At 39.6% G+C, this 133815-nt stretch overlaps 1 protein-coding gene and 1 long non-coding RNA gene across 2 annotated transcripts; one reads left to right on the top strand and one right to left on the bottom strand.

Moving 5' to 3' along the window:
- Window positions 1-481: 481 nt before the first annotated feature.
- On the bottom strand, window positions 482-3538 carry LOC113147842. Its single transcript, XR_003297403.1, has 6 exons — window positions 3433-3538; window positions 2693-2732; window positions 2308-2591; window positions 1984-2057; window positions 1734-1829; window positions 482-1083 (listed from the first exon to the last, which is right to left on the bottom strand). It is a non-coding gene; the product is annotated as an uncharacterized LOC113147842 (long non-coding RNA).
- A 46562-nt stretch (window positions 3539-50100) lies between these two features.
- Window positions 50101-131124, top strand: LOC113148375 (transmembrane protein 132C-like). The gene is given in 10 exon segments (XM_026340064.1): window positions 50101-50146; window positions 51085-51626; window positions 51628-52010; window positions 78887-79030; window positions 100066-100255; window positions 113798-113941; window positions 119371-119579; window positions 122479-122779; window positions 128632-128823; window positions 129536-131124. Coding segments are annotated over 10 exon segments (3234 nt in total). The 3' UTR covers window positions 130619-131124.
- Window positions 131125-133815: the final 2691 nt, after the last annotated feature.

The raw sequence follows: 133815 nt of genomic DNA, 5'->3' as shown, positions 1-133815 counted from the left end.
TTAATAGAACTCAAAAAATTAGTTGAAACTGATTACATAAGAAATTTTGACTTAACATAACTTGTTTTTATAAGTCCAAAAAACAAATGTTATCAAGTGAGTTCTACAAATTAGTTTTAATTGATACTAACTTGACTTTGTAAGTTCTAAATACTGCTCTTTATCATTGTTTTTAACTTGTTATTTTAAGTTCAGAATACAGAACTAATTTAAGTATAGTTAACTCTTATATATCAATTACATGTAACAAAAAATAATTAGTTGCTCAGTAATAGATTTTTCAAGTAAAGCGTACATGTTAAATAAAGTTGTATGCACTCTACTCTAACTTAAAGCTTTGCTTAACTAAAACTCAAAAATTAAAACACAATACTTAAAATTTCTTTTGAAACTGATTACATAAGTTTTTTTAAGTAGTTTTAACTCAATTTGTTAAACCCATACACTTTAACAGTAGATTACATAACAGAATAATAGGCAGTTTCAAAACAAGTTACTTCTTTATTAAGTAACCATCACTCAAGTCAAACATGCTTGACAAAATAGCATCATAAAACGGTGCAAGAAATACTTGTAAACACTTCTAACACATATATAAGTGTTATATATTAACCCACAGTGATCAATGTAATTACATACTATGGCTAAACTTCTTCACATTTACCTAATTTAAAAATGAACAAATCATAAAAAAATACTTCAATTGCTAACTATGTTACAAAAGTGACTGTAGTGCATGTGTACAATCTTCAAGATAATAAAGTCACATCAGATTACTCCACTGATAAAAAGCTCCTTTTTAAGACTCAGCACCCTGGGCCTTAACTTCCCATCATCTAGGCCCATCAACACATTCTGGATAAAGTTAAATGTGTTGGCCAACTTATTTAGGTAGCTCAGATGCAGGGCATAAATGAGTGCCAAAAGCATTACAAAAGCATCACCCAGTGTGGTGCAATCAACAACTACATTACCCTCAAGCACAACTGAAATCCTATCTGGAGAGAAGAATGTTGCTGGAGGTGGAGTTGATTAAGAGGAGTCCAACTGGTCACCTGTGTCTGGTTGTTCAACCTGTGACAACTGAAGAGAAAATAAGGTTACCTTACTTGGGGAACATCGCCTATGGTATCTCCAATGGTAGACAGTATCAATCATATTGAGCCATGCAATAATGGTGTAAGGGTCAACTCATTCAGATGTGGAGAGTGCTGTCCTACTTAACAGGTCGACACAAAATGGGCTATAGTTGTTAAAATGTGTTTATCTGGAATAATTCACAACATTTTCATATTAAAGATTTAGTGACCCAACACACAAATTGTTGCTTATCTCCCACATCCTCTCATACTGTATAAACATCTAATTAATGCCTCCATATTGATCACATTAAATAAGTAAAAATTAGGTAAAAGTACTTGCATGAAGGAAAAGCATGACTTCCAATCACTTCTATTCATTTGGGTAAACAAATCTTCAGAAACTCCCATAACATTATACTCTTTTAGTTAAACAGTCCATGAACCAGGTTGGTGGATTAGTCCAATTAATGATGAAAAAAAAACTCTCTTGTTGATAATTAAATGCAACTTTAATCTGAATGTGATGAAAATCTGAAGGTTTAATGATGTGCCCTAATCACACCAGGCATATTGCACGTTATTCTTTAGCATAATGACATTTGTTTATATAAATGAACTGTTGCCTAAACTATAAACAATGTGCTAACTTACATCTCACATCTTAAGAAATGTTGAGTCGTCCCCATGCAGATATGCAGGAAGAGCTTGAAGGACAGCAGCACGTCTCACATCAACATCAATTTGATCCTTGAGTGTGAGAACAGAACTTGTTTCAGCATGGATGGTAAAGGTCACAGCAAAAAAAAACGTATAATAGTGTGTCTCTTTCATTTCTTTGTGTGGTAAACCTAAGATTCCCAATGTTAGTATGTTCAGGTACCAATTTGTTTAAATAACTTACCTGAAGGTCATAAATCCGGAACAGCTGATGCAGAACTTCAGCTACTTTTCCTGAACGAATGAAGAATGTATGGTCTGTGTTGAAAAAACCACACATAGCAGAATATTAGAATATATATATTTGAACATTTGTTATAAGTTGTTTAATGTAAAAACTGAAAGATAAAATGCCAAAATATATCTAATAGTGGCTGAAGACATAAAAACCATCTTTATACTAGCACAATTCATATGCCAGGTGTTAAGTGAAACTGACCAAGATACTATTGACACAAATAATTACATTTACCTAGACAAATAGATGAACTAAGAACAACATTTTCACCTGTGACTCCAGTTTAAGGGCAGGCAAGCGCTCCAGAATTTCACCAACAGGCAGGTCGTCACAGACGACCTCTTTCCACAGCAGGGCAAAGGTGGTCTGCGTTAGCTTAGTGCTCATAGGAAGATTTTTCTCAATCTTCTGAACTTCTCCAACAATTTGCAGTCTCAGTTGTTCAAGGCTCACAGCATCTTCACTTCTTGGGAAGTTAGGAAGGAAATACACTTCGGTCTTTTAATGTTAGTATGGGGAGCTTGTTTGTCTGGATTTTTTTCTACTCCTCTTGCCTGAAAAGTAAATATAATCTCAGTGGTGGTAACACAAAGTTTGCACCTCCAAGTCATTTTACTGGTTTCAGTGTTCTGTACTGAAAATGCACACAGCTTACCTGATTAAAAACTCCACCAAACAGGTGCTTCACTTTTAGCCTAAAGAGAGAGAATATAGAAAATTTAACGAAATTGAAATGTTAAAACTCTTCTGACACTACAGTAGAAACAATTGATCATTAATGACAGATACGCAACAATCCACATAATAAAATATTTTAAAAATCATATCACCAAATATGAAATGACTTATACAGAACAGACAGAAAAGGCTGATTTAACAACAACAACGTTACTTGTTTCATTTAATGACGCTCAGGTTATTCACTGAACTGATTCAAACCTATAATTTACATGATTTATAAAGACTTAGCTAAGCACATGTTACAACTCCTGTCTCAACATGGTCGTTTCACAGAGCCTCTATGTCACCGTTAGCTACTTAGCTCAACACAGCCAGACATGTATGAAAATTAAACCTGAGTAAAAAAGTGACATTTTGACCTCAAGAGCTAACAAAAACATTAAGCAGCTGATTTGGCGCCATGAACGTTAGTTACTTGTTAAAACTGCAATATAAAGCTAGCAGTTAGCAATATAAAGCTAACTGCTAGCTTTATATTGCCAAATATTAAGCTAGCAGTTAGCTCGACACACAGCCTCCCAATAAACAATTTATTCTACACAATATAGAAGAATCAGCTAAAACACCGTTCACCTCTCATATACATAACAAAATACTGAGACTACAAAAGCTAATGAATCAAGTGAGACGACGACACCATGTTTCTTAACTCACCAGAGAAGTGGCTCAGAGTCAGAGTCGGTCCAACTGCGACAGACGCGGTCAGTGGAGTGAAGGTTCGGTCCGGCAGGAGATGGTGCTGCCTGTCTGACCCGGTCCGGCAGGAGATGGTGCTGCCTGTCTGACCCGGTCCGGCAGGAGATGGTGCTGCCTGTCTGAACCGGTCCGGCAGGAGATGGTGCTGCCTGTCTGACCCGGTCCGGCAGGACCTGGTGCTGCCTGTCTGACCCTGTCTGACCCGGTTCGACAGGAGCTGGTGCTGCCTGTCTGACCCTGTCTGACCCTGTCTGACCCTGTCTGACCCGGTCCGGCAGGACCTGGTGCTGCCTGTCTGACCCTGTCTGACCCGGTCTGACCCGGTCCATCAGGAGCTGGTGCTGCCTGTCTGACCCGGTCTGACCCGGTCTGACCCGGTCCATCAGGAGCTGGTGCTGCCTGTCTGACCCGGTCTGACCCGGTCTGACCCGGTCCACCACCTCAGTTCACTTTCTCCACAATGCGAGCAAACAACATGGCGGACTTTCGCGCGCGCTTCGAGTTTGAACCGCGTGACGTCAGACAGAAATGGTCAAAACATTTGAGTTAAATTACTAAATTTACTCAAAGAATTTAATCAGTATAAACTTAAAAATAAAAAACAGTTCAAATGACTCAAAATATTAAAGTTAAATCAACTTTTTAAAAATGTTGAGTTAATAAAACTCAGTTCATTTGACAAGCTTTTACTGTTCGGTCTTACAGTGTGTGAAAAAAAAACAGCAACAAGAATAATAAGTAATACACTTTGATCTGATCTCTCTAATAACCATACATTTCCAGGGTAGTCACCAATGACAGTGCCAACACACTTTTAACAGCCTTTCATTAGAGATATTCAGCTGTTTTTGTAGCGAGAGTCATGTAAATATCATGTTCAGTAATTCTGCGCAGACAATTTTAGTTTACAAACTTTTGCTTATTTAGTCATTTGTATTTAATGTTATCTGGAACAATAACACTATGCGATTTTTGTATTTTTTTATTTCTTTTTTAATATTCAGGTATGGCATATCATTGAGATGTCGTTACTTATGTCGGTTCATATTGGAGGTAACGCTTGTATCCCTGGTCATGAACTTTGCAAGCAGAACTCGCCACATCAAATTGGCCAGTCACTCAGTATTACTGGCTCTACAGTGTATAATGGCAGCTAATGACAGTTCAGCCTTGATCTGCGCTCTTTCACTGACTGCCTGTTGTTGGTAATGACTGAGGGAGCAGCGCACTGGGCAAGTAAAGAGCATGGCAGGTTGTGCAGGAAAGGTCTCTCTCCGAGACTGATAAATGTTAATTACTCCACCCTGACATCAGCTGACAGCACAATTCAAACAGAAAGATGAGCGCCTGGTGATGGAGAATGGGAACGTAGTCTATGAACTTTATTTGCACCTGTGATTGCGTGTATTTTATGTGAATTGTTTGTCTTAGTGATCACATTGTTTTTACTTTTATTTGTTTTCTGAGTGTTGAAATGGACTTTATCGTTTTCCTTCTGTCTTCCCCCAGTAGTTAATGTCCATGTTGTGGTTTATTATCATTCTGGACTTAAAATAAAACAAGTGAAGAGTGTGCGTGCATGTGAGTTTCATGGGGTATTAACTACAAATCCACAAAACTCAAATGCTTAAAAAAACCAAAAAGAAGTGAAATGAAGAAAACGTGAACAGGACAACAACAACAAGTATTTCTTCAGTGTGGCAGCATATCCTCCATACATTTCTCCTCGTGAATCAATATAGATCAGCTAACAGCCTTGCTCCAAGTTGGCTCAATGGCAGCGGCAAGGATGTAACACAGCTGATCAATACTTCAGTGATTTTGCCTGGAAGAGAACACATGCTCTGTGTGTGAACCATCTGACGTAGCCTCACAAAATACTAATCAGAAAAGAGGTAGAATCACAGGAGTGAACCCCTTTTCTTTAAAATACCTCACAGTCAGCTCCAGCTGAGTGTGGCTGCGAGAAAGAGACAATTAGGGTGAAAGAGACAAAAAGATGAATCATCTCTAGAGACGTAAGTATACGGTTGTGTATAAAAACTACCATCTGGGTGAATTGATCTTAGTGATTTTGTGACCAATTTTCTCATGCCTCTTTCATAAAATATAATAAATCACATTGTGTCTTAATGTGGGAAAATAATAGTGGAGGTGGAGATGAAATATGAACATGAAGGTCAAGTACAGCCAGTAGTTCTTTTTAGATTTGGACATTATGAATATTATCATGTTCATTCCATGGCCACTTATCACAGTTAAAAAATAATAATTTTATCTTCTGTCTACAAGTATCTTTTTTTAAACTATTCATGTAGAAGTATTCATGTAGACAGTTTAATTAAATGTGTAACCACTTCTGGAGAACAACATCATTGAACTTGAAGTTAATGTCACATAGGTCTACGTTACCTTTGAGGTTGGAAACTAATTGCTAGTCTATGGCACTTTGCAAACAATCACTGCACACACACATTTTCAGAAAAATTATGGTAGAGAGTTTGTTTTGACTGTTATGAAATGGGAAAGTGACAAAATCTGCACCGATAACACCGTAGTGGACACGTAGACGTGGAAATTAATTGGCCTTTTTACGCTTGATGTTGATCAGTGGTAAAACCATTGACCAGAACTTTGAGATGTCCTAATACGCCATGTTGTAATGGAAATCTCTGTTGCAACCTGAACAACTCACAGTGAATTAAAAGTTTGTCATGTGCTCGCTTCACTCCTCCAAACTATTTTGTACAAAGGTTGAAATGTGCAAGTTGAAATAAAAAAAAAAATTAAAATATTTCTTCATCAAAGACAACATCCAGGTCTCAGCAACAACTTTTACAGGTCAAGAGCACTTTGTGTCCTTTCCCCAGCGCTTAAACTGAAACATTTTGGAAAACAGTTAACAGAGACATTAACACATTTTTTAAGAAGACAAAAAAAAAAACTTCTTACACTGTCACACCTAAAATTCATGCTGTTAAAAATCCTTTCAAAGCACGAACAGTGGATAAGGTGAACCAAGATAGAAAACTTTAAAATAAAATCATAAAATCATTCTCTAACCTTGACCATCAGTATAAACTACTGGGTATTAAAAGAAACATAATAAAATGTAGGATAGTGATATAATAGAAAAACATGAATCAATGAGGATAAACTTACAACCTTATAAATGCTGGAAACACCTACACATTTACGTACTGTGTGACTTGTATTACTGTGCTGGTTGTGCAGTGTTCCCACACTTTGGTCCAGCTTTCTTCTAGCCGGACCAGGTTTAGATCTGTTGACTGAGTTGGCCAAGCCCTCACAGAGAGTCCCCATCATCGCGTTTCCACCTCCACGCTTCACTGATGGTGAAACTTCTCTTCCAATTTGCCAACCTTAGCAGGGGCTCTCCACTCTGCCTGTGAGGCAAGCTTATGAATCTCCTATGCACAGTGTCTGTGCACGCTGGTTTCTCTCTTGTTTTATTCAACAATGCAGGCAATCTGCTGTGTCTTCTGTCCCGATATGATCCAGCTGTATGTGCTACAGCCGGATCCAGTCAAACTCTGCAGTTGCGATGAGAAACACTGACGATTAAAGCAAAGCTTTACGTCTCACCGATTACAGAATCAGTGCTGCTCTTTTGATTGAAGATGGTCTTTTCCTTTTAATGGAACATCAATTCAAACAACACATTACATTTCCTGATTCTACATCTGTACAACCTCTTCTTTAGTGTTTAGCGTGTGGGTGTTTTTCTATGAATGGATCTGTAACAGAAACCTGCCAGCCAGTTCGGAGATAAACATCTTCCATGGCTGTGATTTAAGCAGACAACAGCTTGGGCTTCTTGGACGCTGTATACAAATCAGTTTGCATGCTGGCAAAGAAGCTTACAACATGCAATAAATGTGCAAATGAAAGCGTGTTTGACTGCTTGCCACCTACACCTTTTTTGAGGATGGATCGATAGGAATCTGACACCAACCGTTGCCATCGACAACCTCAACATGAGCCATTTGATCAGTGACTTGCAGGATTTTCACATTTGTTGTTTTGTTTTTTTTTTTCCCATCTGCACGTGTTGTGCTAATAGAAAGCTTTGTGGTGTGATAAATCCGCATGTTTGACAACATGTTCATTTCACTAATGGCTCCATCCAACTGTTGCTGCTTCTCTGTGAATTTCCTTGACGCTGTCTCTGACCTCTTTGGTCCTTCGCGTGCGTTGAGGAATACCTAAAATGTGTGTCACACTGTGAGGGAAGACATGTTGCACAGCTGCGTCTGATCTTTTATTCATAGCACATCTTTGTCAAAGAGTGTATTCCTTTACACACATACGTCAGGACATTACAACATTGTTTTTAAATAATGCCATTACTGTGCAAAAATGTTTTCTTCTTTATCAAATCAGCTTCTGGCATGAGCCAAAATTAATGTGTCTGTGTGTATGTATACACTATGTATGCATAGTTGCATGCTCTCTCCATTTAGGAAAGTCCAATACCTAGTGCAATAGGAGGAAAAGAGAAAAACTGGTGAGTTTAACTGTTAACACTGCAGCTGGGCTTCCAGCTAACCTGCTGCATTTTAATGTTTTATAATGTGCACTGATAACTGCTGTTATTGTTGTGGTGGACAGGGTACAGCATGGACACGCTGATCTGTCTGTGACTAGGCAGCCCTGTACACAGCAGGCTGATGCATTGTATGTTCTGACACCTGTCCATCAAGGCAAGGAAATATGACACTGGCTGTTTACCAGACGATCTGTGCACATGGGTCTTTAGCTGTACCGGCAGCAGTATATGGCGAACATGACGTGTTTTCTGAGGCTGTCAGAAGGATGTCAAATGCAGAGCTTCAAGCAAACATTGGTGTTGAGATCTGTTCATTTTAATTGTACCCATGCCAGATGGAGAAGCTTTTCAAGGTGGCAATGGGAGCAGACTGGAGAGTCACACCTACTAGACTCACAAGCTCCTCAGAACAAAACACAAAAAAGAAACAAGCATCCCAAATGACTCACATGGCATTATGCAGCAGTCCAGCTGCAGGAGTGGGTGTCTAGGATGAACAGAGCTGTGTCAACTTAAACTAGACTGTGCACACTGCTAAAAACCGTGTTACTTTGGCTCACAAATCTGAGAAAATGTCTTTAAATGTCTTAAAATTTGTGTGTGTTTGCAGCCAGCTCCGTTAGGACTCGTCTCATTCACTGCACAGACAGTTCCAAATGTTCAAAAGAGCTCGTAGTACGGTTTGCAGATCTTTTGTCTGTTTTTTTTTTTTGCTTTCTACTCTTTGACTTTTGGTTCAGCAACCCTCAGAGGCTCTTCAGATGTGCGTGCTCTGCATGAGTCCTAGATGGTTCCCATACAGAAGCTTTACACATGTCTACAGAGAAAGATGCCTTAAAGTAATTATGTCCCAGCGCTACGAACCTGCAACTGCAAATACATTTAGTGGAAAATATAATAACTGGATGAATCATGTTTCAATGCCAATTGAATGAAGCTGATTAATTCTGCCTAACAACACAGTTCAGATTAAAAAGATGTGTTATTTGTTATGTTGGGTATCAAAACCACGATACCGTGTCCGGTGAAGCCGCTGAGAGAAGCAGAGTGGGTACTTAACACCGCAACATGATTTTGTCCACGTACGTAAAACTCACCAATGCTCTCTCCTAAAGTCGTTATTTCAGAGTTCAAGCCGTAACCCCTGTTGTCTAAAAACGTCTGCAGCTTTCAGTTCTCTCTGTCCTGTTGCTATTCCAGACACGTCTGAACTCTCTGACACCCGTCAACTCACACGTGTCCAAAATAACTTCTTATTCACTACTCCCTGTTTGATGTGCACTCACTTGTCCGCTCTAAACTGCTAATCATGGTGACATTGCAGCATCTGTTGTAGCTGTTTGTGCTGTTGTACATTTCTTCTTTCATGGAGCAGTGCTTTTTTTTTTTTTTTTTTTTTGGTTTCATTGTGAAAGCTTTGAGTGACTGTATAGGTTTACACAAAGTAAAGAGTGAGAGTGGTTTTGGACACAGTTATGTTATATATATATATATATATATATATATATATTTATATATATATATATATATATATTTTTTTTACTTCTCAAACAGTCATATATGCAACAAGAACCTAGTTACGGTGCAAAAAAAAAAAAAAGCTAAATTATTTCGTATTACTTATAAGAACAGGAAATAGTAAACAAATACAATGTGTTAGGGTTGCTGTTTAAAAGCATATTGTTGAAAAAGACTGCGATCCAAGGCTTTCAGTTTTAGTTCACTTCAGTGGCTCCAATGCATCATCAAGATTTCCTTTTGCCCTGTGCAATAATAAATCCTGACCACAGAAATGCTAAATCCAATACGTAGTAGTAGATCTTTTCCCATAAACCAAACCATCTGCCATGAGAATGCAGCCTAAACTCAGTAGTAAAATTTTTTAACACTGTCAGACAAACTGGATGCTGTAAGTCTGCTCTTTTGGTGGATATGTGTAGTATGAAGTGTCTCATTTATTTGAATGAGGCAGTCAAGGAATACGAGGTTCCATCGATGGGAAAATAGACAACACAGCATCTGTTAGAGTGCTCTTTAATGTAAATGCTGTATTTCTGCTGTTTCATGTAGTTATGATGACAGAAAATAAAATCCCTTCTGCTTTATGGCCTCTGTAGAGTTGATTTCTACATCTCTGGGCATCCCAAACTGTTGTGTAGTGTTTTGGTGTTCGAATCCACCGTCACCGAGTATGGCACCGAGCTCTCCGGCCATGCATGAAACTGCACATCAAAGGGCTGCTGTGTAAAGACAGGGAACAAGGAGTGCTTTTTACACAGAGTCAGCTCATTCCACAAACTTCTCAGCATTTGTTTTTGCAAAGTGAGTGAGCGCTAAGAAGCATGCAGCCGTAGCCCCACAGGACTGCTGCGCACCAGGAGGTAGACAACAGTTATGACTTCACAGCCGCGATGTGTCTATGCATGGTCACACACAAAGTATTTCCCCTCTTCTAACACTGTTTAGATAATCTGTCTCTTAAGCCTGTTCGGCCTGTTCGGAGCTGATTGTGGGGACTCGTCATTGAAAGACAGTGATCTTGCATTACTAACTAAATTCACATAGTTTAGAGTTAAGAGGAAACTTTAAAAAATATATATCTGTCTCTGTTGGTCAAGACTGACATGAAACATTTTGCATTTTGGGCACGCATCTGATGTTCTCATCAGAGGAGCTTATACCCACTGCAATAAAACGTGATTCTTAGATCACCAACATTACAAGGCAGGCAATAAGGATTGTAAAGGTCAGAACCATGATGTTCTTTGAATATATCTGTGACTATAAAATGAACAAGCAAGACAGATGAAAAAAGAAGAGGGGAAAAAAAAAGAGAGAGGAAGAGACACGCAGGTTTTTAACCAAGCAACTTTCAAGCAAGTTGAAGTTGGCAGAAGCAGAGACACGCTCAGCAGTCACCCAAGGCACCAATACTTTTAATAGTCTATATCTACCATCCTATGCACCCTTTACATTGTTAAAAAAGAATAAAACACTCCACACACACACACACAAATTCACTAAACACCAGCTACTGAGAAACCACTACAGGTGGGTTGTAGAAGCTCTCTCTATTGGGAACTTACGCTCACGGAAACATCATTATCCTGCTGGCTGCTGTTTCTTTGGTGACCCTGCAGTTCAGCTGCTCATTCTGCTGTGTAATCATCACATACCAGTACTTATGTTTCATCTGATTCAAAATGTGATAGCGTTACCGAGTGCATAACTGTTCCCTGACCTGCAATCACGTCTCGTCACTCAGTCTGTGAGCTTAATAAGTAAAAGTCTACGATAATAACCGGTGTTCCGCGCCGGAAATGGGCGTAATGTGACTGATTTCTCAAGCTACGCCGCCTTCCAGACATTTGATCATTTGAACTGGCTATAAATAAAAATGTTTGCGGATGCTACGATGTTAAAGTGTGAGCGAGTGAAAAACTCAGAGGTGAGTTTTAGTTAATTATCTGGCAGCAGCAGCAGCAGCAGCAGCAGTGAACAATGTGAGCAAACAGTTTGCAGGTAAACACATTAGTATTTAACCTTGACCAGACCCGCAACTACTAAAACATCTACTATTCAGATTCCCAGCATGAAAGAGGATATATTTCTTATGAGAAAATATTCTCTTATGAGAATAAAAGAATATTCTCTTAAGAGATTAGTATTAACTAATTCTCTATAATATATAGGTAAGTAGTTAAGTTACGAATGCAAAGCTAATAGAGACTGACGTCATGACATGTAACAGCAGAACTGAACTTTAAACAACAACGTATTAGCAAAATTTGATCAATTGTCGTAAAATAGCATTTTATCTATTACACCAAAATATCCTGAAACATCCAATAGAGATGAAATCCTCATTCTGTACATATGACAACAGCATAGCTTCAGAGCAGAAGGGTCCAGGGAGTGCTGTTAACCCCACCCCTAACACTAAATTCAGAATTTGTTTCCCCTTTCATATCAAATCCTGCTCGAATGATGATAGCCGAGCACGACGCAGGAAGCCGGGTGAAGGAGGGAGCTCCTCTCCTCCAAACCCACGGGATCCCTCCACTTGTCTGCTGATGGCCTGTAATTGGTGTTTAGCACTGCTGTGGCGAGGCCTCAGCTGTAGGGTGGCTCCTCTGGCTGCCTCTCAACATGTCACTGGTTTGTGTGTCACATAATGGCTTGCTCACTCTTCTCTTGAGAAATAGAGAGCGTGCCACACTGGCAGCTTGGGCCTTCCACCCAGCAGGAGGAAAGCAAAACCACTGACAGCAGGGCTCCACGGTGGTGCTTTTGCAGAAGGATAGATAGATAGATAGATAGACAGATAGACAGACAGATAGATAGATAGATAGATAGACAGATAGATAGATAGACAGATAGATAGATAGACAGATAGATAGATAGATAGATAGATAGATAGATAGATAGATAGATAGATAGATAGATATGTGTCAGTGATTACTCCAGGGCTGTAGACATTTGCTCCTGTTCGTTGAATCTTTATGGCACTTACACTCCACTGTGGCTGCTGTTGCTCTTTCATATATGCGACCACGTTCACCCCACAGTTGTGCTGGAAACGATTGCTATTTATGCAGCACTTGCTGCAAGCCTCCCTGCTTGCAGTCAGAGGTGCCCCATAGGGGGCACTGTTGATTTTCGTGGAACGACCCATGGCACAACAGGTTGCACTTCTCCACTCCTCACTGACTGAACACTAATGATCCACCCCAGTTATGGGAGTAGTAAAATAAACATTTATTGCATGTTTTGTGTCATAGTTAATCACGTTTAGAGTCAGATTGACGAGGTAAAAACTCATGGTAAACCTCAGATTAGTGATTTTACTGAATATGTTATGCCAGGAACCTTTTAAGTTAAAATGATGCTTGAATATTGGCCCTAAAATCTAAATGCTGAATGACTGCACCTGATAAAGATGCAAATCTTCTGGTGTGATTATTGCGTACCTGCGGGGTCCCTGTCTCATGCTCACTTTCATCACCCAACCGAAAATGTAATTAAACATATTCCGTTGTGAGGTGCCGTGCGCTTTTCTAATTTGCCTTCAACTCTCTTTTTCCAGTGATTTCAGGGAAAAAAAAAACAAACAAAAAAGCACAATCGCCCTGTGATATGATGCGGGAATTGGATGGCACAGCACTTGCTGACGTGCCGCCCGCAAACCTTCTAATTTGCCAATCCAGCCCCGAGTGCGCGTCCCATTCGCCTCCTCGGTTTCTGCACTACAGCACTCTCTCCGGTCCACAACCACAGGGGGTGCAGAGAGGCAAACAGCTCGAAATCCCCCATCAGCACCGCCTCTGATGTGTGCAGGGCTGCTCATCGCTTGGAAAGTTGAAGGACTATTTTCTTAGATATATCTCAGTCCTCATATGTCGCTCGCCGCGGCCACGTGATTCGGACCGCCGTAAAAGCCACCTTTACGCGAGGACGGAGAAAGCCGCTGGCGTCCTGACACTTCTTTTGGAGAGACGCATATTTGTTGAGGACTTTCTTTTTCTGTTTGTTTGCTTTCATCTCATCTCATCTCTTCTCATCTCGCAGCCTGACGACAGGAGGCAGCTTTATTTTAGTGCCACATGCCAATATTGGATGAGACTGCGGCGCAGTTTCCTGGGCAATAAGAGACATGGTAAGAAGCAAAGAAATGAACTAACTGACTGATGATGACTGATTACTTCATAACTGTTTAGTTTTTAACCGGATGGAGACGAGTCATTGCTTCTAAATCTGTCACACGTCCAGCACCGATTTGTCAAGTAGCCTGTTACCCAAAGCGCTGCCGCTGCTGCAGGGTGTGATTGGTGACAGACGCCTGGCTTTTACGCACCCCGACGCGCCTGTTTTAACTGTATTTGTGGGGGAACAACACTAAACCATGTCTTCGTGTCTGTGATGGCAGGTGGCGTCGCGGGGAATACAGGAGCTTTGTTCTAAATGGGGAACTGCTCAGAGAGGATAAAAGTGCAAAGTGGCGCGGCGTTTCTGCTGGAGGAGTTATTCAGCGGCTTCTCCCGAATAAACATGAGCCCACGGCGAGACATGGGGTCGCTCCGGTGCGCGGGACTCACCGCGCTTCTCCTGTGCACAGGTAGGAGCCCAGAGAGACGTCCGCTTCATGTCAATGAGTGTTTCTGTTCCCACGAGATGAGACACTGCAAACGCACACACCTTGGAGTGATTTCACTCGGTGCGCAGCTTTTTAATGACATGCAAATGATTTCCTATTCAGCCAAGAGGACATATATAATTAATGAGACATATAATTAGCTGTAAGCTGTTGTGACAGAGTGCAAAATGGCTTGTAATATTAACACGAATGAACTGTGACAGTTGCCTAAAGAGTGTGTGTGTGTGTGTGTGTGTGTGTGTGAGAGAGAGTTTGCGTGTTGTGGCAGCACTGAAATGGGATGCAGTCTGTGAGTGTGGGACTGCAGAGCACCAGGAATAACAACAGGCTGCATACTCAACCCAGAAAAAGAGATCTTTTTTTACTAAGTTGGAGCTGTTCTGCACTTGGAAAAAAAAACAACCTGTGACTGGGTGAAAGCATGTGTGTGTATGTGTGTGTGTGTGTGTGTGTGTGTGCCTGTGCATCCTATGGGTATGATTTAGAGTGCTCAGTAGTCTATTGTTGCTTAATAGTGCATGTTTGGGTGTTACAACAATGTGTTCACTGTTCACTGTTGCTCTGTTAATCAAATGTGAACACCTTTTCTTACTTAGCAGATTATTCTTTAACCTTTGATTTGTTTGGATAATGGGAATAATCAACAAGTACACTGACATATTTCTAAAAAATGGGTTTAATTTGTGTAGTTCTGTCTCTCATGACATGTGGAATGTTAAAATGGTTTTGGTAGTTTCTGCTAGAAATGATTCGAGTGGCAGATTAACAACAAATGTCCAATCTAACCACGTCTAAAGGAAATGTTTACAGGGACTGAAAGAGTAACCCCCCCCAGAAGTGCCTATTTAAAGTGCAGTCACTTTATCATAGTCAGAGGGGGAAGATTTTAACCTTTAGACAGACCCAAGCCAGCTGCTTCCTGTCTCCCGTAGTTTAGTATTTAACACATACATATGAAAGAAATTTGTTTTTATTAGTTTATGTTGTCCCTGAATTTATGCAGTGGAGTTGCAGAGTAATTGTTATATGAGAAAATATGGAAAATGTGTGAGGTCACTATGAAAAAAATGATAATTTAATTGAAATCAGGATTATTCAAGTGACTGTCTTATCACTAGGTAAAAGCCACTCCATAAATATAGAGGTAGGCCCTAGATTGATCCAGATCTCACTGGGTTTGATATTTTCTGGTGAAAGTGAAGAGGAGGAAAAAAAAAATTCTATCCTGTCAGTGAAACCCCTGGTGTGAAGAGTCTCAGAGGATATTATAACTCTCCAGCCATCTGACTGTTTTCACTGAGAGGGTTCTGGATTGTCTCTATGAGACATTTGCAGTGACAGGCATATTCTGTATCTGTAGAGGAAACCTAAACACACTCACATACTGTCACACTGGCCATCAGGACATTTGGAGGTACTCCATATAGCCTGGCATGATATAGGATGTGATGCAGGCAGTTTTTTAAGCAACTTGAAGGATTGTCATTTCTTAGTCACGCAGAAAAAGTTTTAGTGGTAAAACTATACTTCTCATTATGTATCTCTATAATTGTCTTATCTGCATACTGTACACTTTTCATTGCTTGTTAAAAAACGTACTTGAATGACTGGCATGAAGGGCGATGTGCTAAACAAGAGTGGGAAGATTCCCACTCTGTGTTTTCTTGCTCTTTTGTACAGCGGCAAGAAAATGTATGTGCAACTTACTTGTGAGCCACAAAAACCTCATAGTGTCAGCGGGAAAAGTAGAAGATCAGATTACATTTAATGACAAATGAATGCAGGAACCCACAAAAGGTACTTTTTCCTGCCACTGTATGTGCAATTAATTAATAATATAATTAATTAATACTAGAGTAATCTTAACTGCAGTTTTAAAAAAAAAAAGCAGATTTCCAAAAATATTCACCCGAGCTCTTAAAACCAGCACCTGCACTATATCTTTTTAGATACTGCAGTGGATTTCACACGGTGTTTTATGGACTGTTTTACCCCAGTTACCACAGCACTGTTTCACAGTCTGCTGATGAGATGGGCTAAAAATCGTGAGACTTTCGAAATAGATCGTCCTATTCCAATTTTAGAAGAGAGGAGAAGAGTCCAGTGTGACCCTGCACACACATTAGGTGTGTGAAATCTAAAGTGACATCTAACCACAGAAGAGCAAAGCCTCATGGGGTATTACTCGTTGGCTCCGAGCATCTCCTTGTTTAATCTTGGGGTTTGCAGGGCTGCACGATTCTGGGTAGTGATTCTGTTTAAAGTGTTTAAAGTTTAAACAGCAAAAGCCTATAGAAAAGGCTGACTTTGTAAAAAAACTCTATGAAACCTTTCTCTCCTACTCGGTTGCTTCATTTTTCACTCTTGCTTTCTCCTTAAATGGCTCAAAAGGCTTTTCTATGAGCTGTAATGTTCATTACCATAAAACAAGCACTAGGGTATTTATTACTGGAGGCCTCAACCAGAAAGCCAAAAAAACAAAACAAAACAAACTTAGCCAGTCTTTTAAACAATATGTCTTTCCCACAGCGAAACATGGGGCAAAGTCAAAGTTTATCACCCTGAAAAGAACACAATATGTTGTCTGTAAAGCAATAGCCCTTTAGGCAACGCACACATTTAATAATAATTTGTTAAATTCAGTGGAACAATGCACTATCGCAGAATGAAATGCTGTATTAGTAAGTGATGGATGAAGAGTGGCTTGCACTGTATGACACAGTGTTTTATACAAAGCTCCAGAGAACAGCAGGGGGAAACACTGCTCAAAAGAGCCATATGTAATATTATAAGGGTCATAACACAGAGACACAAGTCATAAAGTGAAAGGTATTATAAAGTTATGTTGAATAAAATTTGTAGTACAAACCCCCTGGATTTTGCATGCTTCGAAAAGCTTATATCCAGCACTGTCTTCTGGAATAAAAAAACCCAAAACAAAACAAAAGAAACCCAATTAGATTTAATTCAAAATTGAACTGAGCCACCAGCCTTCCTAAGAGATATACAGTGCAGTGTATAGCAGAGTAGAAGGAAGCTTATACTGGCTGGTTTAATGAAAGTGTAGGAAGGAAAGTAATACTGACATGTATATATATAGATATGTTTTTTTTTATGTATTACATGAAAGATGCAGGGACACAAAACAGGCATTTTAAAACCACATCCCATTTTTCCACATACTGTTGTTACAGAACATTACAAACTGCATGGAGGGAAATGAACTACCACGTTTTCTCATGCTCCGTGTTAGCTCAATATCGTGATCAAGATCGAATTCAGGATAACACTCGGCACAGGGATACAAGGGTGCGTGTGAGCACATTCATTCATTCTGCAGCTTTATCTGACGTCTTTCCTCAAGGAACTTTATTCACTTTTTAGCTCACACTTGACTAAAAATGATTAAAGCTGCTCGAATTTTTTGGGGTCAGTCAGAGGAACAAGCTAAAAAATGTGATTATTCACAAGTCGATCTATTTATAAAGTGGTGAAGTTTGTCCAGTAACTGACAGTCACATAGGATTGTTTATTTGACTATGGATGTTCATTGTTGACTTCTGGAATAAATTATTTTTAATCATTAATTTGAACACAAAAGTCTACTTACTTAAAATGTATGCCACAGATCTTTATTCACTGACAGTGAGTTCAGGGGTTGTAGATCATATTCCTGTTCTTCTTCTTTCTGATGTCCTCACTCCCTCCCAGTCAGTTTCACGATCAGCTTTGGACCGGTGTTCTTTGACTGCACATGTTGCTTGTTCTGTTGTTTCCCTAGTCGGTTCCCCGGGGGGGAGCCATCTCACCTACTATGTGTAGTATTCCCCACAGCTGTTGCAGTTGATATTATATACCACTCCTGTCTTCTTCTTGAGGCAAGTCTTTGCAAGTCCTTGGGCTGGATCAATAGGGGTCTTAAGGTGTAGTAGATGTAAATGTCATGCACCTTGAATACTTGAGTAGTATTCCTTCATCCATTCGAAGTTGGCTTAAGAATGAATGAAGAGAGTGAGCGATGATGTTGTCACTCTAGTGAGGATTTTGTGTCAGTTCTGAGGGGGAAGAAATTGTTCCTCTTTGCTAGTTGTGAAGTGTTGGCTAAGCTGGCAGCACATAATTGTAATTCCATAGTTTTCCTATTGAAAACAGCTGCCTGACACAGGAAAATGCAAAGTGTGGAAGTAACACCACAGGACTCCAGGCTTCAGAAACTGATGTGTGTAGTTAATTTTGGATATAAAACTTATCTTGTTTACTGGCAAATTGCTGTGTTTGATGCTCTGTAGTAACCTGGTTACAGTGAATCCACATATAGACAGCAGATGAGCAATCTGATGTCTCATCTGAACATGTCTCTACAGTATTTCTGACACATTTTGGGAGCGTGACTCACAGATTTTAACATTACAGTGACAAACAGGCTGTTTTCCTGTTCTTGTATGTATGTGTGCATTATATGTGTGTGCGTGTGATGGAGCAGGATGAGGAAAAACTTCAAGACATCAGTTCCTTTTTCATGCCACTCCTCACTTTTTTCAGCACTAAACCACGTATTTGATCCAATCCAGTCAACACCATGTTTCTAATAAAACACATTTGCTGATAATTGGTAGCATTTAAAAGTAATTTCTTGGTGGAAAAAAAAAGAAATGACTTTGTCTGCTTTGTGTTAAAATGTTGTCTCCCCTGTCAGTCTAAAAGAAGTGTAAAAAGCCTTACCATGGCAACTGTGGAAGTACAGCTCGAACTAGTGAGGGAGAATAAACTAGTGTAAAGCAAAGAACATTAGTGAGATTTTTTTATTCTGTTGAAACATACTTCAAACTTTAGGTTAATGAGGAAAAAAAGTTCTATTCTAACAAGGCTAAGAATACAGTTACTGTTGTGCAACCCAGATAAGAAGCTCTTCATAGAGGTGTTGGTGTGAAGTGTCCTTTTAGCAATGAACAATTTGGCTAAACTTCTTTAGGGTGACATTATTAACTCATTCTGTGGATTTGAAGCCGCTCTTGTACTCGCCCGTTTGCAGAGATGCTCTGAGCACTCGAAGTTCAAACGTAAGCAAGAGCACACCTCTTGAATGGGTTCTTCTTTGCTTATTTGATACAAACAGATCAAGCAGAGACCTTGGAAAAAAATGTTGCCATGTTAAGCGTCAAGTCAGAAACAGCATGAACTCTGGAGACTATCGTCTGGAGTTGCTATTTTCACACATGCAGCACACAACAAGAGATTGTCTGGATCTGATGCATTTTCACTTTTTGTTGTGCGTTTTTTTGAGTTGAGCGTGCAGGAGGCACGACATGACACAGACAGTACCCAAAATCAGTGTTGGGTTGAGTAATCAGACTACTTTGACGTTGTACCAGGGAGCTGTTCGTTCGTTTTCCAGGCTGACTGAATCACACATGCGATCATATAATGTCTAAGGAAGTTCAGAGAGTTCCAGTGCGTGTTTAAGTGCAGTGTCTTCCATAGAAAAATCCATAGGATCTAGTCCACTTGGAAAACCAAATGAGTCTTTTCCCGAGGGTTTTGCTTTACTACTAGGATCAAAGACGGATGAAAAGGAGAATAATCGATACATGACAACATTAGGATGAAAAATCGCCATTTTCCCTCTTCGCTCTAAGTGTTTGGGGGATTGGGAATACGGCACGTCTAACCGTGACTGGCGCATGAAGATGCGTGCTAATGCACCCCGACACACATAATCACACACACACACACACACACAAAAAAGCATGTGCACGACATCACTAAAGCTTTTGTGACACATTGTAACTGCGCACTGTAAACACACACAGACAGACACACACACACACAAAAACAGACAGAGACTCATCTCCTTGGGCAAACAACTTCACAGCTATCCAACTGGGAAAGGATCACACTCTGCAGGGGGTCTAGAGACAATTAGCATAACTAACAGAACACTCACCGCACACCCAGCAAATCAGAGGGAAATGAAAATGAACCTATGCAATTAAAGCAGAAGAAAGAATGTTAACATTTTTTTTTTTTTTTTGTCACTCCTCGTGTGAGAGATTGACAGAGGAGGATAACATATTTATCTCGCTTCACCAGCTTTGGTCCCACAAGGCACTGGAGGTACAATACATGATCTCCTCTCTTACAAGACTGTCACTTGGGCTTCAGCCTCCTGCTGAGATGGCTTCACGCTGCATCGCTTTATGGAAGAGCAGTGAGGAAGTATTTTAGAAAAAGCCAATAAGCTTTTATTTTTATTTTTTGGTATGTCTGAACAGGCCTCTGTTGTTTTCTGTCGGCTTGTGCGTATGAATGCTGCAGGTACTGAGGTAGAGCTGACGACAGAGGTGATGGGAGAGTTTTCTGCTATTGCTTTTTATCTGCACAGGTCAGAGCAGGAAGCTATTGCCTTTGTCCAGCAGCAAAACATGATTGATAATAGTGGAAATGGTGTCAGTGTGCAGCACTGGTGTAAAGTCTCTGTTTCCGTAGGTTTCCACAAACTGTCTGTATCTCATTCTGCCTGTCTCGTTTGATCTGTCTCGTTATTTATTCGTATGAGTGTCTCACTCTGGTTAAGAGCTGTTCCTCGCTGACTGATTTACCACCTGGTTAGTCACATGTTAAGAGACAGGAAAATAACCTCCTGAAAGGTTCTGCATAGCCCAACAACAGCAAAAGAAAAAAAAAAAAACCTCTATACACAGACAGGTGAATTTTAATTTCAAACTTGATGGACACTTCGGAATTGAAACCTGAGGGGAAACTATTCCACATCTTTAGGAATATGGCCCCCAAGCCGAGCCTCAATTCCCTCACCAATTTTCAGCAACAGTGCCTCAAGAGAGGTAAACATTGCTGAGAGCTGCAGCCAATAAAAAAATGTATTAGCAATACAACTTCCATCTTCCAAAAACCTATATCTGTATAGGTGTTAATACTTTAAACCCAGTAAGGCTAAGAACACTTCAACCATAGTGATAAATAGATTGAAATGGTCTCTGCACTTTATAAACTTAATAATTATGTAGCATTTGCCTTTGGATTACTGGAAATATGAAGTTGTGCTTGGAACATGACGCCAAATAAAGCACATCAAATGTATATGTTAATACGCTATCTATAGCATACAGTTACTTTGAATTGTTTAATGGTACATAGGGGCTATAGGGTCATCAACACTTTAATACATTACCAAGGTTTTGTGGATTGCTTTTCAGTAGCTGTATGTATGTATGGTTTACTTGGCCGGGTGATTCATTGGCCAGCAGAATGAGACACAGATATCGATCGATCTGTGGGCTTCAGGCCAGAGCTGAGCTCAAAATTGGGAGCAGTCTTAAAAAACTGTTATTGGACCATTTCTAGTTAACAGTAAATGTGCTGATGGCCGGTTTGGTAGGCCTTATTAGGTCAGAAAATTGCAATCTGTGCAGCAGTGGAACAGATGTCATCTCAAAATGAGAAAAATCTGTTTTTGAGCTTCAACGGTTAGTTGAGTGTCATCTCCTCAACTGGAACACAGCCTGCCAAAAAAAAAATGAATGTGTAATCAGATTCACAATAATCAGAAATGTAGTTCCACAGATTTGGTCTCTCCTCATTGATACTCTCTCAAATTCCTCCCCTGTCATCCTCCTGTCATCTATTCGCTGCCCCCTCCATCTACCATATCCCCCTCACCTCCACATCTCCGTCTTTTTTTCTACAGCCTTGCTCTATTGCTTTTCATTTCACTCACATGTTCTACTTTCTTTCATTAAACTGCAATGCAGATTTGACAAAAGGTGAATATCAGTTTAAGAGTAATATTTGACTGATTGCTTTCCTCAAACCCAAATATTACTAAAGCTAAACATTAGCGAATGACAGTTCATATAATTGTCACCAACGCAGTATAAAGGAGGAAAATGATTTGTAAAGCTTTTTCTCTAGGTTTTACAAATGGAATATTTTAGATGGTGCCTATAAAAAGTCAGTTACCTCTATGCAATCAGACAGAATTGACATCTCTGTTGAGCAGGTGAAGAGCACATTTAAACATCTACATCGGAGAGAGGACACAGGAACAGACAAACCAAAGTGCCTTTATTTCAAAAACATTTGCACTTGAGCTTCTGCCTCTGTTGGAAACCTATTTTTCAGTGTTCTATAGACACCCACATAATTCCAGACATGTGGATGACTTCACATATAATGCCTCTTCCAAAGATAAAATGTCCTAAGGAACAGAGTGGCTATAGCTTTAATGCCACCTGTCACGAAAAGCCTTGAAAAAAATCTTGGTTTGGCAACTCTTCAAGTGAGTGCAGGGCGAACGTAATCCTTATCAGTTCACCTATAGACAGAACTGCAGCACGAATGAAGCATTTGTTACACTGATACACATCATATTAAAGCATTTACAAAAGCCTAAATCTATTTAGCATTTAAGCATTTTAACACAGTTCAGCCAGTGCTTTAATTGGATAAAATGATACACCTCAACTAGTTAATCCTCATTTGATCCTATGGTTTTATTCATTTTAACAAATAGAAAACACACAATTAAAGTCAATCAGTTCCCACTGTTACTAATACAGAATCGTATGAGCTCATTTCTACTTTTTACATCGCACACAGATGATAACTGTGAGGCTGATATTCCAAATACATTTCTATTGACGTTTTCAGGTGATACTACCTTGCTGCCTTTGCTGATCCTTGTATTCTTCAACAGGTTTCCACTTACAGATACCTTGGTGTGTATGTGGACGCTGCTCTATCAGAAGCACACATATAGATTTTGTGTGTAACAAGGCACAACAGCACATTTAATTTCTAAGGAGACTGGGGTCATTTGGAGCTAATACACAGATTTTGTTATTATTTTTCCAGTCAGTAATTCATAATGTTGTGCACCATCTGTGCACGGTACAGTTCTCTTATTGTTCAGCTTAAAGCTCAGTTCAGTGGTTTGCTACGTATCTGCTTAAAGATGATTTGCTATTTGATGAAGAAGAAGTTGCTGCCATCAAGGAGTTCCACAAGTTAGACTGAACATTTAAATGGGTTGGACGCAGCAGCTCGAAGCTTTTTTGTTTTACCCCCTGTTGTGTAATTAAAACAAATTCTACTTTCTTCTATTCTATTCCTCAGTCTATCAAACTGCTAAACCAGAGTCTGGGGTCTTAGTAGACCTCAGTGATTACCATTGAACGTCTGTACTGCGGCTGTCTTTCCAGTTGACGCGATAAATGCTGCTCTTTGTTATAAGGTAACATGTGGGGTTGGATAATACACATTTAAATACACATTTAAAGAAAAATCCTTTCATTCTAATGAAAAGATTGATTATTGTACTTATGTAAATAATATACAATGCTTCTGTGCTTTTATTTCTCTATATTGGGTATTGGTATATGGATATACTGACACATTAAAAAAAGAATAATCATAATATTATAGATCCACTTATGTGGGTCTGTGAGCTCATTACTTTTACTCTTCCACCATCTGTGCCCTTTACTTATCTTTAGAATTTAATAAACTACGCCAACCAATGTGCATTCTCACCTGAATCAATCCTAATAGAATAGAAATGTCACGCTGAGCTCTGATTTTGCAAGATCCGTCTTTGTGAGCCTTCAATTAAAGCGACAATATGCAATTTATTGCTCTCTACTCTTCAATTATTAGTTACAATACAAATACAATCAATAAGGAAATACAAAACGTACTAAGCAGGAATTGTTAAAAAACTCCAATTGGTTAGAAGGGATTGAGGAGATTTTACTGAAAGACAATTATCAGTGACTTCAGGAGGAGTCAACAGCGCCTTTAACAAATTAACAGTAAAACGTGTTTTCAAGCATGTTTCTATTAAAATAATGTCACATACTTTAGCTTTAAGGTCTGTAAGGTCATATAAATGCATGCAAAAATCACTGTTTCCATTTTTGAGCCTTTCCTTCATATAGATGCTGTTCCAACATTTGTCAACACAGGAGATTAGAATACTTTGGCAAACTGGTTGATCAGATTACCCTAAATATCTGATCACTTAAAGACCATAATGTGTATTTTCAGCACTTTAATCTAAGCTTACTCTGTGCCAACATATTTAACGTAATAAGAGTGATTTTACAATGTCTCTTATTTAGTCATCCTGTCCCCAATTCCCACATGAAAACGCTGCTCTGAGCATGCCCAGGGCCAGATCTGGGCCAAGTGTCTTAGTAATAGAGAATAAATCAGTTCTTAAAAGGTCCATATAGGGGTGAGGCAGAATGTATCCAAAGCCCAAGGATTTAAAGAGAGACATGAAATCCCCTTTGTTTCGCTGTGGACTTGAGGCTGAGTGAGTGAGCCTTGTGTGGGTTCTTGGTACCAGCCTTGGGCCTCTTGGGTGCCAGCATTTGTAATTGGGCCTCTCTGAGCCTGTGTGTGTAACCCGCATGAATACTGTGAGAATACAGGCTTCTCGCTTTCCAAAGTAGGCATGGAAGGACACCACTTTTATTTTGGGATATGTTGCGGTAGACAGCTGAACTGATGTACTACTACTCACACTCACCACTTAACATTCAAAGGCTGAGGTGTGATTTCTATCAGTACTTTCATTATATTTAGCCCCTCATACTTTTCATGTGGCTTCTCAGGAAATGTGTTGACAGATATTGATTTTTCACGTAGAAGCATTTCACATGAAAATAAGTTGCAAATATATGATCATCTTTAAACAGTATCTGTGGCGATCTCGCCACACTTTGTAATAACAAATACAAAGACAAGCTCAAATTCAGCTGACAACTTACTCAGGATAATTGCTCGAGTCGTGACACTTTTTAGATTTAAAAAAATAAATACATAAAGAAAGCAGTAGGGGGGCAGAACTGTTGAGGGCTCCTGTGATATACTGACACGGTGTTAACAAAACCTGACAGTACAGTATACTACATTTGTCCTTGTCAGACAGTACAATCTTTGTTCTACATCTCACATGCAGGATGTAATACAGCCTGTCCTACACTGGTACCTGAAACAACAGATGTGTAGCCTTTGTTTAAGCCACAACAATCTGTTGGAAAAGATAGATAGCACCGACTCAGTGGTAGACAAACACAATATAGGGCAAACTGTAGTGGTTGTTACAAGGCATTATATTATTTAACTGACATTAACATTATCTCACATAGTTTTGTTTATTAATTCAATATTGTTATCAATCAATTAATTAATGAATGTAGTTGTTGGCATGTAAAACATCACAAATTTCCTGAACACTAGGTGATGTTTCAGATTTTTAGTTTTGTCCAACCAACAGCCCAAAACGCCAAACCCTGCAATTTCCAACAATGTTAAATAGAGATAGAGAAAAAAAGGAGTAATAATATGAAAATGAGAATATGAAATCAGATAATGTTTTGCATTTCACTGTGTTAAATAACTTGAAATTTGTTATCGGCCATGTTAACAAGCTCTAGGAATGGGGATGTTTTGTATCCAAAAAAATGATTGAATGGATAGATATTAAACCTAAAGCACTTTTTTATTTTTTATTTTACTCTGCTCATGGCTTGATTCACAACATCTGTATTTTGTGACTTGTTGCTGCTAAATGTTCTATGGGTTATTAATGGGTTTATTGCCTATAGCAGTATAGCAGCACTATTATATGGGATATTTTAAAAAGTACTTTACATATACTGTACAGTACATGCGTTATGAATCACTGTAAATATAACCTAGAGTACAGTGCTAAAATGTTTGCCAATGCTTACAATTAGCACTGTTCCTGGAGTCCTGGTGCTGAAAAAAGCTGTAATAGATCCAAAGTAGAGCTGAAATTGAACTGGCATAATATTGAGGAAACCTGCAAACCTGCTCTTAAACTGTTGGTAACTCTTGCATCACAGTCTCTTCAGTTCTGTTTGATTTGCCCTGCGCAGTTCAAATACTTAACTTGCCATTCTTTGGTTGGGTTTCCTCGCAAGCAGGGATATACCACCAATCTGTAAGGCTAATTACTACCACTTCCAACCTGATGTAGTACAGGCCAGAGGTTCTTTCATGTGTAGATTTGATTAAATTATACTGTGGTGAGCTCATTAGACTGGATTTACATTTAGAGATGTTTTTGTGCTCCATCCCCTCTGAACCCCCTCACGGGCACTGCAATCACAGGATTCTGATGACCTGACATTTCCTGGCCAGCTTTGCACTGCCAAAGCACTGCACACTCACAAAGTCGTGCCTGCTCATCAAAGCTGGGAAATGGCGCCATGCTGATTTTAAATTCACGGTTCACTTTGCTATATTAAAGACTCTCATGGTTTTGTAATGGGTCTAGCTGGTTAATTAAGTGGGTCAGAAAGCAGATCAAAGGCCTGTGGTAGTTCCAGTTAGTATTTGGGACCATGTGAGCTGTGTAGAGCCAAGATAACCACTTTGTCATTCAGTCAAAAATGGGAGCCATCACTCATTTGGTGCACTGTAAAACATAAACAGTGTTTGTTTCTGATGAATAATCAGTTAATACATCTTTTATTTTAGCTCTTAACCAAAAAAATATTTTCAGACAGTGGGGAATTACACTCATTGCATCACACTCTACATGTGTAGGTTTGTTTTACTTGTTTGCGCTGAGTTTTCTATGGTCAGAGCTGCAGGATGACTGACCGTTTTAGGTTAGCCTGTTTAAAGAAAGCAGTGGATCTAATTGTGAGGGGGGGCATTAAGGAGGTAGCCATCAATCATAAACCTCGGTTTTTCCTGCAGTTAAATTACCTCCGCACAACCACGCCACCCCCGACTGCGATTTTTATAGAAAAAAGAACATTTTATCTTTCCAGCTGTCACAGAAATGATCAGCTAGTTGATTATGACATTAGCGTTGTGGTGTTGTCAATTAAGTTTTAACCGTGCAACATTTAGAGCTGAATAAGCCGCTGCACACCCCGAAGTGCAAACAGCATGCAAAACATGCAGGGCAAGGTATGTTCATGAATATTAACATCACAAATTGTCTCTGTATTTTCATTTGCTTGCAGCTTTTCTTTCATATTTTTTCCCTTTTTTTCACTGATATGATATTACACAGCAGAATAATAGTGGTAGAATAAAAGGCAGGATTGAAGGCTTATCTAGCTCTGCAGGTGTGGTATTACAGGCTTCTCAATGGGAATCAGAGTTGTGGTGTGAAGTATAAGCTCCTGCACTGTGCAGAGCATTTTGTGCATAATCCCAGTGCACTTTCCCATAACTGGGAGCTGGGACAAAGTGAAGGGCACACACTCTGTTGGCAGTCTGACACTAACACTCGGCCACTGAGAGGGGGGCACAGGTGCTTGTTGTGCTTTGTTTGGTTGGGATGCTGCAGTGGTTCAGCGCTGCCAGGGAGAAATCTTCTTCAATCCTACGTACAGGCTGAGTCAGTCTTCCTTTCAGTGATAAATAACACACAAAAGAATACAGACAAATGATGGGTTTATAATGTCATTAGAAGAGAAAAGGCTTTAGACAAATTTTAGTGTACTGAGAAATGAGTTCAATGCGGCTGAAACTAATAATCCACTCAATATAGTATTATCTTCAATCAAGCTCGTTATATATTATTAGTGATGTAATACATTTGGATGGATCATCCTTCAAAGCAGTGCAGGAAAATGAAATGCATCTATTTTCATTATGTATACTCATCTATTTTTGTGCTACACAATGTTCAACTCAGCTAATCAAAAATCAGTCCCAATCCCGCGTTACGTACTCATCTATTTTCATTCTACATTGTGGTAAAGTGACACAGTGGATCTGGACCACTGAATATTCAGTGAGTCTTTGTAGACTAATTATAATGTGTGTCTTCATAAACTTGGGGACTGCATGCGGTGACTGAATAAGGCAGAGCAAAAATTAAATTGATTTCTTGCTTTGATGCAGCTGTATTGTGTGCACAAGTGTCTGATGAGGGGCCTTGCGTGAAATAAAGAAATCGTATTCTTTATTTCTTTTGTATGATAATTTAGGCTAGCTCCAGTACATCACATTTTGCCAAATCCCTGCCTCAGCAGCAAGGATTGCAGGAAATCTATTCTGAGCTGTGATGAATTTAATGGAACATTTTATTGGTGCGGGTCATGTTTGTGGCGTTGCAGCATTGTAATGAAGAAGAATGTTGAGGAATGTTGAGGAGGTGGAACATTAAAATGCCTCCGGCAGGCTCTGCTCACTATTGAATGGGAAATAAGTCCATCATGGTGAAGGCTCGCTCAAAACAAGTAATGATTAATGTGAGTTTGGATGTGTTTGCACACGTTTGCTGATCGAGAATACACAGCACTAGCATACAAACACACAAACACACGGATATATGAATGCAAATACGCTCATATGAACTAATGTGCTCAGTCTAATATACTTATTTAAACATTCAGGCACCTCGCCCACATTCATGCACACACACGCTCACACATACACAGACATAGAAGCAACAATAATAGATATCAGAGGGTGCTCAGTGCTTTGTTGTGAAATTTAAAAAAATAAATAATAAATACATTATTGTTAGGGGGGTCTTCCATATATTATTTATAACATTTTATTTAAATGTGTATCAGGCTCAACTTTTAAATAGAAGTTTATTTCAGTGTGCCTTCATGATGACAAGATGACCTTAAGGATAAGGAAAAGAAGAGAGCTGCTTCTGTGTGTCCATCAACGTCAGCGAGCACAAATAGAAATCTTAGATGGATGAATTTTAAAACTGCAGAAACTGCCGCCTTTAGCAATTTTCTATCAGTAGTCATTGAGACATTCATTCTTAGAGATTCGTGTAATTAATGCAAACAAATGAGACCATTAGATCAGTATTCGCTTCTGATTTGCATTTTAAAGTGTGAATGAACTTTGCTGAGGAGGTCATTTAAGTTTTGTGCAATAGCACTTAGTGGGACAAATGAAACTTGAAAATGAGTCTCGTGTCAGTCGCTTTGTTATAATTTTACTATCATATTAAGAGTCTTCTGTTCGTCAATAATCAACCAGGATTTCCTCTTTGTGCCAACGAGCTGCAAATGGATGCAATGCAATTGCAAACACATAGGTGATGAGGCTGCTGAGGCTGATGGAAAGTTGAATTTGCCACTCACATAGCTGCTCAGTCACATGGCCTAGATGTGTTGCTACATACTGCATGCAGCCTCTATTCAGCTGCTCTCCCATCCTTCTACAGAACATATGCACAAGCATACAGCACCGACTCCCTGAAACACAGAGTTTGCTCAATTCATACATATTTGAATTATATATTATTATATGTGATTGCTATAACCGCAGTGCGCACAAAGTGTATGCAAATCTTCAATATTGTTATAGCTTTTGAATCTGAGGAGTAATCTACAAAGAAAATCTGACTGACTGAAAAGACTGCTTACGGTTAGATTTCACTGAGAGGCATGTCGAGGACACTGAATTTGAAACTGAAAACGTCAAAGCATAATAAACTGGTTCACTTGAACATGGTAATAGGAACTAAAACTAATATTTTCTAAGCGACGTGTGTGTGTGATTCCCACAGTATTGTTTTCTCTATCCATGGATGCCCTTGGCATATCAAATCCTGATACAAGGTTTCTGATTCTGATCAGAGCCAGAGTCATAATCCATTTCTGATTTCTGTAGCATTAGCATCTGTGTCCTGCCTCCATTTCCCAACTATCACCAACCACAAAAAACCAGAAAGACAACATGACGCATACACTGCTATGTACGGTATAGTTCATTTACAGCTACAATATGAAGAGAAATTCTTTAGGTATTCTGTTATCTGAAGAAACAATCATTCATTCATTCAGCTGCCTTTATCTTTTAGGAAAAATGAATAGTGACTCCTCTATAAAGTAGAAGAGCTGAAGCTGGAGTGATGGGGTATCACACTGTTGCTGAGTCAGGTCAGTCCGAGTCGCCAGAGGGCATCCAGTCAGAGTGTGGTGGATGTTCGTGTATTAATGAAGGAGCTGTCAGTCAATTCGAGTTAGAGTGAGCTGTGTTGCTTTGAGTTTGCACAGATGGCAACACAACTAAACTATGACTCAGCACATTACAGCTGCTGTAACTTCAACTGTGATGGTGTTGTTTTTATATGCAGGGTGAGAAATGAGCTACCTGGGCGTTACTTAAGCCAGGACCGTACGTTATGTGGAAACACTTGCTAGCCCTGTTGCAAATCGATCATTTGGGTGAAAAAATGTGTGTTATAACATTGTTTTTTTTCCAGGGGTTTTAATCAACTAAATATAGCATGCATAACTGTTGTGTAAACTGGTCTCTAGATTAAGTTCAACACCATTAGGGAAAATCAGTTTGGGAGTTAACAGCATATTGTGGATATTTTAAATGGACCAAGGGACAAAATTAAGATTTGTTTATGCCATTTTACCTTGTGGTTAAATTCCTTTAATGATGTTACATTATTGATGCACTGACATAAGCTACGGCTACAAATACAGTGCTGTATTTGTAGATTACCTTCGTTTCTACCTTGCAAGACAAAAACAACTGCAAACCTGAATAAGAAAATCATCGCAATACCCAGAAACAACAGAGCAGATGTCTTTAGTGTACTCCCAACAATTGATTTTGCCCTCAAACCTCACTGCAGGGCATCTTGGAGGATGTATGGGGCCTATTTATTTCACACCCTACTCTTCATGTACTAACTCATATTTATATCAGTTAATGGCTCTGCCTGATAATCACTTTTATCACAGATCCCTCCTCACAGGTCAGTAACTAGGGAATAAATTAGCATTTGGCTGCGCGGTTTGATCATTCAGTAGAAAAATTCCCATTCTAACCCCATAGCGTTAGACAACAAAAATGAGAGCTGGCCCTGCATGTTCAGATCTGTGCGCACACACTCATTTAAGCACCTGCTGAATGATCGTGGCAGCGGCGCTCCCAGCTGTTGATAATTGAGAGGATACGTAAATACCATCTGCATGTCAGGTGAGAAAACTTTTAGTGGAGTGTGTGTTGCAGGGAAATGACCAGCATGCTGCTAACAGAAAACAGACTAGTGCCCAAGAGCTGCTCGGTGACCCATGAAAAGATATGACAGTGTCATAACAGCCATCTGGTCTGCCTCTACTGGTTCTATTAATAAATCTCCTGATTAGGCAGAGGAGGAGATGGACGAGTGAGGCATGCAGAACGGTTGCATGTTGAAAGCTTCTCTTTTGGACTTTCTTCACTATGTCTTCCTCGTACTCTCTGATACTTCTTTTCTTTCACACACACACACACACACACACACATGGCATATTCACACACACTATTTTGCGCTTCCATTAGCTGTCATGTGTGCATGCTAACGGGATGAGATCGTCCACAGAGGCACCGATGACTCAGGGCTCCAAGCCAACAGCAGCTCTCATAAATATCAGGAATAGAATTCAGTATTCCTCAAATGTATTTTTCTGAATATTTTACGCAATTGTCTTGAACTGCTTAAAAAAATTAAACCTTTCTAGAAAGCTTTATAAAATGACATAAGACTCTTGCACTATATGAGGATAAACTACAACAATATTTGTCCTGTGGCAGAAAAACTAAATTGCCAAGTTAGATTTTAAAGTTGAAACAAACTGTGTAAGCAGATTAATCAACTCTACTGTATCTGAAATCTATCGAGTTGTTAAAAGTTTGGGTTCAGGGGGGAATAGAGGAAAATGTCAGGATCTAGTTACAGATCATTAATGTGAACTCAAGGCAATGCAATATCCTTACAGGTAAACTTTCATCTTGATACATTAGCTCACAGACCGGTCACTAGAGATTCATTTCAGCAAAGGAAAAACAAAAAAAAAAACAAAAAAACAAGAGGTGGTGAACAGGATTGTAACAGGAACTAAAACAGAAGTGTGTTTTTGGCACACCATAATTATATTTCAATCATGCAAATGAGTTCGGTTTTGGTAGTTAGAGGGCTGTTGGAGTGTGTAATTGAAAATGCAAAAGATTGTCTCACATCAAAATATCGAGGAATGCGCTGGCTGGCTGCTAAACAGAATGGCCCCCACGTGCCGCGCACACTGAATCGCTGCCTCGATCTCTCTAGAATTGAATCGTTTTATCTTAATTAACTGTGCAGAATCCATCCAGGTTTGTGAGAGTGCCAATTTCTTTTACCCACCCCCTTTTTTTTTTTTCCCAGTGTGCACATAGCTGAAAAAGGAAAAGATATATGTTTCTGCGATTGACTGTGATATCAACAAGGAGCGGTGATTGAAGGACAGGATGCTGTCAGTTTACTGTAGTCACACAGACTGTATCTTAAACAGATTGTCTGCTCACTGCTGTCAGTGGCACTGCAGTAATTTAGCTCGGTAGCATGTTGTGCCACACCTCCTTATCTCGTCATCTGTCCGTCATTCACTTGTGTGTGTGTGTTTGTGACAGGATTTTATGAACTCCACTGGGAATACACAGGTTTTTTATATTTGGTGATGCTAAAGGAACAAATTATAAGAATTATTTGTCTTCAGCTGTTTATTTTATGTCTTCCCTTGATTATCTTTTACAAAAAACTTTCCATTTATACCATCTGTATCAGTGTGAGAGATTTGTGTTTTCATTTGTATATCTCCCTCTGTGAACCTCAGCATCTTTTGCAGCCAGGCACACAGTTAGAATAAAATGACACAACAATGACACAAAAATATAGGAAATTAAGATTGTTTGTTCTTAAAAAGTTGATATTATTCTTCCTTACCTACCTACATAGCTTTACTGATTGATAAGCCTGAGACACTGCAGATAATTTCCTCAATAACAAGCAATTAAATGAAATCGTGTTCTCAGTTTGATCCCACTGTCCACCACTATCTGAATGTGTAATTTCACAGCTTTAATTGTAAGCAGCAATTAAGTAGCCTTTGCTAATTGCTCCATAATGGACACACTGAACATGAATAATGATGAATTCATTTAAATTCTGTTTTTGCCTAAGATAAATTCAGAGAGGTCATTTCATTATGGCAAACCGACACTAAAGACAAGCTCTCCCCTCAAGCATCTATACACTGCTAGTGTCCTAAGCTCCTGCTTCAATTAAAAAAAACTCAATCTGAAAATGTAAAAGTTGAATCATTTGGGCTTTGGGGGAATCGTGTTGGATGAGGAAAGATAACAAAGAGAAAAGACTGCGAAACAAACTGTGAAAAAGAGAGCAGCCGCTGCAATCTCAGCATGGTTATTACACAGCAGAACCTACCCATTTGTGCTTGGAGCCAAGGTCACACCAAACGATTTTAACAGTAATTCTACACCTGACTTGACCATCCCAGCATCCCGGGCAGATTATCCTGTAGTGTGAAAAGGCTTGGGACTGCAGAGTGTGGCACTGTGGGCCGACGAGATGTTTTCAAACATGTCCGATTATATCTGGCTCACGTAATGTGAAGCGGTACAAGACTCACCGAGGCTGAAATCTGAGAGCAGCATCGACAACAGATAATCAGAGTTTAGACACAGGAACACGAGGTAAAAAAAAAAAAAAAATGGACTGAAGGTTTAACAATGCCTACTCGTGCAGACGGATTACATCAGCAGAACTCCAAACTCTGCTTGTTCTACATGATAGGTTGCAAATTTATTGAAAAGAACATTGCAGTGGTGAAGTGGCTATAATAACTCATACAGTAATATTGTGCAATTGCTAATAAAGGCAAGTTACACAGCATTCTTTGTGAATGCCAACAACAAAGCAGTTCTGTGCTTCACCTACTTTTCCCACCATCACTTTGTATATTTTATACATACAGTACATGGTTTGTTCAATAAAGACATGAAAGATCATGAACGTTTGTGTTTGATAAACTTAGAAATATTGTGTTTGTTGATAGTTGCGGCTTTGGTGAAGATCAAATGATGATGATGATAGATCTATGCAGAAAACCAGAAAATTGATAATAAAGTGTTAGGGTGTGGGTATGAACAGTGGTTTCCACCCTTAACCTTAATGTACTGAGACTTTTCACCCTATTATGCTGATAATGGTGCTTTAGCTGATGCTCCTTTCATACTGAGACACATGAGACCCTATTACCAATTAGCCTGCTATTTTTGGAATCATTCAGAATAATATTTTTATGAACCTTCCCACCATACTTTACAATCAGGTTGATGTTTTTATGATAATATGCAGTGACCTTTTTACACCAGATGTAGTGCTGTGTGTTCTTTCCAAATAGTTTTATATAGTTTCATCAGTTCACAAAACATTTTGTCAATATTGCTGTAGAGTGTCAATGTGCTCCTTGGCAATTTAAAGGCGTGCAGCAATGTTTTTCTTAGTAAGCAGCTGCTTCCTTCCTAGTGTCCTGTCATGGACACCCTGCCTACTCCTTACCTACTGTTGAATCATGAACACAGATGTTAGCCAGTTCTAATGATGCCTTCAAATCTTTGGCTGTCACTCGATGTTGTTTCTTTACCTCATTGAGTGTTTGTTGTGATGTTGGAGTCTTTTTGACCGGCCACCCACTTCTTGGTAGAGTAGCCTCAGTCCTAAAGTGTCTCCATTTGTAGATTGTTTCTCCAAATTTCAACTGTAGAGTCTTTCACATCACTTTGTAACCCTTTCCAGCTTTCTGTAAATCATCAATTCTTAATAGTAGATCTTCTGAAAGCAGAATTTCTTTTGTGTTATTACTTTAGGCACAGTCTATTACTATTACTATATCTACTATTGTTAATACTCTTGACTAAGATGAAGACCAGATAACGTTTTATGACAAATAAATGCAGAAAAGCACAACATTCCACAAGGTTCACATACTTTTTCTTGCCACTGTGTGTGTGTTTGTATATATATATATATATATATATATATATATATATATATATATATAATATATAAACAGCAATTTATCTATTATATCAGATAGAAAACAACAGAATTATAAGTCATGTGCCAATATTTCTTCATATCAGAAGATATGAATAAACTGCAAAACAAAACATTTGAATCTGTTGCAAGCTGACTGCAAAGAAGAAGAAAACCTAAGATGCTGCTCGCATGTCATTGATGCCTTTCCCGTACTTCAAGCTTGGCTAAATGAAAGACAAATGTGTCTAATTAGCCAGGCAGCAGGTGCAGTAAAATGGTTGATTTTGGCGGTGGGGAGCATCTCCTCTGGCTCGCTGTAAACATTGACTGTTGTAGATTGGTTGTAGAGAGCAGAGCACAGCGGAAAGGCAGCTGACCGTGACAGTAGCTGTGACAGCCGCTGTACACTTCATCTCAGCTTGCCATAGAGAGTCAGTGTCGTCTGTGTTTGGGGATGGATCCACTGTTCCTCAGTGTTTGTGTATGCATGAGTGTGTGTTTGCCTTTGTCTGTCTCTCTTCATGGCTGTATACAGAATGCTTTTATGTACAATGTCTATGGTGCAGATTTGTGTGACCGCAACATTGTCGCATACTCGCCATCCTTTTATTTCTATATGGTATGTGTTTAGACACGGATGAGTCTTTTTGTGTTTGTTTGTGCGTATGCGTGACTGACAGGGTGCGTGTGACTTCATTGTAGAGGGGTATCACTGTGATGTGGTACTGACGGAGACCTGAGGGAGTCGACTTCCTGTTTCTCCGGGATTTAGCTGCAGGCTGAGGTAAAAAGAGAAGATGAACTGGGGAGGAAGACAAGGAGCGGAGACAGATGGAGAAGGCGAGTTTATAAAAGGGAGAGGTAAATCAAATTCATAGACAAGCAGATAAAACAAACAAACAAAAAAGTTTTGATCAGACATTCTCATATGTAGTCTGCAGGAACTTTATTCGAAGATACATAACAATAATGCACTTTATTAAATGAATTAAATTTCATTTAATTATATGTCAGTTGTAAGGCTGAGAGTGTAAATATTAAGCGATGTTGCTCAACACCATGGCCAGCTGTAAACAGCATGCAGGATGCCTATGTTGAATCAAAATAAAATATATTTTTAAACTGAACACCCACATACAGACTGCTGATGTATTAATGCGACTCTATGTCTGAACTCTATTGGAAAAACTAGCGAGTGATTCGCAGGTTGTCGTTCACTTTTAGAAGCCTGTGTTCTGCCATTATCAATCAAAGTAGAGACGTGGAGAGGCTTAATCTGATCTCCTGCTATATCTTCATCAAACCTTTTGCTCTTCACGTGTAATAGCGAAGACTTCACTCTCTCATTGATGTGAGACGTGAGTGTTTGCCTCTGAAGGCAATATTTTTTAGGACACGTAGATATCACGATGTATTATGATACAGATTTTTTTCCACAATTCATGCTTAAATGGTTACGGTCATTGAGGCAGCTAACATACGATGAATAAGAAATTAGTTAATAGTTGAAATAACTAAATGTTTTTCTGCTTTAAGCAATCTGTAATCTAATATATTTTGGTTTTAGACGGTTGATAAGATAAAATACCTGCTGGTATATGCAAATATTGATGTAAAAAGTGACATTTGAATCAGTGTTGCCTTATTTTTGGATAAGAAAGCTTTTACTAAGTAAAACTAATTTATGTCAAAGAACAGAAATTAATGTCTTGTCACATTTAGTAAGTGATGATAAACTAGCGTAGACGTTTGTCCATTACCCCATTAATAGTTCAACACCTATTTATCAATTACTTTTGTTGTGCACTTATGTTTTTCACTAGTGCCATCGGCAGTTCGCATCTCAAATGAATTCAAATTAGCACTTGCACCCCAGCAAGTGAACAACACACCACCAGGTGTCCATGTCAGTGTTATTCTCCATTTACAGGCATGTTGTCTGTCACAGGTAATGTTCTCCTTGTGTTATTATTCAAGAAAACTTTCCTCAGACTTTGATAATTTGTCTTTTCCATCTGTCTAACCACTCTGCCATGACAGCAGTTTATTAAAAGCGATACATCTGCTCAGAAGAGCTATAAGTTTAACTCCACACTGTAACTAACTTACGTGGTGCAACTTGTGTGTGAATATAAAAAGTCCAAAAATGTAATAAAAGAAAATACTGTATGCGTTTTGGAATGCAAAAGGACGACAATCTTGCTGATAAGGCTCCAGATCTGAAATTGCTCATATTTGTCATCCTAATATTTTGCAAGACAGACATGCTTTGCCATCTAAATTGGAGAGCTTGTTGGTTTAAAGATGGCACTTTCCTCCAACCTGGAGAAGAGTGCCATCTTTTTTGAGAAAATTGAGAGATTAAACAATGGTGAAAATAATCATTATTTGCAGCCCCAGGTCAAACATGTCCTGCGTCAAATTGTCCCATATAGACACCAGAAAAACCGGTCTCATTATGGTTTCTCTTAGTGTGCGCATACCCTGCTGTTTCTAACTGTAGTTACTGATACAGACCCTACTTGAAAAGTTCCTGAACAGGACATAGTAAATGATGTATGAAAAAGAAAGTCTGAAGTTGAACTTAAGAGATAGAGAGAGTGAATAATACAAGAGGGGAGACAGATTTCAGTTAGGTTTGGGATGATATCCTCATATTGTTACATGGAGTCTGTGCTCGTGAGTGACTGTGAAACCCCAGAGATGTCCACTGTTAATTTAGTCTCACCAGTCAGATCAAAAGAGACACTGAGGCCAATGGAGCCGTGAGTGCATATGTGTGTGTGTGTGTAGACTTCTGAGACCCCCCCTTGAGCGGCCCAATATTCTTTTTCATATTGAAGCCAGTGAACAGTGTGTGCTGTCAGCTCAGCAGCAGTGTGTGCTCACAGGAACAGGCACTCCTCTACACGCCCCACTGATCTTTACAGGGGGCTGAGCACAGATCTGGAACACACAAACACAAATCCTATGAAGCGGGTCTATGTTATCATGTTATGTTCTGAGGTATCTATCCACACCCACGTTTACACAAACACTGGCACACGCTGCAAATTTGGCACACGTCCTAACGTGCGCGTATTTGCACCCAAAGATGCCGAAAAGGCCCGCGGACGTGCACATGCATGCACGCGATCCCCATTCCCGAGCGCAGCGGGACCCCTCGCGGAGAAAACAGTGTGACCTTTGAAACCATTTCATCTCCGACTGAATGAGAAGCGCGAAACATCCTGTGTGGCTCAGAAATGACTTCACAGTGATGCTGAGTCGAGAATGAGAGCCCCGGAGAGATCTCCCAGCGACGAGCAGCGACGTTGTGGAGGATTGCAGGTCACAAATCTGTAGCCACTGACAGGCTGCACCACCCTATGATAGATACGCTGTATGTGGACAGTATGCATGACTTGAAGCTGCTGCTGTACTGTATTTCTTTGAGATTTTGACCTACGGTGTTTCTAACAAACTGTTTGTTTTATATACTATGCTATAAGATGGGATCATGATAATGATAACCTCTTACTGTATCTGTCATACAGTACTTACAGCTCATTGAGCTATTATTGCTCATTAAAACATTAGTTCACGGTGAAAGTATTGACCTTCATGTACACTTTCAATGTACAATTCATGGAAAAGTGTTCTTTTCACTGGTTAAGTTCGGTAACGTATACAGACAACTATGCTTTTATATAAGTTTGCAGATATGGACTGAATATATTACATACTCTCCACAGTGCTCATTCAAATTGTTTATGCATTTTATTTTATCATATCTCATTAAGAGACACCAACACGACCTTAATAACACCATTAGTGACTTCATTTTGTTTGCTAGAATCTGTGATACTGATTTTTGACCGTGTCCAGGGACTAGCTGTGTCTCCGCTGCCAGATCAGTACTTTTGGCTGTTAAAGTTTCATGGCTGTTGTGTCTGTGCGAGAGAGCAATTGTGCTTTTATCTTTGATGGCTCTTGCTGCCGAAGCGAGAATATAAAAACAACAAGGGCTTGCGGGTGGCCAGGGGGAGCCGTGCCAAACCGCCAAGAGTTGCAAGACATGATGCCCAATATGATGCTGGTGGACTGCTCAGCTGGGTTGTTAAAGCACAACTAGCCATTGAATGCGATCCCTAAGTAACGACATCAGCTGCAGTTGCTGATAATACCTGCTCTGTTTTACTTTCTCAGTGCACCCCCTGTTTTGCTTTGCTGGCCACATCCTTCGATTTATATTCTTTGTTTTAACGTGGCCTGTGCGAATACAATGAATTTGTCCAGGTCCACAGACTCTGTGTCAGATCAATGGAAACTAACATCAACAAGTGAGTTCTCCTGTGCAGGTATTTAAGAAAGATCCTTAACTTTGAATGGAGAGTCACTCTGGTCTCCCACTTTAGTCAGGCGATGATTATAGACACCTTAGATATTGATCTCCTCATATCAAGTGCTGTGCTCTAAGAGTTTGCTCTGCTTTCCTGGACCCCCCCCATACATGTGGCATGAATACTAATGCATGTAAACACAAATGCACTGATGCACATGCTAATTGAGAAAATCGAGAGCAGAAGTGTAGTGGCACTGATTAGAGTTCTTGGTGAAACACAGGTCTTTATCTTTATGCCCAATTTATTTTTACTAGTTTCTCTGAAAGAGAGGAGTAACCCCCAGCCTGTGAACGTGATGGTATGTGGATGATTAATAGCTTGCCCTACAGTACTGTACATGTCGTATTGGCTACTTGTTGCTATATGTCACAAAAGTATATGCACAAACTGTGGGAGACAAAGACAGTGGAGGGTAAAAAATAATAGAAGAGAAACTTTCAGTGAATTGTGTCACCTTTTCTGTCCATCAGCAGCAAGTGCACAGTACAACAAGCACACACTTTGATCATAGGGATATTTAGCAGGCCGCGTACTCTCATCTTATTTCCACAGAGCCAAAATAATATTCTAGGAGAAATAAGAAAAACATTTTCTGAGAAGCATTCCCTTTCATTAGTGTCAAATACATGTCATTTATACTTTGTTTCCAGTTTCCTATTTTTGTTTCACCACATCTTCGTACCTGCTCGATAAAAATGTGTTATATTTTAACAACCTCCATAAAATGCTGTAACCTCTATTAGACGAAACAGCGTCTCTCCAGTCGTTACTTGTAAACTCAAAAAAAAAAAAAAAAAAAAAAAGCACAACAAGAAGAAAGCCTAATAAATCTGTCTCTCCAAGCTGCAGCGGTTGTGTAGGATCAGCTGTAGTTTAGTGCTTTAATATCCTGCACCTGCGTCCATCACATGACCTCACTTTGAAGAATCCGGCAATCAGAGCTCACTTAGAAAATGTTTTACAGGTAATGAGACAAATGGTTCAATTTGGCTTTGAATTGTTTACCAAAGTGTTTTTTTTTGTTTTTGTTGTTTTGTTTTTGTGCTGTTGTGCCCACTCACTTTTATTAAAGACCCGTTGCTGAGAAAACCTGAACAAATAGTGGTAAAGGTTATCCTGCTGATGTAATGCATTGTGATAAGACTCATTTAAGACTTTCACCTGGCAATGGGCTCTCAGGTATTGTGGAAGAAAGAAATGTTGAGGCGTTTTTTTATTTTCCTCTCTTACATAGAGTTTTAGGTGGAGTTATAGTCTCAAGTGTTAGAAAGGGATTTAAACCACTTCAGGTAAATCTTCAGTTCAGGTGTGATTTAAGCTTTTTTTCCTTTCACATCACTACTACACTGCTATAAAACTCCCTTATCCATTCATTTATGCCGCAGTGAGAGGACACACTGAGAGTGCAACCACTTTCCTTTCCACACTGCTGCTGAACTACAGGGTGCTCCACAGTTTTATGTTCCTATTATTTCTCTACAAAGGAATTTACTTTTGTCAGCCTCACTGTGTAATCAGACTTTTCATCTTTGTTCAAGGTAATCTTGAACTCGCTTGATCTTGAAACTGAAGAGTGTTTCTCAAACTGACGTCCATTGTCTGTTCCTCTTAAAGGCCTGTGGAGTTGTGCTTTTTTCTTGTCTGAGGTGAAGACAAGGTGTGAATATTATATTATTTTTATATTAAATAGACGAAAATAAAATAGAAAACCAACATCTTGCTTAGGCTTACCTTGCTCATTGGATGAGTAACCTTGAGTCTTTGTATCACACCTACTGTATTTCCACTGTGAGTGATGTAAAAGGAGTGAGGTTTTTAAAGAGTGCCATGGTGATGTAAAGACATTTTATGATGCGTGGCATCTTACTTTATGATCGGCTATAAAAAAATTGAAGAAACTCTCTGAAAAGCTTTTTCTCAGCAAAACCCAAGGCGATTGTGAGGTAATTATCTGACTAAACCTTTCACAACTTCTGTTCTCACAGAATTTGGCAGGAGAAGGATGAGAGTGACAAATAAAACTAGGTCTAAGCATTGAGTGAAAATGATAGACAGCCCTTCTCTCTGCATCTTTATTTCCATTTCCCGCTTAGTCCCATAACCACTGAGCTCACTCAAAGACTCAAAATTCTCCATGGCACTTTTGGGGGAGGATATGGATAAAGAAATGCATGCCGTGAGCATTGCTTGCTGCAGGGAGAGACCTCTGAGTTCATCTCATTTCAGAGTTTCTGAGCAGCAGTGAAATGACTGTCTGTTCTCTCCCTCTGCCTCTGCTGGAGCGTGCAGTGGACTTCCTTAGGGCCATGAGAGACCAGGCTCCTCTCTTCCATGCTGTTTACCAGCCCACTGCTGTCAGAGGCACACACCTCTCCTCCAGTGCCACCGATCGACAGGTCACTGTATGCCAGAGGAATCTCATCGTACACACATTCTTCAGAATTCAAAAAAGATGAGAGATATAACAGTTAGAGCTTTAGAGGATAACTTTTCATAATGTGTTGTTTGACCACTGTGGTGCATGCTGGCTCTGACTCTCTATAGATGGAGTTTGCAAGTTTGCCTGAGGCTCTGTGACAGTTGTCTCTAAGGAGTCTGTTCATTCTTAGACAGTCACACACACTTGCACACATGCCTAAACGTGTACCCTGATACAGATAAAAGGAGCAAAAAAGCAAAATAAAAATTGAAATTTACAAGCTATTTCTCCTCTGCAGGAGTCTCCTCTTTGTTGCATGTCTGATTATTAGATTCTGTCCTTCCAGCTGCAGAAACCTCAACACATACAGTGGTTAGACAAAGTATTTGAATTTTTATTCGTCATAAAATGTGATCTGATCCTCATCTAAGTCAAGAGTATTAACAAATGTAATGTGCCTAAAATAATAACACAAAAGAAATTCTGATATTTCAATCACAAAAACCTCAACCACCCTTGGAATAATGACCTCCAAAAAGCTAATTGGAGTCAGCATTTAGAAAATTAATTTGTATGTGTGGACTAGAGCTATGCTTATGTGAGCAATGACTCACCAAAAGGAGCTTTCACAGGATGTGCGATCAAGAATTGTTGATTTACAAAAAGCTGGATAGGGTTAAAAAGGGATGGAAAAAACTTTAGAGAATCACCAGTCTACAGTTAGACAAACAGTTTATAAATGGAGACACTTTGGGACTGTGGCTACTCTACCAAGAAGTGGGCGGCCAGTCAAAATGACCCCATGAGCACAACAAACACCCATCAATGATGTAAAAAGCAACCTAGAGAGACAGCCAATGATTTGAAGGTATTATTTGAACTGTCTAACATCTGTGTTCTTGAATATACAGTATGTAAAACATTGAAAAAGCAAAGGGGGTGTCACCAGTTATAAATTATTACTGTAGGGTTTTTATGGTTGTTTTTCATAACAACGTCAAATGTGTTATATTTAATACTTTTTTAGTTTGATGAAGATCAGATCAGATTTTATGACGAATAAAAATTCAAATACTTTGTCTAACCACTGTATGTGTTGAGGTTTCTGCAGCTGGAAGGACAGAATCTAATAATCAGACATGCAACAAAGAGGAGACTCCTGCAGAGGAGAAATAACAAATTCATGCAGAAAAGGGTTCATATACTTTTTCTTGTGTTATCACACATAGAGCACACATCACACTGTAGCACACAACCCTCAACACACCATGCCTATGTTTAAATCCCCCCTCCACCAGGATTTTTTTTTTTTCTCGCAGCTCTTTGAGCTGTAAAAGAAAAATTACTTCTGCAGGAGCTTTGTGCAGTTACAGCCATCTACAAACCACATGGCTGACACGTCTGACTACATCTAGTAAGACTGTGTTGTGAAATGTCACTGTTTTACATCACTGTTTTTCGGCATTGCCGCGCAGAGTTGGAGATTCTGGTTTATCAGACTCATGGTACAGCACATTGTACTTTAGATCCATACACATGGAAAATTTAAACTCAAGAGCAAGTCTCTATTTCAAGAAGCGTTCACTCACCTTGACTGCCCTTTTTACTCAGATTTCAATAGCCTGCTATTATGGCGGGTGCAATAGAGTTGTCCTTCTGCCTGAGTGATATAAGATCAAGAAAAACACTTTCATAGAGAAAGATGGAATACCAAAGTGCCATTCTCGGCTGTTCTGCCTGTCGATAGGTTAAATAAAGACTTTTTGGCTAAGAAGACCGTTGAGTGTCCAGTTATTATATTTATTCCTTAGAACTGAGCACTTGAGTTTCCATTTTTCACACGCAAGGTTGCATCATCGAGTGCAGAAGTGCTTTCAGAACATTTATGTAGCACTGCTCACCCATCTCTTCAGTTATTTATATACTTGCAAACTAACGACTAATGTACTCTTTGCATATTTATCATACGGATTTGCAGATGATTGGCAGCAGTAAAAACTTGTCAATCACACTACACTAGTATTACTAGTAATATATCCAATATCCTAGATGTTCTTCTTGTTACCTTTATCTTTATTATTTATTATTTATGTGTTTAATAAGCCATGCAACTGAAAGCGCATTAAATATTCTGTACAAATAAACTGATGGTAATGTCATTGATTTACCTGATAACATCAAATGTTTTCCAAAAAATGAAAAACTAGATCACAAGACAGTATATAATTACACTGAATCTCTGCCCATCCCTTTTTCTGAACATAATTAATATTGTAGTTTGCATTAGTTGAGTTACTGGAGCAGGTGCATTGCCTGATGTCCAAGGCCCATTGACTTTCTTACAATGTAACCTTGCTGGAAATGCCAGACCATTACTCACCCTGCTCCTTTTTGCCAACTCACTGCATTATTCTTATTCACTTAACCGCATCTGATTTCATATATTTGCACAAAGAAAAGAAAAAAAAAAAAACAAAAAACATCCCCAGTGTATGGTACAGTGTACACCTGAAATGGATTCACTTGGATATGATTACCATGTGCAGAGAGTCGTTGTTATTTATGACACGGGTCTCTCTCTGTCTAAGCACACCACCGCATCATCTGTCACTGTCACTACTTTTATTTGACTCACTTTCAAAGTGCGGTTGCTTGACTTGTAAGAGCGAGCTGGTCACATTCATAAGCTCACCGAGGCAATCTGTGGTCTTAAATGACAAGAGCAGAGCCCACATAGTTAAAGTTGAAGCCTTCTATTACCCCTGTGGGTGCCCTCGTAGGAAGGCTAACTGCAGCTCTGCTCTATTCAGCACATTTGGCCCTGCTCATCCAAGAGCTCCCGTCTCTCAGTTCATCTCATCTAAACAACCACGGGCTCCTTAGCGACTCCCTGCTCTGCCATTCACCTCCTCCTTTCCTGACACTGTACAATGCACAATACTAGACCCACAGGCAATGGACAGAATTGAAGTGTCATAAAAAGCCCATTCATGTCCCCAAAGTGTCTTCAAGGCAGAAGGCTTTGATTTTTTTTTTCCTGTTTGCACAAGTGGCAAAGTGCTCTTCATTGCTCTTGCTCCCCCACCAGGGAGACAAGACGCCTTGCAGAATGAGTGGGAAAAATGTTCTTTATGCAGACAAAGAAATGTTGGAAGCTGCTGGAAGTTGGGCATAACTAATGCCCAATCCTTTTTTATTTCCATTAGTGTTCCTTTAAGTTTCCTGTTACACTGAAATACATTATTTCCAAGCGAGCAGATAGAGAGGATGGATTTTAAATGGCGTTCTAAGCAGTGGTTACATTTCGGATCTAATTGAGGCAGCTTGTGGTGCAACACATTGGCTGTTCAAGAAATGACAGCTTACAAACAACTCATTTTCACCATTGTTTAGACGATGTACTGTGTAATTACTCTCTGAATTTCCATTCTGGCAGAATTGAAAGGAGGAAATATTTAACTATTTTTATTTTGGCACTGTCCTTGATGGTAAAGTTAAACTTTTCCATTTTTTCTTTATGTTTGTATCAAACAGTATTAAAAAAAAAAGAGCAGTTTTCAATTTTGGGAGTTCATGACTTATAAAAAAACAATGGTTACTAATTCTGGACTCACTGTGATCAAAGAATGATGAGCTGTGTCATCTAAAATTGCCTTAATTCTCTTTTCAGGCTATTTCTTTTATTTTTCTTAATATGGGAGGGAGGGAGCAGTCAGCAAATGTTCTTTATTCCAAAGATATTAACATATTTCACACAAAGCGAGGTTTATCACAAAGGCATCATTTGTTTTATGTCTTTATGTCTTTATATTATCACTACTGGGCGCTCAAATGCTTGTTATAAAAAACATCTATTTTTAATATGCAAATGAATAATTATGTCTTAACGATGAGTTGTGGTTAAGTGATGCACATTTGCTGCTTGTGGCTTCCTTTAAAAGACGGCTGTCCGTGTGAAAGTGAGTCACATATGTGAAAGAGTCTTTGACTCTCCTCCAGCAGACTAAGTTGAGTCTAGACTGAAAGGTGAGATGAGAGGCGAGAGGCTTGGAAAAAAAGAGAGATGATGACCATTCTGTAAATTACTTATGTTCAGGCTCAGGGAATTTATTGACAGATGTGGCCCAGAGGCCATTTTGGAACCAAAGAGTCCGTGAGATTTGTCAGAGACGAAAACAACCCACGTTTTGAAGAAACTCCGGGCCCAGACTTATTGGTGATATCTGTACCATATGAAGTCCTGACCCATCTATCTCGCTCGGGTCACAATACTTCATTTTGCCTCATTTCTCTGAAAGGGGAAAATATGATTCCACCTATCGATTCCTGCATAAATGTGTTACCCGGTGATGAAAGATGAGGTGTGCTTTGCTTTTATGTGATCCAATTAACCTCCAGCTGAGGTCTCTCTACTCTGCCCGGGTTCTCCTGCAGTGCCACTAAGTGTCCATCACATGCACAATTAGTGCTGCTGTGTGTTTTGTTTTTGTTGAGCTATCATCCAGGGTTTTTCAATTACTAAGGCCACTGAAGACGTGATAGAAGATATGTTTATTGGACTATTCTTTATTTTCTCTTTTTTACTATGATACTGGAACACTTGATTAAAATAGTTAACACCAGTCACTGGTTAATAAAACTATTTAAAATGTTTTTCAGTTGTCTCCTCTCCCCTTTGTGTGCACTCAAGTCTTTATCATAAACTGTCTTTGATAAGGTTTTTAAACTTCTTGACTTTGCCAGTGGCATTTTCTCCATCTTAGCAGCAGCTGACATTTATACAGCAGCCAAAATACCCTTTCCATTCCATTGTTCTGCAGCAGAAAATGAAAAAGTTACCTCTCATGCTGACCGACAGTAGGTTCGTTGATGGCGACTTCAAGGTCCCCTAAGCAGTTCCTCCACAGAGCAAGCTCCCGCATAGAGCAAATGTTTAACAAAAGGAAATGCCATGTAAAGATCACGTCTTATTTGTTTTTCCTTGTGGACTTAGAAAAATTTGGGATTTCAAAAGCTGTTTTAAATGTCAATATTAGAAGATACAGACCAAGATGTACCTTTCCTCTTTAAAACACTCAATCACTGGTGTAAAAAGCGTTGGCACCAAGAGTAAAGACAAACAAATAACAGCATCAAACAGCATGCGAATGGCTTGTTATGGGTGGTTTAACACATGTCTTGGGGTGATTTTCTTAAATAAGGCCTTTCTTTTTTATTTCTTACAATAAGTGGAAATGGCTGCTTTGGTCCATTTCTGCTCTTCTTTTTTTTCCTTTAGTCCTTGAGGCTATTCTGAATATGACTCATCGAGACCGTGTTGTATGAAAATGAAAGCTGAGATTTATAAGATGTTCAAGGATTCATTTGAGCATGAAAGACACCATGTTTCATAAAGTTAAACTTACATTATTTAAAATTATGTGGAAACTGCTTAAAGGGCTGGGGATGTTATTGTTTATTTTTATTACTGTATAAATTCCCTTCTAAAACCAAAACTAATAATGCGTTACAGTGATTCTTAATACGCTTAGCCTGCCTGTGGCTCTCACTTCAGAAATCTTTGGAATCAAGTCATCATTTGTTGTTTAATTTTTCGTCTTAGACCTATTAGTAGGCCAGTAATAATAATGACATACTTTATTGATCCCCTTGGGGAAATAGTGGTTGGACAGCTGCCAGACAGTACATATCTGTGCTACTATGGGGTTTCGGTGTCTTGGTCAAGAACACGGCAACCATGAGGGACTGTGAATCAAATCACTCACACTGGGCACTACCACCTGAGCTACTACTGCCCCTACCTATCCAGTAGGGGGGGGTATCATTGATATGACGGACAATTTGATTAAAAAGTGACCATACGACATACAAAATATGACAGAAGCAAGAGTGTAGTAACTTAAAAGTAACAGCAGTGAATCCTTATACAGGTGTTTCTACAGCAGGCTGGAGCAACGCTCTGCCATCCTCGAGCTCTACCAGAAAAACAAGTCTAATTTTAAACTGAATTGTACAATGAAGGAGGCATGTGGGTCATGCACATCATCTCTTGCTGTGCTGTAATCTTTCACTTTTCTGAACAAGAAGGAGACACCGCCTCCCACTTTCCACTCCCATCCTCTGGTGTGTTTTTTTTTTTTTTTTCAAATCTCCTACCTCAGTCATTTCTCTCTCTATAAATCTGATATGAGATCTGATTAATGCATTACTGAAGTCAGGCTAACGTGATATGTTTGATCAGGGAGTGGTTGCAAGATGAACACATGGTAGAGGATAAACATAGGATGAGAAGGGGAGGAGAAGGAGGAGGCGAGGAGGGAGGCAAGATGAAGGGATTATGTTTCTTGGGTGTTCTATTCAGGTCACACGGGATGAGGACAGGTGATTATAAGAAACAGTTTGATTTGAAGCCACACATGTCTTTCTTGGGGACATAAATGCTTTAATACCATGTGGAGAATTTATTTTAGAAGTTCCTTTCTGCATGTTTCGGGAATGCCATGGAAAATGCTTTAAATGCATTTTAATTTGAAGTCCCATGCTTCTGTGCCCCTCCTGGCTACCACTACATGAATATAACATCAAGACATTAAATCCTGAATCTAACATCTGCCTAATGATGAAGCCAGTCTGGCTCAGCTGTGTGTTTGAAATGTGATCAGACTTCTCAGCCTGCATCCTGAGGGGCTGGCGGTGTCCAGAAATCCTCCTCCAGAGTTTACAGCTGGGATTTACCACAGGGGTTAAGTTATCTGCACAAATCATTCTCTTTTTCATTTGTAGAAACAGTCCTGCAGACATGATTTACAAGTACAGTAGCTGCAGACATGAAATCCAAGGGTAACTCAGTGCTACAAATCACACCGGCTTTTCCTCTTTATTTACAATGTCCCATCGGTGTCACAGAAGGGGACATATTCTAAATCCGAAGTTACAAATTACAACATTTTCCCGCTGTAATGAGGTATTTAGTTTCATCTGTGTCATAGTACGTGGAAACTGGGACAGTGTGTCACATCCCCCAGAGGAAAAAAAAAACAGACACAGGAAAATCCTCTCACTGCTCTGTAAGCATGATCCAGCACCAGCCAAACACCTGCTCCCACCTTAATATTGTGTACTGTGGGTTTTGTCATCCTTAAGATTAAAGATCATTCTCTTAGTCATAACTGTTTACCAGCAGTCACTCACTGTGTAATGTCTCTGTGACTACATCTTTTAGCTTTCCTCCCCATCTGATTATAATACAAACATAAAAACAGTTTAGAATGCAAGTGAATAGTACAATTAATGATATATAATTTATGATTGATTCTCCCTATTTTTAGCATCAGACATTTTACTCTTAATGCATATTGTAAGAAAGAAACAGAGAGGTCTGTAATTAGGTTCAGCTGTGTGGCAGCCAGCACATCATTCATGGCTGTGATGAAGACACATTATTTATCAATAGACTGACAAAACAGATGCCATATGGAATATGAAAACAGCTGCAAGCTGCTGCAGTATATCTAGAATTAAAATAAGTTAAAACAGATGAAGAAGGGTTGCATATTGACTGTCTGATTCATTGGGTTTCCTATTAGACTGGGTTACTAATTACCTACAGTATATATAAATATTATGCATATTTTTGTTTCTTATTTCTGTGTGAACTATTTGGGGTGGTCCTTTTTGTAATTCTGCTCTTGTGCATGATCCTGGTTTTGTCCATCTGGGCAGCCATTTATTGTCCTGTTGCCATGCACTGTCACAAATCACAACCAAGCCACATCTCCCACAGTGCGCAAGGTTTCAGACAGAAAATCAATAGGATCTCATGGGCAACTTTATCAGTCCAAATATCTGGAAGGAAAAAGAGACAGAAGAGGTGAGGAGGATATGTTGGATGGAAAGGGGCAAGTTATGTGAGAAAAAACAGTAAGAAAGTTTGGAAGACAGGGTGGATTGGAGAGTTTCATACCTGTGCTAGTGTGATACCTGAGTTCTGTGATCAAAACAGATTTTGTCAAAACAGAGGTTTTCACATCCAGGGGGTACAGGAGAGTTGAAGGAAAGCGGAGAAGAGCGACGTGAGCCAAAGACACTGCATGAGGTGAAATGGACAGGTGGATGCCAGTGGAAAGATTGGAAAGTTAGTTTGGCCCATTATTGAATTTTGTCATAACGCCAACACAGGTTATAGTGCCAATTAGCAAAGTTTCTAGATTCCCCAGTTTAGAAGTAAAGAAAAATATGTTTTCTCTCATTTCCATACAAGCATTAACTATCTTATTATATTGTTTTTGCAGCAGCATACAGTAATATTGTACAAAAAACATTATGCAGCATGTTCACCAGTTGAAATTAAACATAAACTGCAAAAGTGAAATGACACTGTCAATTAAATTTCACAACGACAGAGCACGATTGTTTTCCAGAGCCTTCCCCAAGTCTCCTCATCAGCATCCACAATCTGTTTTAATGTGTTTAGTTGTGAGTAGCTCCCACTTTCCCTTTTTTCATTGCATTATGGGACAACGTGCCCATCAACAGCTCGCTGAAATTATATGTGATTATGTCATCTTTTCTAGTAAAACCTGAAAAACGAATGTGCTGTAGAAATAGGACACATCTCAAAATTAATGTAATAGGAAATTTGATGGCAAATTTTCCACACCTGACATAAGAGAAGCATGAGAAAAAAAAGGCAGAGAAAGAGGGAGGCATGCTTGAGTCAAATGAGAAAAAGAGTGAAAGGAATGAGAGAGAGGAAAAACCAAACTTAGAAATAGTGTGTCATAATGAAAAGGATCGAGAGCAGGAAGAAAATGTGGACAAGCGTGATAAGCAAGTGACTCAGAAAGACGCAAGTGTTTTCAATTGAGTCTAACAGATTATTTTAAATAAGAGCAGCGGCTCATGAAAATGATATCGTATGAAAATGTCTCCAACCAACCATTTAACATTCACCATTGGAACTGTCTGTTGATATGCTTTTCTTCAGGTGGAAGGCAATGCATGCTATTATGTTAATATTATGTTAAATGTGAAGTACCACCGTCCAGGTCACGAGTTATTCGCTTCAATTCAACTCATTCCGCTCCTCAATTTCACACCTGGCTCAGGTTTGGTTGAAATCTCTCTCACACAGCTTCAAGCAATATGTTGCATAACTAGACTTCTTCGTGATTGTTGAAACAAACTCTAACAGACACTTATTTTTATTCTCTGTTTCAGTGGTGGACAGTAAGGTGATCCTCGATGGCCTGCAGAGGTACGGCCCAACACCTATATATCTGCCTGTCAGCTACCGGATCCTCAATGCTGAGTCAGCGTTCTTCTTACAGGAAGCAAACCAGGACTTAATGAGGAACTCCAGCCTGCAGGCTCGCACAGAGTCTTTCTTCATCCACCAGGCCCGACAGATGCCGTTTGTCAACGCTAGCTACGGGCCGTTGTCTGTACAGCAGCCTGTGCCTCTGGAGCTGCTGCAAACATCGCCAGGGCCCTTCAGCGCACCTTCTTTCACTTCGTCCTCGGCGCCGACATCAGCATCATCGTCACCTCTCTTCACGTTCAACTGGAAGGTTCACACCTACATTATAAGTGAGAGTATTCACCCCAGCTGGCCAAAGGTTCAGGTGTTGTTTTACATTGCAGGGAGGGACTGGGATGATTATAGCGCCATTCACAAGCTGCCCTGTGTCAGGATGTTCGCCTTCCATGAGACTCAAGAGGTGCGTGGCACTTGCAGGCTAAAAGGTGAACTGGGGATATGCTGTAGCTGAGCTGGAGCCCCTGGCCAGCTGGTTCAGCCCGCCAACTGTCAGGCCAGGAAAGCAGAGGGTCTCTGAGCAGGCCCAGGGCACTCCTGTGGAACTCTACTACATGGTTCAAACCACGGACAGTGGAGACTGCAGCTCAGAGGATTCACGGAAGAGTAGCTCAGTTCGCACGGACCAGCAGAGGCCGATGGGTTATTTTGCAGGGCATACACCTATGCAGCGCATCGGGAGTGTGAGGCTGTTTCAGCCGCTTTCCGAGCTCAAACTGGACAATAACTTCGTAGTGATGGTGCCCTCCAAACCAATCCGACAGAGAGAAACAGTCTCAACCTTTCTGGCTCTGTCCACTCTTTCTTCAGTCCAGATTTTCACCCTTAGGTGAGTCAGCCACAGCTTACTCTGCCGCTTTACTATTAACCGTTTATTCTGCAATCTATACAGAAACATACATTGAACAAGAAGAGCGGTGGATAAAACCTGCACGTCCCAACCAGTTATCTAACAGCTCGCAGAACAATCCGTCACCTAAGTGTGAAGTAGTGATGTGCAGTTTTCTCAAGAACTGTCATTGCCATTGTTTATCTGAGTCATACACTGAAACGAATCATGCAGGGTGCAACTAATCTTGCACAGTGGCTCTTTGTTTCTAAAATACTGTACTATATGTAGCTGCTGTACGCCCTCTTGTTCACAGTTTGCAGGCAGCAAAAAAAGTTTTTTTCCTAAGACTAGATGAAGTTGTGGCTTGGCAACTTTACTTAACTTTAGTGCACAGGTTGTTTAAACAGAATATTATGCAGTTTGCAAAATCATGGATAAATCTCTGGCGTCAGGGACCACAAGATGTGTGTAGGTTAAGCTTTAAATTAGCCACACTGCCACTCTTCAGCCCAGCAGCTGTTATTTAGCTTGTTTATTTAGGTCATTTACCAACTAACCAGAGAAATGTAATGTGAGGAATGAAGAATCTAATATCCCCAAGGAAAAGAAATGTGGTAATCACAATGGTAACCAACAGAACCTCTGTGTAATCTATCGCTGTGGCTTTATTGTCTGTGCAGACAACACTCTAAGATCCTTAACCTGCTTTGACTCAAATTAACATTTGCAGAGCAGATGCTAATTTCAGCTGGCAGACATTCTAGGTGAAATAACATCATTACAGTGACAAACAAGGAGCTCGCCACGCAACTAATCTTCGGCTCTGGACTAATTTAAAACTTCTTCCCTTAAAAGAATAAAGGTTTACCCACACGCTGCCAGACCTCTCTATAAAAGGAATACACTGACTTCTATATGTGAAACATTTATCTTTGTGCAATAAGAGTTGAGATGGTGTTTCATATAGAGAAGATTTGTTTGATGTATGCTTTTAAATCATTTTGAGAGATATTACAGAGCGTTTAATGCTTCCTTAAACAGTCTGGAGTGGATTGTTTTGACTAGATAATGCAGCAATTACACTTCGTCCCATTCAAGAAGATTGTTTTATGTACTCACCTTCAAAATTGCCTGTCTGAGGCAAGTTTTTATTTGAGGTGATTCCACAGCAACAAAGTACTTATCGGTTCATTGAGCTTTGTCTCATTCAAATTATGATTCAAAGTGACTATAATTGCTCCGTGTTGTTTAGTGCAAATTAAGGTGTTAGGAATATGCATTTCCACTGGGCTACTTTTATGCCCAAGATCTAAATCATGGCAGATGAAACAGTTAGCAGCCTCAAAGTGGAGCTGTGACAGAGAGGCTTGGCAATTTGTCAACCCTGGGTGAGCAGGAAATCTGCCAAAAAGCCTCATTGCTTTTTCTCTCACTCCAGTGATGATGAACTCCCATGAAGTATTAGCGCTCGCAGTGTGTGTTTATCACACTCGTCAGCATGTGTGTAAATGGGAACTTTAAAGTTGGTGTTTTCTCTCTTGGAGACTTTTTGCACCGCTATTGCACCCCAATCGTTCAGAAGTTCATCTTTTTTATGTTGTCCGTTGGGATAGCAAAGACTTAATATTCAACCAAAATACCTCATTAGCAACCAAAAGATTAAACCTCAAAGTGTTTGAAAATCGCAGCCTACTTTACAGTACTTGACTGCCAGCTTACCAAACTGAACATCCAAGCGGTAATCATTAATTGCGTCAGCTTTGTTGTGCATTGCTTTTATCTTACAGGACTAAACCTGTTCTTATACGCTGTGTCTTTTTCTATCAGCTGCTGGATTTCCTAATACTACAAAACTTCACTTTAAAATACCCTTTAAGCACTTGTTATCCCCCTGATGATGGTGTGAATTCAGGTTCTGTATTAGTGGTGGAGTGTGATGGTTGTCTTGACTTGGTATGTTGAACACTGAAGCTCCACTCTCTCTCACTGTGTGTGCGTGTGTGTGTGTTTGCGTATCGTCGGCCATGCACTTGTGTGAGCGTATGTACGGACAGCTTACCATCTATGTAGCTCTGTTGTGTTCCTCCCAGATGCTAAGGAATCATTAATCATTTATAGTCTCGGAGGTTACTCCCTTCTCCTCCTTCTCCATCTCCTCCACCGTGTTCTAACCTGTGACAAGAGAAAGGTGAGAATCTATGTTGAAAGCCTTGATTCCTTCATGTGCTGCTGACAGGTGGAATCTGTAGAATTGTTATAAATTAGACTCTTTTTATCATTCCCACACTGCAAAACCTTTTTTTTTTTTGTTTTAGAATTTGTATAATGAACTTGAAGAACTAACTAAATTTTGTTTGTTAGTGGGGTTCCTGACATCACCTTAAGACACATAAAATGTCCTTGAGCATGCATTTAAAAAAAATAAAGTAACTCATCCAGCCCAAACGTTGTAGAACGTCGGGTTCTGACTGCGTCATATTACTTTTGTTTCAAATGCACCGCATCACTACGCTCTGCTATATGTTTCACTCTCGAGTACCTTCTTATGAAACCACTGGAATATGACATTAGCAAATTATACTTCATGTTAAAATTACTTTTAATTCTCCGCTATAATATAAGTGCTGGTTATAATTTTGAATTAGATAAAAAGTTTCATAATGTAGTGGAACATTTCTATCATTTGAAATGCTATCCAGCCTTTTACCTTAGATGCAGAGCAAGAGCAACACACTTGACTGAAGAGGCTAGTTGACTTGCCATTTTTTTCCCCTGTGTCTTATTGTCTAATTTGCTGTACTCTATCTAATCTAAACTAATCTAAAGTAATTATTTTGAATGTAATTACAGCCTTTTAATCCAAGCCACTGGAAAAAACACTGATTCGTACACACACACACAATCACGCGCTCCTACTCACACAGGCATTTGCAGACACAGATAGCCTAAAAGTCACGCACATACAAGCGCGGACTGCTCTGTGCCGACTGTAAAGTCATGGTGTATTTGTCATGCTAAAGGGTCCCGACGGAATCAGCAATTCCCCGCTCTCTGCCTCATTAGCCATGGAGAGAGTGGTGTAACAGGTTGGAAAATGGTTCTCAGCTACTCCTTATTCAACATGCAAATGAAAACACCATTTCCTCCTGAACAAATTAACAGGCTTTTCAAAAGATAAATTGCCCCAGCTGTATTGTAATTTTGACTAAACAATCCAACATATTTCCTCTAACACCCCCCTCCCCCCCCCCCCTCCCCTCCCGAGGGGCGGTGTTGCTGATAAATGCAAATGAATTTCTAATATCTGAGAGTGTGAAGGTGGGAGAAGTGTAAGTGTAACAGCCAGCTTGAGTTGTTTTATTATTCAGCGATTCAGCAGGTGAAAGGAGGACAGGTTCGCTTGTGGACTATGAACAAAGAGCTGGATTTAGCAGAGGCCAGTTTAGTGTTACTCGGACTTGAGGCACACGTGAAGCATGTCGGCCGACTGTGCTCCTTAACGCGGTTGACGTTTACAGGTCGGGTGTCTGCGTTGTTTGGTTTTGACCATTGTTTGCTGAAATATCAGCATGAGAACAGCTTGGAATAAAGATGTTCTCCTCAGTGTATTAGCCTTATCTTGACTGCACTCCTCTGTGATTCAGTTCTTGCTAAAGGTCAACAAAGATTGGTATGTCTCCTTTCCATTTCCATTCCTGCACTTATCTGTACTTTTTCTTGTATTTTATCTGCCGCTCTGTCTTGGTATCCCCCCCCCCCCCCCTCCGCCCCCACCCCCCATCCCCGCATCGCCCCTTCTCTTGTGTTGTTTAACCTTTCTCCCTCAGCGTATGTGCTCTGTTTTTTTCTGTCATACTCTTGCTTTCCCTGAGTTTGACATGTTCCTTGTCTTTGCACTGACACATTGGTAAGAATGAGCTTTGTTTGGAGGTTCGAACACCCCGGGGACTCTTGCCTAAACATTATGTGTCATTGTATAGGTGAACATCTGCTTATCCTCCTCTGCCCTTTTTTTTACTCACTCAGCTGGCCTGATCACCAGTGTTTATTTTGAGCACGTAGGCATTCCTCATCTTCTCATTAATAAGTAATTAGTGATTTGCAGCCCGGGGAGACTGTTCACTTTGTAGACCCTTCTCTCTATTGGGCCCTGCCACCACAGAGCAATCACCAGTTGCCCACAGCAAGTCATTTGAATCCTTGTATTTTCTACTATAATGATTTTCCATCACTTTATTTTACAAATATGTGTCTAAATTGATGAATTTATTGGATATTGAAGCCCAGAATGTATTACTCTGCCACTTCCCTGCTGCCTGTCTTCATTTTTTTTTTTTTTTTTTTTTTTTTTTTGCACTTGCTCTGTCCATCTGTCTTTGGAAAGGCTACATGTCCCCAAGAGAATTTAGTGATCCCATAGCTTGGCTAAGGGTCACACAAATGCACCGTATCATTCAGAGTGAAACATGCCTTTAAGAATTTGAGTATGAACAGGGTCAGAGGTTGCTTCGGTTTTTCTATCTGGTTGCTTTCAACTTGTGAAAGTCTTGCAGGCTTTTATAAGGGCAGAGAGAATGAAGATGGAGTGGGTCTTCCCAAGAGAGAGGTACTCCATATCCGGTCTTGTGTTTGGATTACTGAAATATGTGTGGTTGGTAGGAAGCATATCTATTGCTCTCAGATATTTCATAGTGTAAAATGATGCACAGTCCACAATCTGACACAAAAAAGCAGTGTAATAATGTTTTTGATATACAATAGCTGTATCTTTGATTCTGGTATTGTTGTCTTGGATGTGTATGAGCTAATCTTGATTTATAGGGGACACTGTTCATATTATTATTGTATGACGCTTTAAACTTATTTCTTTGGAAGCAACAGAAGCAAATTGGAAACATAGACAAGATTGACATATTGTCAATTAATCCAGCAACTTGGGGCCAACTTTAAGGCTGATCATGATCAAAAGATGACAGTCAGAGTTTCACAAATTCTGTCCACCACAACTTGAACCAGGTGGATTTAATGCTGTAGCTTTTTACATATATATATATATATATATATATATATATATATATATATATATATATATATATATATATATATATATATATATATATTATTTTGCTGTAACAGCTGCAGTGAGCTGCAACAAAGCTGCTTGATAAACAATTAGCTGAATCTTGCCATACAGTCCTGTAAATCCAAGGACAGCTTCTTATAGTTGTTCTAAAGCCTCAAGTAATAGTAAAAAGGTGACTGTACAGTAACATTAAGGAGAGTTATACCCCTGACATCAGTAAAACACAAAGCTGGTTAAAAAATAGAATAAAATAAAACATCAAGGCCTTAAATTGTAAAGTTATGTTACTCCTGCAAAGATGCGCTTGTCTCAATACATTCAAATATTAGTGCAGTATTTAGTTTTGTCCAGTGTTGCTATTTAAAATGAAGACAAACAGCTTTCTCCATGTTAAATGAACTTATTGTTGTCACCAAACTGCTTTTATGTTTGCAGCCATTGTTCACGTCTTCATCACACAGCTGTTCAACTGCTAAATAGTTCTTGTTGAAACTGTGAGTATAAACTATCACGGGAGATTTATTCATAATACCACATAATACTTCCAAACATGCAATCAAAGATAAAGATACCGTAGCTGTTATACTTGTGGTGAAATGTCGTGATATGAGACAGGTTTCCTCCATGTTTTGTGCGGTATATGGTCATAATAAGAAAGACCTGACTGACTATATTTGAACATTGAAAAGAAAGTTATTTCGAAGCTAATTAAAACTAGAATGAGTCACTTATGTCTTTAATCTAGACTTTGAAGTCTAATGAAATTATAAAGTGATCTACCATTCAGATTCAAGAGCAAAACTTTGAAAATGCCTTAGGTTCACCGTTTTTTATGTTCTCGTTAATCTGATGCTTTTTGATTTAGCTGCAATACAAATTAGAAAAAAATAAATAAAATAAAAAGATTAGAAGTCACTAACTGACAGAGATGTTTCTCGGATGTGAGAAACGAGTCTCAACAACTCTTTTCAGTTGATTCATGCTATAAATAAACCAGAATAAAATATCTAAACCTTTCCAAAGATCATAAACCTCTTTGATATCTTGGAAGATATGAGAATTAATTTTCAACATTGCTGTTAGAAACCAAAATGCTTTGGCCCATCAGATAATTTCACATGATGGCACATGATTAGCAAAAATTTGAGTTCAAGAATAACAAGAATTATTTAGCTGCATTAAACAACTAGCGCTTGCATGAGGGTTTTATTACACACGTAAAGCTAAGGCTTATGGAAGGTGGCGGCCTTGAATGCTAACTAATGCTAACCTATTAAAAATAATGAGGGGTTCACAGTTTACACTCTGTTGCTGTCGTAGATATCGCTTTAACTTAAGGATATGAACAGAGCAGGGTCGTGCTTTATGTAATAATCCACTGAGATCTAAAAATAAATGTGGAAACCTACTGTTGACACGAGATGAGGCCTAGTTTGTCAAAACAGTATGTCTGCTATCAAAAATTTAGAAGCTGAGAAAGTTGCCATGATTCTAGTTTATTCGTCCAGCTACCATCAAATGTGTTTTTCTGTAATCCATTACACATTAAACTGAACGAGGGTTGACAGACTCCCCTTTGAATATGATTTGTTTCTTTACTTATTCATAAACACTCAGTGATCATTTCTATATAGACTGAGGCTCTGATAATGTGCGTAACACTCCAATAACAAATAGCTTCCACACAGATTGAAGAGTTGATCTAGAATCTGTTCTCAGACCTCTACCATTGCAAAACACAGGATGCTGTACGCTGCACAGATTGCAAGGCCCTCTGGGAAGTTATGATTCGGAGCTCTAAAGACAAACTTCACTCGACTTGACTACCATTACAGCCATTATGTTCGGAGTGCACGGCGCAGCCTTGACAGCTAAAACCCCAACCCAAAATATCTGGTTTGCAATTGAGAGTTTCCTCACAGCTTTGTTAAAGCCGAACGGGACTCTGCTCCACACACTGACGACGACACTTAACATTAAAACAGATATCACATCCGATCGTGATAGTGCGTCCGCTGAAGTACAAAGTGAACGGCCGTCGAACAACAAACTGCAACTCCTTTGCTTATCACGCTGCAGTTAACATCTTCAGGCAACACTTCTACTCCAGCTTCTGCAACTGTTACTTCCAGCTCCTGCAATCTGAGTTGAAGATGATATATGTAGGGCTAGAGGGGTTGACAAACAGGATGGGATTAGGGAGTGAAGCGGTCCTGGCAGAATAAGCTCTCCTGGCTAACTGGGGGTTGATGTCTCTCGCTCTCTCCCAGACAAACCTGGTCTTCTAATCACTTGTTTACCCTTGATGTTTCTCCTAGGATTTACTTTGATTAGTTTGATCACACTGACTTGACAGCTGTAACACAAACTCAGAGTCATGCATATTTTAATGTGGACTGGAGGCGAAGAAACGAAAAGACAGAGGGAGAGAAATGATGAAATGCTGCGCTTGTCATACATCTGCAGCCTGTTTTAGAAACTGATAGTCAGCCACAAAAACAGACAAATGCACCGAGTCACCGTGGCTATATGAGAAAATGCTTCAGCCACAGTGGCATTAGAGAGATACACAAAGATGGAAACCCAGCGCGTCAAACAATAAACAAGCAGTCAGAGGGGGAGGGAGGGTGCGACAAACAAACACCAAACGCAAGCAACCAAAATGGTTTTGCCACTACAGTAGTTCAATCACAGTAAAGCATTAGTTAGCATTGGCATTAGTTGGTTGCCCTATGGCAACAAATTGTTCTTGAGTAATGAGTTACTCGCTGTGAACTGTTCCACAGCTTTTGGGTTCATTCACAAAATCTAAATTATTTAAATGTAATCTCTGTTGAAATGAGAGGAGGGAACTTTTGGAGCAACTAGTCATTTAAAGAGAAGCATCTTCAAAAGTACAGTTCAAACAACAGTCTGTGCCCTGCTCCAAAGAAATGTACCATTTCTCGAAATAGCAAGAATCTCTTCATTTAGTGGAAGGAGAGACATCGACAGTACCTGATCGCGACAGTTCAACTCTGTTACCTCGGTGTCACCACATTAAAAAGTGTGATATTAAAATCTGCATTTCACCACATTCTCTAATAAACTGATAAGTAATAATAATCGATTTCTAAGCACAATTAATCTTTTTTATATTAACCTAATTCTTTAAATTATAGTTAAATTAATTAACATTACATAGAACCAGATCAAAAATAAGCCATGAGTCAATAAGAATATCTTTACCTCTAACAGCAAATGCTGCAAAGAGAAATTTAAATAAATAAATACACTTGTCACTTTGTGAGAACCGTGGGCCTGTGTCTACATGAATTATTAGTTATTTTGTGAAATATCACCGTGGGAGAGTATTTTCTACATTTATTCTCTGCTGAAATCTCGTTTGTGTGGCTGAGGTAATTGAAGAAACGTGTTTCATAAGTGTGCATGAACAGGAAGAGCAGTGAAGTTCTCACTGTGTGCTGAAGGAACAACAGAAATCAGAGAGAGAGAAAGAGAAAGAGAGAGAGAGAGAGACTGCTGAACTGATGTGCACAACACTGAACACTCACTCAGAGACATGACTACTACCAGTGACAATTATCATATTATTAAATCTGAAATGATGCCAAATTCCTGCCAGATTTAATCATTTAAACTGATGATTAGAACACCACAGGAACAATTATCTCTCATTTCAGTGGCCATTGTCTACAGCAGCCCCAGCAAACGTATCATGTAGCAGCTGCAGTTTTCCATCACACCGCTGAGCCGCAATACTACTGTTTTGGAAATGCAATTGTGTGTCTGTGGGGTAAGACAGATAAAAATAGACATTTTCAAGGTTACAGCTAAACATGAGGCAAGCAACCCATTCAAGAAGAAGAACCTACAGTCATGGTGACAACAGTTGACACTAGGTTAAAGTTGAGAAACCACAAAGAGAGAGAGACTGCTGATGTGATGTGCAGCCCAGTTTGGAAACTAGAGAAGAAGAGTGTTCTCACGTGTAAAAGTCTAATGTCTAATGATTGACTTGTCCATTCACTCTAATTTCTAATCGCAGCTCTATGATAATCACCCCCAAATCACTTGGACATAAACATGCAACATTTTGTGTAAAAGACCGATGCAGATAGTATTGATTACAAATTAGGCTCATGTGTTGGATGACTGAATGTAACATGCATTGACAGTCTACTAAGCCTGCACTGCCCCCCATATACAGTAGTTAAGAAATTCCAGATAAAAGCCATAAAGGTCATGATCCATTTATTTTCCAACACTTGCCAGTGTTTTATCTCTGTTGTATATCACGGGTGTTTATAAGTGCCATTGCAAGAGGCAGTCTGCGGTTTATGTGCCTGAACATGTAAACCAGCACGGGGCACACTTGGGCACATCTTTGCTACTGTCAAAAACACCAGTGTATGTCTGATTACACCAGTCAAATCCCTAAGAAGAGCTAAAAAAAACCACACATCTAAAACATACATTTTGCAGATATCGCTGGTGTAAACAGACCATGCAACACAGCTCACATTTTAAGAAACAGATCAACACACAACTTTCACTAACCTCAGATGAAAAGGTTTATCAGTTTATCAAACATGTATTTGTCCTTTTGCTATAGACGACTGCCTCTTTGTTATTTTTAAACTGCATTTTCTGAAACCATTCGAATTTCCAGACAGTTTATGCTGGTTATGCTTTGTCGACCAACACCAAACTTCTTGTCCAAAAGGGGCTTGTGGTATCTTGATGTCTAAGAAAACCCTACAAAGTATCTGAGAGTGGCAGGATCACTTCTGGTTTCATACATTTCTTAGCACTTCACTGGCATGGCAGCAAAGGGGCGGCATTAGAAATCATAGTTTGGTTACAGAATGTTAAAATTCACCCCCTGCTCCTCCAAAAATATTGCTCTTTTATGTGCTTTGCTTTCATTCCCAGAACAGACTGCCATAGACACAGGCAGAAATATATAGTTTGAGGCAGTGACAACAACAACAAAAAAAGCAATGACAAAGACCTAGAGAGAGCAACAGAGAAAAAGTGAACTGACAAGCTGACAGAGTCTGGGCTTCTGGGGAGAATCATTAGACTGATATAATATTCAGCGTGCAGCTTGGAGCAGTGCCTTTGGCTGAGCTTTAAGCTGTGTAGTGTTGGTCAGTCTGGCTGGTTGGGAGGTCAGCCACTGATCTGTAGATATAAGCTGGTACTTTGGATCCAAGCCTTCATCATCCTGCGGGCCTACCACCACTGTGGGTGGATAAGCCTTGATCTGCTCAGGGGTTTGGATTTGTGTACGTGTGTGTCAGTGTGTGCGCTGGTTGAGAGGAACATTGTTGTGTGAGTGTTTGTGTGTCCACATATGTCTACAGATATGGATATGGACGAGGCCGTGTTTGCGTGTGCGGCGCATGTCATCTGTATGATTCTCTTTTTTTGTCCGTCACAGTCCTGCTGGGTAGAGCGAGAAAAAGAAAAAGAGGGGATGAAAAGTTCGAATGAATTAATCAGTGTTGTGTACAGTGTGTTTTTTGGTCTGGAACAGACTGGGTACTGGTTAGTTTGAGTACAAATTTTTGAAAAAACCCAAAAAGTAACAAAGTTAACACCAATTATTAGTTTAGAAACTGGAATAACACAAGATTAAATCTCATCTGAAAAAATGGTATAAGATATCTGAATGCAGAGATGCTGATTAACTTTACACTTGAATTTGAGAATTTCCTTTTTTAATTTGTGAGGTGCAATTTGAAGCAAAAAGGATGTGCCCGGGATCTTTGTGATTGATGTCAGCATCTGGTGCCTGAAAAAGCAGCACATTTCTCCTGTTCGCTGCCGCTCGACGTAGCGATAAGCGTCTTTATCATAAGAATGTCAAACAGTGGTTGAAATACTCATTAACAATTCTGCAAAGTTTCCTCATCCAAGGATGTGCCATCACATACTATCCATGAAACAAAATATTACTCCCTAGTGCTACTGCAGATCTGACAAATGCATTCTTTGGTCATGTGATATTTAAAACATCGAGTCAAAACAGCTGTTGTTTTGCTTGTTTGTTTTTTCTTAAATTATAAAAATTATAGATGAGTACAATTTCAAATACTGATCAAAATACATTTTTGCAGAAATGCAACTATCCCTTGTGATAAAAGATTAGAGATCTCAGTTCAATTAAAGTTGGGAATTCATTTAACAACTTCACTGTAGTTTCCTGTGAACTGCTGTATAAGCCAGCAGATTGATAAATGAACGATACACCTTATTTGTTCGAGATGAACTGATCTCATTACGTCGTGCTGCTGAATTGTTGCATCATTGTATCGAGAACTTCACTTTCAGGGGCCTGGATCAAAGCTCATTAAAGAGCTTTTTGTTCATGTAATATCAAGGGGCCGTCATTATGATTAATCTTCATACAAATACATGAGCCTGCAAACAAACAAAGAAATTCAATTATGAAAACCGAAGGTTTTCTTATTTATTTTTCTTAATAGATCAGAAATACTGAAACTTTAGAATTTATTGAGACATTATTAATACAGTCTGGTAGTAAGACATCATTTAGAAACACATGACTTAAAGTATAAAGCAAGAAATTGTTCTGTATCACTGAAACTAAACTTATATGTTGTGTATCCTGCCACTGAGATCAATAAGTACAGGATTGTACATAATAAACCTAAAAAGAATGTTTTGATGGCTTAGTTGTTTCTGCCATAATGTAAGTGATGTCAAAGTTTTCTTAGAAGAAAATGTTCTTTGAGCCTGACAGAGAACATTTTAATGCATCGTCAGCTACAAGTCCAATTCAACAGAAAATGTCGCCTTCCCTCTGGATGTGACACGCCACACTTTTTGTTTTGCACAGCAGTTGTTCCACCTCCACTGTCATCAGTGTTGGGCACTTGAAGTTCAAATGTTGCTGCAGCACAAACGCTGGAGGGGGGAATCAGTCCACTATGCAGGTGCACATTTACTATCTGCTCTGCTGTCGCTTCACCCCTCATGTAAAGGCTCATGAAATCCTGGATGACCATTTCACCTTCTTCTGTCTTCAGTCTGATGTTCTCAACACTGGTGACTCAGGGAGTTCTGGCAATGTCACTCCACTTTTCTCACTACAGACACGCTGTGCTATGGCCCCAAGGACTCACTCCGATTCTCTTTTTCTTGCTTTCCTGACATACAAAATGACACAAAGGCACAGGGTGTGCACTCACACAAAAACACATCAAATCTCTTTCCTTACTATTTTTCACAGCTTGAGTGGCTGCTTAGTGTATTCATGAGAATCATGAAATGTGCTCCAGTCTATTTACAAGCAATCTCCCTGCAGGGTCACCGCTCTAAGTCCACAGTGCCCTGACCAGCCATGTAGCTCACCTTGATAGTTTTGAGAGGAACTCACTCACTGGAAACACAACAAGAGTCTGTGTGTGTGGGAGTTAAAGCAGGGACACAGATTTAGATTTGAGGGTCACACCTGATGGGGCCAAGCTGAACTCAGTCTGCTCCAGTTGACAGATTTATACTGTATGGTGCCCATCATTCTCATTTAGATTCTTTTCTTTTTTTTTTTTTTTTTTTTGAAGGCACACGGTTGAAAAAATGTTCCGCTCAGAAATGTCAGGAAATTGTTAAATAGAGCTCTGAGCCATGAGTATTATTTTATAATTCAGTTCATCAGGTTTGAGTGCAGAGCCACAGTTCACCTGAAGTTCAACTCAGTCGAACAAAGTTCACTAACCTTCAGCTCTCTCTGCAGAATATACAGACCGTGTTGCCGTCATCTCCCCGCCCACTATCTCATCCGAGTTTAGTACTCACTGCCAGTTTCCTTATAAAGTAGCATAAATTAGCAAAACAAAAAGTTATGCCTGACTTGTCTTTGCGGGTTTTATTGTAGTAGTCGTATGATCTGTTCTCGAGTTGCAGAGAAGCGTGTCTGATTGTCAGTGCACACCTGCAGTACACAGACACAAGCTTCAGCATGTGGCTATCCAGTGTTTCTTTCTTTTGCTTAGTCATAAATGATCATATCTGTTTAATACACAATCCTGTGTTTGGTCTGCTTAAGTTAGAGTCAGTCAGCACTCACCTCAGCTGCATGAAACACTGTGAGAGAGCAGACTGACGCCCACCTTTTTCAGATGGTCTTGATTTGTCTGCTTGGTCTAAACCAGAGTTCAAATAATAGCTTTAAAATAAACTTAATCAAACTGAATGGGTTTATTTGAACTGCAGCAGTTTTTATGTAAAAGTATCCTTTATTTTTACAGTGTGTCCTTATCGTATGCCATCGCCTGAGCCAAGTGAGCTTTGGTGTTAAGAGCATTGATTTAGTATCTTGGAGACTGGCTTTAAAAATTGACATAAAATGTTATTTTTAAAGTATTGACCTCTTGTATTTTACCAGTTTCTTTATAGTTTTTGCTCACATCAAGGTGGTTCAGGCCTGAATGACCACTTGTCCTTGTGCACTCTTTCATCGCACATCTCCTGGCACGCAGCACTTGACTGTGGTCTGGAGGAACAGTGCCGCCATTGTCACTCCACGAGGCTCAATGTAGACAAGCCGTGTTGTGGCCCAAGGGAGCCACGTGCACACATACACACACGCACAAATGCATACACACAAACAGAGGGAGCAGCCCAAGGGAGTCCTCTATGAAGGGATCAGTGTAAACATCCAGTGGCAGTTGAGGTGTTGGTGGCCCTGTGAAGTGGAAGCAGCGCTCAGGGCATGGTGCTTGCTGATAAGCACTGCTAAAATACAGGCGAGAAGTGAGTTGGTCATCCCTGTTAAAACCCTGGCAGCTACCCGTCCCTGTTAAAACTGCTGCGACACACTGAGGCTCCAACTCCTGCAGGGGAGGTGAAAAGTGGGGGGAGGGCCTGACACATGCTGGGCTTATAATCCAATTTTACATAAGTGTGTTTTTAATGCGTGTGCACACGACCCCCGTCAATTCGTCAGTCGTCAGTACCATACAGCTGGTCTGTGTAAAAGGGTCTGGTCAAAATGTCTGTCCTCAACGGTGATGCAAAAGCACATGTAAACAGTAAGGCATAGAAAATATCGTATGTCAACACGGGAGATCCTGTCTGCTAATAACAGTGCTGCACAAGGTCACAGAAACTGGAAGAAAAGTTGCTCATTTCCAAAATGCAATTTTATTTTCTATACACAAAGACAGCAGCAAACAAGAGATGTGAGTCAAGGAGAAAATATTTCAAATCAGGTATTTACAGCGAATTTTGCTGACTTTTTTTGGGGTGCTTTTCCGTGTGCATGAGACTGACCTTAAGTCCATGCGCCGCTTGATGATGTAAGGCATGCGCTTCCCTACGACTGCAAAATGTGCCACCGTGGCCTCTGGAATGCGCAGCATGAACAGTGCCTGATGAAACCATTTTGTAAAGCACTAAGTTGCAAGGTTGTTAACACAGAAAGAGAAAATTGAAAATTCACTTTGTTGTAGTTTACAGTCTGCCTTGCTGCGGGATCAGACTGTTTGCCCACACTGTTTTTTCTTGTACTTTAGTGTTTAAAGTTTTAAACAACACTGAATCCATGACGGTGAGACGTTCCAGGAAAGCCCAAACAGTGCAGTTTAAAAGCTGATGAACACCTTTTTTTTATTAGTATCACCATATTACAGTATGTTAAAGGATTTAGAAATCAGGCCTGTCTCTGACAAAAACTTTTGACTTTCTCTAAGCTGCATGCAAAACCTGTGTTGACACAGTTACGTGCTGAGCAGTCTGATTTCCACTTTACTCCCAAGGAGAACAAAGAACATTTTATTATTTACTTTTACACAGACACATAGTGATGAGGAGGCTTTGTTTTTCTTCAGATCTCCGCAATCTAACATCTCTGATCAGGGCCCTGAGAGGAAAACTGGGAGAAAATAGTCTGTTGTTCTTGATGACTGATAAAGAAAGCTCCATATTGCAAAAAAAAAAAAAAAAAAAATCAAATCAAATATTTGTATCTATATATTCGCGTTTAATATTTTTTTTTTAGGAGAGAAGTAGAGTAGCGCACCACTCAATACAAACACTCATATGAAATTTCTCCTATTTTTTATCCTTTTGTCACAAAAGAAAAGAGCAGCAGCCAGCAGAGATCATCTGTTGTTTTTTCATCCAGGCCCTCATCAAAGTCACTTATTTCCCCCCTAAATCATCCCTCTCTCTTCTCTGTGATTGCGTCTCTGCTTCTCTCTGTCGCGTGGCTCTTTTTCTTTCAGACACCGAGCACACACACACACACACACACGCACACATATTTAAACCCTGACAGACGACTGTGTAGTGACTTGGGTGTTGTCCACGTCTCCTGCATGTAGTCGAGCCTGCCGATGGCGACCGTTCAGCAGTGCCCACTGGTGCAAATAATGAAGTGCAAATGGGGCTAATACTGTACTGCTTGGCATGTCAGCTTTTATAGATCAGGCCTGAATTGATTTACCTGCAGTTTCACCTCTGAATTTTCAAATACTTTTTCTCATTGTGAAATGCAGAGGAGTGTGTATGGACTTTGTGGATAAATGCTTTATATTGTTGGTGGCTGAGACTTTATGCAAACACAGCCTTTATACTGTGAATGAAACCAAAATGGAATTGACTTTATTACTGAGTTTTCTCAGTAAGAGCTAATTCCTTTACTCTTACAGAACATTTTCTGTTTAGCTGGACAATGTCTGAAATCTTCTTTCTTGTCACATCTCAAGTCCAGCACTTTTGATGTGGTCTTCTCACAGCTCTGCAAAAATGTCACAAGTACAGCACATGACATTTAGACCAGGAATCTACTGTATCTACTGTTGGCAGGGCTCACTCGGTCAGAATTAAACCCATGACAGGAAACCAGGACAGCTGAATGAAATACTGCAACAATTCCCCCCACGATCCCGATCACCTGCATAACCTGACCACACATCTGCAGCCCCGACCCCCAGTCAATCACTCAGTAAATCGATCATACGTGGATTCAGTAGAGAACTATTTAGTCCCTTCTCAGCAACCCTGTCATTAATGCAGCACCTAGCTGGCTTTTGTGTTCGTCCCCCGTGTGTCACATCCTTCAAAACCTTCCACAACAGTATAGTCATACAATTTATGATCTAATTAGAGGGCATAATGAATAGTCAACCATTTGTAACGATCGTGATTAAAATGTTTTAGTGATTGCCAAAGATTAATTGTTTCGCTAATGGCTTCAGATTGATGTGATTTGCATACATATGGCAATTATGATTTTTTTTTGTTCTTCCCTACTCTTGATGTGCAAGCTGCAAAGATGTTTTCTGGCAATACTGTACATCTTCAATCCAGAAATCATCTGATCTACCAGCTGAATTAGGTTATATATGCATTCATGTTAATAATGTCATTCAAATCAAACACAAGAGTCCAATTATAATAATAGAAAAAGAACAGAACTATATATATTTCTAAATAAAAATGACTTGACTACTCACTGCAGGGCCTCTGTATGTGCCCAGCATCAGTGATAATCTGTGTAACCATTTCTACAGCAGGTTTACTAACTTTCCATAATCTGCCCCACAACATCCTGGAGATTATACTGCTTGTCCTCCTTCTGTGTTCATCCAGATATTGGATCAGTTCTGGCTCATCCATCCAACCCAATGGAGCCAATGCGCAGTCTAATTTTTATCCCCTGGATACAACCCTATGTCAAATAGGTTTTACTGGAGGCGGTGTTTGCGTGTGTTTGCACTATCCCCTATTTAACTGGCTAGACTCCTATTTAAATGGCAGCCATCGGGATAAGGCTTCTTTCTGTTATGACATGACCTCATTCCTTTATTTAATCTACCTTAGCAGTAGGACCAAGTTCCTGAAATCAAGCAATAAAGTGAATGAAGAAATTGGGAAGTTTGTTCTCCAGAGCTTGGCGTACGGTACAGCACATGCATGTAAATGTGAAAAAAGAAGAAGGAAAACCATTGTGACACATATTTCACATTTGTGTTAATCTGAAATCCCGTGCTCGCCCTACAAATCCCGTGACTTAAACGACGGTCGAAATATCCTACATGTAGAGCAGCAGATGGGTCATGTTGTTTCATTTTACATTCTCAGTCTTGTGTGTCTTGTGAAGAGCGTTGGGCTGTGATGTACTGAAGGTGACTTGCTTTAGGCCACTGTTGGTGTTGCGCTGTCACGCCCCTCGGTGTCATCATCCCGTTTGCCCACTTTCATGTGCACAGTTGCTGCTCACACACGGAGCCCCTTGTCATTTCAGTCAATACCCACCCACATCCAGCCTGTTTCCTCATTCAGAGTATCATGTGTTTTTTTTGTTGCAGTTTTCTTTGACATTTTTTTTTCTTACACTTTTAGAAATAAGATTAAATATAATGTGACATAAAGGGCCATAAAGAGGGCCTGGGGCAGATTAAAGAAAACAATGTCACTGACTCCTCCAAGCTGTGGGCTTTGATAAATTCTACTTTTTATGAGGAGACTATTCATTTCCTATCATTTTCGGCCTTATTTTCTTCCTCTGCCTTCCATTTTAAAGAAAACAATGCCTTAATTACATCTTACACCCCCTCTTCGATGGCTTATGCATGTGTTGCATTCTGGCCTAGAACAACAGTCATGCATTATGCAGCAATGGCACCACATTAGTGCTATCTCATCATATTATAATGATAGCACTCCTTCGTCTGCTTACAAAATGATGTTTTAAGGATTCCATTAGCATCATTTGTTTAATGTTCAATAATATGTGGTCACTGTAAGATTAATTTGTCCTTTGTGATGTGAAACCCTTCATATGGAATGACACTTCTCTGAAACCTCCTGATGAATCAGTACTGTGCTTTTCAGGCATCTCAACTCAGTTTTGCTTTTATTTTTCATTTTCTCACACTATTCATTTTGTTCATTGTTCATCTGTTACACAAAAGCCCTCACTGAATAGGGAACACAAAAACACCCATTTATGGAGAATTATGAGGCTGGTCATTGTGACTGATATTTATAATGATGCTTCTGTTAAAAAGACCATGATACTGGACACTGAGATGTAAATTAAGTTGAAATAATGATAAGATGCATTTAAGATGGACTATACGTATGAAACCTTGCCCGGTTTTCCAACTGAAAAATTCCCTTCCTCAGAGAAGCTCAGGGGCTTCTTTGAATTTGACTCAAATTCATCTCTCAGTGCTCCTGTCCATATGATTTCCCTTGATCTGTCATGGATTCGTTCATGTCACGAGGCTATGGCCAGCTCACGTTTTGAACCTCTTCTCATTTGAAGTCAGCCACGTTCCTCTGACAGTTATTGCTGTTTTTTTTTTTTTTTTTTTTTTTTTTTAAAGCTGCAAGTTTGTTCCCAGAGCTCAGGTCCAAGCTCCACATGTCAGTCCTCTGGCTGCTTTCCTTGATAAAAAAAAGAAAGAGATGTTGGATGAGGCATCACCATGCTCTGTGTGTTTTTCATGCATCCAAATAAGGATGAAGAGAGAATGTTGCTGAAGGCAATCAACTCCCCTCCCCTCCTTTCTGTATGAAAGAAATTCTCTTATCGGTTGGAGAACTTAGACAGCGCGGTTCCTTGTACAGCCCCCTGATTGTAAACGTGTAGAGTTTGGTGGCACTCAGCATCTCCTCAATTAAGACGCACTCAATACAATCCACTCTAGTTTGAAATGACTAAGTAGCACTTTAAGTAGCACTCCCGTGATCTCCTTTGTTCCTTGATTGATGGGCGGCATTTAACCCTTCACATCGCGGATCACACAGATATTAATCAGCAAAGAATGGTGACATGAGGAAGTGGTCAGTGGCCGGAAGAGGTGGAACTGGCGCTTCACAAATGTAAAGTGGAGGGAAAGATAAGCCTCATGCAAGGCTTCATTATCCAGATGCAATGTTCCAGCAACATCCAGAGGAAATTAGCAGACATGGCTGAAGGGTAGGTGATGATAGCCTGCTTGAGTGTGTCATCCCATTCCGTCAATCCCCCATGGTATCTAAATAAACAAATTATACTAAACTATATACTACAAATTATACTATATATACTAATGGGTAATCTTGCTTTAAGATGCAGAGGTAGTCTTCAAGCTCACGGTTATTTCAGAGCCGCAACCCAGTGGCAACTTGAACTTCATAGATTTGAAGATTTAGTTTGTAATGTATCTCTAACAGCAGACACAAAAAAAAAACATCATCTAATTAAAATGTAACCACAAAAACACATATATGGCACATATATTACACACATATTTACTTATTTGTTTAGTGCAAATTATCATGGTTATTTTTCACATATATAAATAAAACAGAATTTAACCTGACGTTTTGCCTTAAATATTTTGTGGTTAATGAAAAATATCAACTTGTCTGACAGTACTGTATTCTGTTAAGGGTCGAACAGGTTGAAACTCAATGGCAGTCTGCCTGCTCCAGACAAGGCTGTTTGAACTGTTTTTATTCTTTTTATTTCATTCAAAATACCCAACAGAGTCTGGAAACAAAACTCTGAAATTTCCAGTCATGGTGATCTGATACCACCAGCCCAATCTGTTTGTGGCACTGGCACTGGCCAAAGACCCCAACAGAGACTCATACCAGGACAGAGAGTCATCACACACCACTTCTATTAGCCTCCCTGAATAACTAGGACATTTTAAATACATTCTTGTTTAAATAGCTACATAATTTGTTCACAAAATGTAATCTTGGATTTATTATCCAGCTTTGTTCAGGACTTTTTTGAACCTCTGCAAAATGAAAAAATGACCATATGACTGTGGTCAAATACACTATATTGCCAAAAGTATTTGCTCAGCTGCCCTGACTCGCATATGAACATTAGTGACATCCCATTCCTAATCCATAGGGTTCAATATGACGTCAGTCCACCCTCTGCAGTTATAACAGCTTCAACTCTTCTGGGAAGGCTGTCCACAAGGTTTAGGAGTGTGTTTATGGGAATTTTTGACCATTCTTCCAGAAGCACATTTGTGAGGACACACACTGATGTTTGACGAGAAGGCCTGGCTCTCAGTCTCCACTCTAATTCATCCCAAAGGTGTTCTATCAGGTCGAGGTCAGGACTCTGTGCATGCCAGTCAAGTTCATCCACACCAGACTGTCATCCATGTCTTTATGGACCTTGCTTTGTGCATTGGTGCACAGTCATGTTGGAAGAGAAGGGGCAAGCGCCAAACTGTTCCCACAAAGTTGGGAGCAAGGAATTGTCCAAAATGTCTTGGTATACTGAAGCATTCAGAGTTCCTTTCACTGGAACTAAGTTGCCGTCGTTCCCAAACGCTTCCACGTTCTTATAATACAGCTGACAGTTGACTGGGGAATATTTAGGAGCGAGGAAATTTGTTGTTACACAGGTGGCATCCTATCACAGATCAATGCTGGAATTCACTGAGCTCCTGAGAGCGACTCTTCTGCATGTGCACCTGCCTAGGTGCTTAATTTTATACAGCTGTGGCCATGGAAGTGATTGGAACACCTGATTCCGATTATTTGGATGGATGAGCGAATACTTTTGGCAATAAAGTGTATATATTTGTGTCTTTAAATTGTTTACGTGCCTGTTTTTTGACTTAAAATTGCACATAAAAACACAGAATTTGTTTCACATAAGTCTTGTGTTCTCCTGTCACGGGTTTGTGTGGCTATCCAGAATAATTGCATCTGATTATTGATTATTATTAGTAGTAAATAATTAATCAGCATCATGTTGTAGTTCACACAACTTAATTAATAATAGTGCTGAAACCAGTACAACATTCATGTAATCGCTCATTTAAACAGCCCACATGCTTTAAAATTGATTATAAATGAATTCTAATAATCAATATTGTACATAATGTCGGTCTATTGGCGTTTACTGCTCCATCTGGCAGGAAATACATCATTGGAACAAACTACCACTGAGGTTGCTTCGGGGCGTGAACAAGGCGGCGCTGCATGCACCGTGTTCTTGCAGGGGATACATGGAGCAGGTCAAGGCTCTGTCATGGATCACCCAGCACTTTAAGACTGCTACATCTGTAAATATTCAGAGCTTGATCCAGCTGGCCTCAGATTTTCAGATATTCCAGTATATATGTGATAGCATTTACTTGCAAGTCATTCATCTTAGATTCATGATCTGGGTAATGTGGTTATCTGTACTACACTGTATGTACAGATACATGCACTAATACCTCATTTAGGAAGGATTAAGGCTTTAATTACAGGTGTGTTGGGGCTAAAACTAAACTGAAACGGAAACTGCAAACACTTACTCGTGCCCACTTTACTCAAATAAAATCTTCGGTAGAATTTCAAATGACATAATGAAGATTTAATAACCACAATCTTACTGAACAGAGAGACCCACAATGTGCAAGATTGATTAAAAATTAAAATAAAGAATGCAGTGCTCCAAAGCTACAGTAGACGTGAGGAGGACAGAGAAGCTATGTGAAATAAAAAAAAAGGGCTTGGGTGTGTAGATACACTGAGGGTAGCAGAATGTTTCAGAGGAAAAAGATAGAGACAGGCAGAGAGAGATAGGAAAATGAGACATGCTGAAAGTGAGACAAAAGGAGGAGACGGAGAGGAGCGCAGCAGAATGCATGGGTGGAGATGAGCTGCTGAGCTCTCTTTATCTGATAGTGTTAATCTTGTCCTCCGTTCGCAGCATTGCCACGCACCAGCACTTTTAACTAGCCCTGATAATGGGAAGAACAGCATCAAACTCATTAATTGAATTAGCTCTCTCTTTATCTCCGCATCTGCCTGTGTCCACTCGCCCCTTAAAAACACTCCACCGACGAGTATTCCTCAGCTAATTGACTCAAAGCTTCTCCAGCAAAGCCCTGTTTCACCTTCCTAATTTATTGGATCAGCTCCCAGTCTGGTTCACCTGTCATTGGCTACTATCTAATTTAATTTTACCCGGAGATGATGAAGATTATTTTTGTTTTTCAGCAAGAGGAATAGAAAAGGATGGAGAGAACATAAAGCAAGCTGGGTCTCTAGACCCAACAGCTTGTGTGTTTATTTCATAACAGGATTTAGCTGCAGGTGTTGGAGAATTAAGGGACCCAAGCCAACTAAGCCAGCTCAGTGCAATTTGGTCAGTTTTGTCTGCTCTAAATTTAATTCAGCTAATCTACCTTTTTAAAATGAATTTGGAAAATATGCTCAGCATTATTGTGCGTTTCGCATTTATCTAACTAACCGCCAGACCTGTTTGTCATCTACAGGAGATTTTTCTTTCCGCACTTTCAGGTGTTTCAGCAGGGTTAGTTAATGATGCCTCAGAACATGGTTGCAGGTTATATATGATCGTACTTTGGCTCATCTGTATTGGAGCTTTTCTCCATCTGGCTCTGCCTTTGCAAGAGTTGTTATGTGATGTAAGAACCAAAGGGGGTTTCTTTGTGGCAGAGCTGATATCAGAGCAATTGTTCTCACTTTCATTTATCTCCACTAAAGGTTAGGTTTGTCCACCAGCTCGTTCTCTCCCAATGAGTTATATATTATATCAGATACAGACACAGACCAAGGTGTGTGTGTGTGTGTGTGAGAAGGTATTGAGTTCTCTCAGTTCTGTGTTTCTTAAAGTTTAGTGGGTGAAATAACCTTGCAAATGGTCTTTTGAGGATTACATTGATGTGTATCTCTCCTGTTGTTAGAAATATAAGACAGACAGCACAGACAGCAAATGCCAGTGCAGACTACAAGCTCGTATTCTGGATCCTTAACCAGCAAAGCCCTCTCTTGAGCTCCTCTTCTCTCCTGAGTGTTTTTCCTGCACCCCCTGACTGTTTTTTTTTTTCATCCACACCTATAGGACTCTTGTCTTTTCTAATCTACCTGGCTTGTCTCTGGGAACCACCCTTGTGGTCACCACAAAGGCCCTCTTTCTTGTTCTTCTTTTTTTCTATGTTAATTTACAATTAGACATCAAGTGAGAAACATGTTTTTGAGTAACAGCATGTCATTTTTCCTGCAGTTCTTCTTTTTTTTTTTTTTTTGATGCCTTACAATGCTTAATAGCATTATGAAATCCACTGAAATTGGGTGATTTTACTTCTTTTAACTAAAACATACTCCTTTTCGTATGTTTTTAAATAATAAGGAGAGTGCAAATCTGTTCTGCTGCAGTTGTTTACTATACTGCCGTTATATATTAGTCATTTATAAAAAGAAATATATATATATATATGTTTTTATTATTCAAACCCCACATGAGTCTGTACTTGGGTTGTAGCACTTTTTTATTATCATTATTATTATTAGGTCTGTGATAACTTGTCCTTGGCTAAAACACAAAATACATCCATACATGACTTTTGGAGTGCATTACTTTTGGAGTATATTACTTGCTGATGCCATCCTGCGTGTTGTTATGGTTGGTGCTGCACTAGCTTCCTTCTTTTCTTAGTGTTTAACATCAGACTATACTTGTAGGGTTAAACTTCCCTCATTAGTGTCAGAGATATCTCTTTTTCCACTACAGTAGACGTGACAGCTACTAAAGTAGTACCTTCTGTACTTTAGAAAACAAGTACCATCACTTATTCTGAATTTTTGCATTGATTTGGTACCAAACTAGTGGTTTTCATGACATCCCTAGTTTTGTTTAAATGGTATTTCCACAAAACACCCGATCTCACGCACTCTTCCAATTTAATCACAACTGGGTAAATTCCATTTGTTTTCCTGCAGAGTGAGTGCATCAGTATGAATGTGCACTAGCGCTTCAATCAGCATACCAAAGGCATGTGTGAATGCAAGGTGTGTTGATATGTTACTTGGGCAATAGACATCCTGGGGTATCATTTATGAGTATCAGTTAGGGAGAGCTGAAAACGGTCTTTTCTGCCAACCTCATCTCATCTTTAAATACTCCTCCCACTGATGTAGATTTTCATGGAATTAATAAGGCATGTGCCGATGCATGCAAAACAGGGGGTTCCCTTTAAATCGCTTCGCTTTATTGCCTCCCGATCCCTTCGTCCTCCCCCACCCGAAATCATATTAGCCAAGCCAATCTCATTTACAACATGCCATTTGTTAATTTGGCCCCCTTGCTTGTTGGCTGTTGCACAGGCTTGTTCTGTCAAATTGAAGAAACAGAGTGGGTACAGCATGATGCAGGAGGACAAGGCAGAGCATAAGATAAGACAGATGTCAAACAGAGGAACACAAATATAGAAAGGAAAGAAGGATTAGTATTCTTTTTTCCATGGAAACAATACATTGGTCAGCTGAAAATGGAGCACTAATGCAAGCACAAAAACTTGCCAGAACTGCAGAGAAATAGCTGCTCTGGATCGTCATGGGGCCTAAAACATTTCTGCTTTCAAATTAGAATTTGATCCTTGATCGATACAGGATAGAGAAAACTGTAAGACTCGAGTCTGTATTAGTTGATTATTGTTCCCCCTGTAGTCCACTGTCACTGCAGAACCTGCTTGTGAGTCTGGAGTAATTACTGTACCGTGGCTAAGGTGATGACTGGGAAACAGTGGGGCAGACGGCAATCAGTTGTCTCCTCCTAGTTAGTGTGTGCGTCTTCCACCCCAGCTGCCTTTATCGTTGCTTGTCAGGAGCGGTGACCAACACAAGGCCAGTTATTATCGCCCCAGCGGCCTGGAAAGATCAAAGAAGATTGGTAGAACAAGAAAGATGTAATGACTGTGCTCTTCTGAGGACTGCTGCATGGTTTGTCATGTCATTATCCCTCAGTTAACGCTCAGCTTTTTTCTTCATCTTTTACAAGTCTTTAGCACTTTCACAACGAGGACAGTCCCCTATTATTTTGATGCGGGTAGAAACTACCCAGCGAAATGTATCTTTCTCCTCATCTTTACGTGTGGTTGGTGCTGTCTTTTCTCAGCATCTCTCTACCTTCTTTTTTTCTCCCCCCCCCCCACATAAAACAGTCTGCTTCGTTCATGCCAGTGGTTTGAACAAGAGCAATTTGTCATGTTGGAAAAGGAAGCAGTGAAAGCTGCTCATGTACTTCATGGTAATTTCATGTGACAGAGCAGGAAGAGGAGAGCAACAGTGCGTCAATATACTGGAAAAGGAGGAGGTCATGGTTTTTCAGCACCTGTATTGCCTCCCACAGACTGTGACCATGGGTAATGGAAGTGATAGAGAGACAAAAAAGGTGATGCCAAGGCAGAGATGGCATGGAGGCTGCAGACATTGGAGTTAATCCAAAACCCTAGGTTTTCCCTCCACACCTAGCCATCGGGTAGGTGTAAAGAGAAAATGAGTTAAAACTGTCTGAACTGCTCTGAGTGTACGAAACTTGTCATGTATTCACATTCATTGTGACGCACACACTTTCACAGAGGTTAATTTGAACTCACCATCACTGACTCGTGATTATTTCAGCTCAGCCAACATGCCATCTGTTGTCCTGATGTATGATAAGGTTTCAGTACTGCTAATGAAATGATTTGACTTGTACAAACCAGATTCAGTTTCCCGAAGAAAAAGCCTCTCCAAAGCAAATTCTGAAAACAAGGTTTGAATGCATTTTAGTCTTTTTTGCCTTAGTCATTATCTAAAATGGATAGAAGTAAAAAGACATATGAACTACAAAGCCTGTTTCCAGAAAATAGAAAATTTAACTAGGAATAAAAAAAACTAAAATCAGTGATTTGTTAATTTAATATGACTAATTTAATTATGTGAGTGCAAAGAAAAAGTCTTTCTGTGTTTCCACAGACCAATTTCATTGTATTTTGTAAATGTTTGCAAATTTGGAGTTTGATTCCTGCAACGCACTCAAAGAAGTCGAGCCAGAGATATGTCTGCCTCTGTGTTACTTCATCTTTTCTTTTAATTACAGCTTTTAATCATTTGAGAATTGAGGATACTAATTGTTGCACTCTCTGAAGTGGAAAATTCACCCAGCCTTGCTGGATACATGATTTCAGCTGCTTTCGTGTTTGTCGTTGTCTGATTATTCTTTACATGTTGCACCATTAATTGTCAGTGGTAGACAGGTCTGGACTACAGACTATGTGTCTACGAAGCCATGCTGTAGTAGAACTACAGAATGAGGCGTTTTTCTGCCGACATATCCTCTGACTTTCCAGGAAAAGAGGTTGCCTTAATGGCAGCATATGCCTCTCTAAAATCCCTGATGATAATACATTCACACTTATCATTATGCAAATCACCCATGTCATTGTCACTGTTGTACACCCACAGCATCACAGATGTTGGCTTTTGCGCCTTTCACTGATAACAGTCTGGATAGTCTTTTTCAATTGTTGCACAATTAACCTGGAAACGAGCTGAATGGTGGACTTGTGGTCTGACCACAGACGACAGACACTGTCTCTCTGGCATGACACTAGGTCCAGAGAATTTGCTGCCATTTCTTCACTGTAAGAACTGATTTTCTGTCTTCCTCTTTGCATAATAATAGATGTTCAAGTTGCATTTAAGTTGGTCAGTGACTTTGTGTCACGCCAGTGCTTTTATATCAGTAGAATTGGTTTTTGATTGCTCTGTTACTAGCATCCAATTAATCAAGCATGAGTGTAGTTTGAGGTGTTTGTGACCTCTGAGATAATTATAATGACTAATTTAGTTTCTGTTTGACATGTTGGTTCGTGAGACAGAGAAAGAGAGAATAAAATGAACCACATGTGTTTCTGAACCAAAGTTTGTGAGCTGTTCTGATGACATTTCTATTATCGTTTCATTTGATATCTTTTTTTCTAACTTGTGCACGTGTGTGTGTGTGTTTCAGGGTCAAGCTGAAAGATGGCGTAGCTTTCCTGGGTGCCAGAGCCAGTAACCCTGTTATGTGGACGGTGAGCCAGGATGTCAGAAGTGAAGGTCACAGGATTGTCACCCTGCACTGTCGGAGGAAGGAGAATAGTTTCAGTCAAAGGTATGTCTCACTCCCTCCTTCTGCAGAATTAATCAATGTGTGAATGAAATATGAACTCAACACCCCACTGAACAACAAGGAATGAGCAGCGCACTTGTTCATTTCTTGGACAGCTGTCAGTAGAGAGTGATTGCTAAGAATGAGGCCGAAAAAGGACATGACTCAGCATCAGAAGCATTCATCCTTTGGCACTGTCACGCATTCTTAGCTTCAAGTAGTCCTACAATAAAATGTTTGTTCCCACCAAACACATTTTTGTTTTATAATAGGAATGATATTAATATTTTCATTACACCTAATAAATCTCATAAAAGACCAGTGCCTGAAATAGCGTACAGGCTACTTCTGTGCTACAGACCTCCATTACTAAAATGCGATCTTTGAGTCACACTGTTGCACTTGGTGACCTGTTTCTTGTTGATGATGAACATGGGTACACAGACCAGAAACACTCAGTTGCGCAAATGCACATCTGAAAATAGACCCCAACAAATGCACCATTCACTCCGGTTTTAGTGATGCTTGCTTGAAACTACAGGGCTCAGCTTTATGAAAGAGTATTTAGGCTTTTTATGAAATAAAAATATGTAATTGTGACAAAGTTGTTGGATATGGCAGCTTTAACATTTTATAAAAACCAAATTCATGTTAAATCAGATTGCACAGTTAATCTGTATCACCTTAAAAATTAAATTAGTTGTTATCAGAATGAGGTAATCAGAGTAATTATCTACCAACTAATTGTCAAATGAAGAATGTGAAATGTCAACATTGTTGTTTTAGGAGAGCAAAAGTCAGTCAGCCTGCCTTACATCATATAAATATTGTCCGTGTCTTACAAAATGACTGCTCTGGTCATTTTACATACTGATTTTCCATGTTCTCCACAACCATTCATTTCACTTCCTCATGAAAATCAGCCAGCAGATACTTGACACTTGTTCGAGATGGGTGATCCATCACAGTTTATTTCCCAGAGGACATTTTCCATAATGTGGTAATGCAGCAAGCAAAGATCTTTTTTCAAAAACTTGTGATGCATTTAAAGATGCTCCAACATCCATAACATTTATTTTTTATATTAATGAGCAATGTTGTCAAAAAACATAAAATCCCCAAAAAACAAAAAGTGGGCGTAGGAGATGTATTACAAGTGAAAAACTTTAAGTTATTACACTAAAAATATATATAAATATTTATTCATTACAGAGCGTCCTTTAATGAATAACAGCTATTCACTTCTTTTGTGGACTTACAGTATTTGACATTCAACTCAGCAGATGAACGATCCACAGCAAAGTGTAGCTGTACTCAGGAATTGACACAACCTGGCCAGGCTGTTATTTCCTCTTGGATGTCAGGGTGATGACAGTGATGAATGACAAATCATCTATCATTTACATAAATCGCATTCACAGCCTGCAGAGGAGAGACTTTGAATTATACAGAACTGCTCAAACCAAGGTCATACATGTTGAATCTGGTATTATACCCCACAATTCGGCTCGCCACAAAAGACTACCTTGAAGTATTGAAATGATAATGCAACACCGGTCGTGGCCCTGTACACATCAAATGGAACACAGTTATTGTAACAAATAACTGCAGCTGTGAAGATTATCAATACACCAAACTTTTAATTTTGAGAATCTCTTTGATAAGGTTACTGAGAGAGCAACAGTCACGATTCTTTTATTTTACTGAAATAGAAAAGATAAGCTCACTTTTCAGTCTGAAGGCCTCAAAAGTAATTTTCTAAATTAATTTAATAATTTACCTCCCTTGGCACAAAGATGTTTTCTTTTCTGACATATTTTCCTACTGACCAGCTCCATACTCAAGGAGTAATTTGATTCAATTTTCATCCAGTGGGTAGATTAAGTGCAAAAAGGTCTTCATTAGCCACAAATTGAATGGGGACAATGGAGAAATATGTAGAAATGGAAACCAAGGTGTTTTAAAAGATAGACATTAGATTTCCCTAATGTGAACTGGAGCTCACTTTGTCAACCATTAAAACATCATCAGTATCACTTCTCCTCTGGCTCAGCCAATAGTGTGAACTCCAGGTTACAGAGAGGCTTGATGACTGGAGTAAAAGCCAATCACGAGGAGGCAAGTATTGAAGGGGGACATGCAGACTTACAGACTCAGTAATAATATAACAACGCTACCTTTAATGCGGACGTTCAGACTGTACACAGATGTTAGAGGCGGTCAGAAACACATAATCATGTCCCAAAACTGTACACAATGCTTCAGAAAAATAGTCCAGTTCCTGTAACAGTACAGACTTTCTGCACCTTTAAATAACAGAGTCAGTGGAGAGTTGAAGGTAAAAAGAGAAGCAAATGACAGAAGTAATAGTAGAGAAGAAGAAAAGAGATGAAACCAAACCAAACCGAAGAGGACACAAATCAAGTAAAACGGTAAAATTCTCTTGATTGCAGTAGCGGTATGTGAACCATTATTATCTGCGGGTGTGTAGATAGTCACGGTTTTCAATGCAAGTCATAACGAAGTTCATTATAAAAAGACAAGAAGTGGATGCTGCTGCAACAGTGATGCAGGAAGGCTGTGAATGTTTTTTTTTTTTTTGTTTGTTTTTTTATTTACATTGATTTTTGACTGTTCTCTATCCAGAAAATAAACAAGCAGAGCAGTAGACTGATGATTTTAAACAACCTCCACTTTAAAGAAGGTTCATCATGATTGCATTTGTACTTTTATTTTTAAAGGGTCTTATTCAAGCCCTAACCCTCACATGAGTGCGCTTGACATTAATATAATCAAAGAAGAAGAAAAAGAAAACAGATGTGCTCTGAATCTCAGGGTTGCTCATCCATCTGCAGGTTTAACACGAGCAAGTCCAGAAACTGAACTATTCTGAAACATTTACAGCTAATTTCATCCTTGTTTTAAAAACAAAAAACAACAAAAAACATATTGCCCATTGCATGAGTATATTCCCTCTCTAGCAACTGTAACTATCCAGGCAACAGTTTTGTTATGCAAACCACAGAAACCACACTCAATTCGATGACAAATGTTATTGCACAGTACCATATTTGTGAAAGCCTGCATGGGTAAAGGGAGCATCTTCAGATGTCTGGGTTTCAATACTATCCTATAAATAAACACAGTATTGAGTTGTAGTACAGTATTTCCCTTGTAGAGAAGGTGAACCCACTATGTCACTTTTTACTCAGTCAAAAAGTGTTGCATGTATTTAGCTCTGTTTAGTGGTTCAGTGCACCCAAAGAAACATTTTAGGAAGCAGTCCAGCAGTTTTTTTCATAATGCTGATCTGTGTCACAGAATGCTACGGTCAGCTTATTTGAGGCCATCTGTATGCAGACAGCAAGGAATGCAGGGTGGGTACAGAGATAAGGAAATCCCATAGTGAGCTAGACCCGATCCTGCACTGAAAATGTCTCAGCGACATACAGAAGCTGCCAGTTCCCCATTTCCCCACTTGTATACATACTGTACAGTCCACATTATTATCTTTCAGGCATTTAGCAGATAGGCAAAGTCACTTTTGACTTATTCAATTAGGTGTTATGCACAAATCTGCCATGATTTCATGTCACTCTGTGAGAATAATAATGCCTAAACAACCTAGTGGTTTGCCCCTGTTGTCGTACAGTGTGTCCATGTCGAGCAGATTTAGCCCCTAGAGAGACTGCTATGCACATGGCTGTATAAGTCTGCAGGCTGTAATAAAGCTGACAAATTCAAGATCAAAGTGGCACGGTGGTCATCATGCAATACTGCCTGTTCTGTAATGAAGATGTATTAGGACACTGAAATGCCAAGATTTGTCCTTCACCAGCCAGACCATTGTTACTGTGTCCTCACTGTTCTCTGCCGTGGAAGAAGGGACAGCTTTTCCTTTCCATCAAGCTAATTCATATTCATTTTATTTTAAGTGGTGCTGAACTCAAAATCCCCATCAGCTGTTGGCTTAATTAGGCATGGGGATGCACCCCGTCTTGGGAATCATGTGTACATTCACTCTGGGTCAGTGCATGTTAGTGTGAGTTCAGTGGGTGGTTCCTCTATTCCTATAGGACAATCACATTGCGACATAAAAAAAAAAAGAGCCATCAGCCATGCATGCCAGGTACTCAAGCTGCTTCTGGGTCCTTCATCTTTTTTCAATGAAAGCTAACACAATTTGGAGTTCCTGTTTGACTGAGGGGAAGAGTTGAAAAAAAGAAAACAAATGAAGGTTTTGTTACCTCGGCAGCAGCTCTATGGCCCAATCACAGTGTGTCAATCAGTAGCTCGTCCAAGCTGCGATGGGAGTTCGATTTGTAATTGCAGGAGGTGAGGCGTGGTATCCAACAACTAATTAAAGTAAACCAAATCTAATGGCCAGCATTTCACAATCTGCTCACTGCCTCAAATTAATGCACACACAGAGACATGTTGACTTCAAGAGAGAACATAAAAACTTTTTTCACACATCGAATCTAGGATTCATTGCCTCATCTGGTTGTCATGGCAATGTTTTAGGGCTCTGGCTTTATTCAGTCATGACAAGACCACTATGGATAAGGCAATAGTGATGCTCAGATGATGATCAGATGCCTGAAAGGCAGCGCTGGAACCACTGGAGAACAGCAGTATAGAAAAATAATAATAATAAAAATAATACTTTGTTACAGGCTGCATCAGTTATTCAATGATGAATAATGACACAAGATTGATCAACGTGCTGATTATTTTCATTTATTTCATTTAATTTATTCAATTTGTCTGTAATATATATGGGGAAAAATGCTTTTTATGTTCATTAGTACAAAGCCAAAGACATTCAGTTTCCTATGATGTATAACAAAGAAAAGTAGAAAATTCTATTACTTAATTTAGTCTAAATTAACCAAGCATTTAAGCTTTATTATAAAGACTTAATTAATGACCATTGCGAGTTTCACCCATGCTTCTCTTCTCTACTTTCCTCATCAGCCTCGTCATTTATTATTAAATAAGCAGCAGAATCTCAAGTTATGAAAGCAGCCAAGCATTATGAAACATTAGACGACATTATGACCATGAGGTCATGACATTGCTTATAGCTTTCGTACTTGCATTTTATGCAGACATTACATTTGTTAAGAGGGAATGATACTGTATGATACCTTAGACTTCATGGTAAAAATAAGAAGTCCTCCGGCTTTAACGGCCATGTAGGTCATCTGTCCCGACCATATGACCAAAGTCATTGTACGAAAGCGGGGGGGTTTGTTGAAACTAAACCTTTGCACTTTTGACATCAGGCTCCGAAATGGCAGTTGCTGCCTTGTACAATAGCACCAAAATGGTGGTTGGTGTAATGTCTTATGGTCAAAAACACTGGATAACAATTGTGCAAACAAAGTGATATGGTTGGCATTATGCATAGAAACAACTAGGCAGTAAATAAACATGGTTAGGCTCAGTAAAAGTTCATGTTTGCTTTAGAAGCTACTGCTTTTTTAACTATACTTGACATTTATTATATTATAATTATTTGGTGGCTGTGTAAAATTCACTGCAGCTGCTAGACATCGTCAAACTTTAAGACAATCGTGTAACAAAAATTATGACTGACATCGCAGTCTCGTTAACATAGTTATACTCTGTGCTATCTGTGGGTATATACTTTGAAATTTGTAATAGTCTTACTGTACATTTTAAGTCCCATCCCTGCGCGTACTCGAAGGGTTTTTGCTGACTGAGCCACACAAACAAACAAGTGAACAAATTGAACCCTCCAGCAACTTTTCACCTTCAAAGTGTACAGGATCACGAAACATGCCACCACATTCAGTTTGTCTGCTGCTTCTAAAGAGGACTCTCGCTGTGAACGAGTGGGAGTAGGGCTTATTCTGAAAAACTGCCTAAGACTGCCTTGCAACACCTACGCAATGATGCAAGCATGTACAGCAAAGTTCTCAGGATTGCTCTTTTAAAACAACACCAGATGTCCATCTGAGTGACAACACAACAAGACGTAATTAAATTTGAGCCCACAATGATGCTCTATAATGCTTGTTTCATCATGTTTTCGCTTATTACGACTGCAGTAAAAGATATTTTTAGGGTTTTAAAAAAAATTGAGGATTTAAAAAAAAAAAATGCTGAGAAGTTGTATGACGGCTCTCAGAATTGTTCTCTGAGAGCCTTTGATGAGGAAAGTCTGCTCAGTGAGCAAAGCTCCGGCTGAAAATAGGTTAAAGATTCAAATTGTTTCCCAACAGTTGGTGAAATTATGTTTTAAGCAACACTGAAATAGACGCTTGTCATCCTGTGTTTGCCCCTGCCATCTGCTGAGGGAGGTGACGCGATACTCTGAGGGTCTTTCTGTGAAACAAAGCAAGCATCAAAGAGGGCAATGCAAACCCAAGGCTTGCTTTTGCCTGAAATGGTTAGCATAGTCTGCAGCGGGACAGAAGAAAACCACAATTCTGTATAAATAGTCCATAAAGATTCTAGTTAGATGAAATTGCATCTGCTAAAAATTGTTATTCTTCCGTACAAGATTACTTTTCTGTATATAAAATATTCTTTATCATTGTTATGTGAAATTACCTGCTGAAGTCTATAGATAGCTGTGTTCCTTAGGGCTGTGCAAGAACTCAAAATGATCTTTTATCATCTTTCAGATGAAACATCCAGTTGTGATAAGATCACATCGTGTTAGTCATACAGATGTCCGCTGTGCAGTGCCTATACACTACAAGTCCCAACTCAATATGTGTGCTGCTGATGGACACAATGCTAGGTCTAAGAAAGGTTAGTCTGAAGCCAAAGACATTAAGTTTAGTTTTCTTTAAGTTTATTATATATATTCACGTCTTCCAATGTTCATACTGTAAGATGCAATTAAGGTCAGGAACAGTGAGAGAAGGATGTGGAGTAAGGTCAGCACTGTGAGCAAATGGAAAAGTTTTTTGCGGCTTACTGATCTTAATGGCAATTGTACTAAGATTAATATTAATATGGTGAGAATAATTTGAACCCTAGTAGGGTTAGACATTTACAGCAGCCAACCAGAACCTGAACATGGATCAGCAAATGCATGAATGAGGTGTTTGTTCCTGTACTCCATGCTGTGTTCAATCATACGTAGGTCATTCGGGACCCCAGTTGTGTGATAACAGCCCGTGCTGTGCTACTACACATATAGACGCTGTGCTGCATTCATGATCTCATAATGCATGTCTAAGTGGCCCTGAAACAGCATGTACATTTAAACCAATTTGATTGATTGTTCTCATGATATGGTAATAATAGCCTTGAGCCTTGTATGGGGTTCAATCTTTTCTTGCTCTCATTGGTACTTTGCCACCTCTCATGGAAAGTTTTCTCACTTTCCCCACATTTCATGATATGTGGAAAGTCCAGTAATGTGTGGCTTTTCTGATGGCAATGCTATCATACGTACACATCCGTTACTATAAGCAGTAGTGTCGTCCTACAGTGAGTATGTTGTTATATTCCACATGTTGGCTCTGTGTTGTACCACTAGCCTGCATATATGAGAGCAAAGTCAAATAAAGAGCACTTTCTTCATTCACCGGTGACATTTAACACCCCATGAGCTGTGAGACTATACAAATATACACTGTTTGGGTTAGTGAATATGTGTCTGTAAGGTAGTTTTAACTCCGTGCTGGACAGTCGTTAGGAGTTGGAGTAATTGACAGAACAATGATGAGTGAAGATTGAATGAGAAGTCAGTTCGATTTTCAGTCCTCTTCAGTTCGCAGGGAGAGGTCAGAGGGCCTTGTGCTGTTCTTTGTGATTGCAAAGAGCTTAATTCTCGTGGCATATTAACACATTCAATCAATGGCCAGACCAAGCAGGACCAGTGGGACTGCATTTACAACCTCAGTTAAATCAAAGGTCCCTTCAGTGCAGTCTCATTCCAGTGGAGGAACTCTCAATGCATCAGCGAGATACATCGAGGTTAACGACCTGCCTGCTAAGGGTATCAGTGTGTGTGTGTGCGTGCTCCTATTTATGTGTATTTGATTAAGAGGGAAATTAAACAATAGGCTACCATTAGTTTGTGCCTTGAAGAGCATGGCAGTTTTGATTAGTTCTCTGTTGTAATCTCTTTAATTAACAGTGGTTAAAAACAATGCACTCCAGAAGACGAAATGGGGAGATTTAGACGGCGCGTATACAAGGGGGAAAGAGATGAAGAAGTGCAGGTTAAGGAAGAGATAAGATGCATTTATGTGCGTAGGTGTGTGTTTGTGCATGCATTTTCCTGCATGCCCTTGAATGTGTGAACGATCCTTTGAAAGTACAATGTTATAGATGATGGATAGGGGAGACAAAGCAATTACCCTGCCAGGTGGTCTAATTTGTATGTTTGTGAACTGCTGTTTTCTTCAATTGGCTTATCACAGGTACAGGTAGCATACAATTTGGTATGAAAAATATTTGAATATGTTTTGTAATCCTTTTAAGCAATCATCTAGACATCTTATTTTCCTGTGTTTACCCGTAGGGCCACTAATGCATTGGTGAAATGCTCTCTTCTCACTGCCTCCCTTATATTAAAAAAGATTGCTGCAGCAGACCAAGCCACACAAAACTATGTGATCGTTAGATGGCTCTGCAATATTGATCGTATATAATTCAATTTGCATGATGGGCATATGAGTCCTATGTGTTTCTGGGCCTCCTCATGCTTTATCCTGTCATATAGAAACACTCCCCCAAGAGTCTGAGATGATCAAAATTAAAGCACAAGTCTTATTTATTCCCTCAAACCTGTCATCATTAATGGAAATCAAAACGGACATGATGCCACTAATGAAATGTAATTAATTCAATCTCAGGGGAATGATTTATACCACATACACTTACTCAGAGAAAACACTCTGCCTACTCCATCTCACCTTCTCCCTTACAAACTCGACACATAAATCAGATATTTAATGTGGATTTTTATCATATCGTTGACCTGCATGTTATCAGTGAACTAGTATGTCTGTCTGTGTGAAGTAAAACATCCCTGATTGGGCCCTCTGGGACTGGTGAATCTGCTTTGACTGTGTGACTAATCCAGGTAATGCAGCCAAAGACGCTGATGCATGAAATCTGTCGAAAACCATCAGGAGGTAAACTTCTGCGCTTATCTATGAAGTCAGTCTGTTATGTTTAGGCATTGCATTTATAACCTTTTCTTTGTTGCCAAGTAAACTTGAAACCCATAATCGGAATCAAGTAGCCCAGCCATGATTGTTTGTGTCAAAGGAGTCCAAACTTCTCTTCTGATTTATACAGCAATGCTTTTAAAATTTGATTTGTTTCTTTCAGTATTTATTTCTAACTGGAGCATGTTAACAATTTTGAAGTAGAGAAAAAAGTAAAGTCATCCCTCCTTTCCTCCCGACAAAGCTCTGTGTAGTTCCTCAATCTGACTTTATCAGCAACCAAAGCCAGCGCTGATGGGGAGTTGCCCACAGACAAGCTGGAGATTGGCCATGGAGCCTGTTGGTGTTTGATAAGACAGGCCCTATTGGCCTTGGAACCCTAGGCTCAGACCCTCTGATTCATTTCATCTTCTAATAAATCATCCGTTGAATCCTTGGCTTCTGTTAATGCTTTAGAGCTATTTTTGAGGTGTACTTTTTTACTCTAGGTACTGCAAGAACTTGTAAAGGGATTTTTTTTAGTACACAGGCATGCAACAACAGTTCAATGTACTGTATAGAATATGGTTAATGTAGCACAGTACTGTACCATACATGACACTAGGAAACCAGGATATGTATTTTTCATATGTTGTAAAAGTGTAATTGGGATTTGACAAAGATGCATTCACCAGTTCCAATTCTGAATGATCATACTCAGTCCTGTGTGTGTGTGTGTTTATGTTTTTACTGTACTTTTGTGAGAAATGAGACAAATCACAGCTCTATCTCCTTAGAAAGTTGTTTGCTCAAATGTTGGCTTCACAAATGTAAGGGATGACATAATAAGGGCCTGTATGCCTCTCCCTCTATGATCAAATCCCTCTCTCATCTAGTTGGTGAGGAGGGTTCTGTTTACTTGACAGATTAATGAGGGAAGGGAGCAGAAATAAGGGTCCAGGTCAGCATGAGGTTATGGTGGGGTCAGCATTCTTATTAACCCTGTCCAGATATACCAGTTTAATAAACTAAGCCAGGGAGTGGTTTGTTTGTTTATGTCTGTGCACATGAATGCAGTTTGTTGCCTTTATATTTGTGCTCAGACTGTGTGATAGAGTGAGATCTGTGGTCAGAAACCTTGCTCCTGGGTTGGTTCAAGGTAACATACCCTTGTAAAGCAATGCATGTGAAAGCCTGCTTTGCATGTAAAAACCCTGAAAATATTAGCAGCAGTTCCGCTCTGGTGAATTCTAATGAAACACCAATCCAAACCAAGTTGCAAAAAATGTGGTAGCTGGTGATATTTTTGATAAAATGTCATTGAAAGTTGATTGAACTTCTCCCATTTCAATTACATAACCGCAATGAAAAAGAGAAGAAAAACAGTGCAGAGCAAAGGGAAAGGGAGTCCTACTGTCATACTGATTTACCTAGTCAGAAATGGTGCATCGAGTAAAACAAAAAAGTGAGATAAAAAGTTGAACTATGGACCACCAGCACCATAAAATAGCCCACAATATAATGGTGCAGGTACTGACACCACCTAGCTTCAATGAAAGAGAAATATGAACCCCAGTTGAGCTTAAGTAGAATAAAAACGTGGACAAACAGGAGGAGGTAGCTGAAAGAATCAGCAGCACAGTGAGCACTACACCGTATAAGGTGAACACTGCAAATCAGGTTTTCTCTTGAGTATAATTTACTGTACAGAGCTTTTTCTTATCTATAACTTTTCTAACACAAGATTCTCTTCTCATGATTCATTAACAGTTAAAGGTTGTTTTGTTTAAAATACCTGTGTTTCAGTTTCAATTTTTATCTGCTTGCATGTCCAATATGTCTTGTTACTGTACATGCTACAACTGCATGAGCTGACTATAGTGTAGCTGTCAGGTGCAATACTAAGATTCCATTAAAACAATAAGGTAAAATGAAAATGAAAAAAACTATATAAAAAAAACGATATAAAATATATTAATGAAAAAAAAATGAGTCCACTCATGTGCTGCTATTTTTACAACAAGGTCGCCTGAAAAAAGAAAACCGTAGCAATTAAAATCATGTAACTGGGTTAAAAACTTCACTTCACCTCTTCTCAGATTCTTACTGTCCTACATCTACAACTCAGACACAAAGTCTCAGATTTGCATCAAAATACAAATAAACAGCACGTTTGGCTAAAGTCAGTGTGCCATAAAAGCTCATAGTAAGTATTCTTCCACTGTCACCTAGAGTTTATCAGAGCACAACTCCCCACAACTACGTTATTTACATGGCAGCTAGGAGACACCTAGTATGCATTTAACAATGGTAAATTAAATTACCCTACACTGTACACTCATCTCTTAGTATCTTCACAGTGCTGTTTAGCTCATGCTTTTGATGTTTTAGTCTTGGATCAGGGTTTTGGTTTGTCACTTGGCTGACAGTTTGAAAACTGAATCCCGACTAATATGACCAGGGATTTCATAGACAGTCAAACTTCTACCAAAACCTAAATAGCCCCAACTTTAAGCAATATTTTCCAACACTTTAACACATTTTAACCCAGGAGCTATAAGATGCAAGAGGACCAGGGGCTCTTTGAAACTAATATTCAGCTGTGGCTGTTTCCATATGTCAGGCTATAGCTGTTATATTCTGCATAATCCCAGTCATTTTATCACCACTACACATCTGCTGGAATTTGTTGGAAATTCTTGTATTTTCCTCTGATAGTAGTCTCAGATGTAGAAAGAGCTGAAAAGTCATAGCTTATATTGACTTTCTAGTATATCAAATTGGAAGAAGGAGAAGTGGGACAGAAATGCAGTATTTTTCTTTTTCAAGTTTCCACCATGTCAATGGCAGATTCAAATAATAGATAATATGAAGTGAGCTCTGTCCAGGAACTCAGGCCATAAGTGAGGTAGGTCCAGTGAGGCATCCTGTTCAGTGCTTTCACAATGCATTTTTTTGCTAAAACAGACATTGAAACACATCATAGAAAAGATAGATAGAAAGAAAAGAAATATTTTCAGTGATTTAAACTTTTCTTTTTTTGCTTCACTTTGTTGATAAAAGAAAGGCAAATGGCATGGGGAGCGCTATGGAAAAGTTCTGCTTTTCCCAAAATGTTAAAGCACATTGAAAGATCGACGATAGCTAAAAACACAAAGTGTGGAAAAGGAATGAATGAACACAGTGAAGTGGGTATGCCAAAAGCAAAAAGAGAGATGAAAAGATAGAAGCATGAAAGAATACTCCAGCAAGTGCGATCAAATAGATACCCTTTCAGGCCACCCTACACACAAAGCCTAAGTTTATGCACATCATAAGATTTAACAGTAGTGGGCAACAACTGAGAGGCACATAATGGAAAGGACAACTTAATCTAATCCTTGTCATCTATGTTTCTATGTGTGCGTAACAAGAAAAATAAGAAGTGTCATTTCTGCTGGAGAGTTTAAACTCCAAGGGGGAGATTAGCCAGTCACACTGGGTTGATCTTATTGTCCGGGATAAGAGGATGAGCACATAGCCCTCTGGAGAATTTTACTAACTCTCCTACAGCTCACGGAAATCAATAAGGGGAAAGAAGATGGAGTTTATACAGTGGCAGATTGTGTTGTATTGTATTCACTGTCTTAAGCGTGGCTCGTAACTGCCAGCTGATCCTTGAGAAGCGTTTAGTGGCCAGCAGTAGTCTCTCAACACTTTAATTGTCAGGGAAAATGCTCAATCGAAAAAATTACACATGGCTGGCAGTTTATCAGGCTCACCTAGCTTAAACTCAGTCCAATAAAAGAGTACTGCAAAAAAAATATTTCATCATGAAAGTTGTACTGTTAAAAATGTGATCATTTCATCATCAACAGATATTATTTATAGGTGATCTGTAGTGAGCAGTATTTAAGACAGGAGCAGTTGGTGGTGCCAGAACATCACAGTCTGCATAGGAAACATAATCCAGTACTTTTTGTGCTTTAACCTGGCACAATGCACTAGGAGGTGCAGTAGTCCATGACATCATAACAAATGTAGACAAAACTGCAAAACACATTAGTGAGCCCGCACAAACATTGGGTTTATGTAGTATGATCAGTCATAAACCAAAGTATTGAGAATCACCAAAGCTCTTCCAGTCCTGAGAGGAGCGTGTTTGTCTGTACAGGTACAAAATATCATGCTAATGTAGTTGTTGAGATTTTTCACTTAAAACTCAAAATGTCAACGTCTTGGTGGCGTCAGGGTGGAAGTAAAGGGATTACCATCGTCCTGAAAATACATTGCCTAGCAACCACAACTATCTGTGCAAAATGTAATGCTGTTCATTCAAGGAGATTTTGGGATGTTTCACAGAATAAGTGGAATTTTTGACATGGTAGTGGCTATGAAAGAAAGAGGTCATAGGATCACCAAAGATATCAGAAATCATGTAAGCACCAATGTCTGCAAAAAATGTTATGGTAATTCACGTCATAGTTGCAAAGATATTTCACCGTGACTCACGAGGATATTTATAGAGGCAAATAATGCATGGAAAACACAGGAATATTAACATCAAACCCATTTAATATGTCATAATTGTCTTTATAAAGGCACATGAATGTAATTCAGGCAGCATTGCGTTTAGCTGCATATGAGGCAGGATTAGAATACCTCAGTGTTTGATGGGTAAGGTTTTTGCCCTGAATGTTTGAGGTTTTTGATGAGACATCTGAAACATTCCTTTGATATGTTGTTTTCTGCTTTTTCTAAAATAAATTTACATACATTTTCAGGCACCCTGTTGCTATGTGATAAGCAGGGTATTTCAGAAACAGTATGCAGAAACAAAAAAAAAAAGCCATTTCCTTCATACTTCTTCATATAAAACTGCTGTTGCGACAGTGTGGGGAATGGCATAAAATTATAACTAATGGTGTCATTCTTAAACATAAAACAAAAAAGTTCATTTTCAGCGTTGGCATCATCTTTCTAGTGACGATCTGACCTGGATTCAGCTCTTAAAAAATGAGGGCGGCGTAAAGTTTTTGTACCTTGTACAAAAACAAAAATTTCTAAGAGATGCCTGTGTTTTACTCATCGCTGCTGTTTAGGCTCTGATTAGCCTGTGCTGCGATGTAGAGCATACTGCTGTCTGATTGGTTCGCGCACAGAGCCACATCTGTTTCATGCAGGAAGCTGGAATCCTCTCATTTCACACGTCGTTTGAGGGGAAAGCGGGAGGGGAGAAAGACAATTGACCAGCAGGTGGTTGAGAGAGGTGAGGTAAGGTAAGGTGGGTTACGAAAGGAGCGGGGAAAAGGAAAAGAAGCTCATAGGGAAAAGGAAGGAGGTGAGGGATGGTATGAGCAAGAGGGACGGCAACAGAACAAAACAGTAGTGGAAGACTAAAAAATATCAAAAATATCAAACAAGACCCAACAAAGATCAGAAAGGGAATTTGAAAAACTGCAATATTTTTCGTCTAGTCTGTTTTTTCAACCTCTGCAGGTCTTACTGAGAGAGCAAACTAATCTGTACTGACAGGGACGGGCTGTCGTCAAGGGTTTGATAGACATCTCCAGCATCCATAAATTGGTTATTGTACATTTCATCTGGTTCTTGACATGGTTTCATTTTAGGATCTCTTTCATTATCTGTCTGTCTTATTTCAATCTTTATCGCTTCATAAACACATTCACAATAGGTGTCACCAAATTTATTTTAACTTTCACATGTAACAGTGAGTTGCCTCTGACTAACGTCACAGAATCATTTCAGCGTTTTGGTTCATTTGGTGTTGTTCACGATGAATTAATCATGATTAATCATACATCATTTTGAGCTATTCATTTGCATCTTTTGTTTTATTCTCTAGTCCTTTCTTTGCTTTATCCTACTCATCAACCATCACAGCTCCCACAGGACCTCCAGTGACTCTGCTGGCTGAATAACTCACCTGTACCAACCTCTTCCAACACTATCTTGTTTAGCTGGATCTCAGGTCTGCTGTTCACCAGTGTAGCAGCAGAGGAGTGTCAATGGCAGGCTCTGCTAGCTTCAATAGGATTTCATTAGCATCATTGGAGAGAAGAGACAGATTAGACCTGAGATAGTGGAACTCATTAGAGACGAGCCCCGACTCCTTTGGGAGGCACACTGACACACACAACATATGGTTTCTGCTGCACCAGTTTTAAATTTATTAATCATAATAGCCTAATGACCCCCATCTCCACCATTCTAAATGACCTTCATTACGTACAAATTCAGGTAAGCTTCTTCTTAACTACAGTTCTCAAAGGTAGTCTCGACTACTAATGCAAGGTGACCTTTATAACTACACACATCATCAGAGTTTTATTCATCAGAGGCAATATCTGATTTCCCTTGAGGTCTTCAAACCAATTAGAATCTCTCTTGTTTGGAGACACATCGAAAATGCCAAATACAGAAAACACTCAGCTGCACAGCTGGAGTGTAAGTGAACTACAAATAATTAACACAGCTGCAAAAGCAAATCATCCGAGTCACCACACACAGGACACTTAGAGAGGGAGAAAGAACAGTAATTACGTCTTACACAAACGTCTTCCATACATGGTTCAATACAGAGCAAGAGCTACAAGGCAGTTAGTTAAGTTTAGCTAGAATACTTTAAGTAAAGAGAAACAGGTAGCATTGTCATGTCCAAAGTTCAAAAATAGACCTACCAGCATCTTAAACAGAACGGTAAACATGCCAGATTCTGAGTTGACGTGCTGCAGATGCTCCAAATGTGAAGCTCTCAGGTCGAAGCTGGGTCCTACAGTAGGACAATGATTCAAAATAGAGCTTGGCTAAGAAACAAAAGGTGGCTCTTTTGGAACAGCCCTCACAGTCCCCTGACTTGAACACAATTGAAAAGGGAGGTCTTAAAACATGCTGTGTGGGTAAAACAGTCTGAACGTATATATCAGAGCTTGAAGTGATCTGGAAGGACTAGTGGGTGAGAACTCCTAAATCAAGAAAAGAAAGGCTCTCGGCTGCAAAAAAAAATAGTGTTGCAATATCTTCCAAAGAGGCTACTGAGCATGCCCAGGTACTTGTTATTTTAATGAGTAGGAGTAGGACCAAAGATTCCCCCAAACTATACCCAGTGGATCAACTCAACCATTGCGAACAAATAAACACAGTGACCATGCTCTTCTTCCACATTTGACCCTCAAAATGCATTTATTTATATTTGGAAAATAAGATTTAGTTAGAAATGATCTTTATTTAAAGGTCAGGTGTTGCTCATCTCATCCATCTTCACACCTGCTTTGTTGAATTACTGCTGGTCTCACATGTCAGAATTCAATTATGGCCAAGGCAGCTGCACATGCTGGTGTCCAAACAATGCGTCCACCTGTTTATATTTTCTTGTCGGCAGCGGGTCTGCATCCAAAAGTCTATTTGTTAAAGGAAAATCGGTAGCGCTAAACCAGCTGATCAACCGAAGGTTAATGGATCTTTTAAAAGTTCAAATGCTGAACACTTACAGAACACGTCAGTGTGAACGTGGCCTTTGTTAGAGAGAGAGATGCTCGACTGCTTTTGGACCCGTTATGGGCTTTGTTCAGTATTTTATAGACAAAACATGTTTCCAAAACCAATAATGACAGTAATCAATGCTGTGAGACCTACACTGTAGCTGTAAAGACATGTCTGTCTCTATCTATATGTGTTGTTGCTCAGCAGCGAAAGTAAAAAAAACAATTCTTCAGCCTGGACCTACATCTTAAAACGTCCTTCTTTCACGCAGATGATGTCCTCATCTCTGGTTTATCTGTCTCACTGTCAACACGCGGGCAAAATCGAGCACGCGTAGAGAGGGGGTTGGGTCACAAACACAAACATCCCATCCACGGCGCAACAAGCAAACAAAATCTCACTGGCAGGAAAATCCACAGAAGTCTGACTACACAGTAACAGCAGTCATGGCCAACCTTTTTACAGGCAGAGAGGTTTCTTTTGTGTTCTCACACTGCCTGTGAAAACAACTTGGACGTGTCTGTTTTGAAGTAAATCCCATTGTCTTCTGGTTCCCATTATAGAAAAAAATATATATATCCACTTTTACCTGAATGGAACTGGTTGAGTTATTAATCTCGGTGCACACAAACACATAGACACGTTCATTCCTTCTGCTGCCGGACTGGCTGTTGATTCATTGTGTCGAAACAGATTCAGGTCTTTGATGTATCATTGTTGTCAGTGCTAACCAAATCACTGCTGTGCATGAAAGGAACCCCTCGGGTCTCCAAAAGAGACAGCCGACTTTTCTTTCACTACCTTCTCTCAGAGCAAGATATCCAGGGAGGTGTTAAGATTGAACAGAGGAAAACATGGCTGCATGTTTAACAGGGCGTTTGTATTCCTCAGCTTCACGTTTATTTTGCTGTTTTCCAACAAAAGGAATTTCAGTCTTGTCAATTTTTTTTTTTTTTTTCCTTTCTGTTACGCCGCTTCGTCCCGCGCAGAGCCCTTTTATTGCTACAAGAGCGTGTTTGAAATGTATCTAAGTGAATTGAAAAGTGCACATATTTTCCTCTGAGTGGATTCTTTTACGGGGTTCAGTTTGTGCTTTCACATCCAACAATAGGGGCTGACAAATGGAGATATCTCAAAAGCCTCCTTCAAAATGACATGACCGATATTCCACCTCATTTCACCACAACAAACCTGCTACGATTCTGGGGTATTGTCAGTGTGCTGCTTTTGTAGTGGCACACTTACTTCTGTGATCCCTGTAGACATTTACCTTTTATTCTAGCCCTTCTAACCTTGTTTCCGCTCTGTGTTTCTTTTTTTTGTTTTTTTTGCCTCCACCTCTGGCACTCATCCCCATCCATGAGTCAAGGCAGGAGAAGTGATAGTTGCCAGTGAGTGTATTGAATTGTATGGTAATCGCACTGAGAAAAGGGCACACGGTGCAGTTGTGTTTCTAATGAGACATGGAGGAAGCAGGCTGACCTCTGTAACCAGGGGGGGGGCTGTGGACATTTATCATCCCAAACACATGCTGGTGGAAGGGGTGAGGGTGAGAGAGAGAACACACTGCCCTCTATTGGAAGCAACACGACACTGCAAGGGAGGAAGGAATCGAGGGTGCCACAAAAAAGACAACACAGAAAAAGAGAAATTAGGTAGTAGAGTTCAGTGCTGATTGTTTGAAGCTTCACTGTAAAGCAGGACTGTCTGTAGCAGATAATAGATTTGGCTGTAATGGTACACTATAAGTGTAAACCACATAATCACTGCAGCCACTGTGGTTCTGCAGCACTTAAAAAGAAAAGAAAAGAGATTGATGGAGCCGAGCTTCAGCGAGTCGCTGATATGCGCAGTCCAGAGCCATACAAAAGGAAAAGTGGAGATTTTCCACAACCAGTTACAGAGCTAAAGACCTTGCTCTCAGCAGTTCGCTCACTCCGTTTTGCTCCTGATGTCTAAGTTTGATTACAAGGAAATTGATTTCAAAGAGCAAAAATGAGTCCAGAATGTGCTAAACTGCACCCTGCATGAAAAACATATTTTTGAAAGTGCAGACGCAGTGTTTCTAATGGTTGTTTCGTTTTTTTCTTGATTATGTCATCATACTGTAAGTGATTTTGTAGGAATACCTTCTTTTACCTTAGCAGTTTTGGATATTTTTTCACTGTGTCAGAGGTAATGCTTGCTGCAGCAATCTCATTTAACTACTCACATGTTTTTTTAAATGGCAAAAGAGTAATACCAACAGGGTGTAAGTCCATCCCACAAAATCTTCCAATGCTCAGTAACTTCCCAGCCTCATGTCCAAAACATAAATCTTTAAAAACAGGTCACAAAGAGTTTCATTTTTTAACAAGGCTCAGGCCACAACAGCTGGGCATCGTGGTTTTCAGCAAACATTATTCAAATTGGAGTTAATGGGATCTATTTTCAGTCATGGATTAATACATATTTGGTGCTGTAATGAGATTTCAGGCCGTAGCATCGTGAACAATATGTTGCGTCAAATGAAAATAAACTACAAGGTCTGCTTGTGTATTGGAATGAGAGAAAAAAAAAAAAAAGAACATGTTACCCAGTGCAACAGTGTGGCCAAATTTCATTAAGAGTTTTTCAACAACACTGGAGCTCTATGGCACAGTGGAATAAATTATGTGTTAGCAAATTCACTGTTGATTTCACAGGATATATATGTTGTTTTCTTTTTTCTTGGTTAGAGTGCTATTGCGTGTGTTTTTCGACAAAAAGAGGAAGTGAAATTCACAACAGTGCACTGTAAATTGCAGTATCACAAAGAGGCACCGCCAACTGTGCTGTACTACACCTCGGTATACCTGTGCAATCCCTCTGTGTTCAACAACAGACTCTCAACAGCGCACGCTGTGTGGCCACATTCACACCAAGAATCACCTGTGATCACTCCAAGCGTCCGTGGTTTTTTGGAAAACGTTTAGTATCATTCAGAACATGAAGCTGGAAGGCTTTCCTGCCTGAACCAGAATTGTTATTAAAGTTGTTGTTGTTTTTTTGTTTTGTTTTTTGTTTTGTTTTGTTTTTTTATATCAGCACTGATTTTCAGCTTCCAAAATGCTGCTCGCTTACACCTTTTCCCACCAGAATGGATCCTTAAATCTGCACTTTGAAGTGAGACAAGTGTCTGAAGTGTGAACACATAAAGGCGAGTTGGCGGGTGTGTGTGTGTGTGGGGGGGGGGGGGGGGGGGTTTAAAATGCAGGCTGGGCCAAAATATGTTCAAGGAAAGCCTTGGATCTTACCCCAGCGCCCTCCCCCCCTCCTCATGCTCAATTTGGGTTCTCTCCAGCCTTGTTTTAATTGTGTGAACCAAACCACAAACATAGTGTTCATGACAGAACTCCAAAGAGGATGGTGCACTTTAAAAAGAACTGTATTCTAACGACTTCCCCTTTTGTGTTCAAGCACAATATTGATCATCTATTGATTCTCTGATTAGTTTCTGAAATTCTAAAAATATCTTCAAATTGCCACTAACTTTTGCGTTTTTCCTCTCATCTGAAGAATCAACGTTATGCAACATGAGCATTTCTCTCCACGAGCCACTTCCAGAACCCCAAGTGTGAATTATATCCCCACCCCCCCAATAAAAAATCATGTACTTGTGTCTGCATTTGTTTGCTGGAAAAGGTGTTGCATCTGTTTTAGACCATGACAAAGAGCATCCGAGAGCAAATTCATTGTTTTTTCTGCTTTGTTTGCATCTCCATCAGCTGAGAGAAAATTATTTGCTTTGCCCTTGCAATCGCTGCGAAGGAAACACCATATTGCAAGAGGGAAAAATAAATTGCTTCTTTTTTGTCAACATCACACTTCTGTGTGGATGTGAGAATGAATTTCAATGGTGCCGCGATTAGTTTCACATCAGACTTTAAAATGAAGGATACACTGCTTAAATTTTCTTCTACCTATTAGGATTTGTGTTACGTGTGTGCGTGTGTGTGTTTACACTCTCACACATACCAAACCCTCCTGTTAATGGATTATAAAGACCAATTACACTTTTTTTTTCTTAAACTCACGCTAACCCTCACTGTTTCTGCTCGACTTTCCCCATTTCCCTCCTTCCTCCTCTTTCTTCCTTATTGTCTGACTTCCTCATGTTTCTTTCCCATCATTCATAGTGTGACTGTTCTCACCTTCATCCATTTCTGTCAGTTCCTGCTGTGTTCTTGTTATTCCACTGCCTCATTTCTGCTTATTCCTTCCTTTACCTCAACTATTCCCCTGCTACTTTCTCATCCCTTTTCACTCCCACCTCATTTCTGTCTCCTTGTCTTTTTGGCTAGTGCCTTTTTCCGATTGCTACCTATCATTCTTTTTCTCCCATTTTCCAGGTTCCTCCTTTATCTAAATCTGCTCCTTTATCTCCCCTTGCAGCGTGGAGGCGGCAGGCTACCAGCGAGTGCTGCAAGTGGACCTGGAGGTGAACGGGCTGATGGTAACTCAGAGGGGGAGGGAGGTGACGTGGCAGGTGGAGTATCCACTTACCCGCACCGTGACCAGTGAGGTGCAGACCCTCATCCGCCTGGCGCCACAGGACTTGGGCGGCATCGTTCCTCTAGCCATGGTAAGGAGCGGGTGGTCGAGCTGTGGAAGTTGGACATTTGCTTGTCGGCATGTGCTACAGAAGCTGGTGATAGTCGTGTAAAGTCATGTTATCATTCGAGTTAAAGCAGAATAACATCAACCAGAGGAGGAGGGTACACAATTAAAGGGCATCAGGGAACTTAAATGTTGACGCTGGGAAAAAACAGACCTGATACAAAAGAGGCGAGACTGTGCAGGTCGAACCAGAAGTAACCAGATTCTTTCAAGTACATGTAATTTTCCCTGCACTTCACACGCTCACTGTGCCCCACACATTTCTTTTTGTGATTATTATAACACACTTTATGACCACAGTCCACTCACACCCACAAAGGCATTAGACACTGACATTAAAACTGGACACCACCAATCAGATTACACTAAATATAGTATAAGTCTCAGTTAATTGGACTTTTTTGCAACTTTTAAGGCCTAAATCAAAAACCATTCAGCGCAACCAAAGTGACAACTTATTTCTCCTGAATATTAGATGGTAGCTTTTACAATTCCTTTCTCTCCCTCCCCTTAACCGAGTTAATTCACCTCATTGTTTCATTTCAAGCGCGGCGTGCCAGAGTACAGCACATGCAACAACACCAGTAGAAAATGTGTCAATGTGGTAATATGTGCTAAATTTAGAAGCAATACAAAAAAAATCACAACTTTACCAAAGTGTCAGATTGTGACAGCTAAACAAAGCAGAAGTTAAACACCCACCTCATTATATGATATTTACTAGAATGATAGTTTTGGTCGTTTCTAGGCAACAGCTTCTTCCAGCTTCTTTTGTTGGAGCTGTAATACAGTAACATTTATCCAAGGAGTAGCAAAGTTGGTGAACAAGCAAACTGCTTCTATATTAAGATCCTGCTTTCCCACAATATGAACGGGCAATTATTATAGCGTTTACAATATTTGATCTTAGGCATTGTAGCAGGAGCCCTGACTAACAGTGGATATCATTGTGACTAAGAAACATCCTCTGCTTTGTGCTGAGGGCTTAGCCTCAGCATTGTGTGTTAATTTTTAATTATCGCACAGTTAATTATAGATTTTTGCAAGTAGTAAAACAAACCTGTCACAAAATTAACTGTTCATTTCTAATTGTGCACACAACGGAGCATTTGGAGTCTAAATTAAAATGAAATAAAAAGAAATATATATATAAATACAAAATAAAACTATTACTATCCAATGGCTCAAGTCATTTTACCACTCAAGTTGTGCTTTTTAAAATGTCAGTAATCTGGTTAGTATGGCTCCTAGTGTGCTGAGAAGTTAATTGAGTTTGGATTTAGACAGTCCAAACATGGATGGATTGGCAAGTAGCGTCAGATTGCTAATTGTATTATGATAATTACTATGTAAACATGATAAACTGCTGCATAATTGTTTTCCAAAATTAAAAGAAAACCATTTGTATGCGGCAAAGAGATAAGAATAGCTTTCATTTTCATCTGTGATAATGTCCACGTAAAAATCAAATGCCTCCGAGCGCTTCATAAACTTTTATTGTGGCTATTTGGAGAGGCAGCAACTGCTGATTTATGGCAAGTAGAGTAGTCTTGAAAATCTGACTACATCTCTCAGCTTTTAATGTCATGATGTGTTTTTGTCTTTTTTTTCCCAGTGTATGCCTAGTTGTCAGAAAGTTGCATCATGCAGGTTTGAAATTGAAATTTAAGAAAGTGCTGGGAGAGTGAATTGCACAAGGACAATTTGAGTTAATATATAGAACAAATAAGACCCAAACTCTAGGTAATATTAATTAGTATAACCACATATACATGCACTGGTTAGAGGAGAGTGGTGAAGTAGTGGGGAACAGTGTCTCCAGCTCAACTTAAACTTTTCCATTAAGTTTATGCTAAAAGTAAGTTAACAAAAATCCCAACAGTTAGCTTAACATAGTTTTAGACAAGAATGACACGTCTGCTTATTCGCCCTCAGATCAACGGCTTTGAAATGAGAAGCGACTGCGTCACTATTCTAATAGTGCATAAAAATGAAAGTGAAAATAAATAGGATTTGAGATTGGACATAAAAACAACAGTGGAATGTGTCTTCCTAATCACAAGAGAGGAACTGTTCTCAGTAAGGCGATTAAGAAGGAGAAATGTTTTCTGTCTGTAGTTTTCTACATTACTTTTGAGATGAGGTTTGTGGAGGTGCACACGGTGCAGTGCAATCTGAAATACACTGAAGTTTTATCTGGAATGAATTGGGAGCCCCTGCAGGGGAGCATTTTCTGGTTGAGTTTTCCTGATGTGGGCAGCTTTCTGTACTGTAGAAAATGAAAAAGTTGAGAAATCTCAACTTATCAAGGCAACAAGCGCCTATCAAATTTTGCTTTGAAGTTTGTCCAACTTTGGCCTCTTAACTTTTGAATTTGAGAAATTCATATTGTAACACGTTTGAACTTTTGCTTCTGTACTTTGTGGTACCAATCAAAGTTAACTTGTACCGTACATTGTATTCTTGAAATGTTCAATTGAATTAATTCATCATCGTACTTCCAATTTCAGGTGATGCAGAAGTAGCACGAAATAAAATATGGCATTTATATTAGCTGGAGTTTTATTCTATATTTAATTATTGAGAAATAGTGATGATGCAGGGTCGATGACTTCAGCAAATACCATAATACTTACATCATCTGATCTGTCTGTTTACTGCACTAAATACAGTGGCGCTACAGTAGATGCCTGTATGTTGTACCATATTCCTCTATATCTGTACTTACATTTCTTTATATATATAGTTTTGCAGTTTATTGGCATTTATACAATATTGTTCTATTATTCATCAAGTCATACACATGTTTTGACAGCGCATATTGCACTTTCAGATCCAAGTAATGAATTAGAAGGATATAAGTCAGAGTCAGCAAATAGTTTGATTAAACTGTGTGTTACTAGGTGACATCAATCTTCACCTTTGCAGCAGAACTTGTTGGTAGACACCAATCATTGCTGCAGTGCTTGTCTGTGTACAGAATGCCAGACACCGCTGTTCAATAAAACTCTCATCTCTTTCAGATCTGCTTCTGGCTTCCACTCCTACACTCCTACAGAGAGACACACACACATGCACACACTCATGGAGTTTCTGCCTGCCAAAAATGAAATGCAGGACTCAGGTTTTCCTACATGGCTGTCTTGTTTTGACAGTTGCTGTAAATTGTCCTCAAGGATAACTGACTGAAACTGTGACAAATGCGTTAACACCACTGATGGAGACAGGTTCAGGGCGGAAAGTAAAAATAGGAAAGACTAGAAAGAAAAAAAAGCAACCAGTGAACAGGGGCATTAAACAGAAGTATATTTGTGTGAGAATAACTTGCCCAATAAGTTGTTAATGGAGGGTTGTGTCTTAAGCTTAGATTTTCGGACTCCTAGTGCCTGTAATCACTGCATAAAAGCAAACAAAGATCACTACTGGATATTCATCCTGCACAAATGGACAAAGCAGTAATTTTAGAGCATGTTATTTTCCTCCGAGCAATCTGTATTGTACTGTGGTTCAATCAGTGATTCACAATATTCTGTCTTTCTGCAGCCAGACTGGATATTTTACTAGGCTAGTTCAGTGCAGAACACATTCATCTGAAGTAATGCAACACTCATTTTAAAGTTAGATTTTACTGGACAAGAGAAGAATTCCAGCATCAGGATGAGATAATTAGAGTTGTTCTCAAAGCAATCACTTTTTATTCTGGAGGATGCTTAAGAAAATGTTGATTTATATCAAGAATCAGGCAGATTTCATAATTGCTAACTTAAGAAGTGGAAATTTGGAAGATTCAATAACTCCAACGAACTCCATCGTTTGATCAGGAGCAGTTTATGTGCTGCAGCATATCTTTTTAGAGAATCTGTTACCTCCAGCAGTTCAGTTTATAAGATTAGATTTAATGATCAAAAGTGCAAACTGAATCTCTACCCCCGCTTTACTCTATTTCAATTACTTGTAAATTGTTTGGCTTCTTTTTTTAATTTTTTTTAATTGGATTTGAGTCCCAGACAGAAAGCTGTGATGCTAAACCGAGACAGAGTGTAACCTGGAACCAACAAGGTATACAGGAAGAGAGACAGTGAACGTGTTTATTAACAAGCTTTCAAAAAACCAGTACATGATGAGAACATGCCAACTGAGAGTGTGCTACTTTTACTACATCCTCCCATGAATTTTTGATCTCTCGCATGCCGTGCTGTGCCTCTCTGTTCTCTCATTAGACGGGAGATAGTGTGGCCTCCATAGCTCTTTACAGTACATCCCAAACGCTATCATTAGCATTTTATTCATAGCCTCTGAAACGCACTCCGTTTCAAACTCAATAACATTAGCTTTGTGCTCATAATCCCACAGCATTATAATCAGAACCATTAGGAGGAATCTCAGCATTCGTTTTTTTCTTTTTCTCCTCTCCTTGTTTTTTGGTCATGGGTGAGTGCCTTTGTCGGGAATAATTATGGTTTGGCCAAATAATGCTTTCTCCATACTTACTCCATACCAGCATCTGACAGATCGTGACAGGCTGAGGGAACAAGGACAACAGAATTAATAAGAAACTGTGTCCTTTGCTGGCAAGAGCCACAGATAAAAAGGAAGCTGTTCTCATATCTGTAATTTACTCACAGCACTATCGCAGCATCAGGACCGGCCAGCAGTATTCTAGCAGGCTGCCATCAGTCATACTGTCAGGAACTGTATTTGGAAATGGCCTGGCAGAGTACTAATAGGTTGTGCATTGAGGCTATCCACTGGCATCCTAAGTGTCCTCAAGGCAGCATTAGCCATCTGCATGTGGCCATAATGCCCCTTATAGCTTAATTAAGTTCCCGCGCATATATACAGGCCTCTTATTTACTGCCCTCTTTCGCCTGTGCCTTTTGACAACATTAATTATCCGTTTTGCTTACTCCTTGTGAAATCAGCTTTATGCACCAGGCCCCTTTCACGTCCCCGATCTTGATCAAAAATTGATCATCTTATACTGCAAGTCTGAGAGGGAGACAGACAGACAGACAGAAAGATCAAGGAAGCTCTTTTCCAAACTTTTAGTTTTATTTATTTTGTGTGTTTTAGTTAATTGGAAAAGCAAATTCTATAGTATAACTTCTTTTTCTCCACATTACTTCTCCTAGCTGTAGTTAAGCTTGTTTAATCTTCTACTATGTATGTAATAGAATAAAAAATAGAATTTAAAACCTCTGTAATCAGATTTATAGATTTTTATGATTTACATGTATTTATTTATTTCACCTGTTGAATACAACACTGCCAGTTTGATAGAACAAACTTTTACTTTTTCATGCTGCGTTACACGCATTAGCATGAATTTTGCCTTTTTGAAACATTTACCTCCTTTAAACTGTAGGCCTACTTCTGGTCCTCACCAACTTCTTTGAGAACTGGCTTTGCTCCTAAATATGTTTAGGAGCAGATAGGCTCCCTAGTTGCAAAATACTCATTTTGTTTACCAGCTAGTTGCCAGAAAACCAACCCTGTCCATGATTTCTTCACCATGAATGAGTGTTTGGCCTATGAGGAATAGCAAGCTCACATGCTCCCACAGACTTCCCTCTTTCACAAAAAGTCAAGCTTCAGTCAAGCCTTCTTGTAGCAATGTGGATAACCCTTTTTCTACACTGCGTTCACACTGTGGCCAGAGTCACTGCATCTTTAAAGTGGGACTATTTATAACTGTAATCATGAGGCAGTGTTGAAGAAAAAGAGCAACACCTTGATGAATCACACACATTGTTCATGTCCTTTCTATAGCAGACACACACACACACACACACACACACAAAACTTTATTTCACTCCTGTCACCTAACATCTCTCTCTTCCCCCTCTCAGGACCCAGGATACAGGTTCTGTGTATGTCAGTCAGGCTTTACTTTGAAGCTAAGCCTGTCCATTCTGTAATTTGTTGTTGTGTGTTGGTTTATTTTTCGCTGGCTTGCCTTCCCTCAACCTGTCCTCTGTCAGTCTGGCTTGGGAGTCTTCTTTTTTTGCCAGAGCCAAGGTCCAGTACAGCACAACTCCCAGGCTTATTCTAATCAAAATGCCCCGAGGAACAGCAGAGGGATCCTCAAAATATGGGCAGCCTTATCGGGGGTCTGCCGATTTACCACTGCTGACTTTGGCATTTCCTCTCCTAATGTAACGCACAAGAAATTACAACGAGAGAAGAACAACAGCAGCTTAATATTTAATCTCACTAAAAGTATTTAGAGCTCACAGTACACAATAACAAAATTCAACAGATTGTCAGGCCAACAGGTTGGGTAATAAATCAATATCTAATTAATGAGGAGAGTATAAATCACTGAAAGTCCTGATTTAATAATCAATAGTGGTATTTCTTACTCCTGGTCATGGCAGAATGCCCCCAAACTTCCCCCAACTCTTTATTTGCCAATACTGCAAGTGTAGCTGCTTTGCCAATTGTGTTAAATCAGTGGAGACACAGGAGGTGATTATTCAGCGTATTTCATGCTCACAAAAAGACTTCAGACTAACTAACGTGAAATTAAGTATATGTAGTATACGTGCAAAGGAAATAATGTAATAATGTAAATAAAGTAGTATTCTATTCACCTATACTCATCTCCCTGAATTAAGGTTTTTCTCAAACTGAACTAAAGTAATTTAGAAGGATTCAACAGCTGCACCTGAAGTGACTGACATCTTCTTCACTTATAAGCCAAAAAAAAAAAAAAAGCAATTTTCCATCTTTTTTGCTCGTTCTATCACATCCTTTGTCGTTTCAGTTATCAGCCCGTCGCTCTGGCTTCTCTCTGACTGCAACATCGCAGTGCAGAATAACTTTGCTCCTGTGCCTTTTTCCCAAGCCATAACCATAAAAAAGATTACATTCTGCGCCGCTCTCCCCCTGCTGTTGTATCACTATTTTGGAAAAGGTGAGGAAAATAAAATAAAATCCTTGGACGTGTTGATTCCCCTGCTCTTGCTTTCATTTTATCTCCTGCTATAAGATGCGAGATGTTTGTATGTGTGCGCGGAGAAGACTGTGCAGGTTCTGGAGGGAATAGATTTTTTATTGATAATTGATATGAACAGAATAGCGGAGAGTGTTGCGGTGGCAATATGAACCCTGTAGGCCAACACAGTAGAGAACTTATGAGCTTACTGTCAATCTCAGCCAGTTAGTGAACACTTTAGCTGCGGTTCTCCATGGGTCAGACGCATCTGTTCAGTCAATGAATTATAAATTGCTAGCCAGCGTTAAGCACCGTCGAGGGCCCTCATATAAGCCAATGCCCTCTTCCCTCCTTCCCCTTTACCAAGTATATATCAGTCATTTGTCGTCTTTACACTCCCTAGTACACTTCTTGTGAGTGACAGCAGGTCATGCAGCACTTTACTGCACCCTGTCTCTTCTCATGTCACCAAGAGTTCACTAGGAAGTATTTGATTATGGGTCACACTTCATATACAGGGGCAACACGAGTAGACACAAACTCCTCACACCTCTGTTAACGTCTTTTTTATTTTTTAAGGATATAAGGATACAGACTATCCCAATGTTACTGTAACAAATTCTGATAGTAAAAAGAGGCATTGTGTGTGTATGGGGGGAACCTTTTTTAGGCCACTGTGTGCTACATCGTGAGTGCTGAAGTTTGTATTAACCTTATTTGGCCTTAGTTACCAGACGATCTTCTATGGGAGATTGCTTTGTATTTTGTATTGTTTTTAAAAGTTTGTTTTTTAGAAGGTGAGCTGAAGTCAACTTTTGAATTCATGCTGAAATCGTATTACTTCTCACCCAATCCTGTGGTTGAATCCTCGCTTTCACACCACAAACAAACCTTCTTTTTCAGGCTGTCTTGGTGAGGTTTGAAGCAGTACATATACATGGATCCCCATCTGAAACCGTACCTTATGAGCTTCTAGCTGCTGGTACTACTAAACCCTAGGAAAACCGAGGACACCATCTACCCACTGGGCTTGAACCCTGTTGTCCAACATTCACAAACTTGGAGACTAATCCAAAGTGATATCCAGACGCCAGCTCTCAAGTTATAGACCAACAGCAGGTTTTGTCCTTGAGCTTGAGGCGTACAGTAAAATACAGTAACTATTCTCTAAGCAATGCTTCTGTAAGTTGTCTGCTTGCACATCATTCATCCACAACCATATCAGCCCCCACACACTCCACCCTGGTACCCCAGCTGCACAGAAGTGTAATGGCCTTTTATCGATTCCTACTTCTCTCGCCGTCTTTCTTCTCTTCTCTTGCTCTGCTCTCTAAACTGCATTGAGAGGTTGTTAAGATAACCTTCTACATGAGGAGGCAGCTGGGCAGCAAGTGTGTGTTTGTGCTTATGTGTCCATGTTAAGGAGGCACATTTTAAGCAATTTTCCATGTTAACAGTCAGTAATTGATTAACTATGAACAACTTGAGTTTTTAAAAAACGCGATGCAGCAATGGCTGCGCACAAGCTGGGATGGAGAGCGGGGATGGTGCGGGGACAACTTGTGTTACCCGACAGCAAGGCACAGAAACAGGACACATCACAGTAACAGGAAATGTCAGAGATGGTAGAAAGCTATTGTAGCACAGTGATCTACAAACTACTTGAAAGGAAAGGACAGTACAATCAAATCTAAGATCTGTGATCTGTAAATTACTTTACATTTTATTTATCAGACAGTTTCCACTGAGAACCAGCTTAATTGCATTTTGTAAAATATAAGCACATTTGATGACTGCAAAACACTTAAGAAACAATGGGAAAGAGGCATGTTTACCATCGTGTTACATCACTTTTCCTTTTCATTGCACTTTTCAATCATTTGTTTGCAGAGTGTCTGTCTGTGTATAAACTACGATGGTTTTCCAAAGCACTCCCAAGGCCATGTGGCTACATATCACTCAACTTCAATGTCAGTACCACAGATCTCACAGCACAGCTGCTGTCATAAACCTGTATTTTTGGTTCATTTTATCATGAGATAAGATAAGATTATTATTTGTGCCACAATAAAAATGATTCATTATCAGCCTCATGATGGTTATGGTTATCACCACATACATAATATGTCCCTTTTAGGACATATTAGTACTTTAGAAATGTAAAGTAAGAAAATTAAACACAAAACAGTGTTAATGGTAATGGAATTATAGTCTTCCTATCCAAAGATTTACAAAGTATAACATGCAGCAAACATGCTGCATTTGAGAACGTATAATAGGTCAGCGTGACAAATAGAATTAATCTGACTTTTTAACATAATGATTATAACATAATCAAACATATAACAGGTGACCCTTGTGTGTCCACAGTGGACACTGGTTTCATTGGTTTTCCAGAGTAGATAAAATGCAAACCTTATCTACATGATCACAGGGACTTGTGAGTTCACTCTACTGTTTCAATGATGCTGTTTCAACGACCGTCAGTCCAAGAAACCTTTGAACATTTACTGCATCTATATTCCGTTCAGGTGGTGTTGCTTTTACATCCTGTTCATGCTGATTATGTTTGAAATATGTTTCATTACAGTACTGTTTGTCATGAAGGTTAGCAGTGCAGCTATTTGACACTAAACTGGACAGCCGCCAGCCCAGTTTATGCCGCCGTGGTCATCATCAACACTGTGCCACAGTGCTTGTAGTTGACCAGGTCAACAGTATTCCAATCCCACATGGAGCAAGTTGTGATGCACCATGTGTATGGACACCTGTCGATTACATTGCACATTTCCCACAGCAATTCTTGTCCACCACACTTACACCTACCAGGTAGATTTAATGGCTGTTTGCTGTCACACATTGAGTGTGTGACGAATAATGCAGCCATTTATACACATGAGTGTTGTGATTTCGTGTAAAAGTACACTCCACGACTAAGACGTGCATTTCAGCCCTTCATAACTGCAGGAGGGTATTAGGCAGGCAAGCATTTCCCAGTGAGAGGTGGGCAGATTTCATGGAAAAGCATATTGTCTTTTGTGCCTAATGCGTCACTCCAGCTGTCTAGTTAAATTTCACTTAATCTCCATGTGTGTGTTTGTGATCATGTTTATAATATATGAGTTCATTTGAAATTCAGTTCTTTGTGGCACAAGCATAGTACGTGTTGTTGGAGCTCATTAAGACCTCTCTTTGCATAACGTTGTTTCAGTGTTAATTGCTCATTAAGCCAAAACAGACATTACCCATCACAAGCCGAAGCATAGAACACACAGAGAACACTTTATATAGCTCCTTATTTGTCACCAGGGACTGTCCATTCTGTCTTATCTTATAATTATGAGCAAAACTGTTCATTATTCACTGAGGGATAGGGATGAGAGTTGATTTGAAGGTCTCAGATGGTGAGGCTTTATAGCATACAATGTTATTTGAATCGAGTCTGAGAAATGTGATTCTCCCACAAATGTAAATTCAGAGATGGACGGTTTGTATGGTTCCAGTGATTGCCATCATTTTTCCAAACTCCCAGCATTCATATTAACTGAAACCCACCTATGATACACCCACAAGCTTGTAAGATATTATTATGAAACCTGAAATGTATTAGAGGCTTAATGATTTTGCATCAGCTATGTGCCGAACCGGACTAAATGGCTCACTTTAGCCAAAAAACAGCCGAGTTTCTGTCTCTTCCTAAATTTCAGGAACTGACTTTGTTTCCCATGTGGCAGGCCAAACAAATTCACAGATGGTGTGAGAAAGACCCTTGATGAACTGTGACAGTCATTCACACTTCTTAAAATATGTGAAATATGTATGAAATGCTGGGGGATCACTTGCAAGCAGTTTGCAATGGCAGTTTAAAAAGCAGAGACTCAAGGTAAAATAGTATTTTTGCTGAAAACCTCAGTATAAGAGCTGAGATTCGATGGCATTGCTTATTTTAAAAGACCATGAGTAGATGCCAAATAAAGACCAACCAGAGTTTTATTGTAACATCACTCTTTGAGTGTAAAATAATGCAAACATAAAATATGTTTGCATTATTTTAAATTTGGGGTTTTATTGTAAAAAATAGACACAAAAAAGAACATCAATACACCCTATAGTAAGGCTGCCTACAGTATAGAGGAAGCAGAATAAGCACTGTATTTTCCCCATCTTTCACAAAGTGTAGACTAGTGAAATTCTAGATGAAACAACGTCCAGACAGATGTCATAGAGAGCTATCAGAAACCAGGAGAATGTAACATGCGTGAAAGAAGAAAATCAAGGTAAGAGAAAACCTCCTATTAATCGATGTAGAAGTCCTTTATCTGCAGTTGAGCTTTAAAATGATGCCTTTTTTCCCCTCAAAGGAGCACCAGAGTGAAGAAACAAAAGCAAACATTAGCACTCGTTCTGATGAACAAAGAGCAGCCCAGAGGCCAGTTTTCCATTGCTTTTCAAAGGTTTTGGCCTCTTAGTAGTCTTTTATTGAAACTAAGCTGTGATGAGCTGGATCCACTGTTAGAGCAAATCCTCTGTACAGCCAACCCTGAGAGCTCAAGGATTACCAGACGTTGTCTTAATTGATCTGATTCTCTTCGTCCTGCTCCTCTATAAGGCCTTGAAGTATATCTTGTGATATTTCTTTAACACTTGGAATTTGACATTAAGTATTATGGTGATTTTTTTTCTCTCTCTCTCTCTACTTAAAATGAGTTCTGGGGAATAGCTCTATAAAAAAAGACTCAAATGACTGTTATGTGATTCACCCAACACCATTCATTAAAGAGAAGCGCCACCAATTTTACATATCAAAGTTTGTTTATAGGTCTTGGGAAGTGTCACTGTGTATGTGAGAAAGTTGTATAAAGCCTATAATGCCAGGGGGACTGGCACAAAATCTGATAAATTCCCTCAAGTGATATCACTTGAGACTACAAGTTTGAGAATGGAAAAACACCTGGGTCTGTGGTGTTAGTAAGACGTCAGGCTTAGCAGACCTCAGAAGCTCAATCCTTATCCGGGCTTGGGGCTAGGAGACAATTCCAATATTATCACCCTATTAAATCGCTGTGATCAGCTGTTATCATGCTCATAATTCTGGTGCAGAAGGGGCAAACTGCACCTGCAAGTAGGCTAAGAGGTGCACATCATTAATACATGCTACAAAAAGCAGGACTTTTGAAAGGGTGGAGAATTTCTTTTCCCGTTTCTGCCCAATAACCAATGCTGCTCTTCCATCAAGTCTAATCACGTAGCTTTTGTACCTAAAGGACAATTCACATTACGTCCATCACTAGCGCGTCTCACTTTGAGACGCCTGTGTGGAACATGAATCACCTCTGGAACCACAACGTTTTTTACATTTCAAGCCTATGTTTTTTCTCCCAGGCACCTTTAGTGAAGCATGATCTCCACAGGCAGCTGTTTATCTCTGTTATGACTGATCTGACTCCGTCGTACCACACTGGAAACTTTCTGGTTTCACTTTCCCAACACTCTACAGCAGTAAATATATACAATTTATTTATATTTTGATTACATCTGCTGAAACGACATGAAAACTATGACTGTCCAGTACATTTTATTCAGCCTGAAGAGGACACCTGCTGCCAGGGAGACAGGAGAGGGTAGTAGTATGGTCTCTACTACCCTGTGGTCCAGCTTAAAAACTCCCTTTCAGTTTTTGAGTTGTTTTTGAAATTCTACTTGTTTTTAAATCAGTCGTCTTTGACCCCAAATACGGCTAGAAGGAAGCCTCTCTTCAGTGAAATACACATGAAAGTCTGTTTGGAGTTTGCAATAAAGCACCTGAAGTATTCTCAGACTGCGAGGAACAAGATTCTGTGGTCTGATGGCTTCTGTCGAGCCTCGGCCATAAAGCCCAGATCAGTAGAGGGCTGCAGTGATGGTTGCGATAATCCTCTCTCTGAGCTCTGCAGGCAGTTCCTTTGACCTCATGGTTTTTGGTTTCTGATACAGTATGCATTGTCATCTGTGAGGCCTCCTATAGGGCGGTTTGTGTCTTTCAGCATGTCCAATCATTTAGTTTATTCTACCACAGGTAGACCCCAATCAACGTGTAGAAACATCTCAGCAAACTATCCAGAGAAACCAAGAAGCACTTATGATGTTGCAAATGGTCTGATCACCTTTGCCAGTGGGATATTTCAGTTTTTCTCTTTTTCACTCTGTCATTTTGAGGTACTGAGTGTAGATTTTATCTGAAAAAAAGGAATTTACAACATCTGGGACTGGCAACAAGCACGGTGATGCAGCTTTTAGGCAGTTGTCAATGGCACTTGTTACCTGAAATTTAAAGACAGGCTCTCTGTCTGTCAGTATATTTACATCTAGACTTAAACCTTTGAACAGTTTTTCTCTGAATAACTTTTATTTATATAAATTAAATGTTGCATATAAGCAAAAGTCTGTACTGTAACTGCTTCAAGTCTAGTCTAGTCGAGTAATACATTTATTTAAATGTATGAGTATTAAAATTGATGGCAACTCAAGCTTGTGATCTGTCCCTTTGTTGTTTAAGTAATACTGATTTAAGTTTCTGTCCCCCTTTTCCAGGACACCGAGATCCTCAACACAGCTGTACTCACTGGGCGTACGGTCGCCTTGCCAATAAAGGTAGTCACTGTAGGAACAGACGGAGCGGTCTCTGATGTAACGGAGTCAGTGGAGTGCAAGTCAACAGATGAACAGGTTATCAAGGTTAGTGGGGCATGTGTTTAAAGCAGCTGCTTTTCATTCCACTTTTTCCAATTTATCTTTGTCGCCTTTTGTTCGTGATCAGCTTTCTAGTGGTACGTGGGTGGGTGAGCAGTATGAGCAAAAACTATTTGTGATATAGAAGTGGGTTGCACATATTAGTCTAGGAAGCAGAGTCTGGCTTTAATCCAGCAAAGTAGACTGGTATGCCAGCAACTGAGCACTCAGAAATTCTTAAAAAAATAAAAAAATTAAAACCTGTAACAATTAGCAGTCATCTGGGAAAATAATTGAACCACCCTGCAGAAAGCATTTTCCCTGCATAATATCGTTTAGAAGTGTTTGAACTCCTGTTGACAGTATGTGTACTGTGTGCAGGGACACTTGAAATTGTTCACACCACTGACAACACTGTGAAGTTTGTGGTCTACCTGCTGTACCAACTGAATCCCAGTACATGCCTTTTATGTTGGGCACAACAATATTTTTAGCAAGGGCCAGAATAAATCAAATAATAGGATAAATTACAGATAGAACTGATTTAGAGAATCTATTTGATTGTGAGTGTCTCTTTTCCAATACCCTAAATAAATCAGGGAAAGAATCTGTTTACAGGTGAAGACATTAATTGAGATTTTAATGTACAGCGTAAACAGCTAAAAGTATACAGGAGGAGTTGTGTTGCCAGAGAGAGGAAGCAAAACTTCATTACCACTTGCCAATAACCTAAATTTGACGAACAATAAAAGTGACAAAATATTCGCTGTGATTTATTTCCCAACACAGGCGTTTAATCTCTGTAAGTCAATTTTCATTGGCTTTCCACAAAGTTGAGGTAATTAATCTAAAGCCACACTGAATTCTCTGGGAAATATAGAATTTGTTGTTAAAAGATAAATAAAATGTAAAGCTACTGCGATCCAGAAAGATGGTGGGAAAAGACTGAGCTTTTTATTGCAGCAACATGAGGTCTAATATTGGTCCCCATCTTATTATGCAAAAGTAGAAGAGAGAAGAAATCAAGTGAGTGAGATGAGAAAAGTAAACAGTTCTTAATTGTGGGTATGTGTGAGAGAAAAAGAATGGTGCTGCAAGTGTCTGTGTTATATTGAGGAGCTGGTTTTGTGTGTTTCTGTGTATCGTGCATGCATATCAGAGAGAAGAGAAAAGGCAGATCTCTCAAAGGGTTTAATTATCCACTGAAGTAGTACCACACATTGTGACGCTGACCTCGGTAGCGCACTCCCCTGCCCACCCATCTGGTTTGGGAACAGTAAGTGGTACCCCTCCTCTCTCCACCCTATTTTCAAAGGAAACTCGAAATAAATCACTCTGTGATCCGGGTGCTTCTTCGTCTTTCTTCAGAGTTTCACTCAAACTTTGGTTGTTAATCCTTATTATCTGCACCATGGACCTTTAAGGGTGACTTCACCCTAAAATAAGGCATCTTAAACCCTAAACTGTATGCTCCATTTTAGTGATTTTCTCTATTTTATCCTACTACACGTATGTGCTGCTTAAAGAGGCCATAATTTGCATAAATTTGGGGTTCTTGTTTTTTATTTTGTGGCTCTGCTGAAATAACTTTGGACGCTTTACAATTCCAAAACTTCTTGTTTTTCTTATAATTGCCCTTTTTGCAGTACCTCTTCTGACCCAGTGTTTGAAAACTCCTCAAACACAGTTTGAGTCTCTGGAACATAGCAATCTACTGCTCACAATAGTAGCATTGTTAGTACAGGAAAAATACTGTGCTCATAGACGAGCACGGCACAGTAAAAGACCCTTGTTTTACTACTGTTTTACCACTGTAATGTGAATACAGAGTTACAGTTTAGACTGACAGAAAGTGCACGGACTGGTCTTGCCAAGAATAATTTAAGTAAAATATCATTTATGTTCAGTTGCCCAAATTTCTAGAATAAATAAGACTAATTGTAACAAAATTAAATAAATTTACCTTAACCTTTTGAAAATGGCCACAGCTGAAATGATTGTCCCATTATGGCAATAAGAGAGTGAAAAAATAGTGTACTCTCAGGAACTGAATTCCCCGTTCCATTTTTTTCAGATATCGTTTCATCCATACACTGTAATGGATGAACTCTGAATTGTATTCTGTGGTGTCCTCATGTTTTTATGCCAATTAAGAAATTCAAAGTCTGCATGATTTTTTTTCTTTCTCAGAAACATGACATAGATTTGCGTCTGATTAAGTATATGAAGGGCTATAGATATCAGTCAAGTCCAAATGTTTAATGCAGTGCAGAAGATCTCACTTATGTTCCTGTGGTTATCATTTCCATCTCAGACAGCTGTTAATACCTCTCATAATAAAAAAAAGAATTAAAACAAAGTGAAAACAAGACTAGAGAATGAAAGGTAGAGATGGACTGGAATACACAGATTAAAACAGAGAAATGAGTGAACACAGATGAAAAATCCAAATGAAACTAGAGATGAGGCCTAAGAGACTCGATGAGGAGTGAAGTGGATTCCCTCAGCTCACTCCCTTTGTAAGGATCGCCTTTCAAAAACCACTGCACATTAGTGCATGCCACGTGTGCTCCTGTCCTTTCTCCTGCACTTGAAAATAATACTAATTTACATACAGTATTTATTTAATCTGTTCACCTCATCACGCAACACTTAGTCTACATGTACACCCATCATACTGCAGGGTATAATACTTTTATACCACAGAAGAGCAGTGTTCATATACTCTAACAAGACAAATGAGTTACATAAGTGAAGTCACAGTTTGGGTTTCCCTACAGGCACTCCACTCTAGAAATAAAAATAGATCTCGCTCCCATAGGCTGCTTCACTCTTTTGAAGGATAAAACATTTCGAACTGTAAGGAGTTGGTTCTCGTAGTAGCTATCACATGCACTCAAAGTATCAGTATGAGTGTAGCTGTATTTCCCTCCTCACGCAACGCTTGCATGTAAAAACCAGAATCAGATTATCTTACATGTTTTACATTCATTACAATGTTTTAGGTCAAAATGGCAGTTATATTCGACGATTTTAAATTACGTGGTTATTTTAAATGTAATTCAATGCAACAGTTGTTCTGAGTTGTAACATACGGTATTTATTTTCAATTCATTTGTTCTTAAATTATAAAACTTTGAGTGCACAACTGCTAGTGTGACCACAATGGGGCACTTTGTCTTAGTCTAGTAGCGAGTATCTGATGACTTGAGTTGATTATAATTATACCAATTAATATATTTATACCTGCATGGATCATTGAGCTATAGAGCTCCGGACGTCACCAGACTCATTCTGTTTATGCCGCCATATTGACAGGAACAGCATTGGTAAAGATGAACGGTACCAGTTTGGACTTGACAGGGTTTATTGTGTATTTTAGTTCCGACTACACTGACTGCTATCTAGAAAAACTTAGCAGATTACACATTTTTTACCCATTCCACATCCCTGAGGTGCCTTAGAAAAATATTGAAACAGCCCCACTAACCCAAACACCAGAAGTATTTCCTGAATCCCCATAGACTTTTTTTTTTTTTTTTATGTTAAATAAAATCTTGTCTGCTGGTGAGCAGACCAGCAAATTACCCTATTTACACAGTCTGTGTGCAAGTGTGCAGGAGGGGAGAAACTTATCAGCGACATCTAAAACACAAAGCATATTGTCACTTCATCAACGTTAATAATTGCAAAAGCAGTGAGCAGTGTGTGTAACTGCACCACTAGATGTAGCTAGTCAGGACAGTTATAACTATGTTTGATTTAAGTTGTTAACAATGTGATTACTGTAGGGAATAAATATCAATATATGCCATTAGGCCTTCAATTGATTTATCATGCACAGGCCTTAAAATGTTCTAATTTCTCATCATATCATGATGTCATATCAGCAGAGAAGTTAGACCATGAGTGTAGTTGTAGAGAAGTTTCCCCAACAATAAATTATGTAAGGTGAAATATATAATCTGGGTACTTATATGTAAGTGATCCTAACATAGCAATGTGAGCAAGTGAACTGTGGTGTCAGAGAAACACAAAAAGCAGGTTATGTGACAATCATCCCAAGCAGAGCGTTCATTCTCTCTGTATTCTTATCAGGTGTTTGGTGCACTGCTTTTTTTTTTAACAGTGTAAAAGGCAAACTGGACATGAGCAACAATTTTTAAAAAAAACATCAAGAGCTAATTCAAAACAATTTGTCCTTGTGTTGGTGCACCCTTATAACCAGGCTGAAAATTTCTATTAAGTCTGCCTGATTAGTATGTCACGTAACAACAACTACCTAAAGTGGCGAGTGTAGCAGAGTAGAGCAGAGCAGGGAGAGGAAGGGCTGGGCGGAGCCAGTCACTATGCTAGTGTGGCATCTTAAATTGCAAAGTCTTAACGCTTTTCGCAGTCTGGTTTCAAGAAGAAGAGTCCTTTCTGAAGCGAATACTGCATTACAGTAAGACAGTAACATGTAGGAGGTGCAGTAATATTGTAGAAGCACAGGGTTGTGAGTGAAAGAGTAGGAGTGATAGAGAAAAGAAAAGAAATGAAAGGGAGGAGGAGGAGAGAACTGACAAGCTTTGTTCTTCGGAGATAGGGGTTGGACTGCCATCATTTGAGAGTAAAGCTGCCACGCTATATGCAAAGGAGTGGAGACAGACGACAGTCTTCTTGTGGCTGGTTTGTCATAAAGAAGTAATTGTCAGTACTGAGGACATGTGCTGAAATTACTAGTTGTGCCAATCAAGCTTATGATGGTATTTGAGATTGAAATGAATTGAAATGTGAGTGATTGCAAACAAACGTCGATGACAGATTGTAAAATAGATTTGCTCTTCTGACTTATAGGAAAGAGGAACGCGTTTGATGAAGAGAATTTGGCGCTTTGAAGATGATGGCAGCCATTTCTGATGCTCCTGCTATATGATTTCTATAATTCCCCTATGTTGGAGAAGCATCTGAGTGGTGGCTAATTAGAGTTGCGCTTTCTACAACCATAATTCAGTTTGAGCGAGTGTTTTGTTCTCTGGTTGGATGAAACAGGTTTGTGTCTTTTCTAGGCTCCATCTGTTAAGTTGGATCGAAGTCACATATTAGTACACACACACACACACACACACACACACACATATTCACACACAAGAAACTGAGCAGACCTGTCACTTGAGGTTTCACTGAAGCAATGCCAAACCTTTCCACCCGTCAGCATTACAAAAGATGCTTCTGACGGGAAAAAATTCAAATGGACTTAAGAAGATAATCTAAAAAAGTGAACACTGAACTTCTAAAGCCATGATAAATGTTAGAAACATTACATTTAGAGAAATTCTTATCAAGAATCAGACTATTTTATCATCTTTTGCCCACGTAATCAGTCTGAAATGGATTCTGTTTCATCACTTTGTGTCTCTTATCTGTCTTTTCCACGGCTTCTTATTCTTCTTCAGGTGTCAGAGCGATGTGACTACGTGTATGTCAATGGAAAAGAGACAAGAGGGAAGAGCAGAGTGATGCTCAACTTCACCTACAGTTTCCTGAGTGCCCAGCTGGAGATGAGCGTATGGATGCCACGCCTGCCCTTGCTTATCGATGTGGCCGACCCTGAGCTCAGCCAGATTAAGGGCTGGAGGGTCCCTGTTAGTACAGGCAACAGGAGGTAACAGGAGCATCTATAATGCAGCATGTTATATAATTATTTTTGAAAAGACAGGAAGTGCAAGTAGTACTCATTGGTCCAGACACAAACTGAATGTTGGGGCTTTCTCCGTGGTGTGCCTATATATCACAGCGCAATTTGGCTTTTTTCAAATAGTCCCAGGAGAAGTCCGAATGTCTTTATTTAGGTCATTAACTTCAGAAGTGTTTAACCAAGCCTGCATTCGAGAATTCAAATCACATTCTTCACTCGGTAAAATAAATGGAGGCCACAATAAATTGGCTCTGTAGTGTTGTTGCACACATATGAGGCATAAAATGCAGGTGCAGCTGCAGAGTTGGTAATAATGAGTGTCTAATAATTCATAGGACTGGTCTCCCAAAAGGTACGTATTCTGAATAAGAAATGAAAAATTATTTTGAGCATTATTAGAGCATGGACAAAATTCCTCAGGCTGAAAAGTGACAGTTCACGAGAATCTGTGCAACACATCTAATAAAAAAAATAATAATTAATTAGCAGTTACTTTTAAGAAGATTAAAATACAAATAACCCCACTAAAGTAAAAATGAATAATGAGCGAAGCAAACTTCTATTTAAAAAAAAGCTATTATAATAATTCCCATTAACTGTGATCATACAGAGAGTGACTATGGTAAAGACATTAAGTGCTGAAACACTAGTGTGTTTAAAATGTAAAAAGGGAATTTAATTGTTTATGTACCCCAGCCTTTACCCCCTTTCATAAGTGCCAGTATATTACATTAATACAAAATTTATACTGTAAAATGCTGTTGTTGGAGATTCATTCAATTTAATAAAGAGTGAGAACGACAAGTCCCCATTCACAGCAAATGGAAATATTGCTGTCATTGGAAATTAAGGTAATCATGAGGTTAAATTATAGCTGTGAGGAAACTTTTCCCACAGAGTGAAACATTGTCACAAGGTACAATTCTACTTTCTTCCTTTCTTATTTAGCATTCAGAACCTGTATACACACATTCAATACATTTATAACACAGTATAATGCTTCTGCTCATTTTTTTTAAATATATCCTGCAAGAGAGTCACTGCAGTGTCGAGTCCTATACTGGGCCACCCCCCACAGGGTGGCACTCTAACACAAATACCCCCTGCTAACCATGCCTAAACACATTGGCCATGTCAAGTGCATCATAGCATTAAAAGTGCTACGATGCACAACACACATGATATGTGAGGCTTATGTGAAACATTATAGGAGATAAAAGGCAAAGAGCAAATGCAAAATGTTTACTTGGAGTACTGGCTGTACGTTTATCAGTGTATGCATGATCATTCACATAGACTGTACACATGTAAGCCACCTCATTACACTCCAGCGCCTTGGCTGACCACTCACTCATTGCTACAAACATGACCTGACCCCATGTTTCTGTTGCCAACCACAAATGTCACCTTGTTTTAGATTGCTGTCCCTTCACTGATGTGGAGTGAGGGAAGGGGGAGGGAGTGGAGGAAGGATGTTAGGAACTAAGCCAAGCCATTGGGCCACAGCATGCTAACCTGTCAGCCCGTTTTTCTGCCTGACCAGCCATGCCTCATTAAACCTAATGGAAACTGTCACTGTCACTCCCGCCGGCCACCTGACTGGTAGACAGAGAGTTGCAGGCAGAGCTTGAAAGAATAAGAGAATAAAGGTGAGAGTGAGAGATAGAGGGAGAGAGAAGGGCGGAGTGGTGGAGTTGAAAAACAGATTACAAGAAAGTCGAGTGAGAAATTGATGTGAAGAACATAGCGAGAGTGAGAACCTGACGTGCGGTATGAGAGAGATAAACAGAGAACAGCACAACAAAATAGACCTACTGTAACATCACTTGATAAAGAATGACTTACAGTAAATATGAGCTGCATGAGAGTGATGAACATGCCTTACAGCTATATCACTGTTGCTCTTCATCATCAGGGTCATTCTTTTAAGCAGATCCATGTCCTGAGGACATATTTTACCTATCACTGCAGCTCCCATAGCTCAGCTTGGAGACAAATATAGACAAAGATATAACATGTTGTTGTTTAAGGTGATGTTATAAAGTAGCCAGGGCACAGATTATGTCTACAACGGGTTTTAATGTCTTTTTGAAGAGAGACCTTTTAGCAGGTATAGTAAATCGGTAAAATTCAATATAACTCATTTCATAAAGTAGAGTTACACTTTTATCAAACATCTGGGTGTCTGGGAAACAACCCGTCTGGCTAAATTCATCATTACTTAGATGTTTTCCCTTTTTGCAGAATTAAAGTGGTTATTTCCTTTGCTACCTTCTCCCATATAACATTGGTCTGTTAATGTGATAAAAGGCTATATAAATTTGACTTAAATTGGAATGAAAATGAATCGAACAGAACTCCACTGCTGGGTTTGCATTCATTTGTTACCAAACATATCTTCTGAGATGGCTGTATACGGGCACATTGTGTTTGCCGTGGGCCAAATAAAAGGCAGACATACAGCAAAATATCAGCTGCCCTTTTAAAGAAAATGAGAAGGCAAGCAAGACGGCAGTTTGTTTCTGCAAGCTGTTTTTAATGGATTTTTGAAGACACTGGGAGCGTACAACTTCCACGAGGTCAGGCAAACCTGCAGCACAACTGCAGACAGTAGAGGCTTTCACTGCAGTAAATACATGACAGGGTTTACTCTGTGGGCATTAATAGCGATAAGGAGAGTTGAATTAAATAGTGTCATTAACCCTTTAGGTATATTTTACTCCTGAGAACATCTTTAAACACAAAGGGCTTTCAGTTCTTTTAACCTCAGAAACAACATGAAGTATATTAATTATTATACTGTCACCACCATATTATTCCCATTGCTCATCTGTCCCCTATTATCCTACTCCTTTAGGTATGAGAGAGTCACCGATGACAAGGACGACGATGGCCCTGCAGACAAGAGAGCAGAGAACAGCTGCACGGCCCAGTATCAGAGCACTACCCTGCGTGTCCTCACGCACTTTGTGGCAGAGTCCGAAGATCCAACAGGATCCACAGAGGAGGACGGGATGGGCCAGCAGAAATTCCTGCTGGGTAGTGACTGGCAGGTGGAGGTGACACAGCTAGTCAAGGATTCTCTCAGGGTGGAGGACCCGAAGGTTGCCCAACTGCTGGACGGCCAAGTCGTAATAGGACTGAGCACGGGAAACACCAAACTACAGGTTGTGTGTGTGTGTGTGTGTGTGTTTTAGCGATTTGTCATTCTTATTATTAAGTCTGACGTCATGCTCACATTTATGTTATGATATAAGTTGCTTCTGTTTTTTTTTTTACTCCAACCAATCAGCAGTGACTGACACATCTGCCCTGTCAACACAATTATCCATCGACACAGAAGCTGCGGCAGACATCTCTAGGAGCAGCTATGTAAACATTTGTCACGTCAATCAAACAAATGTGCTGATTTAAACGCTGTTACTTCAGTGAGTGCAGTGTGAGGGAGCTCGTCCATGCTTGCCTGCCGTTTGTTGGAGTAGTTTTGTGTCCCTACATTTCTGACTGTGACGCAGAAAGATGACATGACTTGCTCTTCTTGTTGGCTATCCAAGAAAACAGCCACCAGTGAGCACCACAGCAGATCAGATTAAAGCCACAAGGATTTCAATATCCAATTTAGCAACTCTACAAAGACATTTTGCCTCTTTAAACTCACTGTTTTGGTTTTAAAGCTCACATTTCCCTTCTCATCCATAATGTTTCCTGCAGTAACAGGCATCCATTTACAGCGAAAAGGCTCTTATAAACCCCACTGTATGGCAGCTATACAGCACGACACAGCAGACAGACGAAGTTAACAACTGGCGCATCATAGGAGCTAAAGCAGATATTTTTCATTAGGTTTTTAGTTGAGACAGATATATGTGTATATATATAAGAGTAAATATTGGACAGTATAGCCAGACATCTGAATCTGGATGAATGCTAATGTTTCCCTCTACGCGCCGAATACATAAAATATGCAATTCTTTTGCAAACCCATAAGCCATAACAGCTTTATAAAGCAATAGAGTCTGTTTTATTGTTCAGACTTTTTCCGAATTCTTCTGCCCCCAAGTGTCCAGAAACAAAGAATTAATGCAGCTTTAAGCAAGTCATTTACATTTTGAGACTGTGACACAATACATGCGCTACAAGTTTGGCCACAGTAAGGGAAGATTCAACAAACAACTACACCCACTGCATGGCACAAACACTTCATGATGACTCTCTCTCTCTCTGTTTCTCTCTCTCTCTCTAAAAAGCTGTGGTAGATCACCTTGCATTAAGCCTGACATTGATGACATTGAAAGAAGAAACTGAAGATGTGTGCAGCCAATTCTGATCATTCATTTTACTTCAGAGTAATCAACTGGCAGATTTACATCTGACTGCTGGATGACTGCTTTACAGGCCATAATTCATACTGACCTGAACCTCGAACAAACATAGTGGTAAAATTGCATCAACACAAAAACACTGCAGCTTGATGATGTGGATCCATTTGGATGTGGATCCAAATCAGCTAAGGCCGATTCACTTGTGTTCTAGGGTTTTGAGGTCACTGACCGTACACAGGTTTTTCAGCCTTTAGGTTTTTAGTTTGTCGTGCTCTTAATCAATTGAATGGCACAAAGTAGATTAGAAAGCATATATGCAATAAATATCTGCAAGTTGTAAATATGCCAAACATGTTTTTTAATAGAAAAATCTATTCATTCACTCACTCTATTTCATTTAAAGATACAGTATGTAACTTATTCTTAAAATCATAGATCCCAATTCAACTCATACTGTTGCTGACTCAGGACTATACTATGTCAAATTTGCTTAGTTCTGTTCAGTTTCAGCTTCAGGTTCAACTTTCTATTTGACAGTGGAGTCCAAGGGTACAGGGAAATCACTAATGAGAATCTCTAAATGTATATGGGGATTTTATTATTTAATATAATGTTATAAGATGTCTCTATGGCAATGAGAAAATAAACCCTGATGTTTTCAGTTCCCTTCTCAGTTGAAGCTAAGTCTAGATCTGACTTAATGAATCATAATTGCCATTGCCTGCAGTATAAGTGAGCATATCTCGCTCGGAATACAAAGTGAACATAGAGGTTAATTGTACCACTTAAAGCAGCCGTGATTTGATAGGGAATGTTTGTCCTATGTAATCAATAATTATTACCTGAGGTGTCAGTAATGTTTACTGCCTAGTCTTTGTATGCTGCTCAGCAGGTCTGTGGAAAAGTTCAATCGTTCTAAATGAAAACGTGCTCCTCATTTGGGACATAGCTTTGGTCTTCTAGGCTTAAAACAGAAAGAAACATTTAAACACACAAACACACTAAGCAAAGCAGAAATGTGTAAGATGAACAAATAATTCTATTCTTCAATGTTTGGGTGCATGCTGTTTCTGTTCTTCCATAGTATCTATTTATCTATTTATTTCTATTATTTTCAATAATTTATATTCGCTAAACCATCGCTAAATCATCGGCTACTGCAGTAATATATGAATTTATCTTTTCCAGTGTTACCTTATTGTTGAGTAATACAGTTCAAAGTGTGGCCTAATTTCAGCAGTCGATTGCTCATCTAATGTGTTCATATGCTAGTTGATCCCCAAATCCTGAGATGAGAGTTGGCTGTCAAACAGCACTGCTTTCACAAGATATGTTGTGAGGAGGTCAAACCGAGAACACACAAAACGTAAACATGGATATCATTGAATGGTTTATGTGAACTTCAGAGTTCCTTCATTAAAAGGCACAGGCAGTCCAATATTTAAATACATTATGCAGTAGCAGTTTCATTTGGAGCAGTATATTAAGAATTAGCCTGATAGTTAATGTTGGTAGCGATGGATTTAAAAAATGTATCAAGATATTAGGAGATTCTGTAGTGGCCATAGTATGTAATTGGTAGTTTGATCATTAAAATACTGGTATCTAAAGTGTATCAAGAGAAATGAATGGATTCTTTTAAGCACCGCCTTCCTCACATGTTAGCGTTAGACTACCTCAATGCAAAACACATTTTGCTATTAACCTTTACAAAGGTGTCAGTATGATAAGTCAGAAATTCTGGACAATGCTGGATTGTGTGTTATACTGTTGGCTGCACCAGAGTAGATCCAGGTGCAAATAGGATTTTCGTGGGGTCAGGCAGTTGAAAGTCCTTAGAGATTTAGATCAAAATCACACAAGAGCTTTGAATAGAATAGGAGAGAGCCTGGAAGGGGAGTCTGATTGCTCCCTGGAGATGAGATGAAACTCTGGAACTGGTGTGAGGAAGGGACATGTCATGTGTTGAAGTCTGGTGGGATAAAGTCACAACCATGGATGTAGGCCAAAGGCAGGACCTACAATCTCTAGAGGGGTGGAGGGGAGACATGACGTGTGTGGAAATTGGATGCAGCACTCTGATAAAGGACATAAGAAAGGATCTTACTACTTCCACAGAATCAAAGAAACGAGCCCTGACATTCAAAAAAGAGAGCAGTCAAGTCTTTAAAGTTGTTAGTACGTACTTAGGGTTATGGGGAGTGTTGATCTGTTTTATGATTTGAGGTAAAAGATTTATTAGAATGTTTTTTTTCTTTTTATGATTCAGTAGTATAACATCCTTTTTACTAAGTAAATAAAGTAAGTAAATATGATGTTTGTTCTTTAGAATAATAACAGTAAATTCCTGCAGACAGACTTACATGATCACATATAAACAGCCATGGTGCCCATATTTAACTCCATAGCAAGTAGTCCACGAAGCATGCCTGACTTCCAGAATAATATTTACTTCCATTACTTGTTATTGGCACAAATAATAGAAACAATACATCGCACACTTAATTCTTAGTGTGAAAAACTCAGCTTCCCAATCACTGAGAATCTGCCCTTATTACTTATTTTTTAAGACTACACTGACATTAGCTGTGTTCAATATTTAAGGGTTTTTGTTTCACCGTGTGGGGGGGCAAAATGGAAAATAAAAAAAGGTAAAGTAAAGGGAAGCACACAGGGAAAGGGGCTGTACAAATGAGGCTGTGATCGGTGCCGACAGATCATTATGGCTGGTAAATGCGGCCATGCGAGGGCGGCTAAGGGAGAGACTGGAGCCCTAATTGGAACGGATGGTAGGGATTCTCATCTCATAACAATATCACAACAATTTACATGCTTACACCTCTGGCAACTTGGAGGTGGGGAACGTGTTGAGATTTGTATGTTTGCATGTTAGTTTATGTGCATTTCGTATTATCACAGACTTCTTCATCTCTGTAGTCCTCGACATGTGATCTCTATTACTAAATATACAGTTTAGAATACAGAAGCTAATTTTGTTCAATTTCTTTTTCTATTTTCTTGACCAAGTACCTAAACAAAGTACAGAAGGAAAAATTTATTTGCAATTTGCAAAAACAGCACATTTAACTTGTGAACGTGATATAGCCCACTACCAGTCATAGTAATTGCGAGTTTTGGTCAATGGGAGGAAAGGGGTTGTGTATTGTAGAGCAAAATAATTCACAAAAGAGGTCCAGGTGGACAGAGGTGTCAACAAACTGACTATTTTTCTACTAAGAGCCAACACTGGTTTCTTTGCAGAGGTGTTAGGCAACTAAGTACAATTACTCAAGTACTGTAGCACAATTACTACTACTTAATTATACTGTAGTACAATTTCGAGGTACTTGTTCTTATTATTATTAGTATTTACATTTGTTACATTTACTTTTACTCTATTACATGTATTCTACAGCTTTAGTTACTATGCATTTTGAAGAAGCAGTTGTCAGTATACAAAGTGGTTAAAGTCAGTTTCACCTTTACAAACTGCTGTTTTTATTATTCATCTAACAACTTTTTTATAGGGTGCCAAGTTGTCTATAATTGATATTTGTTATTAGTATGCATTTTCTTTAACCTTCTTTTTTAATACAAAGTGTTGTTGTATTAGTGGAAAAAAGCCTAAATATCTTTTTAGGCAAATGCATATTTAATAAACCTCACCGCTTCATTTCAACATATCCACGACAGTGACCAAGCATGGCGCCCTGTACAGTGGCCACAGATTTCTTTATAGAGCAAGAAGTGACAAAGGCGCTCCTTTAGACACGAAGCCAACAGATTCAGATGCTGTCATATTTATGAAAAGGAGTGCATGACTGAATGGGGTTTAACTTTAATCAAGTCGTAACCATGACGACTAAGGTCCCCTAAACGTAATAGCAGACTTTCCCACAGGAAACTGCTATTCATTTCCCATTTCCTACAGTGACTTAACAATGGTTTCTTTTTACCCCTGGCTACAAGCACTGATTGACCTTAACTGTGGTGTTGATTGTAACCATGACATTAAGGACCCCTGAACTTCACAAAGTAGCAATTTCTACTCAAGTCAAGATCATTTTCAAACCTTAGCAAAGTACTTATTTCACCCTGAACCATCATCTTTTCCTAAAATGCAAAAGCATAAAAAAGAAGATATTTGTAACAGTTTTTGGGTCAACTGACAAATCACGTTCTGTCAAATTTGACATCAGACCAGAGACACTGTCTCTCTGACAGTTCTCTTTCTGAAGGGCAGTCACTAACAACATACTTGTTATTCCATTCAGAGCACTTTTGGAGCATACTGAGGGTATTTGACATATGGCAGTATCCTCTGATAATACATTACATATGCTTCTATTGTATTTTGGACTTACAGTACTTTTATAGACTCTCTACATTGAGATTCCATTATGTGTGTGTCAGGATGTGTTTTGACACCAATCTATTTTTGCTTCGTATAGTAGTTCTCCCCAGTGATTATTACTAAATTCACAGGAGGATCTAGAAAGCCATGGCTTGACAAAACTCCATTAAGTGTGCAGGCTTCAACTTGTAGGTCTCCAGGAACAGACATCAGACATCATCTAGAGTGACCTCACTGTCGACATGGCTGCTAGTAAATTGGCCTGCCTCTTCATTCACAGCAACAATATAATCTTGGAAGCTAATAGATTACCATGACTAGCAAGTGTTGGCTTGTGTTGCAGGTGCTGTCCCCTCTGACATCGTCAGTCCTGGCTGAGAGGAGCATCAGGGTGCTGGATGATAAAGTGAGTGTGACAGAGCTGGGACTGCAGTTAGTATCTGGACTCTCTCTGTCCCTGCAACTCAGCCCCGGGAGCAACAGAGCCATTGTTGCCACTGCAACCACACAGGAAGTTATTGAGTCACTCAAACAGGTATGACCCTACTTGTCCAAATATCCATCCATTGTCTTAACTGTTTGTCCACGTCAGGGTCACAGGAGTGCTGGAGCCTATCCCAGCTGTCATTGGACAAGAGACAGGGAACATCCTGGACAGGCTGCCAATTTATCACAGAGCTGACATATAGGGGCAAACAACCATAAACCCTCACATTCACACCTATGGGTAATTAAGAATCACTAATGAACCCAACATGCATGGCTTTGGAGGTGGGATGAAGCTGAAGAACCCACACAGACATAGGCAGAACATAGGAACTACAAACAGAAAGGCACATGGCTGACCCGTGGATTCAAAACCACTGTTGGCCTGTCTTGCTGTGAGGCAGCAGTGCTGACCACTGCAACCACTGTCCAAAGTTCTTGCAGTAATTTACACTATTGGTATATTAACCACCATAAGATGAGGGAGTGTGAAATCTTTATTGTACTATGCATTGTATTTGTTTTGCAAGTTCAGGGCCAAATCACTATTAATATTGTCTGTATCAAACCACTATACAGCTCTGTTATTTTGGTAGTTGCAGGTTCTCTTGAGTGTAGCTACATTCTGATTCCTTAGAGAGATCATTTGGTTTTTAGGAGAAAAGTTTCATATCTGCTATGTCCAATTGTTTCAATCAACCTTTCTCTGCATTGGGTTACTACTGTACCAATTTCTGTTTTTCTGTGTGTCAATATTTTAGGAGTCCCTCATCAGTGCTTGGCTCCAATTCAGTGATGGATCCATGACTCCCTTAGACAACTATAACCCTGCCCATTTTATCCTGGCTGCCACGTCTTTGGATCAACAGGTAGTGGAGGTGCAGCGCAGTGCAGCGTGGAAGTGGCCCATTATTGTTGCCAAGGGTGAAGGTCAGGGTTTGCTTGTACGTGTTGAAATGAGTCTGTCAGAAACATGCCAGAAGGGCCAAAGACGTGCTGTTTTAGCCACTGGAATGGCAAACATCCAGGTAAGGTTTGGTCAGCCAGAGGAGCAGTACAGGCGACCAGGAGACAGACGAACACGCCCTGATCCCCCATATTATGGTGGCTCTACGTCTGACTTGGAAAATGGGTTAATCAACCGGGGAGCCACTACTATTAGAGGCAATGTCCCAATGAGGCCTAGTGGGGGGCGTTTATCAGCGGACAGTGGGGCAAGAGTTCCAAATGAATTCTCTGAATATCCAGATCAAGCGGAGCTGCCTCGAAGCCGCAGCACTGATGAGGACTTGTTGCCATCCCGACGGGGCCTTACAGATCTGGAGATTGGTATGTACGCTTTACTGGGAGTCTTCTGCCTGGCCATCCTGGTTTTTCTTATTAACTGCATCTCATATGCATACAAGTACCGTAGCAAACAGCTGTCCATGGAAGCCCCAGAGGCAATGCCTCATGCTCATGACTGGGTTTGGCTGGGTCAAGAGGAAGGGCTATGTCTGCAGCAACAGCAGCAGGACGACCTGGGTGGTACCCTTGAGGAAGGTAGTCAGCTACTAAATGGAGGCATCCAGCGTGGTAATACTGGTGTGGGAGGATGCAGCTCGAGTGGGAGGGATCACAGGAGTGAGTCGCTTAACTCACCCACCACCAAGAGAAAAAGGGTGAAGTTTACTACCTTTTCCAATGTCAAGTCCAGTAATGGATGCCCTGTACTCAGCCCATTAGCACTAGTGCAGACCAGTGAGATAAAATGGGTATGTCCAGACATTGAGCTTGGGGACTCAAAGGATATTAGGAACTACATGGAAAAGCTGAATGAGAATGCAATTAAGAACATTGCATAGGAGGTACTGGGTGTTTTCAATGAACTAAAGAGAAACTCACCTGAATGCCTTCAGAACAAGGAGGAGAATGAGGGATGAAGGGATGAAAGGAAAGAGGAAAATAATGAGTGCAGAAAACAAAATGAGGCTGCTGTACCTCACCACAACAGGATAGTGCATTCAGCCTGTTTTCTTCCATGACTATGCTCAGAAAAGGTCAAGCAACGGACCACAGCAAGGCATGATTTGCCACAACACCGCAAACATAGTTATAACGGGAGGAATGTGAGCTTGATATTGTTGCTTAAATTAAATGTGTGTTCTTTGTCTTTGTTTTTCGGATTCAATTTACTTTCAATGCACCACATAGTTTGATTTGTTTTCATTTTAAAGTCATCATGTTTTAATGTTGTATCTGTTGTACCTTTTGAACCTTGTCACTTTTTTAGTTGAGTAGAGCTGCTGTATGGCCTGTACCACATGTCAGCAATTATACATTCTAGGAGAGAAGAGTTCAAAGCAATTTTGTATTGTATATAAATGCAGAGTTTGAGTTGGAAGTATTATTCTGTATGTATAGTAACATTTTGTAAAAGTGATGTTTGGTTCCGTTTGGTTTTGTTTTTAGATTTGTTGTGTCTCCAGGAGCCAGATCCATGCATGATGACATTAAAGAGGAGGCATGTGTGTCTGATCTGGTACCTGAAATGAAAGTGTGTAGATAACTAATACCAGTACCTCTGGAGACATGTCAGTTTAGTATTATTGCATTATGAAGCAGAGTTTTGGGTTGTTTTTTTAGTGTGTTAATATTATTAATTTAAGTTGACGTTTTGTTATCCTCCAAATTTTCCTTCTTTTGTTATTCTTTTGTATTTATGCCATCCCGCTGCCAAGTTTAAGTAGATTTTTTTATACTTAAATCCAAGAGCCGTGACATTAGAATTAAATTAGAACAAGTTCCACTTAACAGAAAGGCAATGCTCACCATCAAGAGTATCAATAGACAATCACATAAATAATGTATGAATCAGACCTTTCATTCATAAATCAGTTGGATGGCGTGAATTAGGTGGAAACACGCTTAATTTATGAAATAACTGTATGGCATTTGAATTCCATAACAGTGAATGAACAAGGGATTAACTGTAATAAAAGCCCAAATCTGACCTCTTCCCTTCTTTTGTCATATGTCAGTATTAGTCAGGCCCATCCTTTTATATCTCTGTTTTACAATTGGCTGCTGGACTAATTAAAACTGAAGATGACTCTTGTCCATCATTGTGTGATTCATTGATGTCATTCATTATATCCTTCCTTCAGTCTGTCTAGGTTTGTTCATCTCAGTGGTTTATTTGTATACACAGACAGTGGCTTCATCAAATATCAAAATGAAGTGCTGGTTGCTGTTGACAGTCGGTGCAGCTGCCAGCTCAAGCAGGAAAGATAAGTTATCTTGCACCTATTACTGTGCCACCCTGAGCCACCAATAAATTCCAATACCTATGTGTTTTCTCCAGTAAAAATATGAGTGTTAGGGATTTTATCATAAGACAAAATGATGAGGTAAATATTGTATCTTTCCCATTATTTGCATTTAAATCACAGTGATAACTACGAATTAAGTCCATCCAGGTGTGAATTAAGAAAGGCTTCTTATTAGGGTCAGATGTTACTGTGCCACTTAGCGTCTCCATAGATGCTATTAAAAGCACAAGCTATTTTAAATTTAAAACAGTTGGCAGACAGACTACTAATTAATACAAATTTTAAACAATATTAGTGAAAGAAAAGAAGCAGTGAGCTGGTGAAAGAAAACGACATAAGTCCAACCCATAAGTCATGTTTTATTCAGTAACAGGCAGGTATAAAGTGTAATAAACATTTGTATCAGCATTTAGCACCATGTAATAATACCTGGGAGCATTGTTTGCTGCAGTTAAAAAGGTTCTGGGCCAAGTACACCAGCACTCTAAAGCCTAAGCCACTCAGACAATTAGTCTTTTTCCACAAGATCACAGACGTGCTCTCCTTTCTGAAAGGGCAACCTAATTAGAGATTACTTAGTTCAGTCTTATTACATGTTAATGTGGCATTTCCTATGCAATTTGTCTTGCCCACTTACTGTACCTATGAATCTACTGAGATATAATTTGCTGCCTAATTATAGCCAGTCCAAAGACCTGTGCCTCGGCGATGTCCTGAGAAAGCCTAAAGGTTAGAAGCGTTTTATTTCACAAAAGAAATAGTGCTGCTTTATCTACAATCCTGACCTGCGAGAGTGGTATTATATAAACATCAATATAGCTCAGCAGAACAGCGTGAAAGGCGCAGGTCAAGTGTTAGCTACTGTTAGTGAGTTTCTGACCCTGCAGCTATTCCCATGTCTTGTTGTCACCTCGCAGTCCCACAACTCAGGGTCAACACTTGCCCCCTGACCTTCCTTTCACCCCCCATTGCTCCTCCAGGCAATTTTTTTTTCTGTCGACTTTTGTCAACAACTTTTGTGCTGCACGCTCTGTTCTATCCCTTCTACACAACAAATCAAAGGTATTATAGAGTCAAAACTGTGTCCCTGTTTCGCTTCTTTTATCCATTTTCCAGCAGTGTTACTAACATCCTCAGTAGCTATTCTTATCACACTGGACCTGAGATTTTTCTTCATGCGACTGTGGCTCTCCAAGCTGCTACAGCTGCCTTTCACCCCTCAGCCATAACCCTCTAAGACTTTTGCCTGTGTCATTGACACTGAACTGCTGGTACTTGACATGGGGATCTCTCGGTCTACATTCACTAAGTGACAGCTCCTGTCAGGTATAATGGAACAGACCCCTGTCACCAATATGAGCCATCCCCACTGACATTCACTGTGCCGATCACTAGTTATCCCATTTCACAAAATTTCCTTCCATGCCTATGCCAACTATCCTCAACACAACTGTGTCTTTTCTCCTTTCTCTTTCTTTCCTCTGGGGCGAGTATCACAAAGTACAGCACTGATTTCCCCTGTCAACCCATCACCCCAAACCCATCTCTGTCACTGTTAGAACAACTGTGATGACTCACAAACTGACACAAAATGACACAACATCTCGTGTAATTCCACACAGCTGACCTTTATCCGGGATTTACAATGGACCATATGTTGTACTGCAGGTTTGCACTCTAGAAAAAAATTATTCTTAAAAAGGGGTTCGGGAACCCTTAGCAGGCTGTAA

The sequence above is a fragment of the Anabas testudineus genome, chromosome 22 (assembly GCF_900324465.2).
Source record: "Anabas testudineus chromosome 22, fAnaTes1.2, whole genome shotgun sequence".
In the NCBI taxonomy this organism is placed as follows: domain Eukaryota; kingdom Metazoa; phylum Chordata; class Actinopteri; order Anabantiformes; family Anabantidae; genus Anabas; species Anabas testudineus.
The sequence above is the reverse complement of the archived record's forward strand: the minus strand, read 5'-3'. Positions and strand labels throughout refer to the sequence as shown.